At 37.7% G+C, this 144179-nt stretch overlaps 6 protein-coding genes across 9 annotated transcripts in view; 2 read left to right on the top strand and 4 right to left on the bottom strand.

The window, feature by feature from the left end:
* Nucleotides 1-5637, bottom strand: part of slc20a1a (solute carrier family 20 member 1a) — an 8497-nt gene extending 2860 nt beyond the window's left edge. The window contains exons 1-8 of one of the 2 annotated variants that reach the window (XM_067394855.1): nt 5479-5637; nt 3584-4217; nt 3075-3215; nt 2590-2675; nt 2345-2441; nt 1229-1348; nt 626-841; nt 4-493 (exon numbers count right to left, since the gene is read on the bottom strand). In XM_067394855.1, the coding sequence (XP_067250956.1) occupies nt 4-493; nt 626-841; nt 1229-1348; nt 2345-2441; nt 2590-2675; nt 3075-3215; nt 3584-3932 (1499 nt within the window). In that variant the 5' untranslated portion in view covers nt 3933-4217; nt 5479-5637. The remainder of the gene's footprint in view (nt 1-3; nt 494-625; nt 842-1228; nt 1349-2344; nt 2442-2589; nt 2676-3074; nt 3216-3583; nt 4218-5478) is intronic. The other variant, XM_067394856.1, reaches the window with a different exon arrangement.
* Nucleotides 5638-25406: 19769 nt separating this feature from the next.
* Nucleotides 25407-30779, bottom strand: vgll4l (vestigial like 4 like). Its single transcript, XM_067393731.1, has 5 exons — nt 30621-30779; nt 28368-28491; nt 28027-28264; nt 26382-26457; nt 25407-26280 (listed from the first exon to the last, which is right to left on the bottom strand). The coding sequence occupies exons 1-5, from the start codon at nt 30685-30687 to the stop codon at nt 25973-25975; spliced, it is 813 nt and encodes a 270-aa protein (XP_067249832.1). The 5' UTR covers nt 30688-30779; the 3' UTR covers nt 25407-25972.
* Nucleotides 30780-39120: 8341 nt separating this feature from the next.
* Nucleotides 39121-53987, top strand: syn1 (synapsin I). The gene is made up of 13 exons (XM_067393730.1): nt 39121-39428; nt 40735-40792; nt 42215-42306; nt 42733-42889; nt 43503-43592; nt 45302-45364; nt 45553-45695; nt 45793-45867; nt 47708-47810; nt 47901-48032; nt 49105-49177; nt 51000-51594; nt 53846-53987. Exons 1-13 carry the CDS (start codon nt 39121-39123, stop codon nt 53985-53987), a joined length of 2031 nt encoding a protein of 676 aa, XP_067249831.1.
* A 10871-nt stretch (nt 53988-64858) lies between these two features.
* LOC137027065 (beta-1,4-galactosyltransferase galt-1-like) lies at nt 64859-81371 on the bottom strand. Of its 3 annotated transcripts, none has more exons than XM_067394853.1 (2): nt 81218-81371; nt 64859-67118 (listed from the first exon to the last, which is right to left on the bottom strand). In XM_067394853.1, the coding sequence occupies exon 2, from the start codon at nt 67102-67104 to the stop codon at nt 65773-65775; it is 1332 nt and encodes a 443-aa protein (XP_067250954.1). In that variant the 5' UTR covers nt 67105-67118; nt 81218-81371; the 3' UTR covers nt 64859-65772. The 3 variants fall into 3 exon arrangements, with proteins under 3 accessions (XP_067250954.1, XP_067250953.1, XP_067250955.1); XM_067394852.1 differs by lacking the exon at nt 81218-81371 and adding an exon at nt 68243-69138; XM_067394854.1 differs by lacking the exon at nt 81218-81371 and adding an exon at nt 67519-67792.
* Nucleotides 81372-81717: 346 nt separating this feature from the next.
* Nucleotides 81718-83007, bottom strand: LOC137027437 (uncharacterized). The gene has a single exon (XM_067395622.1). The coding sequence runs from the start codon at nt 82909-82911 to the stop codon at nt 81718-81720; it is 1194 nt and encodes a 397-aa protein (XP_067251723.1). The 5' UTR covers nt 82912-83007.
* Nucleotides 83008-101296: 18289 nt separating this feature from the next.
* On the top strand, nt 101297-111070 carry unm_hu7912 (un-named hu7912). The gene is made up of 2 exons (XM_067393729.1): nt 101297-101417; nt 106294-111070. The coding sequence occupies exons 1-2, from the start codon at nt 101409-101411 to the stop codon at nt 109546-109548; spliced, it is 3264 nt and encodes a 1087-aa protein (XP_067249830.1). The 5' UTR covers nt 101297-101408; the 3' UTR covers nt 109549-111070.
* Nucleotides 111071-144179: the final 33109 nt, after the last annotated feature.

Raw genomic sequence — 144179 nt, 5'->3', positions numbered from 1 at the left:
TACCTAACATCATTTCCCCCATGCGCAAACGATCCGAAGCAGGCGGTGAGGATCTGCAGGAACTGGAAGAGCGTTGACACCTCTGGCTTGTCAATTTCAAGCTCATCTATTTCCTCTTCCAGCGAGTCTCTTCTGACGGTCTCGTCTGCCATCTCCACTGCCAGAGCTCCATCTCCTTCAGCAACTTCTCCATCAGCCACTGCAGTACAGTAACTGTTATAGCTGTCGTACCGCGAGCGCCTTTTCTCTCCATCCAGTCCGGTCCGGCTTCCCTCGCCCTCCTTCAATGACCCGTGTATTCCGTAGATGGCCATGGTGTAAGAAGTATAACTGTTGTTTCGGCGCATGGGTTTTTCTCCAGTCTCTCCCATGCATTCGCCCACCTTGGCCAGGTGAAGTTTGTGCAGTAGATCCTTGTAGATTCCAGAATCTTTGTGTACGGTGTGGAACTGGCTCAAGTCTGGGACAGCAATTCCGGCACTGCCATTTAAAGCTATAACGGATGACCGAAAAATGTTGAACAAAGAATGAGAAATATAGTCAAAAGAGAGAAATTAAAGCTTAATCAGTTAATCAAATCTTCTGTAAAATTAATTAAGTGTGTTTATCATTTCAAGAGGCTGACCATGAGTGCAATCCAAATCTTTGGTGTCAAAATCTTTGCTGTCCAGGTCGGTTTCCGCTGAGCCTCCGATGTCAAAGGCCACTTTGTTGCTGTCAGCAGGGGGTGTCTGTGGAACAGGAGAGTAGCTTCGAGGTGGGACGGGATGGTCCACAAGGCCATTTGAGGATGGCTTCTTCTCAATCAGTTGTGTCCCACTAGTATTAGCAATATTCTGACCTGAAAAGGTGGAAACAATTACAGAAATAATTATTATCCAAATGCATGCAAAGTCAATGCGGCAGTTTATTAGAAACATTTACAAAGATATTTTATTTCGTCATGTTGCCATAGGCTTCTGGAAAAGGCTTTAAAATACGAAATAAAGTCACAACGTGAGACATGAAGTCACAACTGCAAGAAATAAAGTTGCCATTGTGATATATTCAAAAGTTTTTCTTTTTTATTCTTGTTGAATAAAAGTACTAATTTCTTTTTTCAAATCTTTAAGAACTGAATGTTTCAACAACCTTCCATACTTTTTCTAAGAATTTCATACTTTGAGTATTTTATATTGAATATACTGAAAATGGTCATAAAATTAGACATGATAATATAAATATTTACTTTTGATCTTCTTCTTTAACTGTGGACACACAATGAACCAGACCACCACAGCAGTAAGCATGGCACAGCCCAGTGAGATCAGCAGAGTGCCCCACCATGGTACCCTATCGAATCCCAACACTGTAGAATAAAGAAAAGAAAGAGATGAAAACCTAACATGTTTTAGTGTTAAACAGTGCTACATATTCTACACTTTCATATTGAAAATCAACAAGAACACTCCAAGTCTCACATTCCTCCTGAAAAGTTCTTGGGTTTCTCTATTAGCAAATTAGCATTAGCATAACTTCAAATTCTGATTAATAGCAAAACTGTGTGGATAATTCAACCTGAAATACAAATAATATTTAAAAAAAAATAATAAAAATTTAAATGGAAGAAGAAAATTTGTGAAGTGAAAAAAAAATCATCTTTCTTCTTTTCTAAACAATGAAAAGAATTACTGTAAGCCTGTTGTGTGTTTACAAAACACTGCAGTGCGATAAGCAAACGGTTATACAATTTCTGTTTCAAATCAGGTTGAAATAGGGCACTTTCCAGTGAAAGTGTCCTTTTTATCATTATAACTTACGGCTAAGTTACTTTTCAGCTCCTCTGAATGAGAAGAATCAGTATCAAACAGGGTCATGTGCATGGCTCAATAGATAACCAGGAAGAGGGCGGCCCTGTGGTCCGCTGATTAGTACACAGATCCTAGGACAACAGTTGGTTCACAGAGGCCTTTTTTTCTTCAGTACATCATGTACTCTGTGAAGTTTGCTTAAAAGTACAGATTGCTGAACTTGGGCCAAAATTATGTTTCATAATTCAGTATATTCATTAGCAATATATAGTATACTGTGAAAGTAAATTAAAGGTAAGTTAATTAAAGACAGATGAGGGAGGGGTAATGTATGAATACACGTGATCATGACCTCAGCATGTTGTATATGTGTTTAAATCATGCATCATATCAAAGTATAATCTTATTGACAATTTGAGAACAAAATGTTCCTCAAATAAATATGACATCCCCCCCTCCCTTCAGTGACATTTAGTGACATGGGATACAAATAAAAATCTCTTATTCAAATTAAAAAATGCAAAACTATTTATTTAGAGAAGAAAAAAGCTTACTTGGTGCTCCGGTAAACATGATGGAGAACAGATTGATTCCCATGGTAACAGCATAGAAAACTGGTAATGCTCTTAAACCATTGGGCACCGGATCCTCCTAGAGCACATGGATATATTGCTGTTTAGCACATGGTAAAAAAAAAAAAAAGTATGTTCTTTCTTTATTGACAACAACAAGAGATTACGATGTGCCAAAACAGACACTGGCACATTATGTAACAGGTGAGTTCAGATTTGCCTTTTACCTTATTCAAGATGAACTTGCGGACAAAGTAGAAGAGAATGGCAGACATTATGCCGGAGAGAAGAGGAGAAAGAAACCAAGAGGCAACTGGAACACATATATCAATGAGTTACACAAATATGCATAATGTAACATCCAAACAGTGATGCTATTGTTGTTATCTAAAAATTATATGGCCCAAGATTTCTCAGGGCTGTATGGCGAGTATCAACAAACACCCAGTAAGACACCAGGGGTAAGCATGTGACTGTGTTTCCTGTCTGTATAGTCCAAAATGTTCTGTTCCATAAATAGATCTCATTTGGGTCATGTGAACAGAATAATAAAACTAAGAGATCTGCATTCAATCATGATGGGGTGGTCTTACGGCTTACTATTTCTGGGGTCACATGGGAAAATATTCTCTTTTCATTAACTGACTCATTCTTCATTTAATCTGACTAAGCATGTTTAGGCAAAATCTCAAAAATACTCAATTTCACATACCAATGCGAAGCAATTCCAGCCATTTGACCCCCTGATGACCCCTGGCAACCATGGAAAAGCCGATTGTAGCACCCACAATGCAGTGCGTTCCAGAGATGGGGAGTTTCAAGAATGAAGCTACGAGCTGCCAAACAGCAGATCCTGTAACAGTGCAAAAAACAAACACACATGGTTGTGACGTGACCAAAACAAGTCATGACAATATGAGAAAGTTCCACCTAGGTGATATGCTCGCAATTTACTGGATTCAGCTGAATATCATTCCCCTGTGAAACACACTAGGATGGACATTTTGAGGGTGTTTAAATATGCATTGGCTTTGAGTGAAAGAGAGAGCAATGGAAGTCAATGGGGTCCAAAACAACACTGACTTTCATTTGATTCACAAATATTTTCTTTCACGTTTCACAACAGAACTAAAGTCAGGTTCAGAATGACATGAGGGTGAGAAAATGATGACAGAATTTTCTTTTTTGACTTAACTATCTTAAAATTAAGTACGTACTCACCAAACATGGCGCTGATGGAGCCAGCCATCAGCACAGCCTCTGAGCCATTGTACATGTGAACATCGATGATACCCGAACGGATGGTCTCACTGACCTTGGCCCCTAAAAGGATGGCGCCCACTGTCTCAAAGATGGTGGCCAGGACGCAGGCCTGGCGCAGAGTCACGACCCCAGAACCCACTGCTGTACCAAAGGAATTGGCCACATCATTGGCGCCCACAGAGAACGCCAGGATAAAAGCGATGACAAAGCCCAGGATCAGCAGCCAGAGAACACCAGACATGTCTGTTTGTGTGGCCGCCGTTAGCATGGTAACAGCTGCAAGGGATGCTAGTGTAGTGGATTCCATTACTGGAGAGTAACTGCACTATTGGGCTATTGTGAATCAAACTGAGTGAGACTATTGAGGTATTTCTTCTTGATAAATAAATAAATATCCAAAGTAATAAAGGAGATGAGTCAGAAAATCAATCTATACCCTGTCTATCTCCACAAATGAAAAGTAGCAGGAGGTAAAAAGCAACTGTTAGCTACATATACTAATATCAGTCAAATCTTTGCATTGGCTTTGGGTGGCTACACAGACAGAAACATCCATTGTGGACAAGATCCTAGTAGTGATCGACGGTACATTCTGGAAAAGAAAGAGCCATTTGGATGAATCAGAGACTTTAAGACCAGACAATAAAAACGCACAAAACAGAAACACACAATTAAAGTAAACCACACTGCCTTTATATGCTTTGATTTAGTTATTTTTGGGGGGGATGGTACACAGTCGGATTTGTGGGTGCAAAATAGCCAAACCTAGTCCACATAACTATATAAGCAAAATAAACAATGGGTACACACGTTTAAAACATGTTGACAATGAAACTTTGGTCATACAGTCTATAAAATAAAGTCATTTTTCAGCTCAGACTGTAATAATTCGGTTTAAAACCAATGCAAAGCACAATATGCTACTGATAACATTTCATATTTGCAGCAATATCTTACTATTTTATATAGTAGTTTTACCTTTATCACGTGGCTGGGTGGTAAACAACAAAGACACATGGTGTCAAACAAAGGGATAGTGATTTTAATGCATTTAATTATTTATAAGCATATTACTTACTCTCTCTCTCTCTTTAAATCTGTTAGCATAGCATATTTTTTATCCACCATAAAAATAATACTGTTTTTTTTTTCCAAAAAACCTTTGAGGGACATTAAGATCTACTGTGTGCCAGTGTAAGTAGTCAAGTAAGGAATTTCCAAAACAAAGTGCCATATTCATTTGGATAAAAGAGGCTTAATAATGCTTCATTAAGCGTGCTATTTGATTATGAGCCTGAAAATACTTTTGATATTTTGATTGCAACTTGTAACCTTGTGATGGCAAGTTTTGATGTAACACAGACTATTGCATAAGTGCCTTCAGCCATCAGAGGATTTAGAGACTTTACAACACTTTACAAAGGCTTGAGCACATGCTTCTTAAGAGAAGTAGATGAATGACGTGTTGAATGACTTATTGTTCTATGAAAACAGGTGTTTGATTTGACTTTGTACAGAAGACCTGCCTAACAAATCATTATGATGTTCCCAGACCACACAAGAATACATGCTCAAGAATCATCAGAATTTGTCAACATTCTAATTATTTAAGCGCCAAGTCTGGGTCATATTAAATACAGATAGTTATGAAAAGACAATTGATGTAAGATGACCAACACTGTGCAGTTCATCATGCTATTCTGAGTTGTTGTTAAGGACATGAATGTAAATTAACGATGTATTACATTACTATCCAAAATTACTAAAATCATATCAAGTTTAAATACACAACTTTTGCAACCCTTAAAAAAACTCTCCGATGTAACCTAAAAGTAACTAAACAGAGTACTCACCAAATGCGTTGAATGACTTCTGCTTAAACAGCTGTGTAAATCGATAAATGCACGCTCAGTTTCTGTGTAAAACACACAAAGTAAATATAACCCTGAAAACCTTCTTAGACTTTAACTCCACGACTCAACTAACTGTAGATCAGTCTGGCCTGTTATATATAATTACTAGAGAAGGAGGGGAAAGTGAAGAAAACCACACCTCCAGAGGATCATGAGACTGTGAGTTCTGTGAAAGCCAAAGACTTTTAATGTTTAGCCAGAGGTTTGCTCACCAATTATACTTAATATTTCGTCATGTGTGCCTTCATGTAGACACATGTGCCAACGTTTTTCTCTATATGAAAAATGACCACATAATTGTGTATAATATTAAAGCAATGGGCTGTGAAAAATTACATAACTTTGTTTTACAAGAGCTCATTTACAAACTTCTGTTAATATGCCAGGTCTGGAAAGAGAAAGTTGTTACAAAAATCTAAAAAGAAGAAGAAGAAGAGAAAAAAAGATATTAGGTTACACTATAAACCAATTTATAAACCAACTATAAACCAATTTGTGGTTTAATAGGTTATACAATGTTCAACTATAGACATTCTACTAACTATAAGTAACTTAGCAACTACATGTCAACTAAATCTCAATAACTGTTCTTATTAACAGGCCCTCAATCATATCATTAGTATTAGTAGATTGTAGTAGACTGTTAGGTTAGGATTAGGGTTAGTAGATAAGTATATATAAGTAAATAAGATGACAAGTAGTTGGAAAGTTACAAGAATGTCTGCTGGGGAGCATCAAAATAAAGTCTTAGCAGATATTAAGCAGACAGTCTACTAATACTCTAATGACTGATAGTTGACATGTAGTTGCAAAGTTACTTATAGTGAGTAGAATGTATAAAGTGGACCATCGAAATAAAGTTTTACCAGGTTTTATAGCTTAAAAATAACTTTAGAATAAACTTTAAAAAAAAATAATTGTGTAAAATTATACTGTTATTGTATATGTTGCACATAATTGTTCTTATTAACAGGCCCTCATTCTTTTTGACAAATTGCTTAGATAATGCAAAACACTCAGAACAGGATAGATCATGATACAACTACCAATCTCTAATCATTTATTAGTGCACAATACTTATGAACAGGTCTTTTTCCGTTATCAGTGACTAATGAACATCCGTTTTTTCCATGTGTCACAGAAACACATCTATGACCGTCAGCAACTCTGCCAGGACCGAAATGCTACGATGGACACTGGACTGCTGACATCTTTCTTTGTGTAATTATTTACCGTTTTAAAGTGATGGATGGTATGTTTGATATGGAAAATGCTTTCTCAGCTCAAATAAGGAAGGAGGCAGATATTTTTGGATCAAACTTTGAACCCCATTTGGGAAGGCCGGAGGGGCCTGAACTGACGGTCTGTCAACACATAATGCCATTGAGATTATTTCCATGTCAGTGACCCACAATCTGCACAGCACTTCTTAAAGAGGAATTTATCTTCAATACAGTAGGCCTACTTAATATTGCTATAGTCTCTTTTCAAACTGAATTTCAATGTGACAAAAAGGGGGAAAAGAGTTCAAAGTGAAGCATCTTCATTAAAATATGGCTATTAAAGGCTTACATTAGTTTTGTCATGGACATCTGGGTGCAGATACTGTATGATGATGCTGAACCCAAGGACGTCATTTCTGCTATCAAGAAAGAAACTACTGCTAAAAAGATTGGAAATTATAAGATTTTTAAAATGTACAGTAAAACTGTAATATTGTGAAACAACATTACAATTAAAAACAACTGTTTTCTATTTTAATATGTTTTAAAAAGTAATTTATTCCTGTGATGGCAAGGCTGAATTTTCAATTTCCAGGATTCTTTGGCTAATAGAAAGCTCAAAAGAATAGTATTTATTTGAAACAGAACATATTTGTAACAATATATCAATCTTTACAGTCTCTTTTGATCAATTTAATGCATCCTTGATGAAAAAAAAGTTCAAATTTCTTTAAAAAAATAATAATAATAAAATAAATAAATAAATAAATAAAACCACATTTCTGAAGTGTGTACTGTATGACTATGGATATAAGCATCATGTTTTGTACACTTCATGTGCATCTTGGTTCAGTCACGGGGGAGTGAGGAATTTTCCCTACAGGATTTTTTGCTTCCACACAAATCCTGACCTCAGTCCAGACCACAGGCAGCTTCATGTGAAATGCAGAAGGGTCTGGATCAAGGCCAGACCAAAATTTAACAAGCCTGTTGTTGTATTTGTCTGAAATGGCAGGTTTTTCACTCTTCTTTGTAATTCAGAGACTGGCAGATGTTGCTTAACATCTAACCTGCCGGTTAGTCTTGTGAAATAAGCCTTGACATTTTGAACTTGCTCCTACGAAGCAGTTTTCAAACATTATATATGCCCCTGGTTTTACAAAACAGATAACCTGCTCATTTAAACTCTCTCTGGGAACATACAGTAAAATTAAAAATGATCTTCACCTCTCAGGCGCACAGTGGCAGCTCTGTTTTTCCCCAAACCGCGTGCTTAAACCTGTATTTAAACTCGACGCGTAGGAAAACAGGAAAAGAATCTTCAGACTAAATAGTTTGGTTTTGCCATGTGTCTCACCCACATGTGTCTGCAGGCTGCTCAGCCGTTCCACTAATAGGTTAGCACACTGACACAGAGCAGGAAGACGCTAAAATAAGCTGTTTTCTTCCTGGTCCGCTCTGAACTGAGTGACATAGTTCTCTGAAGCCCAGTCTGCTCTGCACCACACTACATAAATCCCCAAATACCAAGATAGGGATTTTTTTTTCACTCATAAAATAGATATATAGGCTACCAAACTGAGTTAAGGACCTATCAGTCTACGCCATCTAGAGTTTCAAGACAGAACTTGGTATGTATACACACACACATACATTATATATATATATATATATATATATATATATATATATATACATTATATACATATATATATATATATATATATATATATATATATATATATATATATATATATATATATATATCCCTTTTAAGTGAAAAAGAAATACACATGCAAAGTGGTTTGAAGGAGGTTTTTACAGGAGGTTAGAAAGTGACTCATGAAGCCTGATTATTGACAATGCAATGGGCCAAAACAACATTGATAGACTAACTGAACAAATCACCACACCCAAAATAACCACCAATTACATGCAATTTTACAAAGCCTGATACTTTAATTATAGAGATATAGTGCACAATGGGTAGCTAAAAATGAATGAGAATTGTTAAATATCACGTGAAAGGGTAAATAAGAGATTATTTGAAATACTTTCCGCCTCTACTGAAAACATCACTTATGAAATAACAGATAATGACATGTGAACAGCTGTGGGAGACCTGAACTATAAACACAAAGAGAATAACTCACTGGCGTCTACCTAAATCAATCGCTGCATTATAGGGTACAATGACAATTTACCCAATACAGTGCGAGGTATTGTTTATTTATGTACTTGGTGCTGTTTAGTTTAATTGCTTAGTCTTTTTCATTTCACAATGACAGCTAAATAGATGGTGTTAGTTGTTTTTTCATATGTTCTTTTACCTTGACATCTTGTTAACATGAATCTGGAGACACTCAATTAAGAAAGAGCGAAACAGCCAGTACTGCCTAGACATCATTTCATTAAGATAAGACAATAACAGTGAAAAGAACAGTGGGCAGATTTTTTCCTGCACACAAACAAGTCAATTTTAACAACAGTTTACACAGGTTTGCAATCATAATCCAAAAACATGTTAGTGCTTGCCTGAGGCAAAGCAACCCAGTTCCCTAGAGTTTCTGCTGCCAACATCTCCCATCAACAAATCTATTCAGAGACCTTTTCAAACATGGACACTCATAGCAGTCAAGCCATTGAAAGCAGTAATATGTACACAGCAGAAGGACTGGCATAATAAAAACATTTGAAATTATTTATTTCAAATTCTGTAATTGGCTCAGTGTCATGTAATTTCATGTTCATATTTTCTTATCTACTGAAAGATAACCCTGCAATTTAAAACATCTGTTGAGCTCTCATACGTAAAAGTAAGATACTGTCACAAGCAACCCAGCTAACATTCTCAGAACTTTAGCTAATGTTGTGGCAAGGTTCTCTCAAAGTTATGCACAAATGTTTTTCTAGTAACATTAATAAAACATTTGGTCAAAGTTATCTTAAAAGTAAGCACAAAAACATTATTTATACATTGATTTATATGTCTTTACCTGAAACGTTTAGTTGGATGTTCGACTAATGTTTTTTAAATTTTAATATTTGTTTCAGAATGTTCAGAGGTTCCATTATGTTAGCAAAATGATAAAACGGAATGTTCCCTTAACGTTTGCATGAACAAGATAAAAAGTTTTTAAAACATGAATATACAGTGCCCCTAAAGGGATAAGATCGGAGGAAAAAATATATTTCAATGCTTTTGCGTTCCCCCGAGAAACTTTGCATTCACTTGTTCCCCCGACAAATAATTTTCCCTCCCATCTCATTTTTTTTTTTTTCCTTTACCATGTCCCTTTAGGGGCTCCCTATGAATGTTCACCGAACATTCAGGAATTAGGACTGAGTTCGAAATCACCCCCTATAGCCTTAAGCAGAGCACTATTTGAGAGAACAGATGTACTCATTCAATCCCATAATGCACTGCAATAATGAGTGTACAACCGATGAACAATCTGGGTGCTTTTCAATACTCAAATGCTTCCTCAATTCCTCGCTCCTATATCCTCCAGCCCATGACCTGGAAACCAAGCATACTCAGCCATCTTGAGGAACATCTCAGTTCTTTAATTGCACCGCGAGGAGGTAAGGAACGAGGAGTGAGGAAGCTTCCTGAGGAATCATGAGCAAGGATGCAGGGGTTTGTCCTTCCCTTGCATCCTAAGGGGGTGGAGCTAAGACATGAGGAAAAGAAACAAGGATGCACAAATAAGAAATGAGAAGCAGCTAGAGAATACCCATAATGCACTGTGAGGGAACTAAGGTCACACAAAATTAATTCCTGCGTTTCAACAGAAGATGGCGCCCGCAGTTGAATCACCCACCTATACATTTTCCAAATTGCTGGTCCAATGTGGGTACAGCGTAATATCAGCTATAAATTCCTTTTTAATTGATTAATAAATTGTTTAATTAAGGTTTATACATAGTTGTTTCCAAGACAGAGTTCAAGATAAATACTTTCATTACTGGAACTGCCAGATTGCAAGTGTCAAATGATTTTTAAACAGTAAGCACAAACTATGCAAAAGTGTCAGAATTCGCTCACTTGTTTTCAGTCACTATTTCAAGTAAACTATATTAGTGGACTAATGAAGGGAATAGTATAATGAATAGGGCTTTAGGAGGCAATTTCAAGCACAGCCAACATTTTTACTTAATGGGAACGTTAGCAAAAACCTTCTTTCAAAACATTTTTTGTTAGCTGGGCGTTAGATAGTCTCAGCCTTAGAAGTCCAACCGCTGGCTGACTGTCTGATGCATATGGCACACTTAAAGCTGCTAAAGAGGATCTTTTCATCGACTGAGAAACCAAAGACCGTTAGTGAGTTTTTGAAATGAGTGCATGCGTAAGAACAACCCCCCTCCTTCACAGCTCATTTCGAGGGAACGCCTCCCAAAAGTATTGGAACGGGTATTGGAACACGAGTGTTTACCACCGGCATTCGCTGTGTCGTGTTAGTGGAATCATTATGTCGGACTCACCGCAGGTAACTCATAATCTGCAGTTGTTACTCCTGTCTCCTGACAAAAACACTGCATGCGGCGCCTGTGGAGTGTGGAAAGTTACTGGAGCACGCAGCCGCGCTCGTCTCTCACAAGGAACGTCACGGCAGTGATTGACAAGCCAGAGGCCCAATCGCGTAAACGATTGGCTGATGTTTTTAAGGCCCTACCTCGTGCACAGATGATGTATATTAATATTATTCCTTTCAGTGCACCTAATAAATAGTCTTTTATCAGTTAGTAAAGACAGTTTCAAGTAATATTGCAAAAAATGGATAAAACAAAACATCCTCTTTAGCATCTTTAAAGGATTAGTTTACTTTCAAATAAAAATTTCCTGATAATTTACTCACCACCATGTCATCCAAGATGTTTATGTCTTTCTTTCGTCAGTCGAAAAGAAATTAAGGTTTTTGATGAAAACATTCCAGGATTATTCTCCTTATAGTGGACTTCAATGGCCTCCAGACGGTTGAAAGTCAAAATTACAGTTTCAGTGCAGCTTCAAAGGGCTTAAAACGATACAAGACAAGGAATAAGGGTCTTATATAGCGAAACGATCCATCATTTTCTAAAAAATACAACTGTATATGCTTTATAAACACAAAATTATTGCCTTGCACGTGCTTCCGTTTTCTGCATTCTTCAAAACGCTTGCGCTGTATGTCCTACGCCTTCCCTATTCAACTTAACGAACGTTAAGTAACGCGGCGCCAGTTTCATTTTTTTCCACAAGTAGTATAGGTGCAATGCTCTGGCTTTGGTTCAGCAAAAAGCAGATTACAGTTTATGAACTAAATCTTGAGTCATGATGGACTGATATCATTTTTCTAGTGACAGACATTTAGGCCTACATTGTACACATTGCTTTGACAAAATGGTGATGGTTTATAAGTCATTCTTTGTGGATGCACAACCTACAACATTTGGTTACTACACCAGATCTTTAACCACTACGCCACTCACTTGAAATAATAAAAAAAAAAAAACGAATTCCCAGCTGTTTACCTCTTTGGTTATCAGCTTTCAGTGAAAACGCATGAACACAAATCAATTGAAATAATGGCCACTAGATGCCAGTAAAACACAAATTCATCATTAATTATTTCACCTCTGCTTTGAATCTACCCACATATGCTATTTTTAAAGCAGAGGTGGGGCAAGTGCCCCATAAGGTCAGTAAAACCTAAAATAACCTACGCTGTGGCGACCAGCAAGTGTCCTTATGAGAAGAAAAAATCTAAATATTAAAAAGGTTTATGTGAAGGTTAGGTTTATGGGTTAGTGATAGAAATATCATTAGTTCAGTATAAAAACAATATAATGGGAAGTCCCCAACATGATAATAAAACAAATGTGTGTGTTTAGTGATAATTTGTTCTAGATTTAAATCTCATAATCAAACCATTTATTGTGCACATTTGAAAAAAAAGAAAAGAAGTTATATTACATTTGAATGTTTTTAATATTCAATCTTACATAATCAATAAAACAAAGGAGAAAAAAAAAATAGAAACTAAAATAGAGACTATCATTTTATATTGTCCATAATCTTTATGCAATTACCTATACTGATATTTATAAACTCAATAATTTAGTCATATAGGGAGGTAATCTATGTTCAAAGTTTATATGCTCTCTGAACTTGATCCATATCTTTGTAACCGGCTTCAAATCCCATTAATTAATAAACAGAATGCATTAGGCCTCACTTATTCATGTGAAAATATTTTGCAAATTATAGCAAAATATTTGCTATAGCACCTAAATACAAGCAAAGCGTGAACTTTGTATGCATTTCCATAGGCTTGTTTTTCTCCCACTATTTCCTTGTTAGATTCTCAAAATAACTAACAGCATAATAGAGATTATTCCCATGGTAAAAAAAGAAAAGAAAAAAAAAAAAAACTTAACTGTAACAGTTAAACCTGATTCAACATGCAAATAAACCCCTTAAAAGTAGTTCACAAGGAACATGTTGTCTATCAGTACATCTCTCCTCATTTTTTCCTCCATCTGTCGCTCCTTCATCCACCCCTTCCCTCCCTCCATTCCCTTGCCAAACAGGATTGGTAGGATCACTCAATGCAATTTTCTCAGAAGTGAGGAATGTCTGCATGTGTATGTGTGCATATGTTGTGTGTGTGTGTGACCCAAAAGACTTGCTGTGGCCTGCATGGTGAGGTTCCTTCCCCCAAAAAAATCCCTTACTAAAGCCTTGGCTTGTGCTGCCCTGACTTAAGTGCCTTTAGGGAAGAAAATGAAAAGAAAGATGCGAGAAACAGAAAGCAGCGAAATGACTAGTCCACCAACGTCCTCCTAATGTGAATAAATCGCAGATGTTGCCTGGCCTCCCTAGTAACGCAGCCAAGCCTGAGGAGCAGGGAGAAAGGGTGCAGACAGTTGATGTGTCACAGACTGTGATGGTGCTGACTTACCTGTCTGTCAGACCTGTGAAGGTGGGAATGTGAAGGTTTGGTTGAATGTCTTTTTGAACTGTAATCCTACGGAAGTGAGTCAGAAGCATGAATACTTCATTACTGGAATAATGCAGGGAGTGCTCAAGAACACATAAAGGTCGAGTCTGCATCACTCAGAAGGTTTTGACTATATGAAGCTTCTTTCCGAACAGTAAATAAAAATAGCTAAGGACATGCTTGCATTTGCTAAGTTTGGACACAAAAGTCTAATAAGTCACGTTTTGGTGTGCTAATTTAAAATTCAGTATTTAATGTCAGAATTGCAAAATTATATCTCGAATTTTGGACTTTAGAATTAAAGGGATAGTTCACCCAATAATAAAAATTCTGTCATCATTTACTCACCCTTATATTGTTCCAAACCTGTATGAGTTTCTTTGTTCTGCTGAACACAAAATAAGATATTTGGATATTTGTAACCAAACAGATCTCACCCGCATTGACTACCATAGTATTTATTTTTCCTACTATGGTAGTAAATGGGGGCGAGAGCTGCTTGGTTACAAACATTCTTCCAAATCATAGATCAATCAAAGAAACTCACACAGGAGATTAATACAGAAATGTATACAAGTTTGGAACTACTTGAGTGGGAGTAAATGATGACAGAATTTTCATTTTTGAGTGAACTATCCCTTTACATATACTTAATTATATTAATTATATGTTATGTCTCACAATTCTGAGAAAAAACGCGAGACATAAACTCACAATTCTGGCTTTTTTTCTTGCAATTGTGAGTTTATATTTTGCAATTCTGACATTATAACGTGCAATCTGTCTAATATAAATGAATAAAAATATCACCCACAACTCTAACCACATTCGAATGTAAACAGGGGCCTATACCATGAAGCTGGTTTAGGTGGATAGCCAGGTATGTTTTAGGGCCAACCCTGGGTTTTAGGCACCATGGCTTTTAGCTGTGTTCACCATAGTAACTTGCGCTTCATGGCTAACCTGGGGCCAGTACCGTGATGTTAGTTGAACAAACTCAGGGTTATTAGTTTTGAGTTGACAAAACTAAACCAATCCAATCAGGCTTTGTTGGTACCATGATGCTGATCATCAAGTTTTTCTGTCAACTCAGGCTTTGTGCACATAAAAGTGTGACATCAGCCAATCACATTTCTTAAAACAGAGAGAACCTGTGATTATGTAATATAAATACGATTTATAATCAATAGATAATCACTATAAAAAATCACTACATTTATGCTTACATGTTCGAGTCTCGTATATATATATATATATATATATATATATATATATATATATATATATATATATTTATCAATTACATAAACTAAATTATATATAGCTAGATATTTTCTCCTTGCTGCGTAAATACATTTATATACTTCATATTCTTCACTCTCTTAATCACTTAATTGTATCATGCTGACTTTCTTGTGAGAAGTGAATCACAGTTTCTTTATGTTTCAAGGCATGCTGTTCATGATTCATGTCACACTTTTTCTCAACTCTAAACTAGTCCCGTAATGCTGAGTTTAGTCAACTACCATCATGGTATAGGCCTGGTTGCTAGATTTTCTTTTACACAACAGTTTAATAAACAAGAAGATAGTGTAACTTACATTTTAGACACAATATTAACAATTACATTTTATCCTTCATCGGATCAAAAGAGTTTCAAACTAAGCCACAGAAGAGTTGAACATCTCTGAGCAATCAATTAATCAGTGTGTTTGAATGAATCGGTTGCATGAATGATTCAATGACTCACTCATAAAAATACTCACTTATCACCATCTGCATACAAAAATAAAACACGAGAAGAAAAAAGAACAAGAAAAAATAAATGAAAGTTTCAGGGGGTAATAATCTAAAATTAGAATATGGTTACAATCGGGTATACAAATATCAAATAAATTCTTTGTAAAGCTCAAAAACTTTTGTTGGCTGGGCTGATTTGTTTATGTTTAATATCTTTAGCTTTCTTATTCAAGAAATCTCTAATACTGTCTATGTATTTAAAGCCTTTCTTCAGTCAACAAACAAATAATTCAACGAAATCAATGAAATTTGGTCAAAAATGTCAGTTAATTTTATATATAGACTCTTAAAAATAAAGCTTCTTTATTGTCATTCCATGACAGTTCCATAAAGAACCATTGCATCACACCTAAAAAAAAGTTTTTTTAGGTATTTATATTCACACTAAGTTTTTATATTTACACTAGTGTATTTTCATTTTAAAATAAAAGTTTTGCTACAGTTATGCCTGTCGTTTACACTATGCCAGCGTTTTCGAACCTTGAAAACGGAAACTTTCGAAAAAGCTGCAGAGTCTGTTTTAGATTGAAAACATGGGGGTTGTGTTTTAGTATAATCGGGCCAAAACGGAAACTTTTGAAAACAATGGTGTGGCTGCCCACATTCACTCTGGGTATCTTAATCAGTTACTAAATGTAACCTCGGTTCCCTGAGATACGTAACGAGTACTGCATATGGGGGAAAAGTCTCCCTTTTTCCCCGCTACTGAAGCCTTTTCAATAACGCAGTGCAGCTGCATCGTCATTGGTTCACTCATTGCAAGTCGTTGAACCAATGACGGCGCGGCTTTGCTGCGCAGCCTATGGCGACAAAGCGCGCAAACTTTCCCACCGAAATGGGCGGGGAAAGGCCCTATATAAGTGAGCATTTCGCCATAGGCAACTCAGGCCATATCGACTGAAGCGACGACACTGAGCCGCAGACTAGTGGCACGGCAAGTAACGCAGTACTTGTTCCGTATCTCAGGGAACCGAGGTTCCGTTTAGTAACCGATTAAGTTCCCTTTCGATACTTCACTCGTACTGCGTATGGGGGAACGAATTCAACCACACCGTGCCACTGCTGGGGAACGACTGGACTTGACCGGACACCGCGAGGGGACCGAGTGTCAAGTGAGAAGGCCGAAGCCGCCGTAACCCTTGTGCACTATGAGGGAGAGACTCCCGGGTTTTGCGTAAAACGCAGAACTCTGATGGCTGCGTAATTACGCCGAGAGGACCCGAGCCTGTAAGGCCGGAATGTCCAACTGATAAAATCTGGCAAAAGTGGACGGCGAGGACCAGCCGTCCGCCTCACAAATGTCTTTAATGGAAATTCCACTGGACCAGGCCCAAGATGAGGCCATACCCCTAGTGGAGTGGGCTCTTACCCCTATGGGGCAAGGGGTCCCCACCGAGGAATAACAGAGCGTGATAGCCCTTGAGACCAGAAACCCTTTGGTGCGGCCGCCAAAGCAAACAAAGAGCTGATCAGACTGCCGGAAGGGTTGTGATCGCTCAATGTAAATGCGCAGTGCCCTCACAGGGCAAAGTAATTCTTGCTCCTGATCGCCCGGCATAGGGGGAAACGCAGAGAGCGAAATGACCTGCGATCTGAAAGGTGTAGAAAGCACTTTGGGAACGTAGCCCACCTTAGGTTTCAGCACGACTCTAGAGTCGTCTGGCCCGAACTCGAGGCATGCAGGGCTAACAGAAAGGGCCTGCAAATTGCCAACACGCTTGATCGACGCCAGTGCAAGAAGCAGGGCGGTTTTAAGTGTCAGGGGCCTAAGGTCTGCTTGGCGCAGTGGCTCAAAGGGCGGGCCCTTTAGAGCTCTGAGGACCAAATGGAGATCCCAGGAAGGAACCGTAGGGGTCCGTGGTGGATGCAACAACCTGGAACCCCTTAGAAACCTAACAACGAGGTTGTTCCGACCTACAGACTGGCCAGCAATAGGAGCGTGAAACGCTGCAATGGCTGCTACATACAAATGGTTTTTAGCACGTTCTCGGGGAGGCCAGAAGGCTCCCGTCGAGAGACCACAGGTGCAGAGCCCACAGCTCTGGCCGTGGGTGCCAGATTGTTCCGTTAGCCAGAGAGAGGAGGTCGCGTCTCAGAGGAATCGGCCAGGGGGCTTTCGTGGAAAGCCTGAATAGCTCCAAGGTCCAAACTTGGCACCTCCAGAACGGGGCCACTAACAGAACTTTGTGCCTGTCTTCCCTGACACGCCTGATCACCTGGAGGATCAGAGCGACCGGGGGAAAAGCGTAGAGAAGGGTGTTGGGCCAAGAGTGAGCCAGCACATCTTCCTTCTTCGAAAAATAAATTGGGCAATGAGAGCTGTCTTGAGAGGCGAAGAGGTCTACCTCTGCCTTCCCGAATAACTCCTAAATGGTGTGAACTATCTGGGGATGGAGCGTCCACCCGTCTGAGGGGACGTTGCTCCGGGACAGCATGTCTGCTCCCAGGTTGTTCTTTCCGGGAATAAGGGTCGCTCTGAGCGACCAAACCCGTGAAGAAGCCCATTCTAGCAGTCGTTTCGCCAGGGCGCATAGGCGGCTGGACGAAAGACCTCCTTGGCGGTTGATATATGACACCACTGTCATGCTGTCCGATTGGACTAAGATGTGGCGATCCGTCAAATGAGCCTGAAAGGCCTGTAGGGCTTGAATCACTGCCAGCATCTCGAGGCAGTTGATGTGCAGATGGCTTTCCTTGTGGGACCACGAGCCGAAGGCCGGACTGCCCTCGCACAGAGTGCCCCAACCCAGGTTGGACGCATCCGTGGAAAGCACCGTCCTCCGTGACACCGCCTGTAGAGGTACTCCAAGACTGAACCAAGAGGGGTTCGTCCAGGGCCTCAGGGCTGCTACGCAGGCCTGATTGACCTTGAGGCGCAAGCGGACGTGCCGCCATGCGTGAGGAGGGACCCGAAATTTCAGCCAGTACTGAAGAGGCCGCATTCGTAGCAGGCCTAGCTGCAGCACCGGGGAGGCGGAAGCCATCAGCCCTAGCAACCTCTGGAACAGCTTCAGAGGGAGGTAAGCTTTGTTCTTGACGGAGGCCGCGAGCTGCTGAATGGTCAGAGCGCGCTCTGACGAGACTACTACCGTCATACTGACAGAGTCGAGAACTGCACCCAGGAACGAGATACGTTGAGTGGGAAGCAACGAGCTCTTGGCTAAATTGACCCTGAGACCCAGACACTGCAGGTGGCTGAGAAGCACGGATCTGTGGTGCTCCAACTCCGACCGCGAGCTGGCTAGGATGAGCCAGTCGTCGACTCAGCTGGGTCCGCTGCAGGGCCTCTTCGACGGCGGCAGAGCTTCTTCCAAGGCGGCAAGCTTCTTTCCAGGTGAGCAGGCTTCTGCGAGAAGAAGAGTCGTCGCTGAAGGAGAAAGGACTGAGTTGCCTATGGAGAAATGCTCACTTATATAGGGCCTTTCTCCGCCCATTTCGGCGGGAAAGTTCACGCGCTTTGTCGCCATAGGCTGTGCAGCAAATCCGCGCCGTCATTGGTTCAACGACTTGCAATGAGTGAACCAATGACGATGCAGCTGCACTGCGTTATTGAAAAGGCTTCAGTAGCGGGGAAAAAGGGAGACTTTTCCCCCATACGCAGTACGAGTGAAGTATCGAAAGGGAACTTAGATGACCGTGTAAACAATGATACCGAACTGCAATCTCCGCTGGCATTGTTGTAATTTTTAGCACCCACTGTCCAGATAAACTACGCATTTTTCTTTTTTAAATACTGGAGCTGCCTACATGCGCAAGAGGCAACTGTTTACACAACCATTTTCGGCTGTGTAGTGTAGACAGAGATTGTTTCTGAAACGCTGTGGAAATGCCAGTGTAGACGAGGATTGTTTTCATTTTAAACAACAGACACCATTTTAAACAAAAACGCACTAGTTTAAACAGGGCCTGAAGGTGATGATGCATGGGGCAACTTTTTGAGCAATGTTGCCGGGCAGTCGTGGCCTAATGGATAGAGAGTCGGACTTGCAACCCAAAGGTCATGGGTTTGAGTCTCAGGTCCGGCAGGGATTGTTGGTGAGGGGAGTGAATATCCAGGTGAGACACTTGAGCAAGGCATTGTACCCCCAACTGCTCTCCGGGCGCCGCAGCATTGGCTGCCCACTGATGCAGGTGTGTGTGTGTTCACTGCTGTGTGTGCGCACTTGGATGGGTTAAATGCAGAGCACAAATTCTGAGTATGGGTAACCATACTTGGCCACATGTCACATGTCACTTCAATGTTGCTTGGGCACTTTCCCATTGGGAATGGGCAACAAATTTCTCTCTGGATATCTTAAGGTGTATCATCACCTTAAGAAAACAAAAGTTTCCTGTAAGAACTGTTCACTGAAAGGTTCTTTGGGGAACAAAAACAGTCCTTCTTTGGCATCACTATGAAAACCCGTTTTTGTAACTTTTATTTTATTTTATTTTTAAGAGTGTAATGTTTTATATCACTGTTGCTAGGGTGTTTCTAAAACAATGGCTGAGGTAAATTTGACATTTTACATAATAAATCTCTCTATTTTTCCTCCCCTATTTTGTAAAGTCTTGGAAACACTATCGTGGAATTTTTTTCTTTTGCTTTTGGAGGAAATAACAACCCCTTAAAATATGAAAAGGTCCATCCAATTGGAGGGCCAGAACTAACATTTGTTTACAATTATATTTTGCATTGCATTGGAAAATGTGAATTATTTCTTTGCTATTTTAGTAATCTTGTTTAGAGTACCACCCTAGTCCTGAAATGAATATAAAATGTAAGGCAATGACTGATGTCAAAAGGGATCTGTTTCAACACATGCTTTGACATGGATAGGAGGGTGCGGCCTTTTAAAAGTTTGCTTCTCCTCTGAAAACCTCATGAAAACATTTGATCCATTTTAAATGCTGATTCAAATCGTGATTATTGTTGAAGGATGATATTCTGATTTCAGAGCCTCCTACGCAGACCCCCTCCCTTTGACTTAAAAGTACACTCCACAAGAAGCCACAGTATGTGTAGCCTGAGGGATGGGGCTCCATTACAGCAGAGCTGACATGCATGATAACAGAGCAAAAATGAATATTTAGAGCTTCAGCTACAGAAAAAGAATGGTGATGCTACTTACAGTAACAAATATTAGCTTTATAAATGTATTTAATAATGCGTTATTCACAATATGAGTCAATGATTTTAGGCTTAATTCTCATTCACATTCACATTTTTGACACATTGCACACTTTGTATAATGAAAGAAAACTCTTTAATGTGTCAGTTGTTTCTCCTAAACTGTAATGAGATTAAAACATTGCTGACAGTAATGTCACATGTATAGAGTTTTAGAAGATATGTCAATAATGTCTCACATTATGCTCAGAAGTCTGCAATCAGAAGTAAAAAATTTCAATATCAACCCATAAGATTTCTAATTTTTCATCAAAAAAACCCATTAGACCACAAAATTCTAACAATGCTCAACATTATTTTTCTGTCTGTCAACAGTTGTCTCGCTGTCAGGTTTTTCAAGTTTCTATTTTTATTTCTTCTAATGGATTATTTAGCAATGATATCTGAGACAAAATAGATAATAGGAAACATAAATAATCTCCATTAAGTCTCCCGAACTATAAAAGCACAATAAAATGTTCTTCTAATGCTATAGTAATTTTCAAGGTTCCATCTTTTAACGTAACTACATCAGTTAACATGAACTAACAATAAAAATAGCATTTATTAAGGCAAGACACTACAGGCAAATTTTTTTTTTTGCATGTTTCATGCATCTGTGTTTTGAGATTTTGGGCTTTTTGGATTGTCATAAAGTGTTTTTTTTTAGTGGAAAGAAAACATCTAAAACACACTTTTTGTGTTTTTTATAGCACTTTATTTGCATCTGTATATTTTGATTACAGTATATATTTTTAAAGGCCGTTTTCTCAAAATGAGTTTTTTCTCCTACATTGAGGCAGAAATCTCAGTAAAACTTACATACACCAAACTTTACAGTTTTATTCCTATCTATATTCTGAAGGTTTTTACAGAGGGGTTTGTTGTATACTTTTCCTGACGTTATACAACATTTTATTACTAAAAAATGAAGAAAATTAATTTTTTTCTGGCTGTTGACAGTATATTCTGATTTATGGAGTGATAAAAAGAGATATCCAAAAATCCCTCTGTAAAAACCTTTGGCACTAATATGTCAAATTAAATAAGATTTTTGAACATGACTTCATCCAATTTTCAGATTTTTGTTCTATAAATGTATGCAAATTAGTGCAAGCTGCAGTCCATTACTTTTTTTGGTTAAAAATTATTCAAAATAATTTTTTGAGCAAGTACAACCAGCCAGTGTTCAAATCTCCTTACCTTAGCCCGATTCACAACGGTAAGCTTGTAATAATGTTTTCTAATTCTGTTGTTATTGTTGGGTTTTCGTGGGAAATTCAAGCATGTCGCCTATCGTCTTTGCATCATTACATAGAGAAGGAGTACCAGCTAATATGGCATGTGGAGGATGCTACAGACGGCGGATCATTTATAGACTTTTCTCACAGCAGCTGCAATAATTAAACTTATCATTTTGATTGCGGATTGTAATCCAGAAAAGTCCAAATGGTAATCATCAGTGACAACTGAATCTCCACCCATAGTCAAAAGCAAAAGTGCTGCAGAGTGGCAACAGAAATTGAAATCTACAGGTAATGCTAATACACACTAAATACATAGTCACACAATGCTGATGTTGTTAACATTAACAATTTGAGAACAAAGTATAACAATAATTTGCATAGTTTGACGTGATCAAAGCTAAGTGATCGTTAGATTTAATCACCACTGGCAGTGCGATTTATTGCTTTTTTTCTCAGTTGGTCAGAACAAAAGTGGCAGATTTGTTACTTACTTGTTCAGATGACATTTTCTGGTGAAAATTCTTACTTTGGTCATTCTTACAAGACTACAATCTGTGATTCCCAAGTAAAACATGAGGAGCCGTGCCGATGCACAACCCACGTAAAGATGATAATTCCACAAATAACTGCAATTACAGGTTTCAAACAGAGATGGTGACAAAGAGGCAAAACTTATGGACTGCATCTTTAATTAGATAACGTCTCATTTGCAAATATAAATATAACATTTCAGAAAACTTGTAATACAAAAAATGTTTGCAATACTCAATGTAATCAATCATCTAGGGAAGTATGGTGATATCTATTAGTTTTTTTTTTTTGTTTTTTACCCTATTCACATGGGGTGTCTTTAATAAAAACTGTTAATATTATTTAATGGACTTAAAGGGTTAGTTCACCCAAAAATGAAAATTCTGTCATTTATTACTTACCCTCATGACGTTCCACACCCGTAAGACCTTCGTTAATCTTCGGAACACAAATTAAGATATTTTACTTGAAATCCGATGGCTCCGTGAGGCCTTCATAGGGAGCAATGACACTTCCTCTCTCAAGATCCATAAAGGTACTAAAAACATATTTAAATCGGTTCATGTGAGCACAGTGGTTCAACATCAATATTATAAAGCGACGAGAATATTTTTGGAGCGCCAAAAATAACAAAATAACGACTTATTTAGTGATGGCCGATTTCAAAACACTGCTTCATGAAGCATCGGAGCACAAGTGAATCAGTGTGTCGAATCATGATTCGGATCGCGTTTCAAACTGCCAACGGCTGAAATCACGTGACTGTGGCGCTCCGAACAGCAGATTCGACACACGGATTCACTGTGCTCTGATGCTTCATGAAGCAGTGTTTGAAATCGGCCATCACTAAATAAGTCGTTATTTTGTTATTTTTGCCGCACCAAAAATATTCTTATCGCTTTATAATATTAATATTGAACCACTGTACTCACATGAACCGATTTAAATATGTTTTTAGTACCTTTATGGATCTTGAGAGAGGAAGTGACATTGCTTCCTATGGAGGCCTCACGGAGCCATCGGATTTCAAGTAAAATATCTTAATTTGCGTTCCGAAGATTAACGTCTTACGGGTGTGGAACGACATGAGGGTAAGTAATAAATGACAGAATTTTCATTTTTGGGTGAACTAACCCTTTAAGCTAATATGAACTAACAATGAACTATTTTTGATACATAGTTAACAATAATCATAAATAGTTAAATATTCTTAAATAGTTTAAAAATTATTACCAATAGCAAACATTAATAATTACTGTATAAACGTATTGCTCATTGTTAATGATAGTTAATACAATAACAAACGTTGACTAATAGGACATTATTGCAAAGTGTTTCCCATATTGCTAACGTTTGTACTTATGTGGCATAAAATCATTCAAAGGTATGAAGCAATCAAATCAAAGTAGCATGATGTTGATAGTATTGTTAATCTTGATGCTTACATTTTGTGCAGATCTGGTCTGCTAGACAATGATGTCATCTATACTAACTTTTCATGTGACTTAAAGCTGCCTTGAGGTGTCCACATTCCAGAAGGACATCATGTTACTGCAACACCTTGAGATCTGAGCCACTGAGCATGAGTCATTTTGTTCTCTGAGAAACACTAGACTCTCCCCTGTATAAGGCCAGTCAAGCCTGCAAAAGAGTATAGAAGGCAGGGCTTTTGGCAACAGGACTTCTTTGAACTCTGTTCAATGGCTTTTACAGTACCTTTGTGCCAGAAAATCTTCATTCAAACCTGTTTCTCAGCTTCTTGAACCTGATCTTGTGATTGACAAGTTTTGCATCTGATCTAACTGGCAGTTGATATGTTTTTGTTTTGTTTTTTAGCAAGCATGGAAGTTGTTTTCCAACTATTTCCTATTTATCATAAACAATCTAAAAAGGTCAAATTTGCAGTTTGGCTGCTGGCAAGGTAAGCTTATGTATAAGTACTGGTAAACACTTGAATCTGGCCTCTAAAATGATGACACAAGTTTTTTTTTTATAATGCCCTGACTAATTTTACCCTCCCATAACGATCATTTACATAAACACACAACATTTTGATTTATTGATTTCTGCTGAAGAAAAAAAAAAAAATCAACTACTGTATGATCCTAGCATGTGCAAAAGCATTTAGCAAGAGAAGACCTTAAAGACCTATTGATGACTGAATCTCAGTCTACTTCATTAAAGCCGTTTCTGTGCATACAAAAGAAATATTCCATGTAAAATACAGATGTTAATTACGTCAGAAAATAGTTTGGCCCATAATGTTGTCCATAACTGTGCATAACTGTGTATTTTTGCTTGCTTTTAACATATTTAAAGAGTTTAAATTATTTTCTGTGGGGTAATGAAATGACACAGTTTAACCATCATGAAGTGATTAAAAGTGAAAAGTGGCAGAGCAAGTTATTACCTGAAGTCTGATGAAAGATTACAAAGACAAATATAATTTTCTGTGGAATAACGTACACTACCGTTAAATTTGGGGGGGGTTTGAAAGAAGAGTCTTATCTTCAGTCACCAAGGCTGCATTTATGTGATCAAATACAGTAAAAAATAGTAATATTGTGAAATATTATTACAATTTAAAATATTTTTTTTATATATACATATATTTACTCTTCAGTGTCACATAATCCTTCAAAAATTATTCTAATATGTTCATTTGATGCTCAAGAATCATTCCTTATTATTATCAATGTTGTGCTTAATATTTTTGTGGTTACATTTTTCAATATTCTTTGATGAATAGAAAGTTCAAATGATCAGCATTTATTTAAAATTGAAATATTTCGTAACAATGTCAAATTGAATGTGTCCTTTTGACCTCAATGCTGATTATTCATATACAACAAGACTGGGAATGTGCATTTTGGGATAGATTTTTACTAAATATATAAAAAAATCTACAATGAATGCATTTAAAAAATGTGTTTATTACAAATATGTACAATAGTATAAAAGCTTGAAATTTACACATGGATTGAAATGAACAGCAATAGCCCATATAGAGATGCCAAACAGTTACCCACCTCTTTTTTTCAAGCATTTGTTTTCTAGAAAAACATGAAACTTTCTGACCAAGTGATTTGGTCTGTTTTGCTCAGTGCTCCTGTTAGGTTACAAGATCTTGGTACACTGTCCAATATAAATATGCACATATTATCAGAAGAAAGCTTCCAACAGACTATGAAATGTTATTAGCAACAATCAGTGCAATCACAGTCAACAAATAAAAACCAGTGGCAACCAAAAAAACCAATGACAAAGCCATCTCCAACAATGCTTAGCTACAGTGAAACGATCCAAAAATGGTCAAACATTGAGTATCTCCCTTTAAAAGACAATTGAACAATTCCTCATTTGCTCATCGAGGGTTAACAACAGTTGCAACAACTCACAATCGCACAGTCTCCCTTTGGCTTTTTACAGCAGAAACACATGGGCCTACACATGCATTTTAAGTCCGTTTTGTCATATGTACATCTCATTTCTTTCTCTTCTTCATTTCTCAGACCATAAGTTGGGTGTGGTTGTGGAAGGACTGACTGAATCTTTGCAGGCCCTTTTGGGACTCTGGCTGTTGCCGGGTGAGTGGATGAAGGTTGGACTGCAGGGTGGAGATGAAGAAGACGAAGAACAGGAGGAATGGCAGGAGGAGGATGAAGCTTTGAGCTGGAGCCATTTATCACCCAGCGCTTTGGCAAAGTGGTCATCTACAGACACGCTAATGGAGGCGGCTCTGTGGTAATTCATCCCGAGACTCCTCTGGAAATGCTCTTCGACGTGATCATAACTGTGCTGGGTAACAACTGTAGAGACAAAGTGGAGATAAATCAGATGATGATGCTCAAAAATCTGCACAGACATGTTAAAGGAAGCATGCCAAGATTATTTGCATCTTTTGACTTACTAGTGGAGTGATCACAGCAGTCTTTCTTGGTTGATCTTGTTGCAGAGGAAACGCAAGTGATGACAGATGGCCGTATCTGAAAAAGACAGCAAAGGTCAGCAAATCCTTGTAGCCACAAAGTTTTTTTTTTTACCCATCTATAATGGAGCTTTCGGAATAGCTAATGAATAAAATTGATGGAAAGATGGGAAACTAAAAGGGAAAGATGGACAATTATGTTGGTGGTTCTAGACTGGTTCTCCCTCAGCCCTAATGCCACTATCAGGTCAACAACAGCACTGGTGTGTTGAGACTTGTTGACAACATTCCTCCACCCATTGCTCACATTTTCTCCCTGAATCCGGCTGGATTGCATATCTGAGACAGGCAGAGGCCTGTCCACACTCTAAAGAGCCACTCTCTCAGGAACACAAAAGTGCCTTCCTGCATTATGTTGTGTCTCACAGACAGTGAGTGAGGATGAACAGACTGCGGTGGCCTCAGGATAGACTCTAAGAGGTGGATGGTATAATGCACAGAACGTGTTCAGCCAGCATGTAGGATGAGAGGATGGAACAAGCACAAATTGGTCTTTTATTTATGGATTAGCATGTAGCTTTGAACACTGTTTGGCTAATGTCTGGTATACACAGTACTTATGACTGGTAATATTTACAGACTTTACTACAGTATTATTACATAGATAATGTAGATACTGATACACAGGATAGGATTTATTTATATATATATATATATATATATATATATATATATATATATATATATACATACATATTATTTAAAAATATAAAAAAATTATATTATATATTTATTTGATGTATTATTATTATTTATATTTAATGACTGTTAACAATTTGTATTACTATTGTTTTCTAATGTTTATTAATAATTACATTTAAATGGTACAATATAATTTCACAGACAATGGTGGTGTGTTTAAACATTTCAATATTAGTTGTATGATACATTTAAATGTGTATATGTGTGTGTGTGTGTGTATATATATATGTATATGTGTATATATATATATATATATATATATATATATATATTTAAAATGTTATACTTTTTAATGTATATATACACACATTTAATATATATATATATATATATATATATATATATATATATATATATATATATATATATATATATATATATATAAATGCACAATATTATTAATATTATTTGTAATCAATTATGTTTACAATTATTTTTAACACTTATTTTTAAATGCTACAGTATTACTTCCCAGATAATGTTGATAATATTGATATATTTAAATATTCGTTAAAAAAGTATATATATATGACATTAGGGGTTGACATCAACTTTTTTTGCTCACCAGCCACATAATTTAGCAGCAGGTATATTAGGCTGCTGTCACTTTAAGACTGTTTCACATGCGGTTTCTTTCTCAACTGTTTACATTCACTTTAAACATAGAAAGGCATCTGGCACTTAAATCCACCTGCATTTGGCGGCCGTTAATATCAATCCCTGATTATAATTAAAGGTTATATTTTGTTGCTTATATTAAGGCTATATATTGTTATGTATATTAACACATTTTATTACTAACACTAATAACACTACATTTTAATATAAAAACATGCCATAATCATTTAACAGTAGTAATAAGCACCTGTATTTGTCTGACTGTTGTGGCTTTGTTTTGGCTTTCTGCTTTCTCTGGTTCTGGGCGTGGTTTCTTGATCAGGGCAAGAGGCTCATCCATGACTGGGGTGGAGTACACTGGGCTGGGGATCAGGTGAGTAGGGCTGGCCGTTGGGCTCCATGTGGATGTGGGGCTTTCGGGAATACTGAACCCAGATGATCTGCGGGAACCGCTGGACAGGCTCTTGCTAAGGGCCCTCTCTCTTCTGAAACACAAAGTTCAAAAATAAATGACCAAACTAACTCCTCTTCAGTCCCTCTTATTCTACTGGTTATTGCTTCCATGTTGGAAGGTACAAGGTTGATTACCTCTCTTCAAGTGTCCGTCCTCTCTCTGAACTGTGTTTGCGCTTTATTGGATGTGCAGGGCGCATCCGCACTCTGTCACTCGTCATGTGGCGAAATCTGTCTTCACTCCTCAGATTGGGCTGTCCTGTGAAAAGATGAACACAAACCCGTGTGACTTCAGATATGACAAATGACATCGCTGCAGGGTGCTCACACGGTCATTGCCAGTCACCGATTCCCTTACTTGTGAAAAGGTGTGGCAAACAAGTAAACAACTGACTCTTAATCCTTGGAATTGCATCACTGCGTGTGTATCTTAATTGTGGGAAAAAACGTTGTTGGGCCACCGTTAAATGTAAACTCCGTTAAGTGGCAGAGCAAGATCAACTGGCTCTGTGAGTATTACTGTAGAACTACCCAGCTGATTCACCACTAACGGTAAATGTCATTCAAATGTTGGAAAACATTTGAAAAAAAAAAAAAAACGACATCAGTGAACAAATGAATATCTCACTGGCTTGTTGTTCATACTGCTTTGAGGGGCAAAACAGGCTTCGTAGGTTAAAGCATGTGGCTCACAGAATGTTTACCCAACATAACGATAGTAACAGACTAATCCAAACTGAAATACACATCACCATTCACATGCTAATATCAGCAACAGTGTCATGCCAAGGTGTTTTCATTAAACATGCTGCAACTGATAATGGTTTAAAGCTCATTAAAAGCTCATTAACAATTTATAGTCTCAAAATGATCAGTTTTGCTGTTTTTGTTTAAACAGCAAAACTGATCATTAGATAAACAGTGAAACAGTACTTTTCACTCACTAAAACAGATTGTCTATACTGAAAGTATGGAATGTGTGCATGTATGCCTATGTAGGCTACTGTACATCTCCAGACAAAAAAAAAAAAAAAAAATCCTAGTTAAAAAAATAAATGAATAAATACTCAACTGATAATGCATAATAATAATAATAAAAAACACTTTTTTTTTTTTTTTTTTTTTAATTTACAAAGTTTAGGTCTTGTTTTGAACCAGGTTAGGTATACCTGCCCATAGCATTGTATGGAACATATTAACATTCAAACTGCTTTTGACCATTAATATTGGCTCTTAGGAAATAGGATTTCACAACATCCTCTTGATTCACTGCAGAGACTTTGTGCAACCTATAACTTAAAGTAACTCTAATGTATCATTACCACAATCAGTTTAGATTGTATGGCCAATCATTTGACTCTTGCTAAATATTGTAGAAGTAGTAAAAACAAGATCATGGGCTGTGGATATCAAATCAACCACATATTAGACCAGTCGGGACCTGTGTTGATTTGATTGGTGATTAACATCTGAGGTATTTTACCATTGCATGAATGAAGTGTAGCGTTAGGCGCTATCAGACTTCAAGCGGATAACGTTTACCAAATGCTCAAATGGCTTGGATGATGAGGGGGCATTGTTGGCAGAACCCTCTTTCACTTACACACACTCAAAAATCTCCTAAGCAGTGGACTGTGACAAGGCAGGTTGACTTTGCATGACAGTGGATGGGGGATTGGGTGTAAACCACACCTTAAACCTTGACTGATGACTGATTTTTAGTGCCTCAGGGAGGGATATTTTTCTAGGGGAGATTAAAGACAAAATAACAGACCCACATCCTTTTTCTTATCTCTTTCATTTGCAGCCTCAAACACATATCAAACATGTCTTCATCCCAACTCTCCTCAACTAGCCTTCAAAATAACAGGGCATCACAATTTTTGTCAGTGGTTTTTCCAGCCTCTTTTCTTATTTGAAACCCTTTGAATATGTGTATGTGAATGTAATACATTTAGATGTTTAAATATGAATAAGCTACATGAATAAAATGAACACTGAAGAATATACACTCTTAAAAATAAAGTTTTCCATGCAGAACTGTAAACATCCATGGAAGCTTTCCATTGCACAAAACTTTCTTTATAGTGGAAAAAGGTTCTTTTGATTATTAAAATGTTCTTTACACTAAGAACAACAATGATTCTCTTTAGAACTGTTCACTGAAAGGTTCTCTTGGGAACCAAAAATGGTGCTTCTATGGTATCACCCCTTTTTGTAACCTTTATTTTTAAGTTTGCACATTAAAATGACTAGATAGTCAACATAATAAATTCCAGTTGTACAGTACATTTTCTTTCTTCTACTAATGAACATAATGCACTTATAACATGCACACATCATGTAATTCTTTTAAACACATATTAAGAGATAAAATGTGATAATTACCCTCTAAGATGTAAACTTTGAAGCCACTGCTCATCCGGGTAATGTAGTGGAAATTAGTGACCGCCATTCCTAATCTTCAGCGTTTTCTAAGCCGTGCAAGTTGAGTTGTGAGCGCCAGAATCGTTCCTCACTCAGCTTTGAATTGTTGAGCTCACTGGGCTCAAGTGATCTGTGTTTTCCATGAACATGCCTCTCTTCCTTCTTATTGGCTGGTTGAAGGCCAACCCCCTCCCTTCTGTCTTTGTCTGCATGAGACGACCTACCACCACAGGTGCCTTATGGGAGGGGACAAAAAACTGTGAATTGCTTGCTGTCTATCACCCCCACCCCACCATACCACCCCCAACATGGGCTAAATCTGACAGTTGAAATCAAATTGCAAATAAAATTAATAAAAAATGTATATTAAATTAATTTATGGTGAAACACAACAATGTTGGTGAAAAAAACTAATCTAAGCTGGCATGAGGTGTTTAGATTTCATAAAGATGTGTATCACAGAGACTTTACATGTCTAATTGAATTACTCGGGCAGCCAGGCAGCTCAGAATAAAACAATAAGGTCGTAATGTGGATCTACCCTTTTCTCCATGTATCAACACGCCAGTGCAGCCAGGCAGAGAGATGAATGGTTTCCTTGTTATACTATCACTGTTCTTGAGAAACACATTTCCTGCCATTATAAACTTAAAATTGCTATTATACTAAAATAGGCTACTTTGTTAGACTACATTTACATACAGTAGGATTGTGTAATTGCACAGAAAATGATTAACTTGAAATATAATATAATATAATATAATATAATATAATATAATATAATATAATATAATATAATATAATATAATATAATATAATATAATATAATATAATAATCAATAGTCAATGCTCACTAAGGCTACATTTAAGTGATCAAAAATACAGTGAAATTGTGAGCTTAAACTACAATTTGAAATAATGATTTTCTATTTTAATATATTTTAACATTGTTATGAATAATAATATTCATTTATTAATATTATTATGAATATATTTATTTCTGAAAAGTTGAATTTTCAGCACACGATCCTTCAGAAATGATTCTAATATGTTGATTTGGTGCTCAAGAAACATTTATTATTATTATTATCAATGTTGAAAACTCTTGTGCTGCTTATTTATTTATTTTTGGAAACTGAGATACATTTTTTCAGTATTCTTAGCTGAATAGAAAGTTCAGAAGAACAGCGTTTATTTGAAATAGAAATGTTTCGTAACATTCTATTTCAAATAAACGCTGTATATATACTGAAAAACCACTGAATACTGAAAAAAATGTATCTGTTTCCAAAAATAAATAAATAAGCAGCACACCAGTTTTCAATATTGATAATAATAATAATAAGTTTCTTGAGCACCAAATCAACATATTAGAATGATTTCTGAAGGATTGTGTGCTGAAATTCAGCTTTTCAGAAATAAATATATTCATAATAATATTAATAAATGTTTTATCAATGATGCATCACATTAATAAAACATTGTTATGAATAATAATATTCTTATTTGCTGAATAAGAGTATTGGGGGGGGGGGGGGCGGGGTATTATATAAAAGTATAGTATATATTTTGGTGTGGGTTTCTGATCTGAAATTTCATAAAGTTGTAGGATTTTGAAAATATTTTAAATGGTGTAACACAAGAGAAACAGAAACAGTTGAAACTGACCTAATGAAATCAAAATGAAAGCAAACTTGTGACATTGTTTCCATCTAATTTTAAGATGCTGGAGAACATGATCATCAGGTTTTACACAAACTTACAGAGCTCAAATGCTGTGGACATTAAAGCATACAAATATTTTTCCAATTCAACATTTTCACTCAAATTATCATGCTGGTAATATCATTAGCAATGAAGAATAAAAACACTAATAATAATGCAAAAAAATCTAAATTCAAAATCACTAGACTTTTGAACCCAACTGTAAATCCTTTTGGAACTTCACCATCCCACTTTTCCTTCCCTGGATCCTTTTAGAATCCACAAACAAGTCTTGCTCTGTCTTTTGTTTCCTCTCTAGGAGTCAGCACCTGTCGACAGTCCCTCCCCTGCCCTAATCTAAAATCTCACCCGACTGCATTTTTCAGAGTGTTTAGCCCACCTGAGCTGCAGTCATTCCACCATCCTGCCCATACATGCAGTTATGTTGTGAGTTCCCAACCTTTATGCACTGGGCCTTTTCTTTCCACAGATCTGTTTCTCCTATTTCTTTTTTGGCAGAAAGACAAAGACTTCAGAGTGCTGAAGAGAGCTTTGTACAGCGAGATCCTGCCTGAGCATGCTAAAGCCACAAATGCTTACATACATGACTGAAACACACTCCCTCTGGACACAGAGTTAACCCCATTTGCATTACAATCAAACCACCATAGTGCTGTTGCTCTCCATAAGGTCAGCCTTTAAACATATCTGTTTTTTTTTTTTTAAATGAAATAAAAGAGGTTATACAGGTAATTTACTTCCCGAAAGAAAACCATTTGAACAGCGCAATGCTTTCTCAAAACTCTTACTCATGTCGTTTATTTTGTAACATTCCCTGTGACTGTACTGTGATTGATTGCCTCTCACAGTATGCTACCTGCGAATTAACACTGCATTGAACTACTGTAAATATTTACTTTACTCACTCCCTATCATTATTGGATTGTCATCTATTTTATAACCGATTTTCCCAGGATGCCACACACAGATATGCATCTCTATTCTCTACAGACCAGTGAGAAAAGTTTCTCACAATCATTCAAGCGCTGAAATTTCCAGGTTGGTTAAACAGGTCATTGTTTAGCTGTTTATGGAAGGTTGTGTATATTTCTGAAAATGGGCCTATAGTGTCAGTCAAACCAAGGTTATACTTTTGACAATCTTTACCCGGCACTATTTTATGTTGCCTCGTGGCGCATCACGCGGGAAGCAGCGACCTCTTGCGGTAGAAATCAAGAATAGCAATAATTCAGGCATTCTTGTGAATTCACGACTCTGAATTCATCCCGTCTAAACTAGACATATACACAACATTGTTTCAGTTTTTTGTTTTTATGCTCCTTTGGATGAACTAAAGAGAAAAGAAGAAATGCCCACAGAACGGGTAATTCACTCAAGTTTTTTTTTTTTTTTTTTTTAATTTTGGCTTGAGATTGGTGTCGTTTCATCGCAGAGTAAAAAGTGAAGCAAGTAGACCTACTGTCGGTTGACTTGGCTGTTTGAGGTGAAGCCACAATTAAATTGGATGGTTCTTAGCAGTTTCAAAGTTACATTACATCCAACGATATTTATTTAACAGAAAATATCTATTCCCATATAACTATACTACATTATTATCGTTTTTCAATTAGGCCTATGCATTTATTTGAATTGCAGCATGATTTCAGACTTCCATCGTGTATTTCAGTCAGAGTATTCCAATGACTATTAATCTAACACTTTGTTATATTTCCAAGAAACTGTCATTTTCGTTATGCAGGGATTTTTTTTTTGTTTAATTCTTAATGGAATATAGTTAATTTTGTGTATAGTTCATTTTTTTTTTTTACATTTAGGTTATTTTTTAAAATACATTCTCATATTTACATAAACCCACACAGCCTTTGCAAAAAATGCATTGTTTCAACAAATAGTCAAATATTTGCAGCTTGATTGCTGTTTTCCATGTGTATAGGTGTAAATGGCGTCTGTTGTTTTGAATGGCACAGACTGTCTGAACCATTCACGTGTTGTTTATGAATGCTTTTGCTCATTCATTAATGGAACAGCTTTGTGAAGGCGGGTATAAGCTTCCTTTGTTAATGTAATGGCTCAGAATTAGGGTCAACACCAGAAGTGACAATTCACTTCAATTCATGTCATGCATACTGTGCACTGTATGGACAGACTTGAGCAACTGGTTCCAAACGGAGGATAACAACTATTTTCTCAAGGGAAAGGGTCCCTCTTTTCTGTAAAACAACTTTGTGAATCCACTAACAAGGGGTTTTAACAAGGATGTGGTGTAGAATAATTGAGCATTACTGTATTCCACTGCAGTGTGTACTCATTTTGTGTGTGTTTATAGTGCTTCTGGGAACTAGTGTGAGAAAAGCAACAATAAATAATCCAACCACAATTTACATACCAAATGTTCTACAACTAGCACAATGAGCTGCAACAATAATAAAATAGTACTTTTTTTTTTTTCAAAAGAAAATAATACTTTTATTCAGCAAGGATGCATTAAAGGGTTAGTTCACCCAAAAATAAAATAATGTAATTTATTACTCACCCTCATCCCATTCCACACGCATAAGACCTCCGTTCATCCTCTTGAAATCCGATGGCTCAGTGAGGTCTGCATATCCAGCAATGACATTTCCTCTCTCAAGATCCATAAAGGTACTAAAAACATATTTAAATCAGTTCACGTGAGTACCGTGGTTCAATATTAATATTATAAAGCGACGAGAATATTTTTGGTGCGCCAAAAAACAAAATAACGACTTATATAGTGATGGCCAATTTCAAAACACTGCTTCAGGAAGCTTCGTAGTGTTATGAACATTTTGTGTCGAATCATGATTCGGATCTGCTGAAATCACGCGACTTTGGCACTCCGAACCGCTGATTCTATACGCTGATTCATTTATGCTCCGAAGCTTCATGAAGCAGTGTTTTGAAATCGACCATCACTATATAAGTCGTTATTTTGTTTTTTTCGCGCACCAAAAATATTCTCGTCGCTTTATAATATTAATATTGAACCACTGTACTGGTATCCAATATAGCATTGTTGCTTATGTTTGGGATCAAATTAAGCCTGTCTTAAACAGATTGTGAAAATTCAACTAAATAAATCCAGCAGAACATAAAATGTTGTTTATAGTTATCTATTATAAAAGTAAACCTCAATGTATAGTGTGTTTTTGGTGTATTAAAAATCGTATTTTCCCAAACAGACAATAAGTATTACGTGTTTTAATTATTTTAAATGCTTTTCCCTCTATTAATTACATATAGTTTGCATTAGGTCTTTAATGTGTGGAAAAAAAGAAAACAAAACACAGTTTCCTTCATTCCAGACATAGAGCTTGATCAGATGGGAGAAGAAAGACCTAGGCATTATAGGCTGCAGTTCTCCTGTAAAGCTCTGGTGTAAAATAGCCCTCGTAAGTCACATCTCAGATTGCATTGTGTGCCTGAAGGTGTCTGCTGCTGCCCACACCACCATTTTGTGCTAATGTGGGTGTAACTGATTCACCACTCAAGTAAAGCACGTAAACAATGCTTTGTTTATTGATAGGGACTGTCTGTCTATGCAAGGTCCTATTGCATTATCAAACAGACATGGCCATAGAAATCAGGAAGGTTACGTTTAAGAACCCGGTCAAGCAACAAAGTGCACGAATACAAAATGGTAGAAATTAAAATGGAGAACACACACCTTTAGAATCACATGAACACAAAGGCAGTAAATGTGTTGTTAATGTATTTTGTTGCAAAGGGTGGGGCCTCTAAACATTATGTTTCTCCATTTGAAAGTCAGTCTATGTGTGACAGACCGTATTTCAGTAACTTTTGCGTCGAACATCCAATTATTTACACAAAGGATTGTTTTTGCTGGAAGTGATATTGCATGTTTGTTTCAAACGCTTAGTTCAACACAGTCTAAAAATAATGTTTGTGACTATCCTAGTATAATATTAATTTAATTTATTTTTCATAAATGTCAACTCAGGCACATTGTCATATGTGATATATTCTGAAGTTTTGTTCTTGCGTTAAATGTTTAGTTCTTCATAAATGTTACTGTTTTAATTTCACTTAATTTCACTTTTGGTGCATGTTGCTATAGAACAGTTTGTTAAATACATTTCCTTTCTTGTCAGTGACAGTGGAAAAATGTAATAGTTTAAAAAAACTTATTTTACAGTTGTGATGAAACAAGTAGCAACAGACCTATTTTCCCTTATTTTGATGTTCATTCAAGTGTATGAAAAAAGAAAAAAAGAGAAAAGTAGGGTGGGAACATGGTTCTGTCCATCAGTTAATGATTGGCTGAAGGCAGATCTGAATGCAAGCTGCTGGCAGTCGTTTGTAAAAAAAAAAAAAAAAAGGGCAGAGTTTATGCAGACTATCACTGGAGAAGTCCAGCATATGTCACCAGAAATCAAGTTGACATTGATTAAACATAAAAAAATGAAACAATAAGATTTATAACATGCCAGTAATGTGTTGTTAATGTATTTTGTTGCAATGGGTGGAGCCTGTAAACATCATGTTTCTGCATTCGAAAGTCAGTCTACTTGTCACACAGACTGCAAAAGAGATTAAATTTCACTTCATACTGACTTTAAAGTATATGACTATACATAAACTGACTTTCATAATGAAATATTCCCTGTAGCAAAAAGTGTGACAACTAGCCCCGGCCTCATTAACAGCAACATATAGATTCACTGTCCGTGGTGCTGAAATCACAGGCGGGGAGGAGTATTTCCACAGGAACTGTCCAGAGTACTGAAAACCCATCCTTCTTTTCAATGATGAAAATTCCTTTAGAAAACTCTACTGTAAAATAAAAAATAATCATATGCAAAACTATACCAAACACTAAAAAATACTGGGTTAAAAACAATCCAAGTTGGGTTGAAAATGGACAAACCCAGCAGTTTGGTTAAATGTTTGCCCAACCTGCTGGGTAGTTTTATTTAACTCAACGATTGTTTAAAAATGACTGTATTGCTTGCTTAAAATGAAACTAAAGTATGTTGGAAATGAACATTTATTAATATGTTTAATAAATGAACATTAATAAGTTTAATGAAGAATAATTAAACAATACACATTTTTAAATTGCTTATTAATAAATGTTCACCATTTGATTTTTATTGTTGCCTCTAGTAATTATGTGTCTGATTGTTAATTTCCAACATATTTTGAATTCATTTTAAGCCAGCGATAAAACTTAAATAAAAACTGCCCAGCACATTGCGCAAACATTTAACCCAACCACTGAAAAAAGTGTTGGGTTAAAACAACCCAATCGCTGGGTTTGTCCATTTTCAACCCAACTTGGGTTGTTTTTAACCCAGCATTTTGTAGAGTGTACAATTACTATATTAAAAATATACCTAGTTATATACCTTCAAATAACAATTTATACTTTAATGATTTTACAAAAGTTTTCATTGAGTCTCCAGATATTAAATAATAAGTTGGCATCAGGGTCAAAAATTAACCATGCAGGGTTTGGAGCAAAAAAAAATAAAGAAGCAAAAAATGCAGAATAGACACAAAATGGCCTGAAGTGAATTCCTCAGTTGTTTTATGTCATCTTTTACATATTATATTATATTCTATAAAATCAATTTCAAGGTGCAAAAAGAGACCTTTAATAAAAAAAGTGAATTTCTGACACTGCTCCAACATCATCCTTTAACTACATTATTTTGCATAAGTAAATATTTGTAAAATATATATTCAAGACAAACAGTCCTTTAATTAATTATCAATTATCTGAGGCTTTTGTCAAAGCCACTTATACAGCAGCCCAATAATGTACAAGGACAGTCCTGAGGGAACAACCTGGGTTTAGGTGTGTTGCTCAAGGGCACCATGGTGACAGTTCAAGGATCTTCACCTGCAGAGTTTGAACATACAACCCTTTTGTTACAAGCTGTTTAATCACTAGGCAGCACCACCCACTGCCAATGATGTTCAATCGATAACTCTCGCTTCCTTAAAATGAACACAAGCACATGACAAAACCGTCTTTCCTTCCCATTCATCACTATTCGCATCTAAACAATTACATCCCGGACCTGTCCCGTGCGTAAAGAACGTGCGCAACGGGAGAAACCGATGATGGGTCAGAAAAAGTGACGAGGGGGAAAACACTGGGCGGATTACAAGGATTGGATGGCACGAGTGATGCAATCCCTGCATCCTCCGAAGCCCCAAACGGATCACTGAGAATCTGACCGGAGATTTTGCCTCTCCGAGTTTCATTTATGACAATTACTACCTTCACCGAGCGAGCAGCACACTTTTAACAAGTGCCTCTTCGTCAGGATTGTTTTTCTCCACGCCCGTGGATTAGGATCTAAACATCATCAACATAAATGGAAGGAGCTTGATATCGTAATACCAATTGTTGAACTAGCTTCCCAGTGATGTAAGTCAATCATCCACAATTATTACAAGCATTTATTTATGCATATTTAATTGTAATCTCACTAAAGCGTTGATTTGGTTTCTCTCATTTGTTGCAGTGCAGCCTTGCCTGTCGTGAAGCACGACCTTTGCTTTGAGGTGCACCCTGGAGAATTGCGTATCGACTCATTTTCACGTCTCGTTTTAAACTGAAACACTCGGTTGCATCCTAGATATCAGCTAGTTAATCGGTTTTCTATTCGTCTTGGATTTTTTTTTTTGCCGTGCAGAACCTACAGGGGGATAATTTACCGTCGCATCCCTTTTCATCTTCACTATGAATTACCTGCGACGTCGACTCTCGGACAGTAATTTTATGTCCAACTTGCCCAATGGCTATATGGGCGATTTACAGCGGCCCGATCCGCCGCAGCAGAGCCCAGCCCCGGTGCTCTCGCCCGGCTCTCAAGAGAGGCGTCAACCCCCCAGCCAGTCTACAGGCGCCGGCTTCTTTTCCTCCCTTTCCAACGCCGTCAAACAGACCACCGCCGCCGCCGCTGCCACCTTTAACGAGGCCACCGAGAGAGGAATCGGCTCGAGCAACGCTAAGATCCTCCTGGTCATTGATGACCAGCAGACAGACTGGTAAGACGCGTGATTTTAAGGAAATCTCGGCGTTTTGTATACAACGTAATGGCTTGGAGTTTATGAACGGATTATTTGAGAGTATCAGAGGTGTGTGTTTCATACTCGCACCTGAGGTGTAGCTCGTGCTAATACAGGCCAAAAGGAGTCACTATCCAAATGTCGTGACTCATTAGTCTATGGGCCTTTTTGGCACGCGCGACCGTGTAATTGTGGGTGTGCCCGCGCGTGTGTTTGTGCGCATTTCACTGGGTCGGTTAATGGAGAAGAAACGAGACCTTACGGTAGAGTAAATTACATTAGCTGTTGAGTCTAGATTAAAAGGTCCCGTGTTGCTGGTTTTCAGAGTAGACTGGCTCTGCTTGGGGGTAAAAAGTAATGTTAACGTAAAGTCTTTGAAAATAACAAGGTAATTGAGGCACTTTTGGAGTTTTCACATATTAAACCAACTGGAGAACTTCTAGGAACCCTTGTCAGGGTGGATCAGATGTTTTATTTTATACTCAAGGAACTAAATCTATTTCAAGAAATATATATATGTCAAGTGCCAGCCTTTCCTTTATATTGGGGTTAATGGATTGACAGTCTTTAGAGTTCTTGTAAGAACTTATGGGTTCCTCAGAGAACTGTCCTTTTTTGCAAGGATGCCTGGAGGTTCTCGAGAGGTTTCTTCTCGTATGGCAATCTGAGGAACCCCACTTGGTGCCGAAAGTATCTTTACAAATTTAATGAGATTGATGTTTCTCTCACTGTTTTCCTATGAGGGCTAGTGACTCATTTACTAAAATATTAAAACCAACATAATCCAAAACTTAATTTCATATGCATTTTAGAAACGTTTTAGTGGAACCAACATTTCCGTCCATCCATCCATCTGTTTATTTTGTGACTGAAAAAAATGCTGCATGAAATATTTGAACACAGGGTAATTATTTTAATTAGAAATTAGTTATTTCTTATGACCACCACTACACTGATGTGAAATTGTATGTCTTGTTGTAAAAACATACAGGATTTACAGGACAATAATCGTTTTAACCTAAGAAAAAATATAAAATTAGCATATAAATATAGGAATGTTATGACAGTTTGAGACACACAACACAAAATCACATATTTACTGACATTGAAACAAAACTCCCCAGCCTCCCCTTCTTTAAAGAATTCATGCTTGTTGAATGTTTGAAATACACGTTTTTCACACCATTTCACTGTTGCATAATTCAGTTTGGACACAGTTTGTGTTTTTGTTAACTATGACTCACAATAGCATAAACATGTTCTTTTTTGATCTTTCTTCCTTCAGGGCAAAGGTATTCAGAGGCAAGAAGGTGCACGGAGAATTTGACATCAAAGTAGAACAGGTGGGGAGTTTTTTTTAATTCTTCCAAATCACGAGAGCTGTACAACTCAACAGTGTGCTTGTGTAATGAATTAGATGTTGCCAAAACACATTAACTGGCTTTAGATTATTATCAGTCTGAATTGCAATACAGGGCCTTTATCTTTCTTCAGTGACATTTTTTTGTGTTTTTGAAATGGGACAGGAGAATAAATCTATCACAGATGAGTGGCTGTAATGAAGTGCATGGCGATGGAGAATTCAAAAGTGTCTTATAAAAACAATCCAAAGGGAACAGGCAGGAGACAATCTAGGAAAACACTCACAACCAATATAACAGAAATGAGAAGGAACAAAGAACTGAGAAACACAAAGAGCTTAAATACACAGAGTGAGGTAATTAACAGAACAGAGAACAGGACTAAGAACTAATCAGTAAACAAGGAAACTAACTAGTGGTGGGAAAATGAGAACAAAGGAAACTGATGCAAAGAACTAGAACTAAGGGTACGTTTACACAATAAATATGTACTTAATCGAAAACGTTTCCCTTTACAATTTTCGTGTACAGACAACAAGGTTGTCAAAACGATCACCATTTACACATCCATGAAAACAATTAAAAACGCTGTATTGTACTGCCAGGCCAGTAGTTGGCGATGTCACTTTGTAAAGAAATACTACACGCCTATAGACTGTACACATAAAATGCAAGTGCATGACGTCACTGTTTTCACAAATTTGCATATTTGTAGTTCAAACGGACATGATAAAAGTATAGTTTTCAAAAACTTGCCCCCAAAGCACCATTGTCGTGTAAATAAAAAAGTCAAAACGCATTTTTTTAGTTGAAAATGGTGTCTTGTAAATGGCCCTTAGCCAAAACAGAACAAACATGTGACAAAATCAAAACATGAACCCTAATAATGAAATCCAAGATCTAATCTTTTAGAGGAGGATAAAAGAAAATTAATCTTTCTGTCAATGAATATCCTTTAAAATAATTAGTCATGGACGAGACAGATTTGGTAGCAGCTTTAGAATAAGCCAAAAGTAATTTCTACCAGAAGAAACATTTTATTGAAAAACTGCTTGATTAGATTTTTATATGTAATACTATTAATTAGTACACAGTAATCTAGGGATTTATTTAAGACTTTGACAACATTCTGAAATACCAGACACAGAAATACAAAAACGCCTTTTTAACAATTCCACATTTGTGTTTGGATTTTTTAATGATATGTCAGTCAAAAACCTTGTGTTATAAGGAAATATGCATGGTATGCTTTAAAAAGCCCTTTTTCTAGTTTTAAAATAACCACACTGGCAACCCATCACAGGTCTCAGGTGCTGTTTTAGTGTATAAGCTTTGACAACATCACTTTACTGATGACATGCATTGATCCATTTATTCCATCTGGTGATTTCCATTGATTTCAAGGCTGAATTCTCTGAGGTTAATCTGGTGGCTCACGCAACGGGAAGCTATAGCGTGGACATTGAGGCTATCCGCAATGGCAACAAAATCACAAAGTAGGTTTCAGATCTGTTTTAGAGCTCTTCCAGAATGTTTTCTTTATTGCATTAAAAAAGCCATGTAATTCAGTGGATTTTACGTTGTCAGTTTGCATACAATTATAGAAAATGTATGAGAATAATTAATGTATGTTAATTGATGTTAATATTCATTGTAAAATGAATATTTGGAGCAGCAATCAAGATGATTAGTTGAAGAAACTAGGCCTATATTTTCTTTACATATTACTGTATAGTCAGATTAAAGGGATAGTTAACCCAAAAATGACATCATTTACTCCCCCTCAAGTTGTTCAAAACCAGTATGAATTTCTTTGTACTGCTGAACAAAGCAACCCCCCCCCCCTACTATGAACTATGAACTATCCCTTTAAACACAGTAATTGACTGATAATAATTACCAACATTTCTGTGGTCATTTAGGTGTTTCAAGCCAGATTTTGTGCTGGTGCGACAGCATGCTTTCAGCATGGCCAAGAATGGCGACCACAGGAACATTGTGATTGGTCTTCAGTATGCTGGTCTGCCCAGTGTCAATTCCCTTCACTCTGTCTACAACTTCTGTGACAAACCATGGGTGGTGAGCACTACACGCATCAGTCCATACTGATCAGCCAATTAAAGATGATCTTATGTATCCAAAATGGGATATATTCATGTGTTTTGAAAAGGTTGCCATTTATTAGAAAATTAAAAATTTTCGGATATGGAATTCTCATGGTCATGCAAAATAGTGTTTTCCAGACTTAGAAGAGTCATGGAAATGAATAAAATCTTTAAAGTCCTTGAAATTTATATAGTGAATATACATTTCTCTTGAGTAGATGCTCTGCTCTAAAAAGTTAATTGGCTTTATACCTCTCGTTTAGTGAGAAATATATAAATCATTTTCTTTTTTAGTTATTTACAATGAATCGGGCCAAGCTGGTTCACTAATCGGATAGAATCAAATTGATTTTTAACAATCAATCAAGTTAATTTTTAACAACTGAAAAGGTCATGGAAAAATCATTGGTCAAAAAGTATAGGAACCCTGCAGATATATATCCTTCATGTTTCCAGTTAGAAATAGAGCATTATCGAAATGGCATTCGTACAATTTTACTATTGAATGTCCTTATCTATTGCTGCATAATATTTGTCTCCATGTGTATGTATGTATGTCTGTATGCGGGTCGCCATGCATCTATCAGTTCGCTCAGTTGTCCAGATTGTACAAGCAGTTGGGTCCAGAGGAGTTCCCACTGATCGACCAGGTTTATTACCCCAACCACAAGGAGATGGTGAGTGTTTAACCATCTGTCCCTGTCCCTTCTCACCAGTAAACCCTGAGCTATAGGGCTCTAGACGGTCCCACTGGACCCAGTACAAAGCTTCCATCTGTGGCAGGGACAGCGGTGCCTGGATGCAGTAAACAGTAAAATATACAGAGCTCATGCATATTCAGTGCCCCAGTTCAGCATTGCTTCACTCAACTTAGCCTTGTCTAGACTGAAAATTTCATAAACCTCATCATGGTTCTTATAGACATAGTTCAGGTTTTAAAAGGAGAAGGAGGCTTGCTGCAGTGCCATCACCTCCTCCTATTCCTGCACTGCAGGCATCTTTACACACAAATGATCCCAGACACAATCTCTGCCAGAATGTTTTCCTCTCTCACTGGCCTTTTTCTAAGATAAAGCACAGCAGACTTAGACAATTTTGTGGGCTTTTTTTGTGCCTGAGCAGGAAGATTTTGCTCTCGCATTTCTCCAACTGCAGCAATATAAAGAAGATGCCTATCAAGAGACTGAGACTGCAAATACAACATGTTCTCCTATTAATAAACAGTTCAGAGTAATCCAACTTGTTGTTGGTGTAGTTTTCTCCTAAATTCAGTCGGGTAATAAATTATCATGCCAGTATTGTGTATTAAAGGTGCAGTAAGTGGTATTTGAACTACGCTGGTGGACATTGTTGATATTTGAAATCAACCCAAACACAACCCTCTCTTCATTGCTCCGCCTCCAAGACTCACACTCCAATTCTAACCACCAACCCGAAAAATAAAGCGCAGTTGATGAACGAATGACATGGAAGCACAAAAAATGAACATACAGTACACAAGAGTAAATACAAAGTGTTCGTTGTTAGTCGCAATCAGCACAGAAGCTCCCAGACAATCAAAACCCAGTGTTACTCACATGATAAGCGTTTTCAGGCCTTCCCACTTAGCTCTCTCCAGCGCTGGAAAACTTTTCTAATATAAACTGGGTCCTAAAGCGCTTGCCCAGGCATAAACCTTCATTCCAGTGATATTCTTTTGAGCTGTTTTGTATTGTGTCCCATTTCTCATTCTGCGTTTTTTTTTATTTTTTTATTATTATTTTCAAATCTCCCTCTTGCTCGTTCTCTCTCCTCAACCATCATACGCCCCTTGATGCTGATCGGTAAGACGTTTGTTGTTGGACTCGGCCCGACTAACTTCCAAACAGTGGATTTGAAATATCACTGAGTCTCCCTTTAACATTTGCAACAAGAACATTGTTGAGTAATGGCATGGATAGAATTCTATAAATTCTTATGTTCGCAATTTATTTGTCCAAAAATACAGTAAAAACTGTTGAATTTTAAATTATCATTACAATTTAAAATGAGTGTTTTACATTTTAATATCTTTTAAAATGTAATCTATTCCTGTGATGGCAAAGCCTAATTATCTAGTCTTCAGTGTCACATGATCCTTCAGAAATCATTCTAAAATGCTGATTTGGTGCTCAAGAAAAAATTCTTGTTATTATCAATGTTGATGCTGCTTAATATTTTGGTGAAAACAGTGATACATTTTTTTTAGGATTCTTCGATGAATAGAAAGTTCCAAAGAACAGCATTTTTTTAAATAGAAATGTAACATAAGTGCCAACAAGGCACTTTTGATCTATTTAATGCATCCTCAAAGAATACAAGTATTATTTTCTTTAAATGAATCTTCATATTTCTCTCTTGTCATTAGATCACTACACCTGGGTTTCCTGTGGTAGTGAAGATGGGTCATGCTCACTCTGGCATGGGAAAGGTATGACTGAAACCCTTTCTTAGACATTCCTGTCATTTGCTATTTTTAAAATATATGATAAAAATGTAATTCATTAAATTGTATTTGTACTATTACTTAGAAAACCCAAGCTATCTATATTATTTTATGGCTTGTTTGGTCTTTTTGTGGTTACAGCTGTATCAGTGCAATTAAAATTCTCTGTACAGGTCAAAGTGGACAATCAATATGATTTCCAAGACATTGCTAGTGTTGTAGCTTTGACAAAGACATATGCCACATCTGAACCTTTTATCGATGCCAAGTACGATGTCCGAATCCAGAAAATCGGTGACAATTACAAGGCCTACATGTAAGAGATTACAAACACAGTATTTTTTCTTAGCGTCAATATCAAAGGAACTGATTTTAAAACGCTGTATCATACCTGCTGTTGTGTAATTGGACAGGAGGACATCTATATCTGGCAACTGGAAGACCAACACAGGATCAGCCATGTTAGAGCAAGTGGCCATGTCTGACAGGTACGCAATTCTTACAGGATGTTCTTTCTGCTATGATATTTGGCATATTACACAGCTCTCTTATAACATGACATCAGATAACCTTATTAGATGTTTGCTTGTCTAAAAATGACATATTTTGCATAATTTAATATATTATGTATTATGCATATCATATGCTAATAGCTCTTCTCCAAAACCCATTCAGCTGCCTCCCTAGATAACATTATGAGACATTAAATGGTAAGATACCTCATTTTAGGCAGCAATGCATTTTCATTCAAGACGGTGAATGAAGAGAAATGTTGAATATAATAATAATGTACTCATGTATTCATTAATATTTCATTCAGTACTGAAAATTACATTGCCTTTATTTTAAATCAATTGTATGTCGATGTCTCCTGTGCTTTTAACACTAGTTGCTTCTTATGTAAAGTGTTCCAAATAAGCCACTAATGATTGTCCATTTAGTTAGGATGCAGAAGGCAACAGTCTATGCTGCTCGGTTTTGGGGGGGGGGGGGGGGGGGGGATTTGATTGCGATTTAAAATGCAAAAATAATAACAAAAAAGCTCCTTGTTTGCAGGGCTGCACAATTTGGCCAAAACTTGTGATTGTAAATAAATATGACTATATATTTATTATTATTTTTATATAAAAATTAGGGCTGTCAAATGATTAATCATGATTAATCGGATACAAAATAAAAGTTTGAGTTTGCCTAATATATGTGGGTGTACTGTGTGTAATTATTATGTATATATAAATACAAACACATCCATGTATATATTTGAGAAATATTTACAAGTATATGTATTTATTTATATTTTTATATAATTTATATTATATATAAATACACTTTTTGTACATAAATAACATATTTCTCTTAAATATATACATTGATTTGTGTGTATTTATATATACATATTATTTACACACATTACTCACACATATATTATGCAAACTCAAACTTTTATTTTGTATGCGATTAATCACGATTAATCATTTGACAGCCCTAATAAAAATATTAAACAAAATGATGATATTTCACTGCAAAATAAAAAAAAAATGAAGTAAAATAACAACATAAAAGGGATGGGTAATTACAGTCCAGAAGTGCTGCTGTCCTGCAGAGTTTAGCTCCAACCCTAATCAAACACACCATAACAAGCTAATTAATGTCTTCAGGATTACTAAGGCCAGAGATGGGCTGCATCCGAAAACCTAGGCAGCTGACTTGTTGCCCCGCTGCCCTATCAGGCAGTGGCTTTGCAGGCAGTGTTTGTGCACGAAGGCATGTAATTGTTTAATGATCTTCAGCAAAATAGTGCAAGCTTTGGTGACAACTAAGCAAATATTTAAGTATTACAATAGTAATTTCTCGCTAGAAAGTGGAAAACAATGATCAAAAATGTACATTTACACACAAACTCACCACAAGCCGCAACTTTCAACTGTCACAGAATGGAAAGCACAGGATTGTGGGATATCAAAGGCAGCAAAGGATACATCTATGCTGCCTTCAAAAATTGTTTAGATGAAGGCATCTCATGAGACAGGAAGTTGCCATGGTGGTATTATTTGGAGATACGAGGGTTCGTGGCTCTACCGTTGGAGAAAGCATAACGGCTAACTTGGATCATCTGTGCCTTGTGCTTTTTTAAAAAACAAAAATCAGAGTTCAGTTCGCTGTCAGAGGCTTTTCAATCAAAACAGTTGATGATACCAAGCCAAATATTAATGTCTTGCACTGCAGTAATCCTGAATCCCTTGTTTACTCTGGGCAGTGTGTTGTCAGTGTGGGTGGATGCTTTTAATGGAATGCACAAGGTCATCATTTGCACTTTTTCTCCTGCAGGTACCGTATGTGGGTGGACGTATGCTCTGAGGTTTTCGGGGGTCTTGATATATGCGCTGTAGAAGCATTGCATGGTAAAGATGGTCGAGATTACATCATAGAGGTAACATCTGTAAAAACAGGCAGCTTTCAAAATAAATTTATAAAATATCCTTAGTATCCTGGGCAAACGATCTCTGTGTGTGTCTATCAGGTGGTGGGCTGCTCGATGCCTCTCATAGGAGACCAGCAGGATGAGGACCGGGCTCTGATGGCTGATCTTGTTTTGGCTAAAATGAACCAAACCATGCCACGCACTTCATCTCCCACTCCAGTCCGTTCTCAGGTTAACACATTCGCTTCAAAGCATCCTCATATATTCTCAAAAAGTGTTTGCTCCAGCAACCATGACTCATGTTTCAAAGGACTTGCAGACCCGCGTTACACATCGCAACTGCAATGCTATACTAAGTTATTTACTGAGCAAGCACTATGTCCGAAACGCCATACATATGGAGCTAGTTATGTGATAAAAACATCAAGTTGTATTAGTTTACAAAAAAGTATTTTTATTTTACAACATATAATTATGCAAGTAACTTCGAAAAAATAAGCATTTATTAATGAAAATTCTGCCCCTATAATCATCATTTGTGTAAAAAGGAATAAAACTAGTATATTCTCATGTGAGATTTTAAAAAGGCTCTGCTCCATGCAAAACCAAACTCTACATTTTAATGTGGTTGGTTCAGTTGGTGGCTCTAAATATTGTTATTGCTTAATAGCATAAATCTGACCTAAAACATGCATACAAAAACTTACATTTTTGGTTATGCAGCATAAAGCAGTGCAATTCTGCTGAATAATACATTAAAATGGTGTAGTTTCCACACACCGGTCAGTATTATTGTCAATTTAGATATACAAATATGGATGCAAAACTTGTAGTCACAGCATGAGATTCTTTTTGATTGCAGTGCAGAGACTGCTTTTCTCCATTATTCCCGAAGCTGTGATTGTAATGATTCATAGCCACACAGATGGGAGAGAATAAGAGTGAGAAATGCCTTTAATGCATAAGCTAGGGACTCAAACAACATCTCTCATCACCTCTCTGCATCAAATCGCTTGGTTTAATTCCCTCCACGTTTGTGCTAAACTGACTGCCTGAAGATTAATGACTGTATGTTTTGTTGGCATCAGCCATTTTTTATGTTTCAAGAGTGATGTTTAAAGTTACAGCTGTTTAAAGGTCTTATTTGAGACAGAACCTTGACATTTATTTAATGAAAGTAGCTAAAAGTGTTCCTAAAAATACTAAAACTTGCACTGAAAACCAGAATTCTGTTTCTGTGTGTTTTGAATGGTAATATCTGATGCTCTTCTATCTCCCTTCCTATGTCTGTTTTATATTCTAGGCCCCAGCTGTTTCACCTCAACCCATCTCTCAGCCTAAAGTCCCACAGGCACAACAGCGCCCTCCTCCACAGGGTAAGGGATTACAATCTTGCAATAATGAGGCCAACCTTTCAAGGATAGTTTATCAAGAATGAATATTCAGACATTATTTACTTGCCTTTGTGTCATTCCAAACCTGTATGACTTTCTTTCTTGCATTAAACACATAAGACGAAATTCTAAAAAATGTTTAAGCTGCAGTTTTACATAATATGAATGTGGACAGTGATTTATTTACTGCTAAACTCTAAAAAGGTCACAAGTGCATCATAACTAATATATGTAGCACATTCAACTCATAATCACATTTGCATTTTCAAATGAAGAATTTGACACATCGCAACAGGTTCGATATTAATGATGCCAGATATAATTGGTACCTGATCACAGTGGAGAACATTTTCAATGAATAAGGACTTAAATTTGATCTGTTCATGAAATGGACAACTTATGGTACTTTTAAAAATGTTTTAGGGCCTGTTAAACACAAAGATTTGTAAACATATTCACATGCAACTTTTCTGTTCAGAACAATGTGGAAAAAAATGGCAGATGGGCCAAATGAGAACTCAGTTTCACTCTCTGATAACTGTTTAACCTATTTAAAGTCTGTGTGAACAAGAAGTTGTGGCTAACTTCCATTTCTGTGTACAATGGAATATTGAATAGAGGGCGAACAGCAGACTGACGGTTGGAGGGAAATGGTTAAGGATGTTCAAACTGAAGTCATCAGAGAAGGTACACCATTTCAGAGGGAAAGCAAATTTTCAGTTTTTTTTCCAAAGATTATGAAGATAAACTTAAATGAATTAATTGTTCACCACAAGACAAGTAATGTACAGCAATAAAGTAAATAGGTTTTTTGATAGGTAATTTTCATTACATGCAAACTTAATCCTATTTTGTATTACATTTCATTTATCAAGCAACACCAAAAGACGAGAGCTGCTCAATATCCATCTCTACTATTCATTGTTACTCAGCAAAATACTCAAAAAAGCATAGTTTTATGTACCACAATTGGCTCTGAGCATGTGACCAAAAGCATGAAATAGGTTGGCCAATTTTCTTTGTAGTGCATTAGACTTATAGATTAGAACACCATTAGAACACATTAACAAAATGGTCACACTGATGGCATGCAAATGTTTGTGTCGATCTGAACAGATGCATTAACAGCCACTGATTCAAATTAAAATGTTAGCTTCCTTTATTGTACAAATCACAAATTACTTATTACTTTGTATACGAGACAAAATTTCAGACATTCATCCTACAGAATAAGGTCATACAGGTTTGGGATGACAGGGTGAATAAAAGAAGACAGATATTTCTAAACATCAATAGATATCTGATAATTGTATATTTTAATAGTTTGTGTTTATTCACCTTATTTTCAACATAAAGTGGGTACAGCCATTGGTAACTTCAATGTGCAAGCCTTCCGCTGTCAGCCGCTTCCGATTATTTTACCTATACAAAAACAGAAAAACTGCAAACTGGTATTTGTTATCATATTACTTAAATTCATTATCATAATCATAAACACATTTGTTTCTAGCACATAGTTTTACTGTTTACTGCTCTTTACTATTCTTCTAGTTATTTACCCATAGTCACTAATTGACTAATGAATCAGAATATCAATATTTATATTTTAATATAATATATTTATATTTAAATATATATTCCATATTTGAATATTCATTTGAAACAGAAATCTTTTGTAACATTATAAATGTCTTGAATCAGAAGGTTCGCACATTCAAAGAAAATGTATGCTTATTTCCGCATTGCAAAATAAGCTAGATATTCCAAACATGTTTACAATGTAAAAAATGAGCTTTGTTTTTAGGAGGTCCACAACAAGCAGCTGCTAGCACTACTCCTGCCCGTCAAGGAGCTCCACCGCAGCAGCGGCCCTCTCCCCAGGGCCAGCCCCCTGCCCAAACCCAGTCTGTGACCAGCCCTAATGCTCAGAACCCCCCTGCTCAACAAACCCGGCCCAATCAGCCCCCACAGCGACAAGCAAGTCAAGGGTCTGCAGGTCAGCAGAGGCCTGCACAGGGTCCAGCCCAACGTGGCCCGGGTGGCTCTCCTCAGTCACAGAGGACCAAGGAAGGTGGTCCCCAACAGCAGCCGCAGAGGTCTCAAACTGGTGGCCAGGGTCCCAAGCCTGCTGGTCAGACCCAACAGAGGCCACAGCAGCCAAGACAAGGCCAGCCAACCAGGCAGCCCACCCAGGGTGGCCCACAGCCAACCCAGGACGCCCCACAACCAGCCCCGCAACAGCAGGGCGGTCCTCGCCCTCCTACCACTCAGCAACCACGGCCTATTGCACAGGGCCAGGGAGGCCCAGGAGGTGCACGACCTCCCTTGCAGCAGAAACCCCAACCTCCACAGAAACCGAGTCCTGATCACCCGGCCCTGAGTGGATCGCCGCAGCTTAAGTAAGATGTTTTTTGTCCTCTGTCATATTTGCTTGAAAATTCTAAGTTCATTTGACTGGATGTGAAGGTTTTGATTATTCATAAGCATCTGGACATGTTTATCCATTTATTGATGATGTTTCATCCCCCATGCAAGTGATTACACCAGATGGTGGCATTCTCTTTCATAAGTCATAAGATTCAAAAATCACATGACAAGCTGATGGTACTGATGGCATGATTGACAACGACTGTGTGAATTAGGGTGAAGCCGTGGTTCTCAGCCTTTTTGGTCCCCCATTGTCCACAACAATATACAATAATGCCCCCTCCCCAAAACATTTGATTAAATTTCTACCCAATAAAATATTTTAAAGCTTGGCATTACTAGAGAATTGTATATTCTTTTTAAAGATGCCCATTGGGTTTTACTATGGAAGAGGATTAGGGCCAAGCAATAATAAAAAAATAAAACCATCTCGAGATTAATGTTGTTAAATTTCGAGAAAAAAGTTGAAATAAAATGTTGAGAATAAACTCGTTAAATTACGAGAAAAAAACTTGTCAAATTTCGAGAAAAAAGTTGAGATAAAATGTTGAGAATAAAGTCATTAAATTACGAGAAAAAAGTAGTTAAATTATGAGAACAAATTCGTTAAATTATGAGAAAAATTTGGTTAAATTTAGAGAAAAAAGTCGAGATAAAATGTTGAGAATAAACTCATTAAATTATGAGAAAAAAGTTGTTAAATTATGAGAACAAATTCGTTAAATTACGAGTTTTTTCTCGTAATTTAATGAGTTTATTCTCAACATTTTATTTTGACTTTTTTCCCGAAATTTAACAAGTTTTTTCCTCGAAATTTAACAACTTTAATCTTGAGATGGTTTTATTTTACAATTTTAGTAACTCTCACTTTTAAAATAAGGATCTCTGGTTTTTCAAAGAAAAAATAGTAAATATCTAGATTGGGTATGAAAACAGACTTCCCGATTTGATTTAGACTCACATTTAGTCTATTTCGATAATTAGTATCAAGCTATACTAGTTGCAGTGTATGTATGAACCTATTCATTTTTAAAAAAGCAAGGCCCAAAATATGCAGCTAAGTGCATTAGTTAGAACACAGCGTCACCTGCAGGACAGGAAGCACTGTACAAGTAGATTTTCATGCGGCATTGGGATTGCTCAAATGAAGTGTGCTATTAATTAGAAAACAATATTTTTACACAGTTATCTCACAGATCTATCCCTGAATTCTATGTTATTTATCTGTGTTTATTCTATATATAAGGGACTGGGTTGAGATTATTTGTCTGATAGGTCCTTCCTTGACTTGTCTGCCATTTACAATGCCATTATACCCCTTTCAGATTAAACTAATTCACACAGCCAAATTGCAAAATTAAAAATGCTCGGAAATGAATTATATAATTAGCTTTATTTATTTAGCCAAAGTAATTGTTTTTCAAAAACTCCCTAATAATCATGGGTGTGCGGCTGCCATCAAGGCTGCAACCCAGATGAGCGTTAATTGAATGGATAAACGCATCCAAAAGCTCCTGAACAGATTCTGCATAGCATACTATGATGACTTGAAATATTCAAATTTTGGTGATGATAATGAAAATGACATTTGACAATAATGATGTGGCTTATACATATAGGCAGACGCATAATTAAAACAATGGAGATACAGAAGTATGCACTCTAGATGATCTGGTATTTTGCATGCCAAAAAAGATGGCTTTCTTCAGTCTTACACCCAAACCATTCATGCACTTGATTGTGAAAATTGCATTTCTCTGAATGGAAATGCGCATTTGATCTATTTTCACTGTCAAGCAGTTGTCAGCAAGTATGAATGTGATCATCTTTTCCCCACTATTCCTCAATTAAGTTCTAAGGTGACTAATATACGATATAATGCAGGTTCTTCCAAAATGTCATGTTACTGAGATGTGCCTCTGCACCTGGTTCTTCGTTTAGGAATAGTGGCCCAGAATAAACAATGACGCAGAATAAAGTGCATGTCTCTACATCCAGAGATGCCATTTCCCATAAATCCAAGGGCTGATGTAAACATTGCACTGAAGTCATGATTGCTTAAATGAATGACACAAATGAAAGCACATGAATTTCATTCTCTCTATTTCTCTCACAGCTTTTTTATTTTTCTCTGCCATACCTCTTTAAAGCCATCTCCATGGGTTTGCTGCATGACTTTAATAGCCTCTTCCTCTCCTTTATTGCCACTTCTTCTCTTTGTAGCAAATCCCAGTCTCTTACCAATACATTCAACATTCCAGAAACGCCGGCCGCCCAGCACCAAAGTCCTAGTCAGGACGAAGCCAAGGCTGAGACCATCCGCAACCTTCGGAAATCCTTTGCAAGCCTCTTCTCCGTGGAATAAACACACACACACAGACACACAAATACATACGCAGACAGAGAGGTTACAAAGTCTTTCTGAAAAACACACAAACACAGACACTCTCGTCAAATATAAACAGAAAGGACCAATTATATCGCACTTTGCAGTGCACATCAGATCTGTGCACGTTAATTTGCAATGCGACATTGATAAAACACTGCCTGCACTGCTAAAGATTGCAATATGAAGTGAGATAACACAGCATTATTGCAGTTAAATCTTTTAACACAACTGAATTCTTAAGACACATTCCCAGTTTTTTTGAGTCCAACTGATGGAGGGAGGTGTGAAAACAACACACACAGAAACACTCGCACACAGCCTTTTACACTACCTACACAGTGACTGGACCTACATGTGCTAATACTTGCCTACTCATTCCAGTCTCCTATGATTAACTTATCACTGATAATCAATCAATTCTTTTTGAAAATGAAAAGTTTTGGTGGACATTTTGTTGCAAAATCATCTACTACCACTCTATCTCAGATATATGATATCTGAAACATGTCTGCTAATTGTCTGAAGCATGTTCGGTTACAATAAGGGGCACCATTTAATGATTTTAACCCGTGCGCCACATTGTAATGTAACCGAATGGTTAGTCGTTATGTAATTTACACGCTTGAGCAAGATTTGGATTTTGCAATGATGACCCATTGTGATGTTGTTAAAATTTTGCACAGGCTTCCATCGTCGAAACTAACCCCCGCGGCTGTTAGCGCTTCTTTGAAACTGCATGTCACTTAAGGAGAACGTAGTCGCACAATGTGGGTGGTCTTGCTTTGTGTTGTGTCGTTGCACCTAGATAAGGTAGTTGTAGTGAAAACGTTGTTTCATTTTCGTGAGCAAGCTGTCGCTGCTTCCCCTACGTCCCTCTTCCTGACAAAAAAACAAAACAAAACACACACAAACACACACGCACACACACACACACACACACACACGATGGTACACCCTTCAATATGTTTAATATGCCTTAGCCAGATAGGAATAAGTAAAGAGACTGGTTTTGTGCAATCACATGTCTCAGGGATGTCCTGAAGAGAAAGACGCAATGACCTAGCGTCATTGATCAGGTCTTCCAGCCCATTACTGTAGAGAGTAACTGATTGCGAAGGCCAGTAAAGGGAGGAATCTGTTGAATGTATTTGTTTGCTACATAAACATGTTTGCACACTAATACTGTAACACTTGAGAACATATGAGGTGAGTGAAAGCTCAGGAAGGTTTGCATTAAGAGTTTGTTGCATGCCTGGATGAGCAAAGGAGAGCATGTAGGTGTTTGGAGCTACTTGTTCATCACACTTGGGCCCTATGAAAACACAAAGCCAAAATACAAAAGCCAAGGATGCCATCAGCAGCAAATGTCTTCACAAAAAGATCATCTTTAGAGGAGATACTCGTCTCATGTTGGGTTTTAGACTAAAACGCATATAGTATGTCCCAGTGTGATCCCAGCTACACAATGTGGATCCTTAAACCAACTACTCCTGAAACTTCTCACAATACCCGAGGAGTTTAGAGCTGAACCGGCAGCGTCTTCCACAAGTGAGGATAAAACATCCCAGAGCTGGTGTGTTTTAGGCAATATATTTAGTCAAGGCCATTCCAGGAGTCCTGACCCATCCCGAAACCTCCCCTGCTTCCCGCTCACCAGCCTGTTGTGTATTCATAGTGATCCTTTTGTGACAAATGGTGCGTTAATGTGTATATATATGTATAATGTAATGTTGTACCGTAAACTGTCTAAACCAAATAGAAGTGTTGTACAGATCTTAAACTCAACAATCGATGCAAACGTCCTATATTTGATTTGATCCTCAAAAGGTCATCGTTGTGGGTCTTGTGTATGACAGGATTTTACTTCAATCAGATGTGATTTAGGTTGTGCAATATTTCCTCTATTAACTAAACCTAACAGGTGTGTGTTCTTTATTTTACCCATTTTGTTACAGTTGCAGTTGTTAAAAGCCATCTTCAGTGTGCCCATTGATATGATTGTAAGTGACTTGATTGGTTCACATATGTGGTAATCTAGATGGTCCACCATGATATTATTGTGGCTCAGGCAAACTTTCAGTGCTCTTCTATGTGGTTTATGTTTTTACAAATTAGGATAGATAAGTATGTTATATGATGGCTTTACTGAATGTCTAATGCATAACTGTGTCACTGATGCAATCAAGTTTGGAGGCAAATGGAATTTCAGTGATTTATTTAAATGTTGCAGTACTTATGGAACCCATGCCTGAGGTTTGTACTTCACAAGTTGGTTTTTGTTTTTTGCCATATTTACATTTGTGTATTTGTATGTATATATATATATATATATATATATATATATATATATATATATATATATATATATATATACATACAGAGGAATTATCTCATTTTACAGAAAATGTATTCAAATGGATCATAATTTCTAAATAGGTTAACCTGTTCTGACTGTTTGAATCTTAGTGAATTTTATTGTCTATTCATGCCTGCCAATTGTATAAAGAAAGGAAGATGTAAAATTAAAGTCACAAATACATAGAATTATAGTCTTAAATACTATTAAAATGAGAAATATTGTTAAACATTGTGTAGTATTACACAAACAGATGCAACTTTGATGTGATCTTCAATGTAGCTTAATAATGGTGTCAAATTACTATGCTAAAATGTGCACATAATCAATAAAGTCTATCAAATAAATATGCATCCATTTCCCTGCTAATTCCCACTAATTTAGTCAGTGATTACCAAGGAAACTCGTATTTAGGATCATTCCAAGAGCACGTGAAGGCAGTATAATTACTCACCCTCATGTCATTACAAACCTGTTAGACTTCTGTTCATCTTTGGAACACAAATGAAGATATTTTTGATTAAATCTGACAGCATTCTGTCCCTCCATATACTACCTTCACAACTTTAACTTTGACAAATCGAAAAAGTTCATGAGAAATGGTAAAACTAATCCATAATAATTGAGCGGGAAGACGCTCAACCGAACCTGAATGACTCACGAGAACCACTTTCGGAAGCTCACATTGGCACTAAAACATTATTTATACTTTTTCTCCCTAAAACGTTATTAATGTAGCCTGTAACTGTTACTTTTGAATGTTCTCTGAAACATTCAAGCATTACCATAATATTTGCAAAATGATAAAATGGAATGTTACCTTAACGTTCGCATAACCAAGAAAAACGTTTTTTAAAAATTTGAAAATAATGTTTTATTAGGTCCTACTATTAATAAAAGGTTACATTTCTTATGGTGAAGCAATGTTGTCAGATCCACAGATGCCAAAAAAGTCCAATATAAAAATAGCACCAAGAAAAAAAAACGTTAGGAAAACATTCTTAGAACATATTTTTGTTAGTTGTTAAGTTATATGATACTTTATGATAAATTCTCACGACACTGCTGTAATGGAGTCGCGCAGCAATGACAAGAGTGCGGAGCTGAACCAGTAGGCTACCGTCTGTCGTGTCTTCAAGGTAAGCCTCGTATATTAGCCTATCTACTACATTATGTTGACAAGTGTTTATCGGTAGGCTATTTTGCTCCAAATCCAGTTCGAGGAATGTAGATTTCAATTATAATCACATCGCAAAGTACAACAGAGTAGGTATATATACACAATCCAGTAACATCCGATCGATCTAACCAGCCCCGTCTCAAGCACTTGCAAGAGAACGAGAGGCTTTTACTCGCTATGACCACAGTGTGGCACAAGCCGACAACATTTTTGAGCTTCATTTGTGATCTATTTTAAAGCAATGAGACCTGGGGCATGTACCATGAAGCTGGATTAGCTGGCTAGCCAGGTAAGTTTCAGATTATTTTGCGCCAATCCTGGGTTTTAGGTACCATGAAAGTAACTTGACTTTTAGCGGTGTTCATCACCATAGTAACTTACGCTCCACGGCTAACCTGCTCCGGGGCAGGTTATGTTCTGGGTTAGAGATTTCAAACTGAAATTGGACCAATCAGATGTAAGCTAAGTGACAGTGACACACTCAACACAATAAAGTCACTCCCCCAGTTTCTCTTCCTCAAAATTAAAGGTCATTATATAGTAAAAACAAATATTTAACAATGAAATTTTCTAGTTTTAATGATAATATAATTTATATGATTTGTATAATTATATGATCTATATTTTTATTAATCCATTACACACACGCAAGTTTAGTGTAACAGTAGTTATTAAGCACTTCGTTTCAATGAATATTAATATAATAGATCATATGTAATATAGGTCTAAATAGGGAGTAAATATACTCTTTAAAAATTATTACATGTGACCTTGTATGTTTAAGTCTCCATCGCTATATATTATCAACTATATAAACTAACTTCACAACTTTCATTTGCACTGATAGAGAAAGATCATTTCTTTTATTTGTCCTCTTTCACAGACAAGTATTTTCCATTAGTGTAAATGCATTTAAATTCTTCATTTTCAGCGAAAGAGTTTTGAATCACGCTGGCTCTCTCGCGAGAAGTGAATCACAGTTTATTTCTGTTGCAAGGCATGTGATTGGCTGTTTGCCACTGATGTCACGGATTCATGTGCACGCGCTCCACAAACTCAGGATCAAAGCCCGAGTTGACAGAGAAAGTTGATGATCAGCATCATGGTACCAACAAAGCCGGATTGGAGTGGTTTGGTTTTGTCAACTCGAAACTAATCCTATAACCCTGAGTTTGTTCATCTACCATCATGGTACAGGCCCCTGGGGTCTGCACCATGATGGTAGATGAACAAACTATAGGATTAGTTTCGAGTTGACAAAACCAAACCACTCCAATCCAGCTTTGTTGGTACCATGATGCTGATCATCAACTTTCTCTGTCAACTCGGGCTTTGATCCTGAGTTTGTGGAGCGCGTGCACATGAATCCGTAACATCAGTGGCGAACAGCCAATCACATGCCTTGCAACAGAAATAAACAAGTATAGGTCTCTGCGGAACAAAAGAGGGGCGTCTCCCAATTTTGGGGTGTTTTCTAACTGAGAGAGGTGTTTATAACGATCCAACCAAAAAAGTACGGAAGCCAGGATATGCGTTTTTTTAAAGTACGAAAGGCCATTCATTATTATTTTATTAATTTATTGTTTTCTTATGATTACAACTACTTTTTTAATGTTTAGATCCCGAGAAACAATTATGTCGAGATAATGAAAAATAAATAAAATATTGCTGCATGCCGTAACAGGGAAACTATACGTTTTTCCCGAGTGCCTGCATAGATATATTTTACTATAATGCATTCATTTATTTTGAAGAGTATGCACTATTTTTACAGGACCTGTAGCTTATAGCTCGAGAGGGCGAAATATATGATTTATGCAAGTTATATTAGCCTACTCCGTATTTTTTACTGCTAGTTATTTATTTATTTTATTATTATTATTATTTTGCATAAACTAGCCTACGAATTATAATGCCACGGGATGTAATTTTGTCACAATGGCTATATATTTTACATAGACAAATAGTCATTTGTCTGAACTTATCCAATCGGCGTCATTTGGTTGGACATGGGGTGTAAAACTACTATATTGATAGTAAATAGTGTTTTTGAACCAGTAAATATACTGTATATTATAGTATTTACAACACTTTGTTAATTATTGCTACAGCATAGGCTGTAGTACTTTAGTTTGTACTACAGTTAACTGCGTGTATTGTAGTATAATATAGTTTAAAGAAAACATAGTACAGTATTGGGTAACGTAATTTGTTTATATTACTATAGTTGTTATATTACCACAGCAATAGCCTATAGAATTACCACAACAAATTAATTCAAGTATGGTTCAAAAACACTATAGTACTTTCTATAAATTACTACGGTATTTTTTCACCTCACCTTTTTCACCTCAAATAGTTTATTAAGGCTAGATCCTTCTTGTGCTACAAGTCTTGTTTAATAATTGATGCTCTTCAATATGAATAACGCAGAAGAGCAGGCACGCGATCAACAGCTTATTTTATTTAATCTCTCGCATGCCAAATTTCACGTGCATAATGTAAACCTTCGTCATAAAAGCTATATAATATTATATATATTATATAATATTAAAATGACATAACCACCACTGCACTATCAACAGACAAGCAGAGAGAATAGGCTAGACAGTGCTTGTGATATAATTAACTTTAATTTTAAGTGTTTGTTTTTTATAGGCTATCAACCACAGAAACACATGACTGCCTCATATAGTATAAGCTTTATATGCATTAATAAGACTACTGACTTACTGACCTTTTGTAAACTTAAAAAAAAAAAAAAAAGTGTTAACCTGAAATGATGACTCTGAAGACTTTAAACTTTATAATCATTTTTATTGACCACAGACACTGTAGCCACAACCTAATTAATAATTAATAAATCAAGTGACTAACAGATACATCAAATAGAATAGCGAATGTTAGCTAATAATAGTTATCGCTAGAAGTAAGTGGAAGATTGCTTGGAGCTTTTTACAACGAGCTAGCAAGCATATTCACACAAAAGAAACGTTAAACAACTGTTAAACAACTTAAACAATACACTTGCATTTATATACAATACATATCTCTTATTGTTTTTCCGGAAATATCCCACTTGATTTGAGCAAATCAGGTAAAGAGGTTGAAAAACACCTATTCCCGTGTGATAACACCCCAAAGTTGGGAACCGCCCCTTTTGTTCCGCAGAGACCTCCTTCTCGAAATAAACTGTGATTCACTTCTCGCGAGAGAGCCAGCGTGATTCAAAACTCTCGCTGAAAAGAAGGAATTTAAATGCATTTACACTAATGGAAAATACTTGTCTGTGAAAGAGGACAAATGAAAGAAATTATCTTTCTCTATCAGTGCAAGTGAAAGTTGTGAAGTTAGTTTATATAGTTGATAATATATAGCAATAGAGACTTAAACATACAAGTATATTTACTCCTTATTTAGGCCTATATTACATATGATCTATATATATATTAATATTCATTGAAACTAAGTGCTTAATAACTACTGTAACACTAACCTTGCGTGTGTGTAATGGATTAATAAAAATATAGATCATATAATTATACAAATCATATAAATTATATTATCATTAAAACCAGACAATTTCATTGTTAAATATTTGTTTTTACTATATAATGACCTTTAAAGGTGCTCTAAGCGTTCCTGGGTGGAGTAACTTCCTGTTGACGTTCGAAGTGTTGTCAAACAAAACAGAAGCCGTTTCTCAATGTCAAGGAAGGATCCTCGGAAGCCAGAATTTCGAGGATGCTACGTCATCGACATCCGTCGAAGGACTGTTCCAATGTCGAGGATCCTCGGAATTTCAAACAAGGACTGAGTTCTTCGTTTGAAAAATATCCCATATACAAGAAAGGATGCATATGTGTAGCCTTCACGCTCTAAAATAACCCACAATCCTATGCACGCAGCTTTGCAGTCTTGTTAAAAAAAAAAAAAAAAAATGCCGGACGTTAGTGGGCAATATGCTTTCAAATGTAAGTATATTTACGTTACCAAACATTTGTTATAACTGTAGTGAATATATGTCAGATAAATAAAGTTTAACATTTAAATGTCAGTACAAATTACTACCGTATTGATATTATAAATTATACAAATACAAATTATGTTATTGATGGCTAACTGCTTGTTAGCTTGATTGCCGTCACCGGTATTTCTTTTACCTTTTCACTGACGTAATGACGCAATGACGTGCACTTGCTAGTCTGTTCCATTTACGTGTTCTCCGAATGCTAAAGAGGAGCCTCGCCTAGCCTCTGAAGGAAGTGACTTGGAAGGACCAGTCCTGCCAAGGAAGTATCCTTGACATTGACAAACGTCTAAAGGCTAGCTAGGCCCTCCCTCCTCCTCCTCCTCCCCCTCCCCTCCGTACTTCCTGAAAAAGTCATTAACGCGCATTTAAAATCATTCTTGTCGGTTATTGGCTGGAGCATGTTAATTATGATTCGTGGTCCAGGCTGCACCCGTTTGTTTTTATTGCCGTTTTCGGAGCTTGTGGTGACTACAGAGACCACGTTTTTTTACAGTGTGTTCAGGGGACAGGCAGCTAGCGGATGGTGAGGAGATGTTTGCTGTATGTGACAAAAAATGTTTTGGCCTAAAAACACGTGACATCACTTAGAGCACCTTTAATTTGGAGGAAGAGAAACTGGGGGAGTGACTTTATTGTGTTGGGTGTGTCAGTGTCACTTAGCTTACATCTGATTGGTCCAATTTCAGTTTGAAATCTCTAACCCAGAACATAACCTGCCCCGGAGCAGGTTAGCTGTGGAGCGTAAGTTACTATGGTGATGAACACTATACTTTCATGGTACCAAAAACCCAGGATTGGCACAAACTAATCTGAAACTTACCTGGCTAGCCAGCTAATCCAGCTTCATGGTACAGGCCCCTGCTGTCTAACTGCACGACTAGGCTCATGCTGTATTAATAAACAACAGATGAATAATTTGCAGTCCTAACTTCATATTTTAACATAAATGTAAACAAACATGCGATTCTTGTGCACCAATGAGGTACAGTTCAGTTTGGTAGTTCTTGGCAGTATATATAATTTATTGTGTTATAAATGTCAGTCTCCACAAAGAAGAGGGAGCTCTGCTTTTGTTGGTGAATACATCTATAGAACAGAGGAGCTTTCAGTACAACACTGATGTCAAAGCATGATATAGCTACATTTATTAAGAACCATTCTTGATTTTAAAGCCATTTTTACCCTGCCCCCCCAGTTTCTAACAAAGCTTCTACTCAGCAAGCTGCAATTCTTTTGTTTTCTCTTATACAATCTTCTCATAATCAAAGCATTGATTGGGCTTTGGTGGCATATAATTATTTTTATTGGTCTGTGACATTTGTTAATTCATATTGAACTAAAGCTCAATCTTTATTGCTGGAAGACTCTTTATATATTTAAGCACAAATCATGTAATGCAATCAAGCAGAGACATCTCTCCCATTCAGTGTCTGGACTACCAAACGCCATTATGCATGCAACTGTCACATACAGTACTGTTCGTGCTATCAGAATACGCCTCCGACAAGGGAGATATTGATGCTATGCATAATAATTTGCAGTGATAAAAGAAGATAAGAGTATTTCAGCTGTGTGATACTGTGTTTTTAGCATGCAAGGCTTTACTAGACCCTGCAAACAGTGCTGGTAGCACATCTGTGCTGTTGTCTCACAGGCACCATCTCATTTGAAAATAGGAAACTGAGCACCACAGGAGTAGTGTCACACTCACTGCAGTGATCTATGAGCTCAAAATTACATTCCTCAAAGCCAAAGGTCACAACCTTCTTTGACTACGGTAAACATCAGTAGTATCTGTTTTCATGTATTTCACTTAAACAAATGACTACCTCTCAAACTCCAATTAAAAGAAACTGTTGTTCACAACAGCAAGTCAGAAAGCAGCCCAGCTATTATTGTAAATCCCAAACAGCCAATAGTCTTGCTCAATTCTGAGTCTCATAAATGACAAGAAAACTAACTGTGCTCCTGGAAGTGGGAGGTGGAAGAGGTCGATTTTAATTAGAAAGCAGATCAATTTTTGTTTCTGTTTCCCTTTCCATTCATCTAGACTATGAATTAAACCTTTTAAAAGTCATATTGCAGACTTTGCCCCTCAAGAGGTTAATGTTATACAAGGAGATAAGGCCATTTCCTTATCTCTGGAGCTGTAGAGCAGTGGCTCTCTGCACATTTGTGTATATTCCCGAAGTTTTTCTGCTATAATTATGATAAAGCTGCTTATATTAGTGTTGAAAGCTACTATCAGAGCTCCTGCTAGAAATCTCACTGCTGTTTGATCAGCCCTTTTTCCTTGTTTCATATGTTTGTTTTTTTCCACTGTGTAGTAAAAAGTGTTTTAATAAAAACTCGGGGTGCTAAATAAAAATGACTGGAAGAATGCACCAAAGCAAATTTCATTTGACTGGTTGCAATGATGCCATATTAGAGAAAGTCTAGTGTCCAAAATGACCTTTAGTTATGGCTGTTGCAGAATTCTTCCACTGACATTTAAAAATGTTCTTTTTTTTTATACAACATATTAAACTATTAGGCTCATGTGTTTATATTTTTTTTTTTAAAATGTACATAGTTTACATGAATCAGTGAATTAATATGACATGATCAATCCAAGTCTTCTGAAGACTGCTTTATATGATGAAAAGATTTAAAGGTCCCGTTTTTCATGTTTTTTTTGAAGCTTTGATTGTGTTTATAGTGTGCAATATAACATGTGTTCATGTTTCACGTGTAAAAAAACACAGTATTTTTCACATAATTTACTTATCTGTATACTGCTGTTTCCACTGTCATAAAAACGGGCTGATGACTTCCTTGTTCTATGAAGTCTCTCCTTCAGAAATACATAACGAGTTCTGATTGTGCCAGCGGTTCCTGTGTTGTGATTCGACAGCTCTGAGCGCATCTTGCCCGGAAAGGTCACGCCTTTTACCATAACGTGGAGATGCATGCGCTCAGTGTTATTGTAAACACTCCTTTAATTTTACCCTATCAATTTGAACCGGAATCAGACCCGGTGATTGGACTGTGTTTAGAATTGGTGGTTTGGAGTGTATCAAACTGCCAAAGTCACACACCCAAGGGTGAACCATTGAAATTTCGAAACACTTATGATTTAACAAAGCTTCATTTACTGAAATCACGTGACTTTGGCAGTTTGATACAGGCTCCAAACCACTGATTCGAAACAAAAGATTCGTAAAGCTTCGAAGCTAGTGTTTTGAAATCGCCCATCATTAGATATTGTTGAATAAAGTCATTATTTGTTTTTATTTGCTCTCGGTCTCTCCCTGCTTGCCACAACCACCAAGCATAGAAATTGAAGTTGTACCTTGTCAAGTTGCTGAAAGTTATTAAAAATGCCTGAAAAAAGGACATAATTAATTAAATAATTTCTAAGACAGTGCATATTAAATGTTAATGCCGAACATTAACACATGCAGTGATGTAGATTATTATGAGGGGCTGACTGCTTTGGTAGATCAGAATCGGAATACATCTGCATATTCTGCAGAGTGAATTATTCCATATTGAGAGACAGTTGGTGTGTTCATAGATCATAAGTTACTTGTGACTGCCTTTATGTAACATGCAATATGTGACTGTCATTACTGAAGCAGATTTAAACCTGCCAATAGAAGAGGAGGAGGAAGAGAGAATTGGATGCACTCATTTCACACAAATCTCTTATATTTAACTGTTTAACCTTACGGAGTTGCATATTTGTGAAATTTTAAAGCACCATTATTGTACAAACTTTATGCCTAATTATATGTACACATTTGAATGATACACAATACACAAATGATAATTGGCACATATTGCATGTAATGGAAATACCACTCTAAAGTATTAAAACAATTTTATAATTAATATCAAGTACATAAAATAATGCAAAATTAATAAAAAAATATTTATAACTTCAAAGATAAATTGACAGTAATTTTAGCTTAATGAAAATATAACTTTTCTGATTGGGAACAAATGGGTGCAAAAGTCATAAAATGAAAGGGCCAAAGACAATCAGCACATCAGCTGTACAGTACAGTATTAAAGTACAAAAAGCTTTATCTTTTTAACTTTACCTTGGTCTACATCAGTTGGCTGAGATTGTATTTCACAATTGGCATATTTTTTTTAAGCAAAAATTCAAATTTCTCACATTTGCTTAATTAAAATAAACTGCAAGGCTTTAAAAACCTGAAAAATTCAATGTCTGATCCACATTCGGGATTAGTTCTTGCTCAAAGTCCCAGACTCTTTTGTCTACAAACAGCTTGTCTTTGGTAAGATGCCCCTGCAGTGGGTCTCTCACATGTACAATCCTACATACATCAAGCGGTACATTGTAAGAACCTCCAAACTCTTTTAAAGTGGAATGCACTGATGTTTGCTGCACCTTCCTTGGGTTGACAATCATCTTTGCAGGATTGTAAACATATTTTCGATCAGGTTCTCTGTAAATGTGCTCCATGATATTGACACCAGGAATATTATTCCACTTTGCTCGTTTGAACTTCCCACTGTCCTCAAACTGTGTTTTGGGGAATATATGGTTCTCTATGCGGAACACCCCTACACTAGGATGAGCAGACTGGAGATCCTCCATAAGAGATGGTAAATTGCTGTGTTTGTATGGCATGATGATCTCGTCAATATCATTCAGGAGAACGTACCTGGATTGATACATGTGTCTGTAAATGCACTCGTTGAGTGTTACTAACTGACCGTAATAATGGATATCGCCCTTGTGTTCCTGGAAGTTCCATCCCGGGGATGGGTTCAGAAACTTGTTGATAGGCCATGAAACAATCTCCAGTATCCCCTCTGTTTCATAATATTTTAAGAGCTTTTCCAGGTCTGGTCCACAACTAGTGTTATAGATGACCACATGCTGTACACCCAGAAGCTTGTACATCTCCATAGTTTGAGCAAACTCCAGAACATTGTTGTATTTGCCAAAAAGGCTGGAGATGCAAACGGTGAAGTCAAACTTGAAAGTATTTGTACTGACACGATTTTTTATTGGCAGATACTCCGTATTGTTGTTGTCTGAATCTTTAGTTGATATGAGGACTTGTTTTGCATTTTCCATGTGCTTGCCTTTACAAATCACATCTGAGACATGAAATGGGAAGCCAAAATTGTCGCTGTGTATCTGGACATCTGTCTGAACAGTTCTGCAGTCATTTTCAGTGTTGCAGTAAACACAGTAAAGTGGTTGAAGATTGTTTCTCTTGATTATGCTGATGACTCGAATGACCCCGTCCAGTCTGTGGTCAATAAACGCAGACACCATGAAATGCTCCGAGTCCTTGATGGGTGTTATTGAAGCCTCTTTTACTTCTTGCATCGAAGCCTCTGTGACTTTTTGCATCGAAGGCTCTGTAGGTTTTTGCATATTATAGAAAGGAGCCATATATTTGTAGAGAGAATAATTGCTTGTGTATGCCAAAATCAGTGTGAAAATAATAGTGATAGTACATGATATAGCAAGAAGCTTTTTTAATGTGCTTTTATCCATTTGTCCTTTAGTTCCTGTAGAGTAAAAAAAGATGAATGTCAGATAATGTTCAAACGGTTGTTCCGTCTATGAATTCTCTCTGTCCGTAAGGCCTATAAACTTGAGGCTTTTTTAATAAACATTTTTTTTTCAAAGTTAGGAAAAACATACATAGATACATACATGTACTTTTGCTCACAGACATACATTATATATGTATATATATATATATATACGTACACACATAAATATACTTGTATACTTATACTTTTAAAAAGCTTTTTAAAACCAGGCTTTGTAAAGCCAATATTCAAAGTTGCCTTGACAGTTTGACTTTTATTTAAAATAAAAGTTTCTGCATTTCTTTGAACTATACTGTCCATTTTAATTATACTTTTTTACATAAAAATTCAAATTGTAATTCTGCATACTTACTGCTACTTCAATTCAAATTCTGGAATTGATATGGAATATAAAAAGGCTTTTAAATCCAGTTCTAAATGATTCAGTTCTAAACCACCATGCCGTGAACACATCTGGTAGTCTGATTGATTACCACAGATGCTGTTATTTTAAGTTGAATTGAAATTAGAATATTCCTTTAACTTGTTCACTGACATCATCTTAGTCCATGTGCATTTTAAATGTCTAACATGGGTTAATCATAAACCAGTTTTTGAATGTGGAAGGGCGTCAGTTATTTCCTTGTTCCTTTTATAGCCATTTATGCTTACAGGAATTATAGAATGTACACAACATTATCACATTATCCCCCCCAAAAAAATCTAACTTAATGTAGCCTATGGTTTACACCCAAGAATACAGTTAGTTTGTTGTGCTGCTCTAATGAAGCTTTTGTTGAAATATGTTAGTGATTTAGCAATAGTGACATATGGCCAGCATGAAACTGACATGAAAATGCTTCTATAAATCAAAATTTAAATATGATCACTGTTAAAGTCAGAATCATCACAACAGAGCAATTAAACACTGGATTCAACAGCTGTTCATATGGAGCTCCTGATGATTTAGCACATTAAAGAAATCCTATTCCTGCCACAAAAGCAGCTAATTCAACAAAGAGCAATAAGAGATTATGGTTGTTTTTATAATTATCTCCAAATAAAAATTGTAAAACAAGATGAAAATAGCTACGTACCTTTTGTCACAATATAATCAACATCATTGCCTTACAGGACATGTATATAGGCCTAATTCTATCTGGAAAATTACAAAAGAAAGAAAGAAAGAGAGAGAGAGATTGAAGAACCTGTGGTAGCAAGAACTGGATAGGCCAGGTAATTCTTTGACCTCACAAGAAACGATTTGGAAGGGTGCTGTCTTAGGCACACCCACACTCTCAACTAACCATAATCATATCACTCATGCTCCTCAGGTGAACTGTTAATCATTTACTGTAGAAAAGGCCCGCTATGAATATATATATAGAGAGAGACATTAGCGCCCCCTTGTGACTTTAAGGCACATTACGCTAATGACCTGTTAATGACTCAGCTTACTGAACCGTATAGGGAAACGCTAACAGGACGCAGTTCAGAGCGCACGATGAACGTCCCGCTGTTGTTGTTGTTACAGAGAGACAAAATAAAAATAAAACATTTACTAAAAAGATTTTTTGACCGACATCAGAGTACTGTGAACTTCATTTTATTATTATTTATTTATTATTATTATTGGCTTCATTTTATTATTGACCTAACTTATTAATGTAAATCTAAGGGCTTACATCAAGTAAGCCTAAACATATGGGCAAAGAGCTTCAGCTGACAAAAAAAGTTTGATGAATCCATGCATTGCATGTAAATAATGAAATGATGTAAATTTGTACATTTAAAGGGGTGGTATAATGCCATTTTTACAAGATGTAAAATAAGTCTCTGGGGTCTCATTTATAAAACGGGGCTGGAAGCGTGCGTACGCCAGTTCCCGCGCAAAGGTTGTGATCTATAAAAACAAACTTGACAGGAGAATGTGCGCACCTTTAAGCAAACTTTCGGCCATGCGTACGCACATTCTGGAGACAAAGTGATAGGAATTGAGATAGTAGATTGTGGTATATTGAGATACAGGTATTAACAGTAGATGGCGCTATAGACTATCAGCTACATAGGAGACACGAGGATGAGTTCACATGAGAAAGTGTATGTGAAGTATGAAAAATAAACGGCGTGAGCAGATTACTTGGCAGTAGTGAAGTTTATTACTGGGAAATATACAACATATTGGCGACGAGGATGGCCATGCTTGCGCTCTCGCCCCCTCCTGTTTTTTTGGATACTCCGGGTGAGCCGACTATACCATTTAATTCATGGATTCGTATGTTTGATAACTACGTGACTGCACTGTCGGCGGAGGACATTCCAGAAAAAAGGAAGCGTGCTTTACTTATTCATTGCTTAGGTACGGAGGGACAGAGGATTTTTTATACCCTCACGGTGGCTGATGACAAATATGAGACTGCATTGACTGCTTTGCGAGCATTTTTTGTACAGAAAGTGAACGTAGTTGCTGAGAGAAATAAATTTCGCCAGCGCGCTCAGAGACCTGGTGAGTCTATCGTGCAATATGTTGCAGCTTTGCTTGAACTGCTTGTGAACTGTGACTTTGGCACGCTCACGGATGATATGATTAGAGATCAGATCGTTGAGAAGACATGCACCCCTCGCATACGGGAACGTCTGTTGTTGGAAACGGATCTTACTCTGCAAAAGGCGATTACTATCGCAGGACAAATCGAGTCTGCAGTAGCTGAAGCTAAAGCTATGGAGCGCACTGACACTTCAGTAAACATGGTGCATACTGGCTCACGTGACGGAGCAAAACAGCGATGGCAACAGAGACCTGCTTCACGTAAGTCCACAGTTTCTCATCAGAGAACATCAAATGAAACACAGAAAAAAATGGATGCAAAGACATGCTACCGTTGTGGCACTACATCACATTTAGCAAACTACCCCAAATGCCCAGCTAAACAATCAAAATGCAGACAGTGTGGTAAAGTTGGACATTTTGCTAGAGTTTGTCGGAGTTCTGCATCTACATGCGTTGTACAAGAAGTTGATGTGCCGGAGTTAACGGTCTTAAGCATTGAAATGCCACTGCCTGCAAAACGGAAGCATAATCTTAAATGTACTGTTTCTTTACATACTGTGGATGGAAATTCAATTGACACTGAACTGCTTGTGGATACTGGCTCAGCTGTTTCTATCCTCCCAGAGCATCTGTACCGACAGTACTTCTCGGATATTTCCCTTACTGTGCCTAATGTTCGTTTGGTGACATACATGCAAAAGACTATTCCAGTTTTAGGGTGCCTTACCATTACTGCCAGTTTTCAGTGCCACTGTACACAGGTTTCATTCTTCATTGTGCCGGGCGGAACACCATTACTTGGCATGGATCTCTTCACTGCTTTGCATCTGGATATAAGGAATGGATCAGTTGTATCTTCTGCAAAGAACGGGCAAGTTGCTGTAAACTTCACTGAGCCTTTGGGTTTGGCTGCTGGCTTCGTACATAAAGTAAATGTACGTTCAGATGTACTACCAATACAACAGAAATTGCGCAGATTGCCGTTTGCTGTGAGAGATGCAGTTTCACAGGAGTTAAAGAGGCTGGAATCTGAAGGGATCATAGAAAAAGTGGAGTCATCCCCTTGGGTGTCGCCGGTAGTAGTCATCCAAAAGAAAACTGGAGGCATTCGACTTTGTGTTGATTTAAGAGAACCGAACAAAGCTGTTGTTATCGACAGTCACCCTTTGCCGCACATCGAGGAGGTTTTTACAGAATTGCGTGGAGCTTCTATGTTCTCTACAATAGACCTCCAGAATGCATACCACCAAGTGACCCTGCATGAGGATAGTAGGGATCTGACTGCTTTCATCACCCATGATGGACTTTATCGTTTCACACGGGTTCCTTATGGGCTGTCCTCAGCACCAAGTGCATTTCAAAGAATGATGTCTAAAATTCTGTCTGGTCAGGATGGCGTACAGTGTTATCTAGATGACATCATTGTCTATGGTGAGAACCCAGAGGTACATGAGAAACGACTTCAAGCCGTCTTACAACGGTTGCAAAGCTGTGGTTTGAAACTTAACGTAGAGAAGTGCCGTTTCAGACAAACTGAGCTCCCATTTCTTGGCCATGTTATTTCTGCTTCAGGTCTGCACCCGAATCCTGATCATGTTATAGCTATACAACAAGCACCTCCTCCTCATGATGCACAGTCATTGCGTTCCTTTCTTGGACTTGCAGGATGGTATTCCAAATTCATCCCCAATTACGCTACATTAGTGGAACCGCTCCGTGCACTGCTTCGAAAGTCGACAGACTTTTGCTGGACTGATGAAGCCCAGGAACATTTCAGCCATCTGAAACATCTAATCACGGCTAGCCCAGCTCTTGCTTTATTTGATCCTTCTTTACCGACAACAGTCACTACGGATGCTTCAGATTACGGCATTGGTGCTGTGCTTACCCAGTGTCATGACACTACAGAAAGAACAGTTGCTTTTGCATCTAGAACGTTGTCAGACTGTGAAAGAAAGTACTCGACAACAGAAAAAGAGGCTTTGGCATGTGTATGGGCGACGGAAAAATGGCGTACTTACCTTTGGGGCCGCCACTTTACTCTCTGCACTGACCACAGCCCTTTGTCTACGCTGCTTTCTACTAAAGGCCTTGGACGAGCAGGCATGAGGATTGCTAGATGGTCTGCACGCCTTTTATGTTTCAATTACAGTATGAAATACAAGCCTGGCAAAGACAATGTGACAGCTGATTGCCTGTCCAGACTTCCGCTTCCAGATTCTGAGCATAACCAAGAGCAGGAGCCTGAGTTGGTAGCTGTACTGTCTCCTGAATTTGCCGCTGTTACTTTACAGGAGCTTAAGTCTAAGTGTGATGCCTGTCCTATTCTTCAACAGGTTAAGGCTTGCATTGAAAAGGGGTGGCCTCGTAGCATGAAAAGCTCGGTTATTGCCCCTTACCATCGTCTTCGGAATGAGCTGTCTGTACATGCTGGCTACATAATTCGTGGCACACATCGAGTGATCATTCCAGAAGCGTTGCAATCAAAGTTCATCCAGCTGGCCCATGCCACTCATCAAGGGATGGTGCGCACAAAGCAGAGGTTGAGAGATTTGTACTGGTGGCCTGGTATGGACTGTCAAGTAGAAAATGCCATCAAATCCTGTTCCACCTGCCTCCAGCATGATAAAACTGCCAATACTCATGTAGCTCCACTCTGTCCTGTGCCGACTCCAACTACAGCTTGGGAAAAGCTGGCTATTGATATTGTTGGGCCCCTAAATAATGCTCCTCCAGGTTGTCGCTTTGCTCTGACACTCATTGATTACTACAGTAAATGGCCCGAGATTGCGTTTGCCCCTGACATTACGTCTGCGACTGTTGGGAAGTTCTTGTCTGCTGTATTCAGTCGTGAAGGGAATCCACTTGAACTTATAACTGACAATGGCTCACAATTCGTTTCGGGTGAGTTCGAGGCGTTCCTTGCAGACAGAGATATTAAACACTACCTTAGCTCTGTCTGTTACCCACAAGCGAATGGTGAGATCGAGCGCTTTAACAGGGTTTTTAAAGACTGTTTACAGACCGCTAGCATTGAGGGTAAAGAGTGGAAAGCTTTTGTGACCGAATTCCTACATACATACAGAGCAACTCCACATGCTGTGACAAAACTGTCACCTGCTGAGCTTCTGCATGGTCGACAAATTAAGACAAAATTGCATGTGGGTGGTCTTCCATGTGTAGCCCCACCAAAGGATCAAAAGAACTTGAAAGAAATCATCCAACAATCCCAGAACAAAATGAAAGAGTATACGGATCGGCAACGCCATGCAAAATCACCAAAGATTCCAGTTGGTTCATTTGTGCGTATCAGGAAGCCTGGAATCATTAAGAAAGGACATTCCAAGTTTACTCCGCCTCTGAAGGTTGTGGCTCAGAAAGGCCCAGCAACATATCTCCTTGCGGATGGAAGAGCTTGGAATGCTATTCACCTGGCTCCGACTTCACCATGTGTCACCACATCTGATACAGTCTCTCTAGCAGAGGACTCCTTCAAACCGCTTGAAGCACCGCAGACATCTCAAATGTCAATCTCTTCCCCCACTACCTCACGCCCTCGTAGAATGTGTCGCGCTCCAGTGTGGTCTAAGGACTATGTTACATAAAGGGGCATACTCAGTAACTTATCAGGGGAGGGAGACAAAAAAAAAAAAAAAAAAAATAAAAAAAAAAAAAGTTAATTGTTCTCCTTTTCTTTACAGCTGAAGTAGATAAAGCATTTGAGTTATACAATTATGCGTTTTGGAATATGCAGTGTTATAGTACTATGCTGTGTTGACATTCATAACTGTTGTTTCTTGTGTTCTGTGCTTTGTTTAATTTAAGTTAGAATCCAAGTCTTCTGCTCTAGAAAAGGGAATATGTGGTATATTGAGATACAGGTATTAACAGTAGATGGCGCTATAGACTATCAGCTACATAGGAGACACGAGGATGAGTTCACATGAGAAAGTGTATGTGAAGTATGAAAAATAAACGGCGTGAGCAGATTACTTGGCAGTAGTGAAGTTTATTACTGGGAAATATACAACATAGATGTGCTACTTTCGATCACTTTTCCAGTGACACGCTGTTTTATGACAGCGAGGAGCGCTGGGAGCACAATAATTCCTCTTTAAACTAAACTGCAGATGTTATGACAAAATATTTTTTCGAGAATGACGATCAGTGATGCACACTTAACTAAGATATTATGGAAGACACTGCTGGATTCGGTGGTCGAACGGTCCGTTGTCCAGTTTGAATAGGTCCAGATAATATCTTAATATACAGCCACAGCTGCAGGAGGTAACGTTAACGTTATTGATGTCGTGTGAAGGATCTTCAAACAATTACCATTTGAAGGATATATTTTGAGGAAAACGGTAAGATTTGCATGTTTTCTTTTTAAAATACTTTGTCAGTGACGCGCCGAGTCAAACAATTGTATTCACACTGCAATAAATAAGTACTCCGATCTGTTTCCACTAAAAATAGCCTATAAACTTCCTAAAAGATATGTTCACCTATCAGCAAAGCTGCATACATTTTATTTGAATTGTTTAAAACTATTAAAATAAATAAATAAATAAATAAATAAATAAATAAATATTAAAAATAAATTATCTGGCCAGGAAATGAATGAATCAACTCTATCCTAAAACCTTTATCTGAAGTATTTTATACAATTTTGTTTTTATGGATATTTTGATATATTTATTCTAAAACATAAAGAGGATATTGGATGATCTTTATCAATATAATGTTTGGCACAAATGGCATTTATAGTCCATATCTAATATTTTCCAATGTCTTCTACCTTTGACGGTATTAACCATGGTGTCATGTGGTTGGGAACGTGTATGGAAATTATATGCAGATGAGGTTATGCATAGTAAAACTAGGCGTCGTAAGCTATAGTTATTTCGGGAGGAGACAGGGTGGAGATGCAGGTACGCACAATCTTCCACTGACTGGGATTTATAAAGGGATTTGTGTGCCGGTTCTGGCATGCACATGGTTTTATAAATCTGATTTTTTTTTTGTGCGTGCGCATAATCTAGCTTTTGTGCGTACGTACACTTTTAGTAGGGATCCTACGTAGTTTTATAAATGAGACCCCTGATGTCCCCAAAGTGTGTATGTGAAGTTTTAGCTCAAAATACGACACAGATCATTTTTTATAGCATGTTAAATTTTGGGGCAAAAACGCTCCGTTTTTGTGTGTGTCCCATTAAATGCAAATGATCTGCCGCTCCCAATCAGAGGGCGGGGTTTCAAGAGCTCATGTTAGCACATAGTGTTAGCAGCGCCAATTACCTCATGAAGACTCACTGAAAATGTCTGAAACTGTTCAGCCTTTTATGTTTAAACCGAAGTCGGACAGTGATGGAGAGACTCAAGAAGAAGAGACAACATGTAGAATGCAAGAGGACGTTTCTGAATGGTTAGTTGCTTAACTTATGTAGCTGATGTGGGATATCTTGAAGTCATTAGCATATTCTGTCATGATAATCTATAAATCGCTTGTGTGAGAACTGTTGTAAGATGCCTACAGAGCCAGAGAATATATGCTGCATGAAGATAGAACAGGTATACTTTAGTTTAATTACGGTTATAACTTATGTTGGCATCTTGCTTTTATGACATGCTATTGCATTTGTGTTATGTACTGTATTGCAATAACATGGCCTCACCTATTTGTTGCGTGTTCTCGGCGGCAGGGTTTATGTAAATTGTAGGGTTACTGATGTCACCAACCCAGGAAGAAGCTAGTTGTAGTCCCTACCAGCCGTTTGTTGTAGTCCTTAAACGGTGAATTCTTTAAAAGAAATGATCTACTTTTGCTTTGAACTTTGAGCGTCGTAACTTTGCAGATGTAGTTTGTGCTCAAACAGCAACATTACACACTAACTAAAGTTAAAAAATGAAATCATAATGAACCACCCCTTTAATGTGTTTGAAAGACAAATGCCTTCCAGAGACAGTGATACAAGGTTAAATGACTCACTGAGTAATAATACAAATAATAAAGTGTTTGTCAGGAGTTGATTAGATATGCAATGCTGCAATAAGTAAATACTTTTTTAAAAGTGAACTGATTTCTATAAATCAAAAAAAGTAATCAAATGCTTTGGGACTCCGTTTTCAGTGATAGGCACATGATTAGTGGCTGGTCAGTGTGTGCAATTCCACAAACCTGGAAAATCTTCTGAACGTATATAAGCAGTAGACTTTTATAAAATGGAAAATATGACAAAGAATCAATGAATTATGAATAATTTACTGTCATTGTGAGAATAACATGTAATGTAATCAATAAAAAAGTAACTGTAGGCAGATTATGAGTTTGTAATATAATCTAATTATAAGTACTTAATTTTTGGAATCTCATTATGTAATCCAGATTACATGTAATCAGTTACTACCACTGTATACTAGTGAGTGACTTGGTTTTTATTCATTACCTTTGAAGAGCTGTATTTTGAATGTATAAGTTTGATGTATCAGCAAATTGCTAATTGTGTATGTGCGCTATGTGCATTGTGTACTGTGTCATCCATATACAGTGCAGATGAAAGCATATGAAAGACACATTCACATTGAGTATGTTATTATTTACTGTATAAGTAAGATTGTTCATGTTATACATGACTAATCTAGTTCCTACATGTATGAATCGATCGATTTTTGTGCATAAGTGACAGATTGAGTTCATTTTTGTTTTTCCTGTTTATTTACTAACTGAGTATCATTATTTTTTTTGTTTAGAACTATACAGTGGCACATTCCAAACTACTCTGCGCTACTCTGCCATACCCCATGCCACTTGCACTACATTTGTTCTCTCAACCAAATACTACGACTGTAAATGATTCTACAAGCCTCAAGCCATTAAAGTGTACTTTGTCTCTCAACGGACAATTTATGTCTGCTCAATATCCACCAGCACCCACACTAGTCTCCCCCACAAATGTTCCTTTGAGCCCGAGTCTAAAGCAAGAATGATGTATCCAGAAAATTGATCGACGCACATACATAGCAAAGTAAAGGAAAGTCTCTAAAAATAGAGCCCACTGTATTTCTATTCCATATTGATTTTCACAGGTGTTTTGTATTTTGAATAAAGCATTTTATTTAGTTGTGTTTTAGGTGTTCTGCCCATTATCTGGTCATGTTTATAAACTCCTAGTGGCCATTTTCAGTATTGCAGTTTGTTATTCTTCTGTAGGCCTACATAAGCAATACTAACCAACAGTCAACGTGCAGCATCGCTTTCAATTCAGCGCGCAAACAGCCTTTGCCTTTAAATGCCTGTAAGTTTATTTACTATTTGTAAGCGATCTTTAAGAGTGTTATGTGGTAACAAAATTACTTCTTGAAAGCAAAGTGTGTGATTGATATAATATGATGTAAGAAAGTTCTAGGCACGCATGTGCAGATTGCAGCACACAAGAAATTAATGTACAATTTGTAATTTAATTTCTTCTTTGTTATATTTCAGTTTTTACAAAAAAAGTATCACAGAAGTAAACATTCTGGAAAGGATAAACTGCTTTGTGTGTTTTTTAGTGGTCGACCCTTTGTTTTTTTGTTTTTATGACAGATGCAGATGCCGATATCTTAGAGAGCTCCCTTTATAATCACAAAAAATCCCATTCATATTATTTCATCGTGATCTCAAGAAGTTCTGTTACAATAAATGAAACTGACTGCCTGCTGAAACGGCAGCAAGCTTTAGAGAGGTGATCTCAAGAATCTGGCTCCAGAATTTTTTTTTTTCACACTCGAGTAGATCATCCGCAAGTTCAGCAATTTGTGAGCAAAAGCCGAAGCAGCATGCTCAAGGTTTCTTATTCTAAAAAAAGAGGCAAAAATTATGAAACAGAAAGCAGAACTGGAAGCAAAAACGGAGAGATGCAAAGCAGAGTTAGACATTTACATGTGCTACAAAATCAGAGGGCAGCAGTTTATGAAACCACAGTAGAACCGGAAGATCCGCTTCAGAACTTCACAGAATTAGCTATTCAAGATTCAGCACAAAGCACCAGTGAGTATGTGGAGAATCATTCTCTGACTCAAGAGTCAGAGAATAAGAGAACAGCGGAGGCTACAGTGCTCCACAGCATCCTGCTATGCAAACTCCCATGAATCCTCTCTCAGAGACTATCCAATGAGACCTTTAGAGTCCTAACATCTGACACGACAACAGTTAGTGAGTAGCCTACTAGGTTAATGACATTTGATGGCTGCCCAAAAAATTATTGGGTCGTGGAGGACATGATTTCAGAGTGTGATATAAGAGATCTCGGTTTAACTGCCAGAGAGGACTTAGACCTGCTTGTAAAGTGGCTCAGGCCAGAATCATCACAACAGGCCAAAAGAATAAGGTCAGTACATGTCCATAATGCAGCACTAGGTGTTCAAATGGCCTGACAGAGATTAGAAGAAATCTATGGAAGCACTGAGGATGCTCTGTTAAAGAAATTGGAGAATTTCCCTAAAATTCTTAATAAAGACAAGGTAAAGTTGAGAGAGCTTAGAGACCTTTTGTTAGAAATTGATGCAGCAAAGTTAGGAGGCCACTTACCAGGACTAGCTTATCTAGACAGCACCCGAGGAGGTAAATCAATCATCAAAAAGCTGCTACAGTTTGCAACAAAAGTGGATTGCACAAGGGTCCAGATAAGTGGATTGCTCAAAAGGCTCCAAGTACAAGGAATATTTCCATGTTTCCTTTCCACCATTCAGTTTCTTCACAAGATTCATTGATAGTCAAGATCAAGAATGATCCAAGTTTCACATTCTCAACGAGCAGTAACCAGACTTCTGCAAAAACAAAAAGTCTTAAGCAAATTACAGCAGCCGATCATTTGTATTAGTCAGTAAGAGGCATGTCAACTGTGCATACACCCATTCAAGTGAAAAGCTCTGAAAAGAAATGGATTAAACCACACAGTCAGTGTCCAATCCAAAATAAACCTCATCCATTGGCAAAGTGTTGTGAGTTCAGACGTAGACACATAGATGATCGCAAAAGGTATCTGAAAGAAAACACCAGTTGTTCATCTACTCTGCATGTTGCTAAGGACTGTAAAGTCAACATACTGTAAAGTGTAAAGAATGTAACAGTGAGAAGCACACCACAGCACTGCATCCGGTTTCAGCTCCCTGGCATACAGAACCGCCTGCGGGAGAGAGCCAGCAGGGTGGGGAGCATTGTATCCAAGTGTTCAGAAATCTGTGGGAACATGACAAAGCCCAGATTGTGTTCTAAAATCTGCTTGGTGACAGGAAATATCCTTGTAACAAACCTGACAGTGCTGTGAGGATGTATGTAGTATTCATGATCAAAGTAATCGATCATTAGCCAAATCAAAGTTCTTTGATGTTTTTGGCATCACAGGAGAGTCATTCTTATATACCCTAAAAACATACTTGGGCACTATGGAGAAAATAGGACGCAGAGCATCTGGCTTCACAGTTCAATCCATCGATGGGAAAACTCAGGTAGAACTTCTTACACTCTATGGGCCCTATTTTAACGATCTAAGCGCATGGTCTAAAGTGCACGGCACAGGTGCAGTTAGGATGTGTCTGAATCCACTATCGCTAGTTTAACGACGGGAAAAATGGTCTGCGCGCCTGGCGCATGGTCTAAAAAGGTTGTCCCTATTCTATTAATGAGTAATGGGTGTTTTTGGCGTAACGCGCAGTAAACCAAACAGAGTCTCATCTCAGTTTTATGAATTATATTGAATTACAAATCATTTTAATAATATTTATTTACATTCCAATTCATTCCTTATTCTGCATTCTGCTACCTCAGTTCAGTTTCTGGAATTGATTTGAAATTTAAAAAGGCTTTACTCAAAAAAAAAAAAAAAAAAGCTAAAAAAGAATCTAGCTAAAGATTTCAGCTGTTTACTCAGTTTACTTAAAATGAGCTAAAAACAAACAAAAGTAACACAAAACTTGAATTGTTTTACTTATTTGTACTCAATGTTATTGTCAAATGAAATTTGTAAAATGTTAACTTAATCCATTTGTGTTAAGATTATGTGAATCATCTATGTTGCATTGATTGAAACAGTGGAGTAAATTTCTACTTCCCAGCATGCTTTGCATAAGGCTGGATCAGATGAGTAAGGCCCTGTCCAAATAACCACACTTACAGACTTGGCCACTTGAAAGCATTTGCACTGTCTCTGCAGTCTCTGTCTCTGCAACACTTGCAGTTTTTAATCCTATACTTGAACTCTTTGGCCGAACTCCGGAAATACATCATGCAAGTAGACTCAAGTTCAAAAGCTGCAAATGTGGTTATTAGGGCAGGCCCTTCATGTTGAAGTGCTATTTAATATGTGTGTGTGTGTGTTTTGTTTAGTTTTTCAGTTATGTTTGAAATTTATGTTTGACATTTTTGTGGCTATACTATTGTGCTAAAGAGAGCTTGGTTTCACGCTACGGGTGACTACAGGAAATGAAGTAAAACTATGTTGTAAGTTGCTCTCAATGAGCTATAACTGTGCTGCCAGTAACAAGTAACTTGTTACTTGTTCATTGAGTTTGTATACTGCAAAAGTTACACTTAGCATGTGAACAAGTGCTACATTTGTTATTAGTTTTAACTGAAGTATGTTATATTATTATAGGGCCAGCACATAAATTACCCAGTCTATTTAATCAGATGATCACAGAACATGCATGTGTACATCACCACTGATATATATATATATATATAATATATATATTTGGGTTAATCATAAACAAGTTTTTGAAAGTGGAAGAAGGAGCATCATTCTTTCTTAGTTCCTTTTCTGGCCATTTTACATGTGTTACAGAATGTAAAAAAATGCACATTATCAAAAAATGTAGCTATTCAGTTTACACCCAAAAAGACAGTTAGTTGTGCTGCTCTATTGAAGCAGTTGTTGCAATATGTTAGTGGTTTTAAGTATTTAGCATAGTGATGTATGGCACATGAACCTGACATGAAAATGCTGTTATATATCATAATTTAAATATGATCTCTGTTAGAGTCAGAATCATCACAACAGAACAATAAAACTATGCTGGACTCAACAGCTGTTCAAATGGAGCTCCTGACGATTAGAAATCCTACACGTTCCACATAAACAACTAATTTAACAAAGAGCCATAAGAGATAATGGTTGCCTTTTATGATTCCCCCAAACAGAAAATTGTAAAATAAGATGAAAATGGTAACACTATAGTATGGGAAATAATTCTCACTTTTATCTAGTGGCTTATTTGCTTGCATATTGGCTGTTTTTTACTTATAAAGCACATATTAATGCCTTAATATCATGACCATATTCTACATCCCTAAACTTAAACGCTACAGGAACTACCTTACTAACTATTAATAAGCTGTAAATTAAGAGTTTATTGAGGCAAAAGTTATAGTTAATAGTGAATATGTGTTCCCTATACCAAAGTGTTACCATGAAAATATATACAGTACCTTTTGTCACAATATAAACATCATCTGGAAAATTAAAAAAGGAGAAAACAGTACCTTTGGTAACAATAACTGGAACAGCCAATTCCAAACATGTATGTATTTATAATTCTTGTTGTAATCAAGTTTACTGTTTCATCTTAGGTTTGTGCAATTAGCCTTCGCTCAGAAACTGACGTTAAAGGAAACACTACACTTCCGGTCCCCTGAGGAGTAAGACAGGAAGTTTATCAGACTCAGAGCACCAGAAGAAAAAAAAAATTAAAACAAAGTATTTTAAAGATAGCACTAAATTAAACTTGAACCTATTTATTATATTAATAGTCTCTACATGTTATTTTATTGTACATAATCAATGCATGTTAAGAGAAAAAAAACGTTTTGTTGTATTAAAAGAAAAATAAGTAATAAAAAGTTCATCAGTATGTTTTGTACAAAACGCTTTACCTTTTTAACTTGACCTTGGTATAAATCAATTTTGCCATAACTTTAGCTGAGAAAATAGTTCTCAAAAGGCATCCTATTTTTTCTAAGCAAACATTTAGATTTTAAATTTCTCACATTTGCAGCAAACCTGAAAGTTTCAACGCCTGGTCAACATTCTCTATCAGTTTTTGCTCAAAGTCCCAGACTCTTTTGTCTACAAACAGTTGGTCTTTTGTAAGATTTGCCTGCATTGGTTCTCTCACATGTACCATCCTAGACACATCAAATTTAACATGATAAATATCTCCATAGTATTTCAAGGAGGAATGTACTGATGTTTGCTGCACCTTCCTTGGGTTGACAATCATCTTTGCAGGATTGAAAACGTATTTTCGATCAGGTTCTCTGTAAATGTGCTCCATGATATTGACACCAGGAATATTATTCCACTCTGCTCGTTTGAACTTCCCACTGTCCTCAAACTGTGTTGTGGGGAATATGTGGCTCTCAAAAATGAATACATTTACACTGGGATGAGCAGACTGTAGATCCTCCATAAGAGATGGTAAATTGCTGTGTTTGTATGGCATGATGATCTCGTCAATATCATTCAGGAGAACGTACCTGGATTGATACATGTGTCTGTAAATGCACTCGTTGAGTGTTACTAACTGACCGTAATAATGGATATCGCCCTTGTGTTCCTGGAAGTTCCATCCCGGGGATGGGTTCAGAAACTTGTTGATAGGCCATGAAACAATCTCCAGTATCCCCTCTGTTTCATAATATTTTAAGAGCTTTTCCAGGTCTGGTCCACAACTAGTTTTATAGATGACCACATGCTGTACACCCAGAAGCTTGTACATCTCCATAGTTTGAGCAAACTGCAGTACATTGTTGTATTTGCCAAAAAGGCTGGAGATGCAAATGGTGAAGTCAAACTTGAAAGTATTTGTACTGACACGATTTTTTATTGGCAGATACTCTGTATTATTGTTGTCTGAATCTTTAGTTGATATGAGGACGTGTGTTGCATTTTCCATGTGCTTGCCTTTACAAATCACATCTGAGACATGAAATGGGAAGCCAAAATTGTCGCTGTGTATCTGGACATCTGTCTGAACAGTTCTGCAGTCATGTACAGTGTTGCAGTAAACACAGTAAAGTGGCTGAAGATTGTTTCTCTTGATTATGCTGATAACTCGAATGACCCCGTCCAGTCTGTGGTCAATAAACGCAGACACCATGAAATGCTCCGTGTCCTTGATGGGCGTTATTGAATTGAAAGCCTCTGCGATTTTTTGCACATTATAGACTGGAGCCATATATTGGGAAAGAGAATAATTGCTTGTGTATGCCAAAATCAGTGTGAAAATAATAGTGATAGTACATGATAGAGCAAGAAATGTTTTAAATGTCCTTTTATCCATCTGCTCTTTAGTTCCTGTAGAAAAAGATGAATGTCAGAAAATGTGCAAACTGCTGTTCCGTCTATGAATTCTCTGTCTATAAGGCATATAAACCTTCAAATTTGAGGCTTTTAAAAAGCCATTTAAACTTTTCTTTAAAACCTTCAAACCAGGCTTTGTGAAGCCAATATTCAAAGTTTCCTTGACAGTTTGACTTTTCTAATTAAAATTACAGTTATATGATTTTTTTCAACTACAGTCTATTTTAATTATACTTATTTACATTCAAATTCTAATTGTAATTCTGCATACTTTCTGCTACCTCAATTCCAATTCTGGAATTGATATGGAATATAAAAAGGCTTTTGAATTCAGTTCTAAATGATTAAGTTCTAAACCACCATGCCGTGAACACATCTGGTAGTCTGATTGATTACCACAGATGCTGTTATTTTAAGTTGAATTGAAATTAGAATATTCCTTTAACTTGTTCACTGACATAGTCATTTCCATATGAATGTGTAACATGGGTTAATCATTAACCAGTTTTTGAATGTGGAACGGCGTCAGTTCTTACCTTGTTCCCTTTATGGCCATTTATGCTTACAGACACAAATGCATATTATCCAAGAAATGTAACTTACACCCAAGAAGTCAGTTGAAATATGTTAGTGATTTAGCAATAGTAACATATGGCCGGCATGAAACCGACAGAACAGAACAATTACATGCTGGACTCAACAGCTGTTCATATGGCACTCCTGACAATTTAGCACATTAAAGAAATCCCAAAGAGCTATAAGAGATTATGGTTGCTTTTATTATTATCCACCACTCTAAAATAAGATAAAAAAATAGATACATACCTTTTGTCACAATATAATCAAAATCATTGGCTTACAGGACAGGTATATATAATTTTAAAACGGATCAAAAACAGCAGGAACGGAATATGGCATGTGATTCTTTGACGTCCATAGAAACAATCTGAAAGGGTGTTTTCTGAAGCACACCCACACCCACAATTGTATAAAACCATAACCATATCACTCATGCTCCTGAGGTGAACTGTTGTAAAATGCAAATCATTTACTGTGGAAAAGGCCCACTATACATATAGAGACATTAGCCCCAGTGGCTGAGATGGTGCTGGCCAGTGAATCCAGTGGTGAACAAAGTAACTAACACTAATACATCAAACTTGTACATTCAAAATACAGCTCTTAAAAAGTAATGAATAAAAACATACACAAAGTTTCTCACTTGTATATGAATGCACTCTGTAACAACAACAGCGGGACGTTAGCAAAGTCTTTATCCGTGCGATCTGAACTGCGTACTGTTAATACTGAATATTAATACTAATGTGTCTTAAAGGGATAGTTCACCCAAAAATGAAAATTCTGTCATCATTTACTCCCCCTCAAGTTGTTCCAAACCTGTATGAGTTGCAGATCTCGCCCCCCACTGACTACCATAGTAGGAAAAAAAAATACTATGGTAGTCAATGTGGGGTGAGATCTGCAAACATTCTTCCAAATATCTTCCTTTGTGTTCAGCAGAACAAAGAAATTTATGTTTGGAACAACTTGAGGGGAATAAATGATGACAGAATTTAAATTTTTGGGTGAACTATCCCTTTAAGACGCTAGTATTAACATTCAGTATTAACAGTACACAGTTCAAAATGCACGGATAAAGACTTTGCTGACGTCCCGCTGTTGTCGTTGTTACAGAGTGCGTTCATATACAAGTGAGTAACTTTGTTTATGTATTTATTTATTCATTACCTTTGAAGAGCTGTATTTTGAATGTACAAGTTTAATGTAGTGTTAGTTACTTGGTCACCACTGGCCAGCACCATCTCGGCCACTAGATCCATCTCATGGTGGATGAGACTGACATCCAGTGTGGCGGATCCTCCACTGATGTTGGTCCCAGTGCCCTCAAGTCCGGTGCTCTTAGAGGTCCTTTCACCATCGGCTATGCTTTCTGTGATGGCATCCGCAATCTTGTGTGTTTGGGCCGCACGCACTGATCCCCTGCTCCTCCCAAGCTGGCGGCAACCACTACAGTTACGGTTTCCTATGTTTCATTTGTCAATTGTTGTCCTACTGTGGATCTCGTGTGTAGTAGTTTTCAGTTCCCATTCAGTCGGTCACGTTCGACGTACGTCGGACAGACCGACGAATAGGAATCTCGCCAGAGAGGCCAATCTACTTCGAGTGTAACTAAACGAGCCAATGCACATTGGCATGCAATCATCTGCATCAGCTGCTCACCTCGCAGCGCGGGTATATAATGAGCAGCAGGTGCGTTGCATCTTCAGCTTTTCGCTTCGGAGCCGAACTACTGAACAAACACGGTGGTTTCTACGAGCGAGTGTTTGAAGAACGGACTTCAACGAGCCAGCTCTCTCTCTGACTGCTCTTCTCGTCCGGTGCAGGAGGAACAGCACAGCAGCGGGGCCGATTATTTCTTCTTTGCTTTGTGTTTTGCCTTTTTTATTTGAGCAAATTAAGCTGTGTATCAGCGTGAAGGCCGTTTTCACGGCTGGTGACGGTGCGCTTTAAGAGCGCTAAAAAGCTGTTCTCACAGCTGGTAAGAGCAGCGTCTGCAAAGAGAGTGCACACGACAGGCTGCACATTCCCTGTCTGTGCTGCAGCGGCTATTCCCCTGCGTGCTTCAGCACCTAAAAGAGTCAGTCCTTGAAAGAGCTTACACGAGTAGTTCGCGTCTTTTTAAAGATGTCGTTCTACTTGTGTGCTGCTGGATGCGGTCGTTACCTGGCGCCTCGGGATGGTCACCAACGCTGTATCGCGTGCTTGGGCTTAAGGCACGCTGAGGCGGCGTTTGTGGACGAGTCATGTACCCATTGTGGGAAGATGACCGTCGCGGAGTTGCGGTCTAGACTCCAGTTCCTGCAAAGGGGCGGAGTCCCGGTGCCGTTGCCTCGTTCCAATCCTCCTCAGAGGGTTGCTTCGGGCAGCGGCACTGGTGACCTGAGGATCACGGTGAGCGCGCTTCCTTCGGGGAACCAACCCCCTAGGAACCCTCATCCCTCCTGCACTCCGCAGCCAGTAGAGCTGCCGGGGGAGCGCGGTGGACCACCCCAGAGGTGTGTACCATCCGTATCCTTCGGAGCTCCCCAGGATGACCGGATGTCGATCGCTGCATCGGTGGGTGAGCCTGATACTTCCGCGGATGACGATTCGGCGCAGCTGCCTCCCTCGGGAGTGACAACTGTGCCCGATTCAGACCCGGAAATGATGGCTATGCTTTCCCGGGCCGCCAACAGGGTCGGGCTCATGTGGAATCCTCCACCGTGTCCCGAACCCTCGAGGTTGGACGATTGGTATCTCGGGGTGGCAAGGGCTGGTTCTCAGCCCCCCACCCCAGTGCCTTTCTTCCCGGAGGTGCATGAAGAGCTCACTGGCACGTGGACGGCACCTTTTACTGCCCGAAACCGTGTCGGTGGGTCCTCCTCCCTCACCACCCTTGACGGCGGGGCAGCGAAGGGTTATACGCGCATACCCCCTGTGGAACGGGCCGTTGCTATGCAACTGTGCCCTAACTCCACCTGGCGGGGGGAGCCGTCTCTCCCTTCCCGGGCCTGTAAGCACTCGTCGGATCTTACCGGCAAGGCTTACCAGGCCTGTGGGGAAGCTGCCTCTGCCCTACACGCTATGGCGTTGTTGCAGGTCCATCAGGCCAAGGCACTGAGGGATCTGCACGAGGGTGGTCATGACCCACAAGTTCTTCAGGAACTTCGTGCCGCGACGGACCTCGCGCTTCGTGCGACGAAGGTTACGGCGCGGTCAGTGGGTCGTGCGATGTCCACACTTGTGGTCCAGGAGCGCCATCTCTGGCTGTGTCTCGCGGACATGAGGGATACCGACAAGGTCAGGTTTCTTAATTCCCCCGTGTCCCAGACCGGCCTCTTCGGCGATGCGGTCGAGAACTTTGCCCAACAGTTCTCGACTGTACAGAAGCAGTCTGAGGCCATCAGTCATATCCTGCCGAGGCGGTCAGCTGCTGCTCCACCACCGCCCGCAGCACCTCAGACTGCTCGTCGCCGAGGGCGCCCCCCTGCGGCCGCCCCCGCTCCCGCGCTCCAGCAGCAGCAGCCTCCGGCTAAGCGGCGCCGTGGAGCCGGTCGCAGTCAGGGCGCCCAGCCCGTCCCGCCACCCCCCAAGAAGAAGGGTGGCAAGGCCAAGTCCAAGCGGCCCTAGGACGGGCGACCCGGAGATGGAGAGGACTGCTCTACAGGAGGTGGTGACCGCACCGCTCCTTCCCCCGGAGGAGGGCCGGGTGGAGAATCTTTTGTTTCCTTCTGTTTTTGTTCCGCCGCTGGCCCAACAGCCAGCGGTACCCAAATTCTCAATAAAAGAGCAGTTTCCTCTATCTCCGGGTCCGAAGAGGGCTCGGAGAGCAGTGGGAGGGCAAGAACCTCACCACTCTCATCCCCCTCTTCTCTCGCCAGCGGACAGCAGCGAGCAGCAGGCAGTCAAAGCCTCGACTGCTCCCTCTGTCCACCCGTGGAAGCAGGTAAGTGTTGCACAGCACACTGTGACGCCGCGTCGGGCCGCCTCGCAGAGAGAGCCCCCTGGGCCGCGTCCCTGCGTTCCACCTCGCTGCCCCGCTGCGGGTGCGCCTGTGGTTCCTCTGGTCCCGCTGGTACGGTCTCTGGGGGCCTGGTTAGCGCTCACCAGTCCGTCCCGCTGGCTCATTCGGACCATCAGGCTTGGCTATGCGATTCAGTTCGCCCGGCGTCCCCCCAGGTTCAGGGGTGTCCACTTCACTGTAGTGAAAGATGTCGATGCCCCTGTCTTGCGTGCGGAGATCGCAGTCCTACTGGCGAAGGATGCGATAGAGCCGGTCCCTCCAGCCGATATGAGGTCAGGGTTCTACAGTCCCTACTTCATTGTACCCAAGAAAAGCGGCGGGTTACGACCGATCCTGGATCTGCGCGTCTTGAATCGGAGCCTTCACAAGCTACCGTTCAAGATGCTCACGCAGAAACGCATTTTCGAATGCGTCCGTCCCCGGGATTGGTTTGCAGCGATCGACCTGAAGGACGCGTACTTTCATGTCTCGATCCTTCCGCGACACAGGCCTTTCCTGCGGTTCGCGTTCGAAGGTCGGGCATATCAGTACAGAGTCCTACCCTTCGGGCTGGCCCTGTCTCCAGTGTGTTCGCATTCTCAACTATCTCGACGACTGGCTCATTTTAGCACAGTCCCGGGATCAGTTGTGCGAACACAGGGATTTGGTGCTCAGACACCTCAGCCAGTTGGGGCTTCAGGTCAACTGGGAAAAGAGCAAACTCGCCCCGGTGCAGAGGATCTCTTTTCTCGGTATGGAGTTGGATTCGGTCGAGCAGATAGCACGCCTCACAGAGGAACGTGCTCGGTCAGTGTTGAACTGCCTGAATACGTTCAACGGCAGGACAGCGGTCCCACTGAAGTTCTTTCAGAGGCTCCTGGGGCATATGGCGGCTGCTGCGGCTGTAACACCGCTCGGTCTGCTTCATATGAGACCGCTTCAACACTGGCTTCACGGCCGAGTCCCGAGATGGGCGTGGCAGCGCGGCACGTTCCGGGTGTCAATCACTCAGGAGTGCCGCCGAACCTTCAGTCCGTGGTCGGACCCCTTGTTTCTTCGGGCAGGAGTGCCCTTAGAACAGGTGTCCCGGCATGCTGTGGTGTTCACAGATGCTTCTGCCACCGGCTGGGGTGCCACGTACAACGGGCATGCAGTGTCAGGGGTTTGGACGGGTCCCCATCTGCATTGGCACATCAACTGCCTCGAGTTGCTGGCAGTACGCCTTGCTCTGAGCCGCCTCAAAGGCCTGCTACGGGGCAAGCATGTACTGGTCCGTACGGACAACACTGCGACTGTTGCGTACATCAACCATCAAGGTGGTCTACGCTCCCGTCGCATGTGGCAACTCGCCCGCCATCTCCTCCTGTGGAGTCGGAAGTTTCTGAGGTCGCTTCGCGCCATTCATGTCCCCGGTGTGCTCAACCGTGTGGCCGACGAGCTATCACGAGCTGCGCTGCCAGGAGAATGGCGACTCCACCCCCAGGTGGTTCAGCTGATCTGGAGAGAGTTCGGAGAGGCTCGGGTAGACCTGTTTGCCTCACCAGAAACCTCCCACTGCCAGTTGTTTTACTCTCTGACCGGGGGAACACTCGGGACAGACGCACTGGCACACAGCTGGCCCCGGGGCCTGCGCAAATATGCGTTTCCCCCAGTGAGCCTACTTGCACAGACTCTGTGCAAAGTCAGGGAGGACGAGGAGCAGGTCTTGCTGATTGCGGCGTACTGGCCCAACCGGACCTGGTTCCCAGAACTCTCACTCCTCGCGACAGCCCCTCCCTGGCCCATTCCTCTGAGGAACGACCTTCTTTCTCAGAGACGGGGCACTCTTTGGCACCTGCGTCCAGACCTCTGGAAACTCCATGTCTGGTCCCTGGACGGGACGCGGAGGTTCTAGGTGACTTACCCCCCGAGGTACTTAACACCATCACTTCGGCTCGCGCACTGTCTACGAGACGTGCTTACGCGTCGAAGTGGAACCTGTTCGTCGAGTGGTGCTCTTCTCGCCGGGAAGACCCCCGAAGATGCTCGATCGGTGTCGTGCTTTCCTTCTTGCAGCAAGGGTTGGAGCGTAGGCTGTCCCCCTCCACCCTCAAAGTCCATTCTGCTGCTATCTCCGCTTACCACGACCACATAGATGGCAAATCTGTTGGTCAGCACGACCTGGTCGTCAGGTTCCTTAGGGGGGTGAGACGGTTAAATCCTCCTCGTCCCCCCTCCATACCCTCTTGGGACCTTACTCTGGTGCTCAGAGCACTTCAGATTGCTCCCTTTGAGCCTTTGCTGTTAGCAGACTTAAAGATTCTGTCTATGAAGACTTTGCTGCTGGTGGCATTGGCCTCCGTCAAGAGGGTAGGGGACCTGCAGTCATTTTCGGTCGATGAATCGTGCCTAGAGTTCGGGCCGGGTGATAGCCATGTGGTACTAAGACCCCGGCCTGGCTATGTGCCCAAGGTTCCTACCACTCCCTTCAGGGACCAGGTAGTGAGCCTGCAAGCGCTGCCCTCGGAGGAGGCAGACCCAGCCCTGGCTTTGCTTTGTCCAGTTCGCGCCTTGCGACTGTACATAGACAGAACTCGAAGCTTCAGGACCTCAGACCAGCTTTTTGTCTGTTACGGAGGCCAGCAGAAGGGAAAGGCTGTCTCCAAGCAGAGGATGGCCCACTGGATAGTGGATGCCATCGCCCTGGCTTACCAAGCTCAGGGCGTGCCCTGCCCGCTCAGGTTGCATGCTCACTCCACGAGAGGTGTGGCATCCTCCTGGGCGCTGGCTCGTGGCGCCTCGCTAACAGACATTTGTAGAGCTGCGGGCTGGGCGACACCTAACACGTTCGCTAGATACTATAGCCTTCGTGTCGAGCCGGTCTCCTCCCGTGTTCTCGCCTCAGGTCAGAGGCACGGAGAGGCCCCGGCTTAGTGTCGGCTTGCTGCGCTACATGCGCGTTCTATTCTCCAGAGAGTCCCTACGGGCAGACCCTGTTGAGTCCTCCAGTTACCCTTCGGCAGCCGACGTGGCGGAGCGTCTGGCGCCAGGCCTATACTCCGTTGTATCCTTGAGAACCGGATTTAGGCTGGGTTCCATATGTGTGACCCTATGGGGATCCCATATGGCTTTTTCCACGGCTGCTCTTAAACGAAGCCCGTGTCTTTCCCTCTGGGAGTCACCCCAGTTCTTCCATATGTAGCACAGCCCTACAGGGTTAGTCCATATGTACTTCTCCACATAACTCCTTCGGGGAAGGATGTGGCTTCCGCAGCGTTCCTTCAAACGAAGGTTACGCTTTCCCAACGTTATCCAATAGTCTCACTGAATGGGTTTTGGAACAACAGTGATCGACCCTCTCTGTGTGTTAGCCCTGTCCCACCGTCCGCAGGCAAGGGGGTTCAGGTGGCTTACAACAGAGCGCTGGAGGAGGGCAGCTCCTGTGGCGCTTTGGTAGGGATTCCTATTCGTCGGCCTGTCCGACGTACGTCGAACGTGACCGACTGAATGGGAACGTCTCGGTTACAAAGGTAACCCTCGTTCCCTGAAGGAGGGAATGGAGACGTACGTCCCGTCGCCACAGTTGTTGTCCTGCTGTGCTGCCGCCTGCTTGGTTCGGCTCCTCAGCGAAAACCTGAAGATGCAACGCACCTGCTGCTCATTATATACCCGCGCTGCGAGGTGAGCAGCTGATGCAGATGATTGCATGCCAATGTGCATTGGCTCGTTTAGTTACACTCGAAGTAGATTGGCCTCTCTGGTGAGATTCCTATTCGTCGGCCTGTCCGACGTACGTCTCCGTTCCCTCCTTCAGGGAACGAGGGTTACCTTTGTAACCGAGACGTTTCATCTCCATGTATCCTTGTGTTCCTTGGTTGTTACCTTAATTTATATTATTAACATAAACCTGCATTTAGATCCGTCTCTCCTGGATTTCTTATTAGTCTGCCTGCACATTACAGGTGAAGTGGGTGGTTTACAATGCAGGGGTTCACAGTGATTTTTGCAGTTCTCTATTACTTTCAGCATCATTACTTAGGTTCATAAATCCAGTTAGTGCCAGCCAGCCTCATTTTGCCTTCCATGATGTGAAGTGTGGGACAGAGTGTGAGTGGAGGAGATAGATGGAGATTCTTCTCTCTCTGACAGGCAGAGGGGTCTGACATATTTCCATGGATTTAAATGAACACAGAACCCTCTGTACTGTCAAGCTATCACCACCTTCCATTCATCTTAAATCCATAACGTCAGTTTACTCGGTCTCCATGGAGAGCTGCCCTCAGCATGCCATTTCTCAGCCTTGGAAAAAATCCTATCTACATTGCAATTTTTGGCTTTTGCGTAGTCGAGGTAACCATGGATACTATGGCCATTTTTCATCAAAAGGTAGGAGATTTCTGTTCGATTGTGCTTTGTCTGGATTTCATACATTAATTTGAATGTTCCTTACACTTAAAGACCATTGTTGAGGAAAAGCTTAATTGAATTTTTCCCTTCACCATCAATTCTGACTCTAGTAAGAGCAAGATGCCAAAAACACATGACCAAGGGAAGGACTCTCACCATCACTGACATTTGGGTAAAAGGATGAAGAAATAGGAAACACAATCCCACCCTCTGTCCATGTGCCAAGTCATCCTGGCAAGATATTTCACCAGACATCACCATGCATCACCATGGACAGAGGTTGCTTTCATTACTGCTGCATATTCTAAGTTTGAGGCTTCAGTAAGTCTTTATGCTTTAGCAAAGGCTCACTGATTAACTAAATTTCCTGACAACAACAAAAAGAAAAAGAGAGCTTCAATGTTAGACTGTCCATTGCAAAGTACTGATTCAAAATGACCACTTATCGATGTTCACAGTACAGTATTTTTAATGTATTCAAATGTTTTAATAAAAAAATAACTAAATATTGTTTTTTATTATTATGTATACTGATATATTGGTGAAAAAGGAGTAATTAAATACAATTTATCTTTGTGTTCATTTGGTAAACTCAACAAATATGATTCTTCTTTGTGTTCAAACAGTGACGAACATGCTTTGATTATTTTTAATTACATTTTTACTTTATTTAACTTGCTGTGCAAAGGTTGCCAAGAAGAGTGTAAAAATACAGTATATGCTAATGAAATGCTGCATCCCCAGTGGGTCCCTTCATTTTAGCGCAGTACCTAACCTTTACTCAAACACATTCTGCTTTCTGTTATCCCACTCTAATGCACTTTCCCTGTTCCTTCTCTTCCATAATGGTGTTGCAGCTGTGGATAGAAAAAAGTATCAAATTTAAATAAAACATGTATATACAGCATGCTGTTCTCATTCAGCACGAATAGTCAATTAGGTTATTATGCACAGTTTTATAACATTATATTGGTGTGTAATATAATCTCATATAAGATGTCATGCAGAAAACCACCAGCTAAAAAAAAGTGGAAACTTGTCAGCTCTAGTCTTTTTTTACTACCTTAAAGCACCTTGCTTTTACACAAGGTAGTCATTAGCAAATGCCCTTGTGATGTCTGCACCAAGCAAGAGCTCCTCTTAAAGTGCCCCTATTATGCTATTTGAGAGGTTCCTAATTCTGTTTAGGAGGTCACCGAATCTGTGTGGATTGATGATGTAAAACTCCGGACAAGTTTTCAAGCACGTTTTTAACGCATCTTGACTGTCGTCAGTCTGACATATAGGACAGCTGAGATCCCACAGCGTGACATGAGGATCATGTTCGTACAGTCTGACAAACAACAATCGTAAAGGACTACTATAAATCACACAGTGTTCACCCGGCTTTAGTTAGCTGAAGTGTTAATGTAATACTACTCATTTGTCCTGCATTACTTCCTGCATAGTCACTTATTAATGACAGACCATTAGGCCTAGCCTACTCTAATCATGGGAATCTGGTTTAAGTGTACTTCATAATCAGATGAACAGATCAACAAGCTTGAACAACATGACTCAGCATGAGGAGGATGAAAAATCAATATATGCCAAACCCCCTCAAGGCATCTCTGGCTGTTCTTCACTAGCAGTACATTATAATTCCAGATCATCTGGATCTTCTAGTTGTGATTTTGCTTGTACAGCTGTAAGGTGATTAAGTGACTGCTTGTGAAATTAGTAAATGGCAGTAATTACTGTTCTTGTCAGAAGGACGGAGTTGCAGTCTGATTATTAAATTACTGTGTATGGAATGTGGATCCTTTGTTATTAAATCATGTTAAGGTCACTCAAACGTGGGAGTAAATATGACTGAACACTACTTAACTTGCATTCATACTTATGTATAGGCTATATAAAATAGCATGGTAATCAAATAGCCCATTTATCAGGTTCAGCGAGATGTAAGAGTGTCCACATTTATAAAAAAAACAAAAAAAAAAACAAAGCATAACAATTTTGTTTTTGAGAACGATTTAGTGTACACATTTTTATCATCAGTTAAAAAATCGAAATGTTCTTTTTGTACCTTTTAAAGTTGGCATGAAACAGAAGTTGCAAAAGTCTTTTCTTTGTGACATGTCCGAGTGAAACAGCTTCTCAAACAAGAAGGAAAAGATGTAGGATGGGACTTGATTTTGTCCATTGGATGGTGGTGTTTTGCTGTTGCTGTGATGTCATGTGAGTGACAGGTTGTCCCGCCCTCGCACCAGTAAATATGTCATCAGAGAAGAGATGTCGCTGCAAGAGGGAGGAGAAGTTATTTTGATTAAAGGTTAAAAGAGGATATGAATTTTAAACAAATAATGATGTATACGAATAAATTATCAATCCAATTTTAAATAGGTTAATCATAGAAGAAGAGTGTTAAAATCATTAAAGGTATGAATTACATTTTTAATATATTTTTGATTAAAATAAATGGACAAGCTATCAAATTGGTATGCCTCATTTGCCATGTTTGAATGAATCATGCTACCATAAGATATCTTGATAACACTTGATTATGCATCAATCAGGTAGGAGCTGTTCAAACAGCCGTAGACTTTGTTTTGAACACTCTAATGGTGTAAACCTGATTGATCCTCTGTAGTACAGGCCTCTTATCAACAAGAGCAGGATTTGCAGCCAGGACATTGATCTTCCTCTTCCTCCTAAGAGTCTCTGGAGCAGCTGAGACACCTGCTAGCATGCAGCTGATGGACGGCCTCTAATGCCTGCGTACTCCTTGGAAGGAGTTGCATCATTCATGCCTTGAAAGATCAAAGCCTGTAGCTGAGCTTCTCTTCATGGCTCTGTGGCAGGGCCCTGGGTCCTCACACCTTTGCATTGTGGGAACGGCTCCTGTCATGCTGCATCATTTCAAACCCATATGGGAGCAGACAGATGGTGGGCAGGCTAAACCAATGGGAAGCTGGGTTGCCATGCCAATAACAGTGATGAGTTCTCACTAACAGAGAAGGACAGAGGCACAGTAGCCTACAGTATGAACATTGTATTTTATTACTGCATGTAAAATGTGAAGAATTTGTGTTATGAGTGCAACTGCCACCGCCCACTTACTCAGCGGCTATGCTTCAGTAAATATTTTCCTTCATTTTCCTTCTTCATAGGGGTTTTTAAAAAATATTCAGTAAGAGCTCTGAGCCTTAAAGGGATAGTTCACCCAAAAATGAAAATTTGATGTTTATCTGCTTACCCCCAGTGCATCCAAGATGTAGGTGACATTTTTTCTTCAGTCGATCTCAAATGATGATTTTTAACTGCAACCGCTGCCCTCTGTCAGTCAAATAATGGCGGTTGATGGGAACTTCATCTATACGAGTGAATAAACCTTGCTTAGACAAAGCCAAATGAAACCTTGCGGCTCGTGACGACACATTAATGTCCTAAGACACGAAACGATCGGTTTGTGAGAGAAACCGAACAGTATTTATATAATTTTTTACCTCTAATACACCACTATGTCCAACTCCGTTCAGGACTCCTTTAGTGATGTCTGATCGCGCTCTGACAATGGCAGTGATGTCTCGCGCATATACTTCACACTCCACATATATTTTAGCTAGCTAATCCATTGCAATTTAGCCATAACTTACAGTGTAACTGTAACCAGTTACTAAAACAGCCATCTATTTTGTTACTTCAGTTTTCAATAGCGTCTGTAATTACCAATGACAAAAGTATTCACATCGGTGACTTTTGAACGAATTGGCTGAATGAACAATTTAAGTAGCTCACTCATTAAAATGTCAAATCGCTGCCACCTACTGGCGGTTTCAATATATAACATAATTTATTTCTTTTTAGAATCACTCCGTTGTGTTAGAATTTGATCAATGGTTATACATAAATTCCATAAAGTTATGATAGATAGATAGATAGATAGATAGATAGATAGATAGATAGATAGATAGATAGATAGATAGATAGATAGATAGATAGATAGATAGATAGATAGATAGATGGATGGATGGATGGATGGATGGATGGATGGATGGATAGATAGATAGAGAAGAAATAAATTATCCAATAACGCTACACATAAAATATTTTTTTTTTAAATGAAAAAAATAATAACAGGCAGCATACCAACGCTCAACCCCCCCAATGTTGAAACCAAATCTACGCCCTTGGTCAGACATCACTGCCATTGTCAGAGCGCGATCAGACATCACTAACCGATGCTGAACGGAGTTGGACATAGTGGTGTATTAGAGGTAAAAAATTATATAAATACTGTTCGGTTTCTCTCACAAACCGATCGTTTCGTGTCTTGGACATTAATGTGTCGTCACGAGCCGCAAGGTTTCATTTCTATTTGTCTAAGCAAGGTTTATTAACTCTTATAGATGAAGTTCCCATCAACCGCCATTATTTGACTGACAGAGGGCAGCGGTTGCAGTTAAAAATCATCATTTGTGATCGACTGAAGAAAAAATGTCACCTACATCTTGGATGCACTGGGGGTAAACAGATAAACATCAAATTTTCATTTTTGGCCGAACTATCCCTTTAAACCAAATCAACCCCAAGATGAACACAATATTACAAACTTTCATTTGAGGCAAAAAAGTATTTGAAAAAGGAAAAAGAAATACGCCATAAAGCAGCATGAATGATGTAGCCTAATTCAAATAATGGTACGAAGCTACTGACATAGGTCTATAATCATTTATTATAAGCATAAAACAGCATACTTTCAGTTTATTGTAAAATATTCATCAACGTATTTCGTTCCTGAATGTGTCAGTGAACATGATTTCATGTGAATACAAATGTGAATGTCAAATTCAGACTTTCAAATTGGTTGATGAATCCATGTGAATGATTCAATAGTTCACTCATACACTGTAAAATGCCCAGCGTTACATCAACTCTGCTCAGAGTACATATGGTCCCTCTCTAAATAGTGTTAAAGAAACACTGAACCAGAGTTAAAGTTAATGAGATAATTAAGCAATTATTTTTGACTGTGACTGAAGTCAGTTGTAGTTCTTGCGTTTCTCTTTTCTTCAGTGATTCTGCTTGTTAACAGCAGGTGTTCATCACTAATGTGCAATCATTACTTAATTAATTGCTTAGTTTTCTCATTAACTTTAATTCTGCTTCAGTGATATTTTAACACTATTTAGAGAGGGACCATATGTACTCTGAGCAGAGTTGATGTAACTCTGGAGATTTTGCTGTGTAAAGATGTGCTGAATTCTGAACCGCATACTACTTTTACTATTTCTGCCACAGAAAATGTGGTAAAAGTAGTATGAGTAGTATACTAGTATGCAGATCTGAATTCAGCAATGGTCACTTGTTTCGTTCCTGAATGAATCAATTTGTTTGAACATATGAGTTAAGTGAATCACTCTGACTCACTAAAAAAAAAAAAAACCCAAAAAAAACAGTTGCCACCACCTACTGGCATAACAATGTTACATACAAAGAGTATGTCATTGTCGCCAATTTCTCAACACAAATGCAATGACTGAATGCTCAAACATGGACAAGGAGTGATAAAAAAAAAAAAACAGTGAAAAGTTGACCACTCGACCAATCAAATTCGAGGATCGGGACTAACTATTGTAAACAAATATATAAATAGTTTGAGGAAATTCATCCAGTTATATCAAACGTGGGGATTTATGAAAGTTCGTTTCTCCATCTTTTTCTTTTGCATAGAAATGGTGACTTCTAATGCAGAATTATGGGTAGTGTAGTTCTTCAACAGGAATTCACCTATTAGTCTTCTACAGAACTATCTATCAGCGCTTAACAATCGATATGTTATCACTAAAAATCTCTTTTACTATGGATCATCTTTAGGGATTTTATCTCAAATAAAAATAGTCTGCTGTTGTTCAATAGTATGTGCACAGTAAACCATTTGAACTAAGCTGGTAACACTGTGGTCTCTGGATTTTGCTTGCGTTGTGCTTAAGAACACCACTTACCTATAAGCCTGTAAAACAGGCATATTGCTTAAATCGATTATATCCTGATAAACTTGTCATAGTCACCTTCGGACTACTAAAAGCCCTTATATCCTCTGTGCCCTTTCCGACTATCTTTCAGGCTATAAGATATGATGATCATGGCATCCCTTAGCTCAGCAGTCTTGTCTCTGCTAATTCATTTCCCCTGTGCTTCTCTAAAGATACCTCTACCACAGACACTGCTGTGTGATCTTACTGGTGACACTGTAATGAGTTTGCTATCAGCAGGGCAGAACCATAAATTCAGGCCAGACAGAGAGATAAGGCAGAGAGAGAGAGGGGATCAGGTGTAGTTATGGCCTTGATTATTCTCAGAACAGCTGAGGGGTCATCAGCTAAGAGTGTTATCATTCAGATGACTGAAGCAGCGATATTATGAGTTATATATCTCACTCAGTAATGGCCCTGCAGACTGGAGAAGAAATGAACAAGCAAAACTGAAAAACACAAGGACAAGCTTTTCTATAAGCTGCAGGACACAGAAAACAGACATTGTGATATTAGGTCATATCTGTGCAAAATCGACCTAAGTGCCTCAACAAAACCCTTTCAAAGATTTGATGCCGTTAATCTTGCAAATCCTGGAAAATCCAGTGATTAGCTTATTATATCTACTTGGTACCTTGTTAACATGGCCTTGTTTCCTGGCAGGACTGATAAGCAGAACCTGTGAGATCTTATTCCCAGTTGATGTGTCATTATTTACAGGTTGCAAATATAGTTTATAATTGCCCTATCCTTCAAAGAAGCCTCTTTGCAGAAGTCTGAATTACACTGTGGAAAGATACAAGCCAATTTGCGATGTGTAACCGCACACAAACACAAAACACTCAGACACACTCATGACACTAAAATAATGCATATGAACACTAACTTAGTAACATAACATAAAACTCAACAAAAAAGAAAATATTTCTAAAATAAATTCTAAACAAAAGAATTTTGGAAATGTCCTTTTATTATAAGGCATTTCTAAAAAAATAGAATTAAATGTATTGCCTTGAAGAAAAACACATTCCATCAAAATAATTTATCATTTTTACTTCTGAAAAACATGTTCTACTATATTTTACAGTTATGCAATATCTTGAATATTTTTTATACTGTGTATGGAAAGATAGATTAAAGGGTTAGTTCACCCAAAAATGAAAATTCTGTCATTAATTACTCACCCTCATGTCATTCCAAACCACAAATTAAGATATTTTTGATGAAATCCGAGAGGTATATAGACATAGACAGCAATATAATCACCACTTTCAAGCTTCAGAAAGGTATTAAAGACATTGTTAAAACATTCAACATGATTATCCTTACGTATTTGACACAGTAAGCACAGGGAAGGCTTCGATGCATGAGTGTGATGCTGACGCAGGAGCATCCCAATAATGAGTCACCATTTTGATGTAGAACCTGGAAGCGCTGGACATAAACAACATGAGAATGACACAGAAGAGAAGAGATGGTTGAATTAAGTCGTTATTTTTGTTTAGTTTTTGTGCTCAAAAAGTATTCTCATCGCTTCATAAAATGAACGTTGAACCACTGCAGTCACGTCGACTGTTTTATCAATGTCCTTAGTGCCTTTCTGGACCTTCAAAGTGTTGATTATATTATGAGTCATATACCTCTCAGATTTCATGAAAAATATCTTAATTTGTGTTCCGAAGATGAACGAATGTCTTACAGGTGTGGAACGACATGAAGGTGAGTAATTAATGACAGTAATTTCATTTTTGGTTGAACTAACCCTTTAAAATAACCAGAGCTGTCTTTTAGTATGACAAAAGCAAAGAAATAGAAGAAAGCTGCCTTGAGACAGAACAGAAGCTGAGTCACACCTCAGCACACAAGCCCTATAGAGAGCAAGAAGAAAATAGATAATAAGAAACAAAACAATCAAATGTCATCTGCCAGCAGTGTTTTGCACTGTAATGGCTATGACAGACTGGGAAAATAGTGTTTATCAAAAACATTGTTGTTCTTTTTCACTGCATTAAGAAGGAATGCAATGGCTCCAGTAGGATAGTTCACGAAATTACACGTCTGCCAGTTACTTTAAAGTTGTAGGATGCACAAAAGCAAGATATAAAGCAATAAAAGTTTCACTCAGAGGGAAACAAGCTGGTGTCTGTATTCAGTGTGCTATACAGTACAGACACTTTTTTGTCATGTTTGATTAAATAGCCCACAGAATCAGCCACTGATCACACTAATGCGGAAATCAATGTCTCATGCATGTCTCACTTGATCCCTTAAGGTGTACTTTGCTGTTGTGCACTTCCATTTTCAGCTAATTGAATAAACAGGCAGGTGCAACAGTACAATAAAGTTCTATTATTAGAAAGGCAGGAAATGCTAATGTTATGGTTGCCCACTAAAATCATTTTCAGATGGGTCATTTTCAAAAAACAAAAAATGCAGATTTAAATGTTACATTTTTCAGTTCAGTTTTCATACATAAAAACATTATTGGTACATATCACAAATTCTTATTAAACATGAACGTCAATAGCATTTCAAAACACACCACTGATCTGATTAAAACCAAGATGTTATATAATTAAATCTATTTTTAAATATTTAATATTAAACAATATAACACCAATGACACATTTGACTGAGTAAAAAAAAAATAAAATAAAATAAATTCATACATTTTTCAGTGTAGTGAGAAATCAGGTTTGAACTTTGAACCTTGCCACAACTTTTTTTTTTTTCCAAAATAGGTTTGCTATTTTTTTCTAAACTAACAACCATTCTATCAAACATTCTTTATATGAATTATTATTATTATTATTTGCACATCTTGCACATATGCTTAACATGGAGGAATAGATAGATAGATAGATAGATAGATAGATAGATAGATAGATAGATAGATAGATAGATAGATAGATAGATAGATAGATAGATAGATAGATAGATAGATAGATAGATAGATACTTGGAATTCATAAATACAAATATTAAAAATAATCTTTGTTCTTGAATCAGCAATAAACCTATCAGCAAGATATGACACCTTCATAATTAAAATCATGTCTCAAAGCTGTGCCATCGCATATGTCTATCCAGCATGAGATTCGTGTGCATTACACACACACACGCACGCGCGCAGGCAGCAGGGTTCAAGCGCGCATCCAACGTCGCACGCATGCGCAGTCACTGCGCATCTCAAACAAGAAACGCAACGCATGAGGGATGCGGTCACACCCCCTCGTCTTGTCTCAGTACGCCCCCGAGACCCGTGGGCGAACAACAATACTTAAGGAGTTTGATGCAGCCCACCCTACAGCATCTAATATGATATGGAGACTACATAATCTCTAAATGATCCGTGACTGATACATAAATCCACAGATTATCTGCACCTTCAGGAGCTTAACTATGGATGAAGAAGGTAAGATAAATGCGTACACTACTAAAAGCTTGAAATACACTGGAAAAACAAAACTTATGACTTCATGAATTATCTTAGTGAGACAGATAAGGTTGCAGTGGTTTTGCGTAGCCTATCACTGATGTGTTTTGCGCCGAAAGACATTAGGTCATTTTACGAGAGATGCTCGATAGTGCGGGACTCATGCCGCAGCAATAAACGAGAACAAAGTGTGCTTTTGTGTTACATTTTGGTGCGATGGGCAAAGGTTTCATTTTCGCACTGCACTTTCGCAGGACTGTAAAACCACGACATGTTAATTAGCTTCGTCAGATTCATTAACAAGCCGTATCAGAGACTGAGGAGGGAGGATGTTGATACACGCTACGCTTTATGACGACCTTGTAAATCAGGTTGGTTTGCAAGTCAGTAGAGTGTACATAGTGGACTTTGTGGTTTTGCTAGGTATCCAGGCGACAGAACATGTGGTACAGTATGTGCTTGTCCAGAGAAGGTTTAGGGAGGAGTAAGTTTAGTACAATGTATGGATAAATGTGACAGCCTACATTTAACAGTAGGACATTTGACATAAATAGGCTACTTTTGGGAAGTTTACAAGTGCCGAGGTTTCACATGTTAAGTATTTCTAATGTTATAATTGTTAGGCAACCTACCATTTTTATCATCTCATATTAATTGAGAAGCCATATGTATTTTTATGTGTGCTTTAATACAATTTTAAATGAGCTTGTGAAAGTAGAAGAGTGATTACAAAGGTAAAAAAACATAAAATAAATGGCACTTTAACTTTCGCCTTTTACCTAATATTTTGAAAAAAAAAGGACCGTGAGCATGCGCACAGATGTTCCAATGGATAATCAACAATACAAGACCTTACTATTAAAATTATACTCTGCTTGGAATCGAAGAGAGGGTTAGAAAGAGGGAGAGAGAGAGAGAGAGAGAGAGAGAGAGAGAGAGAGAGAGAGAGAAATGCTTATCTTGTTTTTTGCTATATTTATTTTAACAGACCATAAATACTGAAACCCATTAAAAAGACAGTTTGTGCAATGCAGCAGTCGTAATAGGGTATGTTGCACCTGTTGTTCTGAATTGCTTGGAAAAAAAGATGAAGATTTTTTTTTTTTTTTTTTTTTACAATATTATTGTACCACTTTGACCACTTTTATGCAAAAAGTGTTTTTGAGTTTTATTGTTATTGAGTGCTATTGTCTAAATCAATTAGTACATGAACAAAGTAAAACAGTCTCTTATGATATTAAATGGTGGAGATATTAAATTTGTTCTGCTGAACACAAAGGAAGACATTTGGAAGAATGATTGTAACCAAGCAGATCTCTACCATAGTAGGGGGAAAAATATATGGTAGTCAATGGGGGGGTGAGATCTGAGTAAATTATGACACAATTTTCATTTTTGGGTGAACTATCCCTTTAATATTGCCTTTTTTATCTTTTATCTATAATTCATTTCTTCTCGTAAACTACTTAATTAGCTAGTGGCAAAAATGCAATTCAGCTTTGATTGTAATGGCAGTGATCAAGTTTTGTTGTGCAATTGAAGAGGAAACGAAATGTGCAGTTTAAGAAGAACATGAATGTGCTGAATAAAGACATTATGTTTTCAATTGAAAAGAAAGCTGGGAAAACAAAGAAACTGAAGTTTCCACTTGTTTCTATAATAACCCTATAAACTAAAGACTTTTGTGAGACTTATAGACTAAAGACATTTGAGATTCATAGGTAGGTATAATCGTTTGGACTTTCAGTTCCACTAAAAATCCTTTGAGCTTTCTTGTTGGATAAGAAAAGAAATTTCACCTCCAAATCTACAGAATCTCTACAGAATTGTCCAGCTGGGCTGCTTTCACTGAGAGACTCAGATGCATCTTTCCCTTTATCCATTGTGTCCAAATATAGACTCTTTGCCTCATATCCGGCCAAAAAAAAAAAAAAAAAAAAAACCACTCTGCAAGCTCGTTTGAGGAATGGGTTGTGTATTTAAGGAGATAGGCATCATGTGAGATTAACTGCCGCTGCTAACACTTTCTGCTGTCATGGTTTCTTGGAGTCAAGACTGTAGCTTAAAGGAATTTTTCATTACTCACAATGTCTGTAACTGACTCGTTCAGTGAACCCATGATGACGAACGATTCACTCCAGAACTGATTCTTTTGTGACTTAGCTGACGATTGTCATATTTTATGACCAGTTTATTCAGAAATCCCGGTGAACTCGCATGCCTTCTCCTGCAAGTGTATGTGCATACTTTGTACTTCCTAAAAGTGGTTGTTTTCAAGAATGAATGATGGTTAAGAAGTGAAAGGAAGCTAGTTTTGGCAGACTGTGATGGAAGTGTCAGACAGGTGGTGATTTACTCTGTGAGGGCAGTCAGGTCTCAGTCACAAGTACTGGCACTGCTGCTAGCTGTGAAAATGCATGCTGATCAGCCACCTTGCATAAAGGAAGAAGGGATTTATTAACATCTACTTTGCCCAAGATGGACGTTTTGCTTTTTAATGTTTTAATCCCAAAAAAAATAAATGACAATGCCCTCAAAAATTCTCTGTCAAGCTCTATTTTTTTGTCCTCATTATATTTCTATTTGTAGAACTTTTCTTTTAAATAATTGCATCCTTCTAAATTATTGCTAAATGCTGTTTAGATGGGCAAAAAGCATTAGCTGACCAAAGGAAAATTTATTTTTATTCTCAGTGTTTCAGTGTAATCCAATACTGTACGCAGAGGTGGATCAACTTGGGGTGATACAGTAATATTTTATTTAATTATGTGATATGTGAACCTAATTTGCATGCTTTTCTCAGCTTTTATGTTACTTCTCCATCTTTTTGTGACCTACAGTGTTAAGAGCGAAGGAGACGGACAATGCGAGATGATATTAGCCCACCAAGAGGACATTTATACCCTTAGTCAGCTAGAATCAGAACCAGTGAAAATGGCAGCCCAAAGTAACCTGATTCGTAAGCATTTACCATGAGTGACACTGTTTTATAAATAGCGTATAAAATGTGCAACTCAGCTCTCTTTAACAACTTGGAGAGGCCCAGACGGCATTCAACATTTTTAGACACAAAATAGTTATGGGTTATCCGCAAATCACATGAGACTGTTCACCTCTGGCTGCAGAGACACTAGAGCAAATGCTTCTAAAAGTAGATGAAGTGCTCAGTGCACTTTAAAGTGCAATTTTTGTTTTTTGCCTGAAAATTGTTCCCAGCAGACATGTAATACAATAGTCATGGAAGTCATCCAGTCCCAGCTGCATCAATCACAGAACCGCATCAGATCTGATCTTAGCCCAGGTGGAGTTTTATTACTCTTTATGTCCAAGTGATAATGTCAACCTGAGGTTTTTTTAATGAGGAGTTGCCACACACAATGTGTCTGTTAGTCCACCCCTTAGGATGCACAAAAATACTCATGTCAGTTTATGTTATTTATTTTTGGAGACCATCTAGATATCATTTGATATTAAATAAAAAACATTTTCATGATACCGTGCTTTGACTTTGGCCTGCAATGTATGAAGAATTAGTTTTAGTACTGTTAGTGCAAAAAACACTTTCACAATGTAATATGATGAAAAGCTGAAATTCTAGTACTGTTTTAGATCCAGTGAAAGAGTGAAGGTGTGAGTGTGTGTGTGTGTGTGTGTGTGTGTGTGTGTAGACTGCTCATCGGTCCTTTCTCAGCAGGATGAACAGATGGTTTTCAGGCTTGGCTGAAAGGAGGTAGCCAGTAAGTGGGGCTCCGTAGCTCCTACTGTCATTTAAAAAATCCCTGAAAAGCCAAACATTGTAAATAACCTCAAAATTAGCTCCTAATCCTTTTGTAAATGCCACACAGCCATTCTGCTGTATCCCAGGATAAATAAGCAACCAAATAAAATAACATTTATAGTAGATAAATAAAATCTTATTCTTATTTAAGTTCAACATTCATTAAAAAAACAAAACAAAACATAATTGTCACACACACAGAGGCAGGGTGTAGAGACAAGCACAATCAAAATGACCCTTTGTTTTGAAATGCAAATATTTAATAGGACAAAGGAAGATAGTCTCAAGAAAGCAAAGTCATGAGGAACAGTGAAAATCAGAGCAAGCATAAATATAGACCATGTGCACAGATGTGTGCATCACTTGCATGGTTCTTGTGTGTTTCTAGGTGCAGCTGAAACTGAATTCTGGGATCAGAACTGATCTTCTGCATTTTAAATGAGCAATGTGCAACATATCTACCATCTATGTAAAACTACCATCTGACATTTACCAGTTTATATGCTCTCCTTTTTTAACCTTATTTCCACTCTATTCATTTTTATTTCCCCAAAGACCAGAGTGGCACTATTATTAATGGGCAGGAGTAGGGCTGTTGCAGTAGGATGTGGTAAAACTGTATATGTTATTTTGTTGTTGTAAAAAAGGCATCTGAATAAGAAATCATTTGAATAGTTTTAAATTCTTGAATAATTGTTATTCTTTAATTCATATTACATTTCATATTCATTCTTTTTTCTTTTTTTCATTTAATTTGGCAGATATGTGAATGATGCCTATAACTTACTGTGCAGGCATTTGTACATAATAGTACATAATAGTGGTCCAATGTATGTGTTGTGAAGCAAGATCATTTTTAAATTAATGCCTTGTGAGGTATCTTGCAAATACAAAGATAAGTCATGAAATTCTCTCTTTCATCTTCTTTTTAATGTATTATGTTCTTTTCTAAGCATAAGTAGGTCATTTTCAGAGACCTGACTTCAAATGGGATCCGTTATCCATACTATTTATATATTTAAATGGTTGAATTAAAGAAAATGTGTATCTAATAAGACTGTTTTTGATTCTCTTTAGGAGACATCAACTGAGGGGAGAAATAACGGGGGTCCATTTAAGATGACACGTACGGATCCCCCTGACATATTAACATCAACTTTGTATCAAGACATAAATATTGGCCCTAACTCTGGGCTCTCAAAGTATTCTGGATCTTCTAAGCAATGTGATTCCCAAATGGTTGGCCCACTGGATCAAAACTTCGAAACTATTAACAAGAGACATTGCCGCAGCTTTGACTTCATTGAGTCACTGGATGACCCAAAGGACTTTTCCTCGTCCATGGAGTATCCTTACAGATCTGATCAGCAAACAGTAAGTAAGGATGCAGTCTGGAATGGCATTGGACAGCAGGGACACTTACGTTTTTCCTCACCAGATCTGTTCAACTCGAGACTCTCCCATCAACAAATCAGCACAGACAAAAGCAATGAGGCAGCAAAGACTAGTGTTCATGGTAAGCCTCGCTCAAAAAGTGCTCCGAGAGTTCGAGCCACCCTGACCCCTGTACCCATCACAGTCTCGCCACCTGCAACCATGAGGCGTCGGTCTCCAGTGGACCCCCAGAAGAGATCTGAAGGTTTGCCAAATCGAGAAGCCTCTCATTTAAACAGGGCTTTAGTTAATGAAGTGCATCCAATCAAGTTACAACCCCATGCACCCCTCTATGTTTCTGATTGCTTTGAGGAGAGCAGACAGGAGAAACAAACTAACACTCCCCACGTAAGGTGTCGTGTTGATATTAAGCCAGATGCCTCAGTTCTCCAGCACACTGCACGGAAGATGCCTACTCACAGAAGTAATGTTCCCTGGCAGCTTTCCTCAACATCAGGGATCAGGAACGTCTCTTTTCCAAGTCAGACATCCACCTCTAGAACACCTACTCCCAGTGAGTGTTACAACATGGAATATAGGCAAGCATATCAATATCCCAACAGCTTGTCTGGTAGTTACATTCAGTCTGGAGAGATCCCTTTCGGAAGGACTTCTCCTAGAGACCCAAGGGAGTACAGGACCTTGTCTAATCCTAACATCCCAACCAAGTTCTTCTACACGGACGATCCCTGCAGGTATCCAGTTCAACCACCAAGTAGGTCATATTATCAGGATGACCAATACAGTATTAACAGCAGCAACAGCCAAAATCCCTCTGTCAGTAGTCAGTATGTACTTGACCCAAGGACTCGCTGGGTTCATACTTTGCCTGTGCGTTCGTACTATGCAGATTCCCATCGTGAACCCTTGGATCCATTTTATGGTAGACCATATTCAGTGAGTGAGCCAGGGCCATACTTCATATCTACTCCTCAGAGTGATACATACTTTCAGGAGGATCCAAGAGCATATGCATTTCCCTCTGATCCCTCAAAGATGTTCTATACACGGCCTTGCCATTACCCAGCAGAATTAAACATTCCTATGAGAGCATATCATACAGAGGGACGACGGCGGCCACGTATGTCCCAGGTCTTTTCAGATGACTGGCACCGGTCAAGCATTGCTACATATTCCAGTCAGTACGCATCCTCACAGGCTACTCCTCAGCGAGTGCCATCGATAAGCCCGTGGTATCCCAATGACTTTACAGAGCCAAGTCGTTTAGGAGCAGATGTCCGAAATTACTCAAAATCCTGGGACAACATTCTAATCCCTCATATGGACAGAGAACATGGTGTTTCAAGAGGCAGGAGTTACGAGAACCTCCTCCATCAAGGAAGACCAGGAGTTCCTTCTAATAATAACAGCCAACAACCGGTTATTGTAAACCTTTCTAGTTCGCCGAGACGTTATGCTGCCTTGTCTCTCTCTGAAAACTGTCTAGAAAAGTGTGCTGGTGACAGACAAAACAGTGCAAGGGGGCAATGGTTTGTAACTCCAGAGATTACAATTACTGACAATGACATCCGTGCAGCAAAAAACAACAATAGAGATGGGGGAACTAGCAGCTGGAATACCCAAAATACAGGCCGATGTCAAACGGCAAACATGCATAATTTACAGAGACCAGCAAACCCACCAGAATCCACAGAGAGGAAGAACAATAATTACTCCTTGCAGCAAAGCCTCGAACAGCTTGATGAGCTGCTAGCCGACCTTGTCATTGATTACAAACCTCAAAATAGCAGGAGACCAAGCAAGGATCTGATAGACCAACTCAAACAATTGATTCAAGATGACGGGACCAAAGAAGGGAAGAGGGATATAGATCAGGAGGATTCAGGACTTTTGAACACACAATCAGACTCTTCAAAGACCAGCCCAGACACATTTAAAGACCATGACAGTGGTTGTGAGGGTTTTCAGCGGAGTGTTGAGGACATTGCTTTGAACCAAACTGCAGTCGAAGATGACACTATGGTGTGCTCCAACAGGAAATGCTTACGCAAAGACACTACATTCAATGCTTGCTTGTACTTCAAGTCCTGCCACAGTTGTTATACCTACTACTGTTCAAGAAACTGTAGGCGAGAAGACTGGGACACGCATAAAGAGAACTGTCTTTATGGCCGTATTAGTAGTGTTTGTAGGCACATACTAAAACACTGTAGAGAGAACTCTGACATTCATAAAGCTTTTTCACGCATTGCTAGGGTAGGGTACCTGTCCCGCGGGAGAGGAGTTCTGTTCCTGGGTTTTCCAAACCCCGGGTGTGCAGATAACTTTATTCAAGTTGGTCTTGACAGCCTTACAATCTCTCCAACATATCTGTCCCTTCGAGAGTTAGACAGTTTCAAAGACAACCTTGGGCAATACTGCAAAGAGTTGCAGAATGCAGGCAAGGAATATGACCCAACTGAATGTTTCCTCCTGAATGTATCCATTGCTGTTGGAGACCTAGTGCCTAAACTTCCTTCACCCAAATTACAAACACCAACAGTTCGCAAGTATGCCAAGGTCTCATTGGCCTCCTCAAGCCCAGATAAGAAAATCTTTAAGAAAGAATGTGAAATGGAGACTCTGATTCTCACCCCTCCTCCTGGGACATCTGACATCGACAAGGATGGCCAAGAAGGCAGAAAAGCAAGAGAGATTTGTTTCATTAACATCCAAAGGGAGCTTCGTACCAGAGGTGTATTCCTTCGCCACGAGTTCCCACAAATATACAACCAGCTTTGTGAGTTTGTGGAGAGCAACAAAAGGTTCACCCCCACCACAATTTATCCCATTGATAAGAGAACCGGAAAGCAGTTCATGTGTATGATCATGGCAGCATCTGAACCAAGGATGCTTGATTGGGTTGGTGCACCACACCTTCTAGATGACATTATATAATCCTATGCATCCGGTATTATGAAACTTTTGCTGTATAAAATAAGACTTAAATGACTAATGTTTTTAGATATGTATTTTAATAGTGAGACTATATTTGCTGTTTTTGTGTATGGCACTAAAAACTAGAATTAATACAAGTTGCTTATGGGATAAAAAGCTATGTACAGTATTTATTAGAAGATATATGAGCATATGTTTTGTCTTAAAATATGTTTCCTTTTAGCAACTACTATATATTTCATTGGCCCAAACAGAATCAGAAGGTTTTTTTATTAATTAAGTTTACTTTTTTTTTTTTTTCATTTTCTGCACGTATATTTGGGGCAAAATCTTTCTGCAGAATGGATTTGAATCTGTTAAATAGAGCTAAGAGATTGTATACTCTTATAAGCAAAGCTCAAATTAGCCTAAATATTTAATAAACACAATGGTTGGGCGGATGTGCAGAACTAGTAGTTCCAATTCTGTGGAAATTGTTGAAATTCTGTGGATTATTTGTGGGCCTGCTTATGACTGTATTTCTTGTGCTAGTATGTTACAGTGAGGATATAACAACTAGTATTTCATTGGAGAACCTCTGGAGAAAGTCTCTTTTTCTCTTGCAATACAATAGTGTCTAAAAACCATTGTCTTAAGCCCCTTGAGAGGATAAAAATGCACTTGCATGGAGACTGCATGCTGGCAAGGAAAATGCAAATTCACTTTACATTTTGTGATGATTTATAACTTAAAATAAAATACACTCACAGATGATCAGTATGGCAGACAAGAACATATGTCAGGTACATTTTTACAAACAAAGTCAAATAAACTGCTTGGAAGATTTCACTGTACTGTACATGGCAACTGCTTTCTGTATTGTATTTATGGAGTACTATATCTATTCACATGGTTAAATCAGCTTAAATTGTTAACAACCTCTAACTTTACATGACAGGAAAACATTTATCTTTGAGTTATCCTCATTTCCATTTTATAAAAATAAGATTACTTATTTATTTATTGCTAATTTCTTCATCTGACATGAAAGATTATTAATTATACTCTGTTTTACATTTTTCATGGTATTGTGAAGTTCTGAAATGATGTTTCTATTGAAACATCCATTGAAATATTGCTGTGTGAAAAATTTAAACATGTATATAAAATATGCTATTCGTATTTTAATCATTTATAATGACTGACAAAACTTAGATGCCTATATTTGAAATTTAATATTTCAATAGAAAATTTAAAATTTGAAAAAGATTTAAGCAACGGTGTATAACACCATTGTATGCAAGATTGTTAGATTTAGCACTTTAATAAACTGCTGAGGGTACAAAATATTTATAAACAGACCATTTAGATAATGTAATCAACAGCATGCACACAACAAACTTTACAGTAATTAAAAAATAGTGTTACGGTGTTTATTTCTGTTGCCATTTTATGCCATGCATTATTTATTTATTTACACTGCTCATTACCTGTTGTGTTCTGTTGATGAGTGCTGCTTTATTTCTGTATTATGGTCAATAAATGAAACACCCAAAAGTACTTAATGTCTCATGCATTTGACTCATAATAATAAATAATAAATGAATAGTTCAGCCATGAAACTCTATTAGCGTTCTGATTGGTTCCTTCAATGTAATGTTCCCAGCCAATCAATTTCACGCATCCATTACCATTTCCCTATATAACCACAGGGCATCCAAACGAATGCACATCTCTGCACACTATGCAAATCATCATTTTAGCCCTATGCCTCCCCAACACCACCTGTAACACTAGATCTGTAACGGGTCTCCCTCTCTCTAATAGCAGCAACATGTTTAATTTTATGTTCCGAGCATTTAACGGAAGCAAGTATACTTGCTTTGCAGCTGTAGCCGCCGGCAAGCATAACTCCAGCAGAAGCATAGCAGATCTAGTCTGCCAAGACCAAACGTACATTCTATTTACATTAATAAAATGTTTTACAAACTATCCTGAGAGTTGTCATGACTGAAAAATGATAACACAGCCATCATATTATTTGTATTTTGTAGTTTTGGTAATTCAAGGGCATGCTTGTAAGAAAAGAAAAAAAATATATATATTTTTTTATAAATATAGACAGAGCAGTTATTTTTTTTCAGTGATGATCTTCTTAATGATTTTCTATGGCTGACTGCTGCCTTTACCAAGCATGAAAAGTATGCAAAGGTAGGCAATAAGCATGTTAAAATGGACTTTTAAAGACGTTTAAGTGAAACAGTGTGTCTTAGCATTTGTTTAAAGAATTAGTTTACTTCAGAACTAAAATTCCCTGATAATTTACTCACCCCCATGCCATCCAAGATGTTCATGTCTTTTTTTCTTCAGTCGAAAAGAAATGTTTTTGAGAATTTTTCTCCATATAATGGACTTCAAGGGTTAGGCTACTTATGGTTTGAAGGTCCAAACTGCAGTTTAAATGCAGCTTCAAATGGTTCTACGTTATCCCAGCCGAGGAATAAGGGTCTTATGTAGTAAAACGATTATATTTTCTTAAAAAATATAAAATTTATACTTTTTAACCACAAATGCTCATCTTACATTAGCTCTGTGATGAGCGTCCACGACTTCACTCATTACGCAGTCACGTTGGAAAAGTCACACTAGCCGTATAGGCGGAAGTACCAAACCTGTGTTTACAACTCGAAGACCAAATCAAATTGCCTTTACTAAAAAAGTTAAAACAACGATGTTGGACGATTCTGAAGTTGGAGGAGAAAATGTTATGGAGTATTTTGTCTTACCCTCCTGCTTCTGGGTCGGTAATTCCGCCTACATCACGCGTGACCTTCCAACGCGATTACGTAATGTGCATCACAGAGCAGTGCAAGATGAGCATTTGTTGCTAAAAAAGTATATAAATTTGTATATTTTTTTTAGAAAATGACTGATATTTTCACTAGATAAGACCCTTACTTCTTGGCTGGGATCGCATAGAGCCCTTTGAAGATGCATTCAAACTGCAATTTAGACTGTTGATAACTGTTAAAGTTCACTATATGGAGAAAAATCCTAGAAAGACATGAACATCTTGGATAACATGGGGGTGAGTAAATTATCAGGAAATATTAATTCTGAAGTGAACTAATCCTTTAAGTGTAGCACTAAACATGGAGACCTATCTAACAGCTGGAAAAGTGTGAGGTCTATAGAATAAATGCCTCCAATAAATTACATGGCGTGAAAAGAATAGGCCTTTTTTTTTTTTTACAGTCTATGGCCTGTCCCAACAAATATTACTGCAGCGACATCTGCTGGTTAATATAACTTAGCACATGATACTAAGGCGTGCACGATCATTAGACGTCATTTTCAGTTAATGACGCATTTTAGTGTAATCACCAGTAACGTGATAGTAGAAAAACAACTCATGCCCATGTGAGTGCAAAACGTAGGCTACTGATAATAGCAGAAACATTACATTTAATGCGTGTCTGAAAATGACGTGGTGTTTAACTACTAGCAGTAGGGCTATAGGCCCACATCTCGGAACACTATTTATGTATTTTACATTAAATTCAAAGATATTTGTTTAAAAAAAAAAAAATAAGCAGATTAGTTATAACATGTATAGGCTATTTAAACTGACAAATGCCGTTGAATTCATTAAGCGCTCGATACGAGGGACTATCAAAAGAGTCTTTTCTCAAAACATATACAATTGTCTTCCTTTTTATGCTACACTTCCAACGTGATCTCGTGGATCTCAAATCAATTGTATTAATGTGAAAGCAAGCAAAAATGTTTCTCTTATCCCATTGGATATTGAAGCAGAACCTTTCTAGACTGTAAAATATGCATTAAAGTTTTTTTTTTCCATTGCCCCTTAATTGGGCTACATGTTATGCAGGGCACCACATATCACATAAATATGCATTAAAAGATTTCTTCATGGCCACATAAATACTGTAGGGCATACTTTCCACACCATATTATAAATTTCGTACATTTTGCTTAAAGGTGCCCTAGAATCAATAATTGAATTTACCTCAGCATAGATGAATAACATGAGTTCAGTACATGGAAAAGACATACGTTGAGTTTCAAACTCCATTGTTTCCTCCTTCTTATGTAAATCTCATTTGTTTAAAAGATCTCAGAAGAACAGGCGAATCTCAACATAACACCGACTGTTACGCAACAGTCGGGAACATTAATATGTACGCCCCCAGTATTTGCATATGCCAGCCCATGTTCAAGGCATTACACAAGGCAGTATTAACGTCTGGATGTGCACAGCTGAATCATCAGACTAGGTAAGCAAGCAAGGACAACCGTGAAAAATGGCAGATGGAGCAATAATAACTGACATGATCCATGATAACATGATATCATTTTTAGTGATATTTGTAAATTGTCTTTCTAAATGTTTCGTTAGCATGTTGCTAATGTACTGTTAAATGTGGTTAAAGTTACCATCGTTTATTACTGTACTCACGGAGACAAGACTGTCGTTATTTTCATTTTTAAACACTTGCAGTCTGTATAATTCATAAACACAACTTCATTCTTTATAAATCTCTCCAACAGGGTGTAATGTTAGCTTTAGCCACGGAGCACCATCAAATTCATTCAAAATCAAATGTAAACATCCAAATAAATACTATACTCACATGATCCGAAGCATGCATGCAGCATGCATAACGAAAATTTTGTAAAGATCCATTTGAGGGTTATATTAGCTGTGTGAACTTTGTTTATGCACTGTATTATAGTTGAGAGCTCGGGGAGCTGGGAGCGTGAGATTTAAAGGGGCCGCAACCTGAATCGGTGCATAGTTAATGATGCCCCAAAATAGGCAGTTAAAAAAATGAATTTAAAAAAATCTATGGGGTATTTTGAGCTGAAACTTCACAGACACATTCAGGGGACACCTTAGACGTATATTTCATCTTGTGAAAGAACGTTCTTTAAGGGTTTTGTTGATGTTTTTTTTCTCCATAGTTTTGGACTAATCTGTTAAATGTCTTAATCATGACATGATCCAATAAAAGTCCTGTTAGTAAGGCAAACAGTAATGCATAAGGCACTTGAGACATATAAATTAGTAACCCAGCATATTTCATTATGTAATATGCTCTGTGTTTGAGAACAAAAGAAGAAACATTCCTGGAGGCAGAAAGGTGGAGGCTCAGAACTGAGATGCTTGTTGCCGGGAAACAGGAAGCTGAGTGAACATCCAGGCACTTCAGACTGTGGGCAGGGTGATAAATGGGGGCTGCTGGGAAAGCATTTGAATGGTGAAATGATACGCCAGCCTTCAGGAAGAACTCCACATAAACGGGAATATGCTTCATCTTTATCTGAACAGTAACTGCTTTCCAGTGAAATTATTTGGCACGGCTGAAACTCTTAATGTCCTTGAAAACCTGCTCACATAAAAACCATATTCATGAATAATTTAAATCATGTCATAGTTTGCAGAGTTGCATCACATAACAATTATTTCACTAGATGGCACCACATTCCCATGTTTCATGCAGTCAGTGCAGAGTCAATGCATTTACCTTTCAAGACAATCCACAGCATACTATATTTTAAGTTTATAAAAAGTGAGGGAGAGAGAAAGAGAGAGAGAGAACAGCATCATAAGTTGATGATAAGATAGAAAAACACTTTCAAATGTCCGAGCTTTATTTGTTATCAGCCCATATGTTGGTTCTCATTACCCCCAGTAGAGGGTGGTAGACAGACACTCTTGGTATGAGTCAGAATGAGTCATAAATGATTCATCTGCTGTAAGGGGGAGATGAGCTGCTGTTGTCTTTGTAAGCACCACATGCCCAAACACATCCCAGCCCACATGATCACCAGGTGCTGTAAGCATGGCCAAAGCTGAGCACAAGTCATCCCACAACTTTGGTGACAAAAGATAACCATATCAGTGCTACAGTAGTCATTTATGAAGTTCTGGATTTTACACTGGCCTATAACATAATTTACTTGCAATGCAAGATTATATCATAGATATATGCTTTGTCACTCTTCAGTTATTTTAGTGAGGGGAACATATTTTGTCATTTATACATTGCGAAAGCAAACACTGAAGAAAAAAATAAATTAAAAAACCATGCCTAGAATTTTTTTTCTCTTTCTTTTTATTTAAAGAAAGGATTGCAGAAGTTAATGCAATAAATAAATTGCAAAAAATATATAATAATAATAATAATAATAATAATAGAAGTTTAAGTTTAGTGGAAGGCAAATTTATAAAATGTTTTTTTTTTTATTCCATACAAAAAAATATATATTTTACAAAAAAAAAAAAAAAAATCAAAGTTGTGTTCCAAATTTGAAGTTGATATCACAAAAATTGCACCTGTTAAAAGGTTTTAAAGTACTGTTTCCATGGTAAAGAAATGTCCTATTTATTTCGAATTATACATAATTTAAATAATGATTGCTAAAATATGTGATAGGGAAAAATACCAAGATCAACCTGCTGTACCATACAGGACACTGAAGAAACAGAAAGAAAAATAGTAAAAGAACTAGATTTTTTTGTAAACTAATGCATTTGAACTCATTTGCAAATGCTATTCACAATCACTGTTAATCATATGCCATATGTCCGAAAACGGCTCTGTTAATGTTTCCTGTTTTGTCATCTTCAAATACCTACAATATATGCATTACATAGAATCACGTAAATGATAAAGGTTTTTTCCCAGTTCAAAACGGTGAAATTTGACAAAAACTGACAACTGACAAAAGTTTTTGAGAACCATTTGAAATCCATAATCACTTGTATTCTGGAAAGTGTAATAATATTTTTTTGCTGCACAACTATCATTAAATGACACGTTTTGTGCATATCATAGTGTCATTTCACGAAGCCGATATCCTTTCCAGCAATTCACACGCTTCCTCTTAATGTCTAAGACGATAATTTCCTTCTCTCTGTAGCAGAGACAGCTTACATAAATTGTTGAAAATGCTGGGCAGTGTTGCTGTAAAGCAGCTCCTCTGGGACAGCTTGTGGGAGGTTGGGCTAATGTGGGCCAGTAATGCACAAATATACCAGTAGAATAGTTTAAATATGCTTCTAAATATACATGCAAATATGTTCCCTTTAGCATGGGAGTCTCTAATGCTGTGACATTTAATACTTTGTGCCATTTGCCTTCAACAGGGGTTTTGAAAGTCCTGTTGGTGACAAAATTAAAATATGCATTAAGCAAAAACAAATATTATCCTAAGTTCAGCTTCAATTTTCCTATTGAATTAAGTTGAAAAAAAAAAAAAATGTGTAAATCCCTCACACTACTCAAACTTGCATCAGTATGAAATTCTGTTTGCAACGTTTTGGTCAGTAGCTAAACCTTCCTCAGGTGTTAGCTAATACAATTTCATATTGATGCAAGTTTGCGCAGTGTGCAGGTTTTTTCAAGTTTATATTGGATTTTAATGATGATTTTAATGGCTTTGCAATGGAGGCGTCATAAATTCTGTAAACATTACAGTGATATGGAACTATACACATTATAGGCTTAAATTGCAACACTAAACTTGACATAGTATGTGACTAAGGGCTTTATTCTGTGTCCACCAAGGGTCATTGGCCTAAAAAAAGTTTGAAGTCCCTGGCCTTATACAGATTAAGTTCTGCATGAGTAAATCAAAAGATGTCAGCTGGATCCCTGCTTGGTCAACAAGTTATAGACATTTGAATCCCCTAAGATGGGTACTTTCCCCACCCTCCATCCTGTGTAGGAGTAAGGATGACTCAGAGTCAACCACGCCGTCCTTTGTTTACTGAATTCTGTTTAGAAGAGGACAGTGTTGTTGCTACAGCTGCATTATGCATAGACTTTATCACTACAACCAATAATGCATTCAAACAAAATGTGGTGCATATGACAACTGCATGCTGTAACATTATTGTTCTTTTAAAACATCCCAATAGTCTGCTGACTGTCTGATGAGTCACCATGAAAGGGACAAAAAGAGTGCAGTGTGACTTTGCTCTCCAAAAACATGCACATGGTCATTTGAGAATGAGTTAATCTGAGGAACCCTTGTGCCGGTGTTGGGTTTTGTTACCATGGAGCCGGAAGAGTGCATTGTATTGTCCATAAAGAAACCTCATGATCAGTGGTAAACATCATTATTAGCATCAGTAATCCCTTATATTTACCACATATAATGGTGGCAATGACCTAAGGGAAGTATGCTGTAATGTCATTTGACCATAACCAGTGCATTAGTTCTGTACATCTAAACAACGGTAATCCACCTGCAAAACACATATAGAATGAAAGCAGACTGTAAAATCGCATCGTGTCCTTACTATTGTGCAGATACCCAAATTGATAATATTTCAATAAGTGTAAAAATAAAAAGAACATGCTTTGTTTGTTTCTGAGAAGCACATAAAGACATTGCGTTCTGAGAGTAAAACATCACCTTTCTATAATTATCATAATACTTACCAACATTTTTTCTATTGATTTTGTGACAAAAGTATCTGCTTTTTGTTTCTTGTTCCCATTCAGCTTGTAAATTTAACCAGTGATATAAATATATTTTGCTACATTTTAAGCAAAATTTGTATGTATTCATGTGTGCTAAGATCATTAGACCGGATCATGTGAATGCATTTATGTGCATTCAGCAAATTAGAAAATATCTAACAAGTGATAATGACTGCATTAATCTCACTCTTGTATTGTGATTCCAAAACATGTCCTACAGCCGTTTACTGTTACAGGCAAATGGGATGATAATGTCTGTACTTTTCCATTCCCTAATAGATATTGATCGCTGTATGGTTTCCCAGGCTGTAGTGGATTCATTTCTCAGCTCAGGGCCATTTCTGATCACAGTGAGAAACGAGAATTTAACAGGTTTGTATTTTCCTGGAAAACATACTATGTGGTATAGAAAGCTGCTTGAATTCAGCACACACAGGAAACCGTGATGATAAGGGGAACCCTGACACAGAAAAGACCCCTTCCTCAACATACACACTCTCTCTCAGTAACATGCAGGCTTAGCATCTCTGAGTCATTCTGTCATGTTCTACTTTTCAGTTGAAATGTATTTTTTGTAAATGTTATTTTATGTCATTCTGTGATCACTGCAAAAATGACTCCCCCCCCCCCTTCAGGCTTATTTTTAGACATCTACAAGGTCAGGTCAAATAACCCTTGGGCTAAGGGCTAATAGATGCATTAGCTCTTTATGGCATGAGGTGTTCAAGGGGCAGATTGACCAAATCCTTAGATCAACCCTAAACTTAACCTCAACCTACTCATTAACCCTCCACTGACTTTGACCAGTGATCTGTCAGCTCTTATGGCAGGCCAGCATGTGCCATGTCATGAAGGGCCTATTAGCTGCTCTTGAAAAAGTCCATTGTGTTACTTACTAGCACAGGTCACTAGATTGGTTATATGTGCAACAAATAACTGATTATTTCACGTTCTCTGTGGAACAATTACTGTGTGTAATGCCCCTAGTGGACAGCACTATATCTAGGCATACACAAGTGTATTTTGTGATCATATCACTCAAACCTGATCCATCCTGATGCGTTCTGGACAATGGTGAAAGAATGCCTACTACACTATTGAAAAAATTAAGGTTCTTTATTCCAAACAGTTGATGGACAACCCCATTGACTTCCATAGTAGGGAAAAAAATAAAATAAAATGGAAGTCAGTGGGGCCCAACAACTGTTTGGTTACTTACATTTTTTAAAATATCTTCTTTCGTGTTCAGCAGAAGAAATTAATGCCGAAAAAGTTTGAGTAACTTATGAGAGAATTTTAATTTTTGGGTGAACTATCCCTTTAAAGAGATCCTATAATGCCCCTTTTAAAGGGATAGTTCACCCAAAAATGAAAATTTGATGTTTATCTGCTTACCCCCAGCGCATCCAAGATTTAGGTGACTTTGTTTCTTCAGTAGAACACAAATGATGACTTTTAACTCCAACCGTTGCCGTCTGTCAGTCAAATAATACTAGTGAAAGGGAACTTCTACTATAAGAGTGAATAAAACTTCCATAGACAAATCCAAATTAAACCCTGCGGCTCGTGACGACACATTGATGTCCTAAGACACGAAACGATCGGTTTGTGCGAGAAATTGTGCATTTTTGTTCAGATCATGGTTCAGATGAGCAGGAAAATACTTTTACTACAAATTATTCGCTTACATAGGTTATTTGTCCAATCAAATGCATATTTTATGCATAACATTTATTGTTAAATAAACAAAGTCACTGGTTAACAAAAAACACACCTTAGTATCGATACTTTTAATACTCAACATCATTTGTGATATAGCGATACTTCATATCGATCTGCCCATCCCTACTTGCTCAACAACAACAAAGCTAGAGAATCTCACACAGCCAAAATGTAACGGTGTTCAGCCTTACATTGTTCACACCAGAGTTGGACACTGATGGAGAAACTCAGGAAGAAATTACAACTTTTAGAATGCATCTGGACGTTTCTGAATGGTTAGTGGGTAAATTTATGTAGTTGCTGTGGAGTTTATTCAACTCATAGACTAGCATGTGCCATCATGTTAATCTTTTGTGCAAATTCAGCATTGAATTGACCCTGGTTTGTGAAGCAGTCCGGCCTCGCCCTTTTTGTTGCGTTTCTCGGGGGCTGGGTTTATGTAAATTTTAGGGTTAGTGATGTCACTAACCTGGGAAGAGGCTCCTACTAGCTGTTTGTTGTAGTCCTTAAACAGAATTCTTTAAAAGAAAACATCTCCCTTTAGCAACATTACACACTAAGTTAAAAAAAGTGAAATTATAATCATCCACCGTTTTAAATAGATCTTCTTGGATATCTAGATGGCATCTGCTAAATGCAAAATAAATGTTTTACATGTGAAGTGTACACATCAAAGAAATTTGGTTAATACACCTGCTCGGCTCAAAAGCAATGTCAAATTTTGATCATATTAAAATTCATTTCATATTCATTTCATTTGTCATATTAAAGATTCTGTTTAAAATGAAAATTTAGATCAAAATTAGGAAGTATCTTTGGGAGGAACAATGTCTAGCCTTTTTCTTTTCATTTTTTGTACGTTTTCATTGGGTAATTCCACACTAACATTGCACATAACATATGTAGTCATATGTATTAAGATCATCAAAGAAAGAGATGGGCCGAAGAGTGGTATTTCAGCAAAATTGAATCACAAAACTTTGAATTTGATAAACTGAATCTCTATACTCATCTCTTGATCAGTCCAGCTATGATACAGCACTCTATGTCATTACAGTTGCTGCACTGCCATTACTATTTGAACAAGGTAATATGATCAGGTCTTGTGCTGCTCTTACTGCTAACTCATCTTACTATGATGAGTCATTATAAAGACCTGAAAGTACATTCTCCCAGGTGCCGCCAACTGATCTGCCTTCGCTTTTGCAAATGTCAGAGAGTATTATGCACTATTATTGATGCACAATAGTATCTGAAGAATGTCCAGCTTTTTCAATACAGCAGTTGGCATTTGACCAAAATAGGTGCACTGAAATTGATACACCGAAACATCCCTCCAACTTTCACATAGCACAAAAAATGAGTGTCTGCTTGCTGTATACTTGTACCTGTATACTCTCATACTGTACATGAACGTGGGTGGTGGTGCAGGTGGCAGACTTTAACCATTAATATCGTACATACTGTCATGTCTGATGATTCACTGATGTTTAAAGGTTTTGGTTAGACCGCACAGACTTGTGGTCTAAGTGTAGAAATCAAATTTGTACAGTAGATGGCATTTATTGACTCATGACCTTCACAACTAAAGAAGCATCTGTGGAAACATCCTAGTTGCATTTAAATTAAATACATAAAATGTCAAATAAAATTACAAACCTGATTCCAAAAAAGTTGTGACACTGTACAAATTGTGAATAAAAACAGAATGCAATGATGTGGAAGTTTCAAATTTCAATATATTTAATCAGAATACAACATAGATGACATATCAAATGTTTTAACTGAGAAAATGTATCATTTTAAGGGAAAAATACGTTTATTTTAAATTTCATGGCATCAACACATCTCAAAAAAGTTGGGACAAGGCCATGTTTACCACTGTGTGGCATCCCCTCTTCTTTTTATAACAATCTGCAAACGTCTGGGGACTGAGGAAACAAGTTGCTCAAGTTTAGGAATAAGAATGTCCCATTCTTGTCTAATACAGGCTTCTAGTTGCTCAACTGTCTTAGGTCTTCTTTGTCGCATCTTCCCCTTTATGATGCGCCAAATGTTTTCTATGGGTGAAAGATCTGGACTGCAGGCTGGCCATTTCAGTACCCGGATCCTCCTTCTACGCAGCCATGATGTTGCAATTGATGCAGTATATGTGGTCTGGCATTGTCATGTTGGAAAATGTAAGGTCTTCCCTGAAAAAGATGATGTCTGGATAGGAGCATATGTTGTTCTAGAACTTATATACCTTTCAGCATTGATGGTGCCTTTCCAGATGTGTAAGCTGCCCATGCCACACACACTCATGCAACCCCATACTATCAGAGATGCGGGCTTCTGAACTGAGCACTGATAACAACTTGGGTTGTCCTTGTCCTCTTTAGTCCGGATGACATGGCATCCCAGTTTTCCAAAAAGAACTTCAAATTTTGATTCGTCTGACCACAGAACAGTTTTCCACTTTGCCACAGTCCATTTTAAATGAGCCTTGGCCCAGAGAAAACGCCTGCACTTCTGGATCATGTTTAGATATGGCTTCTTTTTTGACCTATAGAGTTTTAGCCGGCAACGGCAAATGACACGGCAAATGACACGGTGGATTGTGTTCACCGACAATGTTTTCTGGAAGTATTCCTGAGCCCATGTTGTGATTTCCAGTACAGTAGCATTCCTGTATGTGATGCAGTGCCGTCTAAGGGCCCGAAGATCACAGGCATCCAGTATGGTTTTCCGGCCTTGACCCTTATGGACAAAGATTGTTCCAGATTCTCTGAATCTTTGGATGATATTATGCACTGTAGATGATGATAACTTCAAACTCTTTGCCTTTTTTCTCTGAGAAACTCCTTTCTGATATTGCTCCACTATTTTTCACCGCAGCATTGAGGGAATTGGTGATCCTCTGCCCATCTTGACTTCTGAGAGGCACTGCCACTCTGAGAGGCTTTTTTTTTGTACCCAATCATGTTGCCAATTGACCTAATAAGTTGCAAATTGGCCCTCCAGCTGTTCCTTGTATGTACATTTAACTTTTCCAGCCTCTTATTGCTACCTGTCCCAACTTTTTTGGAATGTGTAACTCTCATGAAATCCAAAATGAGCCAATATTTGGCATGACATTTCAAAATGTCTCACTTTCAACATTTGATATGTTATCTATATTCTATTGTGAATATTGCATTCTATTGCATTCCTTTTTTATTCACAATTTGTACAGTGTCCTAACTTTTTTGTAATCTGGTTTGTATATACTAAATCAGCTACATATTTCCTTCGTACCTGGAGCAAGATCAAAACAGTCAGTTGTGCATGTATAGTAACATTCACTTTTCTTGAAGCAAGAAGCATTTTCTTTTAATTATCACCAAAAGTAATAACAAATGCTATTAGGTTTTTATGGATTTTATTTTAATCTAATGGTTGGGGAAGGTGCAATTTTTTAGTTTTGCTATACAAGCTGTTTACACATTGGCAATAAAAAAGCGAATAATACATGAAAATTCATACATATAGTACCTTTAACAGAACTATGTCAAAGAAATGTGATGACCTAACTCTTAATGTAAAAGATAAAGTATATGCCCATTGTGAGATGAGAAATAGGCCTACCAATCACAAATGTCTGCCAGTGAATACTGCAGCGATCTTAGAACTTACTGCAATTTATTCCTGTAATGCATTTTCAGCAGCCATTACTTCAGTCTTTAGTGTCACATGATCCTTCAGAAACCATTCTAATATGCTAATTTGGTGCTTTCGAAACATTTCTTATTATTATCAATGGTGAAAACAGTTAATATTTGTGTACAGACTGATTTTTTTAGGATTCTTTTAAGAATAGAAAGTTCAAAAGAAACATAAAAGACATAAAACATAAAAAAAACCTATAAAATTATAAATGCCTTTACTGTCATATTTGATGCTGAATAAAATCATTAAAAAAAAAGAAAAAAAAACTACCTGACCCCAAGATTGTATGTCAACAGTGGTTAGATATTATCTCTCAGGCTGATGTGCTAAACTTCAGCAAACTCTATAACATTTGTCCTGTAAATGTCACCTTATACAACAGAAGTTTGTTTGCTAACATTTCTGTGGTGAGGTATACCCAGCCTTACTAAAATCTGGAAGGATGCAGCATCTAAACTTATGCTTTATTTTATGTACATTCAAGCAGGGGTTTTTTTCTTTTTACACCACACATAATTTGCTGTTGAATAAAATATTGTAAAAATAAAATAAAAGTGAGAATTATGTGCCAGCAAAAAAACAAAGCAAACAAGTGCCCTTTGGTGACTCATCGGGACATATGACCTATTTGCAATGCTGCGGGCACTGACATCTGTCGGTCACAGCGGAACTTTTCAAAGGAGTTTGTTGATCACACTGCCATCTAGGCATCTGCTGCACTTAATGAAATTAAATCTTTGTTAATAAGAGCAAAGGCCTTACTTTTTACTAAGTAGGAGCCTGTCTGAGCCATAAGTTCCTTGTAGTTTGACAACAACGCCACTCAATCCTCTCCCAATTTCACCTCACCCAACCCTTTCATTAAGGCATGTAGTGTCACTGCTAATAGTGAAAATTATTTATCTTTTCCCTGAGACCTTAAATTTGCTCATTATAATAAATTATAGGCTAACCAGTTTATTTATACAGTATACAAAAAACTCTGGACTTATTGTCATACAGGAGTAAATGAAATAAACAAGTTAGCTGTTTTAGCAATAAAACATTTAAGTTCAGTTATTTAAGTGTCCATTTGCTAAATTAGCAACTGTTCCTGTGCTTTTATCCCAAGTGATTGACACTGATAACATGGACAGCCTCCTGAAGTAATTTGAGGTTAAGTGCTATGTGGGATTTAGCCTGCAACTTTTGCAACCTAGATCCTTCGCTGTTAAACTTCCCTGTCCTCAACCTGACCTCAAATGCATGCATGACTTGCACTGCTTGTCAAAATGGCAGATATCTAATTCTTTTATCTCTTATCTGCACCATTTGGTATACTTTAATGCTGAGCACTGAGTAGATATTTATGCAGTGCTCCTTCTTGATATATATCAGGGTTTGTGAGGTTTGTGGATATTGCTCATATATTGAAAGTAGTTCAGCTGACATTTGTGTATGTCAGCATCAAGAGTGTGATATGACACAGCTTCAGCTGTGGCTGCTATTAGTATGATGTGCTTCCCCTTCAAACTCATCCAAACCACAGCACCACCTTCAGCAGAGCTGAACCGTTTTCTGTAGCTCATGCAGAGCTTCCTCTCAGTCAGATTTGCAAAATGCAGCTAGTGCTGCAAAACTCACAGAGAATGGGAATCTTTGTGAAATACCAAATTTTTATTTGCTGTGATATGTATTTTCACAGTTTTACTTTGCATTGCAGATTGAATTATTGATTGCACCAGACAAACAAATAAAACATGAAGATTATACAAAAATACTTTCATTCTACACAGGAAATGTGCAGAAAAACATGCAACTGCTTCTAAAAGACGTTTTTCCTCAGGGCAGCTTATGAACACTGACCATATGGTTGTTTCTCACTTTGATGCTAAAATAAACACCGTGGTGTGTACACTTGGGACATGAACAAATATTTCAGGCTGGAATGTTCCTGCATTTGGAAACTGAACGAGTTAAAAATAGAAATCACAAGATAAAGATTTACTAAAAATAGTGCAGTCTGTCCTTTAAACAGATATAAGGGTACTAAAAATAGCCCTTTATCTCATTATACTAAACCTGTCTGTAACCTGCATGTGAAAAGGTAGTGATCAGAGTGGTAGGAAACTCCCATAATCCTCATCAGCCTTCACTGGTCCATTCCAGAACGCTACTGACCACATGACGGGACCAAAATACAGTTTACTTTTATTCAGTGTATTTTTACAAATGGGGCATCCCAGTGATACTAAGTGGTTGTATTTAAAGTGGACAGTTACTGCATTTAATAATACTATGCTTTACTGAAAATATCTTTACATGCAATTTAAACATCAGACATGATGCTTATTTTTTGTCTATTTATTAATTTATTTAAAATGCAATGCAATTCAGACATACAATGATTTGAATACATATGTGATGAACATGTTTTTAATTTGTTTTTTGTTTTTTTGTTTTTTTATAAAGTAAAAAATGACAGGTGATACAACTGTCCTGATCCCTTGAAATCTTGAATTGAAAACCTTATTAAGGAGTTTGAAATCATTTTTATTATTAATTCTTATAAAAAATCAAGTTGCTTCACTGCTTATTAATATTTGAAAAACATTTATGCGCCAAATAAAAGTCGTTTGGTCCAACCAACATGCAAAAACAGGAAAAAACAGATAGATAGTCAACTCCCCAAAAATGTCATTATATTTGTGAATTAACAATTCATGATTTCAAATAAAAAAACTTTTTGCCTTGCAAAATATACTTCAAAAAACATCTTTGAAAGTAATGATTCCGGTAAAGAGAACATTTTTAAGAACCAAAGTTCTTAAGTCAAAGGACTAACAGATCCAGATAATGCGACTGTAGCTTGGCTTCATCAAGCACGCGTTAATCTCACTACAACGGGCATAGCCCAAATAATTATACTGTATAATGGCCTTTAAAATGTAACATAACCACTAATTTTAACAGTGTTTGAAAGGGTTCATCACATGTCAGATAGATAGCTGCAGTACAAGCTTGCATGACGTCATGTTCTGCAGCTCACGCAGTGATGAATTATAACAAATGTTTTCGAGCCAATGACAAAGTCACTGAGATTGACTCAAGGCTCCAGAATAAAACCACTAAATATTCCAACCATTCCTGGAATGCCTATCGTGCTCCATGCTGCAGCTGCACAGCTGTGACGAGGACATAATGCCCCTCACAAATGTCTTCCACTGGTTTATCAGGAGTAGACAGAGACAGCTGTGCTCATTAAAGAGTCATCTTTAAAATAATGCCCCAGAATTCCCCGTAGTCCCCTTTGTGTGAGTAAGTGTGCCTTTTGAGCACTTTAATCCTTTGAAATAGTAGACGTTTGATTTCATCTTCTTGACGGGCAGTAGGAGTGTGTTTCTGTGGTTCAGGCAGTTGCTTCAATAAGGCAGCAACTCATAGCAGAGATGAGGCCTACACCTGTTCTCTCAGATCCCAGCCAAACTCAGTTCAATAGATGCCTAGCAACTGCAAGAGCACACTTTGAAAACAAGAATTCTTGCTTTGGCATCTTCTTTGAGTGTGTTAAGCAAGGTCATGGAAAATATATTTTATGCAGTAACCAAAGAAACACTTTATTTCTATTTTTTTTCTGTATTTCTATAATTCAAACTGGCAAAATAGGCCACACTTCTCCTCAGGGGGCACTATTTCAGCTCTGTTCAGTTTATGAAAAGGGGCTGATTAATTTCATACCAGCATAAAAAAAATCTAGTTTCAAGTAGATAAAACCAGCCATTTTTAACTTGCTAATTTTACCATTAAATTATTTCTATAGTATTAAAAATAAAAAGCATTGACCATTTTTATCATTTTATGCCACTGTGAAAAAAAATTATTTATCTATGTCATCTCACTTATTTCATTCATTCATTTTCAGTGGAAATTTTGTTATCTAGTAAGCATCGTCTTCTTAATTCATAATCAGAGCTAATCTCTATAGAAAAGAAAGTCACAGATGAGATCTCAACTTCACCTAGACAGCAATGAGATTAAATGGAGAGAAAATAGAGACTTTTGTCTAATACTTCTCACTGTTGCTATCTATGATGACCTACTACATTCACCAAAATGTGCAGCATGACAGAGCTTACCGAGGCCTTGTCCACACTAATACATTTTCGTTTGAAAATGCTTATTTTTCTCTCTATTTTGACCTTCTGTCCACACTGAGATGGTGTTTATGTCAATGAAGATGGAGCTTTTTGATAACGCTCTCCCAAGTGCATAAATTCGCTTTGTATTGTGGACTGTGAAAATGGAGGTATTCAAAAACGATAATGCATGTTTAGTCATGTGATACAAATTGTAGGCTGCCCATAGAGTTCATTTATACTGGCATAGTTGTGCCTGCTTTTCATTTACTTTCATAGCGTTGCTAAAGAGAAGTGTTTCTGTGTAGAATATTCATATTGCATTCCTGCAAAAATGACAGAAATTCTACTCACAATTGCTGTCATGTGGCAAAACGTGCTGACAGTTGCGTTTTAGACCATGCACACAATTATAAGTGCAACCTGGACGCAACAGTAAGTGGTGGGATATTTTGCTAGGCTTATAATAAAACGATTGTGCCAGAAGAAATAATACTTTATTAGGTCTACTCTCTTGGTATCATCTTATGAGCTTTTATTTTGTTTTAAGCATGTGCAGTAAGATAATTTAAGCATTTTCAGACATTTCAGTGTGAATGAGCAATGACTGGAATAGTTTATTCCATAATGCAGTGTGCTCAACTTGACATTTCATTTCCTATAGATATGTATTGTGGCCATGATATTCCATAAAGTCATGGAAAACACTTCTTAAAGGGTTAGTTCACCCCAAAGACTTTCATTCATTTTCAGAGCACAAATTGTATTCACCCAAAACTCTGAGTTCAAAATGTTACATTGATATATATATATATATATATATATATATATATATATATATATATATATAAAGCGATAATGTCTTTTCAGAAGACTTGGATTAAACTGCTCTATTCATATGGATTTCTTTAGTTCTCTTTAGGTGAATAGACTTTCAGAGGGACAGATATCTCTCAGATTGCTCTGAAGATGAACGAAAGTCATTTGGGATTGGAATGACGATTGATGACAGTAATTGATGTTTCAAGTCATTAAAAACAGTTACTAAATATGCTATAAGGGTCTTTTTATATTAAAAAAGCAAATAAAAATATAAAAATAAATAAATAAAGGTGGATGTGAACATAATCTTCCACCCTTCATTCTTTCTTTGTCTCTGGTCTTAATAACCTAGTCTTCTCAACATGTGACAAGCACGCTGTAGTGTCCCTAAAAGTGGGACACTTCTTACGCAGCATAACAATGAAAGAGGTTATTGGTACCAGGTTATGCATTGCAACGGCTATGTGTTGACCCACTTACATAACCTATTCTATCTTTTCTATCTGTTCTTTTGTCATCTCAAGGGACACAACAAAAATGGGAGCATCCTCTGATGAATGTGGGCCCGTCACTTTTTCATTCAGCCTCAGTTTGCTGTGTACAGCAAAACAACACATCTCTAACCTAAATTGTGAAATCCAGGTGCCTAAGGTAGCTTCAAGATGTTTTTTGTGCAGTTTTGTGCCCTATTGTGTGTAGTTGGAACAGTAAACAGACAGTGCATGGATTTAGCAGAAATAAATCATAGAATTTATGTTTGCGTAATGAACAGTGTCAGGGATAAAGCATTACAAGTAACTTGAGTTACGTAATCAGATTACTTTTTTCAAGTAAATAGTAAAGTAATGCATTACTTTTAAATTTACAACAAAATACCTGAGTTACTTTTTCAAAGAAGTAATGCAAGTTAATTTGCTTTCCCATGTATTGACTGACATGTCCCCATGTTGAGAAAAATCGTAAGTGCAGAGACGCTGTGTGCGCTGTGTGAAGATGATGGTAAATGTAGTTGTAGACTAAATGTGAACATTTACTTCCACCAATAGTCAGTATTCCTCAAAATGAACAAAAACAGTGAAATGCAATCTCAGAATAGTGCACAAACCTGCAATAATTAACAAATATACTTTATGTATTTAATCTCATTTTTTTAATCAATGTCTTTGCTGCTGACCTTGGATGATCCAATTCAACCATACTAATACGAAAAAATTACTTTAGATAAACATCACATTTGTGATCAGCCTGAGGCTTATTCATTTCACTTTTGGTGTGAAAGGGCCTTAACATTTGCCAAAAATAAAATTCATTTTCATTGTTATTAAAAAACAAACAAGCAAGCCCAGCCCAGGTGAGAAAAATTAATGCAAACGTAATGTAACACATTACTTTCCATAAAAAGTAACTAAGGATTGCAATTAGTTACTTTTTTATGGAGTAATGCAATATTGTGATGCATTACTTTTAAAAGTAATTTTCCCCAACACTGGTAATGAATGCACCGATAATACATTTCTGCATTGCCGATACCAATAAGATGATAATTATGACCTATAACCAAATCTCTGATATTAATTCTAAACTAGTTGTCTAAATAATTAAAACAATTGTTTTAAGTGTTTACAAGTGAATTTAGGAATCACAGCATTATAATGTACAGTGTGAAAAATTATTCATTTTTAGATCAGTTAAAAATTGCATCTTTAAAACACAACAGTGTTTCTTAAAGATTAATATTAGGTATAATACACTAACAATCAAAGTTTGGGAAATATTGGGAAATATTATTGCACTGTCAGATGTGAGCGGCACGATGCAACGCAACGTGACAAAAGCAAATAGAACCCATTATAATCAGCGATGCTATCTACACTGGATGCAGCATGACGCAACTCAACAAATTCCCAACTATAAGCTGATACTGACATTTTATTCAGGATTCTTTGATGAATAGAAAGTTCTGCATTTATTTGAAGCATAAATCCTTTGTAACATTATAAATGTCTTTACTGTCACTTTTGACCAATTTAATGCATCCCTGCAGAATAAACATATTCATTTTTAACTTTTGAATGGTGGTGTAGATCATCTAAATGTAAAAATGGTGGAAATGAGCATGCACAATTAAATATCTAATTATCTCCAATGAATCAATATTGCAGAGTGCATTTAAGCTCTGAAGTTTTGCAATGTAAGGATACAATAGATATGAGCTACAAATCTGTCTTCTTTGCAAGATCTTAACTGTGGCCTAGTGACATGGATTGGCTTTTCATGCTCACTGTCTGCACGTGTTTGCAATGGGAAGTCTTCATTAAGTGGAAGTATTGCAAAATAAATTTGACCTGATATTAATTCAACTTTATACTCTTCTGTTGTGATTGCTGTGCTGCAAGACTAAAGGAAGGACGGTTGAACTGTCTATGATATGGACTTTGGTTTCTAAATTTGAAATTAAACTGACAAAAAGAACAGAAAAAAGTCAATGTGTGAATGATTATCCAACACAGTAGGTTGCAACACAAGCTCTTCTGAACAAGTTTTAAAAGGGGAACATGATGTGCAAATCCATGTTCAGCTCCTTCCAGTAACTCTAAAGCACAGTTTAATCTCATCTGTGCATTCAGACAGAGAGAGAGAGAGAGAGAGAGAGAGAGAGAGAGTGAATATGTTGAAACACATCCATGGACTTTCCTAATCCACTTACAATAAACTTTCACCGATTTCCATCATGTATATATAAAACTGCACAATGTGCAAAAGTTACTGCTTAAAGCTACTCAGACAGAGTAAAACTTATCACTCAAGTTCTGACCAGCATCCAATAACCTCACTAGTGCCAAATATGAGCTTTTATTGGCTTTGACAAGTAAATAAGTGCCGTGTTACATGCAGAGACACTATGAGGGGAGAAGATCGGTCACTCATGTACATTTATTCGTATACTGTTTCGTAATGCTAAATATAGTATATGTAGTAAATATAGTTTGCTTGAGGAAGCGTTATGCACAGACAGATGTTAGAAAGTCCAGCCCATTACCTGTTTGAAAAATCATTTTTATTTTACTGGTTATATTGGTATTGTTAACTAAAACTAAAACTAAACTAAAATTATTATAAATCATTTTGGTAATTGAAATAAAGCTGAAATAAATTAAAATGTGAATATTAGATGAAAAACGTATAAATGTAAAAAAAAAAAAAAAAAAAAAAAAAAGATATGCTGTCATGGCAATTAACTGAAATAAGTTTATGTTAAAGTTTATATAATAAATATAGAAGTAGAAATTTTTTTTTTTTTTAAATGACAAAACCACATAAAATAAAAGATGAAAACAGGTACTATAATAGTATATAATACTAAAATAACACTGAAAGAAGCACACTATTATAGAATTTATGTTAAATTTTATTCTGATTTGAAACATGTTATGTGTTGACATAATCTTGATGAAAAGAGACAAGATTTTGATTGATTCCTATTCAAGCTACTACGACTGGAAATAGTTTCTCAAGTGTGTTACCAGATGACCGCCAAGTGGAATGACTAGCCTTAATAGGGACTTTGGTTATTTGCCAGTTAGCTGGTGACTGCAACATAATACTAAAAATGATCATTTGACCCTAGAATATAGAAAGGATGATAGTCTGATAACACTTCCATATGTAAGTGACGTAAGCAATTCAAACAACTTTTACCTCCAAAGTAGCATCAGATGTTTATCTCATGTCAATTTTGTTTCCTCTCCATATAGTTTAAGGTGACTCGTTTGGGAAATATTCCCCAAAATTAAGCCACCAAAAAGAAAATATGAAGAACAACATCACCTTTTTATGAAAGGTGGCAATAAAAAAAGGGAAAATTATCTAAATCTAATAATGTAATCTACAGTTTCATGGCTGGTATGAAATATTTATGGCTGGTGCATTTTCTCAATATATATATATATATATGTGTGTGTGTATATACACTATATACTACTGATATATTTGATATATTGGAATAAAGTAATTTATTCCTGTGATGCAAAGCTGAATTTTCAGCATCGTTACTCCAGTCTTCAGTGTCACATGATCCTTCAGAAATCATTCTAATATGCTGATTTGCTGCTCAATAAACATTTATGATTATTTTCAATGTTGAAAACAGTGTACTTTTTTTTTTTCAGGATTCCTTGATGAATAGAAAGTTCAAAAGAACAGCATTTATCTGAAATACAAAGCTTCTGTAGCATTATACACTACCATTCAAAAGTTTGAGGTCAGTAAGAATTTTTATTTTTATTTTTTTGAAAAGAAACTAAAGAAATGAATACTTTTATTCAGCAAGGATGCAATAAATCAATCAAAAGTGGCAGTAAAGACATTTATAATGTTACAAAAGATTAGATTTCAGATAAACACTGTTCTTTTGAACTTTCTATTCATCAAATAATCCTGAAAAAAAATATTGTACACAAATATTTTGTACAATTGTACACATTAAATGTTTCTTGAGCAGCAGATCAGCACATTAGAATGATTTCTGAAGGGTCATGTGACACTGAAGACTGGAGTAATGATGCTGAAAATTCAGCTTTGCATCACAGGAATAAATTACTTTGTGAAATATATTCAAATAGAAAACAGTTATTTTAAATTGTAATAATATTTCACAATATTACTGTTTTTACTGTATTTTTAATTAAATAAATGTAGCCTTGGTGAGCAGACGAAACTTCTTTTAAAAACATAAAAAATCTTAGTGGTTCCAAACTTTTGGACTGTACTGTATATATATATATATATATATATATATATATATATTGGCTGTATATACATTGGCTATAAGTGGTCCAACAAGACTTGCTACTGTGGCTCAAATTGCTCAAGAAGTTAATGCTGGTTCTGATATAATAATACAGTGCAAGGACAATGTGTTCCACAACAGAACATTTTCAGCATTATTCATCAAGCATTAAAATTCAATTCACACCTAAAGTTGTTGAGCAGATTGAGCTCTAAATCTGGAAACTTCCCTTTTAAGGCAACGTCGACGTCATTTCTACAAAATGCTTGTGTTTCTAAACAATATGTGTGACTGTGTCAACGGCATGTGATTGTTGCTCAGATGGCTTCGTCTAAAAATAAAGCAGAGCTGGCTAAAATATCCTCTTGGTATAAATACTCATTCACCTACATTTGGCCTGCTTTGGATAATTCAGCTTACGTGACAAATTCCCCTTCGTCACTGTGAATGTGCAGAGAGCAGCGTAGATGCTCTGTGCTGAAATCCTCAGCAAACACAAAAGATCACAGATTTCTTTTCCTTTTTCTTCTGTCCACTTTATACTCTGCATTTTCTGGCATCACAAACCCCTCTCTAATTGAATCTAATGCATGTGTCTTATTTGTGTCTATATGCCTAGGGCTCCTTTACATCACATTATTATTGAAATTTGCATGCAAATAGCCTGGAAAACAACTTGTCTGAACCGAGATGAAAAAGGCAATTCACAATTAGATTCTTGATGTGCTTGCAGTTCTGGCATGCATTGATTGTTCCACTTTAATTGCTTAATTTAAAACAAATGATTGCATTCCATGAACCATTATATTTATATCCAATCAACTTGAGTTTAAAACACATTACGAGTTTCTGATGAACTAACATTTGCAAAAGGTGGAGATCTTGTTACAAGCCAATTTAGAGCCATTAACATATTTGCACAATAATTTTCTATCTTTGTCTAGGAGGGACTTGTTTACCAAGGCTTCCTGGATTTGCAGCTCTAAAGGTACTCTAAATGACAATAAATGAATGTTAGGGCTCATTAATTAACCCCATAACTATGTAAAGGTGTTGTAGGAAGGGTTTTGTACATCTTTTTTGTGCTAGTCTGAAAAGGCCAGCAAGGAAAGAGAAACACTGTCACCGATTCCTTTTTTAGCATTAAAATAAAATAAAAACTAATACAGACTGTCTATCACATAAAGAAGGAAGTCCTATCTTTCACTCCCCACCCTTATCGGTGCATCAAGTTTCTTTGGCGTGTCCTCCCTGTCTTCCGTGGCTTGTTGAAACTTTAAAGAAATATTGTTCTTTGGTCTATGCGTCAACCACTTCAAACAGACCAGGTGATACGCGCTGTCTGTGTTGCAGTCCTCCCAGCTAAACGCATTAAACTCTCTCCCCCTCACATCTGCCCTTTCACATCTCCTCCCACTCTGTCTCCCATATGCTGTTGAATGGCCTCAGGCCTCTGCACACTGCTTACACAGCAAACACATCGTAGACAACGAAGATACACCACACAGAAGAGACCCTGCCTGCAAATAGTAGGGTGTGAGACGGTGGGTAACCAGACAGCTGTGGCACCAGAATGAGAGAAATAGAAAGAGACAGTTCAGTGTAAAGTACAAACAGATCTTTAACAATCAGCACAACTGCTTCGACAATCCATAATGAAACTGAAAACACAACAATTGCTTAGATTTTCTTATATTTTTGTTGTTGTTTGATCTCTCTGGCTTTATCAAATAAGAATGCAGCTCAAGGACAGCTCCCCTAAACTCATGACCGGAAAAGCGGAAGCGGCGCCGGTGACTGTGTCATAATAAAAGTCCCGCTGCTCGTGAGGCGTGTGTTGATCAATCGCTCCAGCTCCTAGTTCAGCTCCCACAACACGCGCTCCTGTTCTGCTTCATACTACAGTAACGTTAATAATCGCATCCATGAACATGAGTTCTTCCAGACTCCAACCATCCGTTGAGATGGAGACCACATGTCCCAAGTTTCCGCTCTAAAACTTGGCGTCATCAAACTACGCCTTTGTTTTGAATAGGCCTCTAGCGGAAAAAAAATATCACAAATTGTACCTTTAAGACTTTTATGTTACGTTGTAATCATGTCATTACATGGTCCCTATAAAATCCCGCCGTGGCATATTAGTTCTAAGTTAAAGGGTTAGTTCAGCCAAAAATGAAAATTCTGTCATTAATTACTCACCCTCATGTCGTTCCACACCCGTAAGACCTTCGTTCATCTTCGGAACACAAATTAAGATATTTTTCCTAAAATCCGATGGCTCAGTGAGGCCTGCATTGGCAGCAAGACAATTAACACTTTCAATGCCCAGAAAGCTACTAAAGACGTATTTAAAACATTTCATGTGCTACAGTCGTTCAACCTTAATGTTATAAAGCGAACAGAATACTTTTTGTGTGCCAGAAAAACAAATAACGACTTTATTCAACAATATCTAGTGATGGGCGATTTCAAAACACGGCTTCACGAATCTTCTAAGCTTTGCGAATCTTTTGTTTCGAATCAGTGTTTCTGAGCGTGTATCAAACTGCCAAAGTCACGTGATTTCAGTAAATGAGGCTTCATTATGTCATTAGCAGAGATCATATTATTATAGGGAGATAAGAGAGTCTGTATCTCTTACTATTGGAGAAAGCGTAACGGCTTAATCGTGTGCGGCACCTCTCAGCTTATCGTGTCGCCGTTCAAAACTCCTCCCTGCGTACCGCCCGTACCGCCAGTTAGCATTAGCCGTTATGCTTTTTTGGCTAAAGGTTGCAGGCTTGCCTTCCAGTGGCTTTGTCATAAGTGTTTCGAAATTTCAGTGGTTAACCACTGGGGGGGCGAACCATGTGTGCTCCGAACCACTGATTCGAAACAAAAGATTCGTAAAGCTCTGAAGCTTAGAAATTATATGCTACATGGTTGAGTACATAGTGTATAAGTGCATAGTGTATAGTGTGTCATTTGGGACACAACTTTACTTTTTGCCACTTTAGCCATAACTACACCATTATGGGAAAAAATGCACATTTCTCAGTTGCATAGTATTGTGACAAAATCTGATCTTGAATGTAACCCATAAATCTAAAAAATGTTAGTGTTATAGGCCTAGTTTGTTTAATCAATTATAGTTTATTATGTTTTTATAGACTTAGCTGATCCACTGTCTGCGTAAAATATTTTTCTCCATCTGCAGCAAGGATATTTTTAATACGGTGACCAGTCACATGACGTTTAAACATGGTTTGAATCAGCTTCCCATGAAGCAAAGATGAAGCCATTGGATTGCTAACAGACTCTTTCCAGGTATATACTTCCTGTTTTACTAGTTCTGCATTTGTGACCAGTTTTACGTTCATTGTTTTACTCAGCGCTCATTATTTCTGTCTGTGTTATTTTCTGTTGGATGATTAGAATTTGAACTAGAATGCCCGACTTCTAGTGAATGATTTGCCTGACTCGGTTCTGTTCAATCAATCGGCCAAACTATTGAGAAACTGATAAGCATGATCTGAAGCATTTACATGATGTGAACTGTAAAAAAAAAAAAAATGCTGGATGTTTGCCTATAGTCATTTGAAAACTAACATTTGCTAGGGACAAAAGGATCTTTCTTAAGATTAACACCTGCATTTACCTGCATTTATTTATTTTTTTCAAACAAAATAATCATATCTCTACAAGCTACAGTAATGTGAGTTTTTGGACAGACAGTGTATTGCCCTTTTGGTAGGCCAATATGAATATGAAAATCATCAGTGATTTTTGAAAATTCAACAAGTGCTGGTTTTAGATGTTTTTTTTTTCTTCTCGACAGTACACTGTAAAAAATGACCGGGATTTTAATGGTAAAAGACTGTAAAAATGTCCATTTGAAAATGTCAATGTGAAAAACTGTCAATTGGTTTACAGAAAGTTTATGTACTATATACGGTTAATAACTGTAATAGATCTAACAGTACATTTAATGTAATTTTACGGTAAAATACCGTTAAATTCACAGTTTTTGGAAGTGAAAAATAACAATTGTAAAATTTACAGTGAAAAAACGTAAATTGACATTCCCACAATTCCCTGCGTGACACTTCACATTTGATATTTTTTCGTTGAAATAACTGTTTCTTCTTCGTTTTTCTCATTTTTTTCTAATCATTTATATACATTAGGGTTTTATGTTGCATCTAATGTGGTTAAAATTAATGTTTATTGCATTTTTGAAATTTCATGCATGTTACCATGATGGTGTTTAGTGTGTGTGTGAATGACACTGTGTGCAGCTTCTATGTTAGTGTTGGCCTTCTCAGCTTGTGGAAAATCTGCTTGTGATGAACTTTGATTCATCATGTGACTCTTATCACCACTGTGTGTGGTGACTGTCAGTGTATTATAAAGGTACAAAACAGATATTAGTACTTCATTAGGTTGGTATATTAACATTATATCAGTTAATGAAATACGTTATTTTACTGTAAATTTAACAGATTTTTTTTACGTTGCTACTGTATTTTTTACGGTAAAGTTCTGGCAACCACAGCTGCCGGTTTTTTACCGTAAATTTTATTGGGATTTTTTTTTTACAGTGTAGGATATGCGTCTTTTGTATACCTGTTAATTGTTTCAACCACTTTCTCTGCTCTCCTTTATATTTATACAGCTATTTTTGCTGATTTTTCAGTTTTTGTTATTGATCCTCACCAAATATGGCAAACATAAGGTTTTTTGTATTTATTTATATATTTATTTTTATTGACCCATTTTTGCTCTCAATATTTGGATGCAGGCTGAATGTAGGTCAGTGTGTCACACTGGAGACCACCAGAGTGGCCTTCTGTTTAAAACATTAGAGATCACCTTATCTAGGCCTATAGAACAGGTGAAAGCACAGCTGCTCCCTCTATTTATCCTTGTGTATGTGTTCATGTGTGTTCTGTAATCACTCTTCCCATTGAGTGTGTAACGGGGGCACTGCTTTCATAGCTCTTTACGAAGATAGTGTACATTTGTGCAAACAGGAGTGTAGTAAAACAGAATTCAGCTCTGGACACTTAAAACAGTAAATCTGACATGTGCCCCCTTTTGCCCCCTTTGTTTTGCCCATCACTCTTAGAATATAGAACTAAATCCATACAATGTTCCCCCTAAAAGGTTCTATATATGAAGCGCCTGACAGAACCTTTTAAGGTTCAATACAGAACCTTTTCTTTTAAGAGTGTGCAGTAACAAGCTTGGGAAAGACTTTGAGACTTTTTTTTTTTTTTTTTTGGAGAAAGCATTCGTTGTCAAGATTAGCAAATAGCTTTATCTGTTTTTGATTTGCTGTAAGCTGTTAATCCCTTCACAGTTGTTTTCATTGAAAAGGATTAACTGCAATTTTAAAACCTCTGTTTCATTTGTTAACTTGTTGTGTTCGATTCCACCTGATATGTAAATCCCTCAGAAAGATGCAGGCTTTGTGTTGGGCCAACGCCCTTGTTAATACATGGAGTAGGAGATGAGAGAGAGATAAAACCCCTGTGTTATCAGTTTCTAGTCCATCCTAGTAAGACTAGTTCATAAAAGCCAGGTATAATATTCCAGAACTAGTTCAAAGTGATGATATATGACACAGCAGGCAGCATTAATAAGCAGCATGCTTTATTTGTTCCATCAGTGATGTTCAGCATTCTGACAGCTCCATGCTGGAATTTAAGTAGGCCCTCAGCCCCCGGCTCAGGGATCGGAAAGCATTCCTCTCATGCCTCCTAACTGAGCAGCACCGACGCTGGAACTGACTGGGCCAGGGGAATACCCTGTGGGCTTTACCCGTCTCTCTGCCACCACAACTATTAATGTTTCAAAACTGGATCAAAGACAAAAATCCACAATGAATCAACGTTTTCACCACAGCTGTTCAGATTTTATGAATTTTTTAAATTTGCCTTTCTCACTTCTAATTTCTTTTCAGTATTGAATGTTGTCATTTATAATATAAATGGAAGAGTTTATGTATGGGCATTATCATTTGTTTACATCAGGGAATTTACTGCTCTCTTGTTTTGTCTCTAGGCTGAAAAACATATTCTGAGCATCCTGTACCACAACATGAACAGAGCTCCATTGTTCTTGATCTTGAACTTTCAATCCTGAGGATTGAGGCTTTTAGTGTGTGTGACATTGATTTGAACTAGTCCAGGACTCAACAATAAGGATGGCCTAATAGCCCAGGGCCAGCTGATGGAACCATATATACATTTATACTTCAGTCTTTGTAGTATATCTATATACTACAAACATTCAAAAGTTTGGGGTCAGAAAGGTTGGAGTAGTATATTTAAATTTCATAGCATTTGTACTGTATTTTTGATTAAATAAATGCAGCCCTGGTGAGCATAAGAGACTTTCTAAAACATCAGTATATAAAAATCTGTATAAATAATAATAAAAATCAAAATTTCAATTTTTTTGTGGTGGGGTCAGTGGAAAGTTGGACACTCTCATACTGCTTTGCCTCAAACGTTATGCTAGATCATTTAAATTTCATAAGTCCACTTTATGCTCCTTCAGTCTTTATTATCCTGTGTTACAACAAGCCTGATCTGCGTCTAATGAGAGCAATCAAACATCACATGAGACCAAACACTGTTTCCCTGAGGGTCTAGATCTTTCACATTGAATACACATCATCCATTTAATTACATATTAAGTTATAAATCAATAATTCATGTTTTCATTCACCAACAGAGCATTGTCGGAAACACACAATCAGTTGTTAAATCAACAGTCCACTTATAATAATTACAGTAACCAGAGGGGCTCCAAACACAGGACAAAGCCAAAAATCGTTTCAATTGGTTTGTCACTTGCTAACACAGATTTTGTGAATCTTTTATCTAGAGTTAAATTAGTAAGAGTGCGTAGATAATGTACTTTATAACAAAAAAGTCAATTTTCTTGTAAAATGTCAGTAACATTTGTATTATCAGTAATATCATTATTACATTGTTAGTTTGTGTATACATCAGGTGAGAATACTACTTTTATTGCGAGAAGATGTGTATATTATTTAAATGACAAAGTGATTTGATTAATTTCAGGGCATGTTAATTGTCTCCTAATTTTGCTGGGTTGGATTGAGGGGAGAAGGGCAGAAAGCCTTTGTCTTTTCTTTGTGTTTTGTGTTTGTTAACCTTTCCAGATTGTAATTCATAATCCAGATGACAGATTATCAGATGTTGATGCAGTGTTCTGTGTGTTAATCTCCACAGCTGGATGCTACTATCATCCACCTGGATGGGGTGGGGGGTAACCCGGCTAGAAAGAGAGAGAGAATCAAAACAGGCAAGTCCTACTTATGTTATTTAATTTGTGGCAGCTTGTGATCACCAGCTTTATGGATGGCTCTCACAATAGGAGGGTAGTTTAGGATTATGACAGATTCTCCTTGGCAACAACATAATGGGGATGCTTAATGCAAATAATCCTCATGGAATCCTTGAGGACGCTGATGGAGGATCGGGAAAAACATCCTGAGGTCTTTCTGTACCAAACACTGTACCAATAGGGTCTGTGTTGATTGAATAGCTGAGTTTTATGTTTTGCATTTAGCTTTGATTTTTCATCAGAGAAACCTTTTAAGTTGAACTAGTCTTGTCATATACACCTAAAAGACTACACTGTAAAAAATGACCGTGATTTTAACAGTAAAAGACTGTAAAAATGCTGCGGTGAAAAACTGTCAATTGGTTTACAGAAAGTTTCCATACTATATACGGTAAATAACTGTAATAGATCTAACGGTACATTTAATGTAATTTTACAGTAAAATACCATTAAATTCACAGTTTTTGGAAGTGAAAAATAACAATTCATTGTAAAATGTACAGTGAAAAACCGTAAATTTACATTTCCACAATTCTGTGCGTGTAAAAAATGACCGTGATTTTAACAGTAAAAGACTGTAAAAATGCTGCGGTGAAAAACTGTCAATTGGTTTACAGAAAGTTTCTGTACTATATACGGTGAATAACTGTAATAGATCTAACGGTTCATTTAATGTAATTTTACGGTAAAATACCGTTAAATTCACAGTTTTTGGAAGTGAAAAATAACAATTCATTGTAAAATTTACAGTGAAAAACCATGAATTGACATTCCCACAATTCCCTGCATGACACTTCACATTTGATATATTTTCGTTGAAATAACTCTGTTTCTTCTTCGTTTTTCTCATTTTTTTCTAATCAGTTATGTACATTAGGGTTTTATGTTACATCTAATGTTGTTAAATTAATGTTTATTGCATTTTTAAAATTTCATGCATGTTACCATGGATGGTGTTTAGTGTGTGTGTGAATGACACTGTGTGCATCTTCTATATATTAGTATTGTCCTTCTCAGCTTGTGGAAAATCTGCTTGTGATGAACTTTGATTCATCATGTGACTCTTATCACCACTGTGTTTGGTGACTGTCAATGTATTATAAAGATACAAAACAGATGTTTGTACTTCATTAGGTTGGTAAATTAACATTATATCAGTTAATTAAATACTTTATTTTACCGTAAATTTAACAGATTTTTTTTTTACGTTGCTACTGTATTTTTTACGGTAAAGTTCTGGCAACCACAGCTGCCGTTTTTTTTACCGTAAATTTTACTGGGATTTTTTTAGTTCAACTTAACAGGTTTCTCTAATGTTGGTCAGATTTTTCCTACATTGTGTAGAACAAATGGCTAAATAAATATATTAAATAATGTGTTCATAAAAATCTAAAAGGATTTCATTTTGGATTATAGATTGAAAATATCATTAGTTCAGTATTAAAACAATAAGTTTTAATGGAAAGTCTCCACAATGGTAGGAAAACAAACGTGAGCGTATGTTCCCCTTCGAGGTGATTAGTAGTAATGGTAGTAGTGACATCAGGCAAATAGAACGCAAAAAACAAGTCATCGTGTTATTGAAAAACAAAAATCAATAACATGAATTATCCAAGCAAGGTAGTCACACAGCTAAAGGGTTCCCTTCTCTACATGAGTGTGTATCTGTGTGTGGGCACATCTCCGTCACTGTTGGCTCTTTTGCGTACATGAGAACGAGGTTATCCGAAATGCCTCTCATTTCCACACATAACAAAAATTGCACCCCCTGAATGCGTCTACAGAAGAATACCCAGTGGACATGAAAAGGTCCACTCATAGCCCACTCTGCTTCATTAATACTGACTTTTTTACGTCAAGAGAGCCTGCAGCACAAACAGTGAAGACGCTATTTGGGCTTCTCAATGAATGAGGCATGAGGCTGAAACAGAGGAATATTTGTTTCATGGCCCTGTAGCAGATTCTTTTCTCTGACAAATAAGTGTTTGATTATGCTTTCTTGCTCTCACTCATACATACACTTTTTTTTTTACCAAAATAAAAAAAATTTTGTCTTGTTTTCCAAGAAAAATATCTGAACATTTGTATAACAAGATGGTGTAAGATAATGTGACTTATTTTGATGTATCTTGAATTGAGTTTATTTTTCTTACCTCATTGGCAAATTGTCTTATTTGAAGTATAATAGCTACATTTGTTTAAAAAAATCTAACTTTAACATGCACATGCGAATGACCACATTTCCCCATGCCCACTGGAAAACATTTGCAGAAAAAAGAAAAAAAATCGGATCAATTTTTGAACCCTGTGCTTTCCATTCTGTGACAGTTGAGCTAAAAAACAAAGATGGCGTCTGAAAGTTGGTGGTATGTGTTTAAATGTACAATTTCACCAATGTCTCTCACTTCTGATATCATTTCTAGCAAGAAATTACTATTGTGGTCATTAAATATTTGCTTAGTTCTCACCAAAGCTTGCTATTTTTTTGCTGTAGATCATTAAACCATTACATTGGCTCAGAAGTTTGTCCAAAATCAGTTTCATGAGGTACCTTAGTGCGCAAATGCTCCCTACAAAGTCATTGCCCGATAGTTTTCGGATGCAGCCAATGTTTCACTTTTTTTTCCCCTGCAAACGCCACTTTAGAGCCATATATGTTTAGATATATTTTACTGAATTAAAAGATACTTCCAAAAAAAAAAATACTAAATGAAGACATTTTTAATGTCAGATACGTATATATTATTCAGAAAGTTCACTCTGTTCAAATTCCACTTATGTTTAACATGCTGAATTGGGAGCAGGCAAATTGGCTTTTAGAGTTACATTTTGTGAAATCTTTGAACATGTTCTCTGCTGTTGAGCTGAATCTTTTTGAACTCCATGTAACTGTGAGTGAGAATCTAAAAGTAGATGCACTATCTACCACCCATATAATTATGAAGCCTCTGTGACTTTTTTCTGTTTAAAGTGCTCGCTGATAGAACATTAAATCATAATTTGAGAAGTAAATTGGACATTTACGTAGAATTACGAAAACTCATTTTCCTTCCTAAAAATAAAGACTGTGCTGTTCCCTACTTACAGTCATCTTTCTTTTTCCTAACAACAGGTTCCAAAGAATAATAGTTCCCATAACCAAGGTAATATATTTATTGAAATCTTGAAATAGTTTGCTTCCCACGGCTCTATTTTGCTAAAAACTTCTCTAATTTAACCACAACCAGAGCAAGGCCAAGGCACTTTATGAGCAGATAAAAATAGCTTGATACATGATTCAACCATGGTGCTTGATACATGATTAACTGATGGTGTGAGGTAATGTTAGAGGTATAGAGTGGGATATGTAGGGATATTGATAAATGAGATAAATACATATTGATATTCATGACTAAGGCACTCAGCTGTCAAATGCAGGGAAAACAAGTATAGTGTGGAAGCCATGGATACTTCTGCATGGCCATATGACATAACAAAAAATATAATATAAGTAATAAATCTAAAACGAGTAACAGGATCTTTAAAACATTGTTGTACTTTGGCGTATACTGGAGTATATACTCATTCTTCTGCTTAAGAGGCTGAGCTTGTTATGGAGGATTCATTATTAGTCATCAATAATTACATCTTCCTTTACCATCA

This window comes from Chanodichthys erythropterus, chromosome 9, assembly GCF_024489055.1.
Source record: "Chanodichthys erythropterus isolate Z2021 chromosome 9, ASM2448905v1, whole genome shotgun sequence".
NCBI lineage: Eukaryota > Metazoa > Chordata > Actinopteri > Cypriniformes > Xenocyprididae > Chanodichthys > Chanodichthys erythropterus.
The sequence above is the reverse complement of the archived record's forward strand: the minus strand, read 5'-3'. Positions and strand labels throughout refer to the sequence as shown.

Bases quoted from the DNA above. Each gene is read 5' to 3' on its own strand.
- vgll4l (XM_067393731.1), bottom strand. From the start codon at position 30,687: ATGGCGGTCACTAATTTCCACTACATTACCCGGATGAGCAGTGGCTTC. The intron at 28,265-28,367 runs GTAATCAACCTT...TTTGTGTTTCAG, and splicing joins GGACGGACACTTGAAGAGAG to AAGAGAGAGGGCCCTTAGCA. The intron at 26,281-26,381 runs GTAAGTCAAAAG...TTGTCTCTACAG, and splicing joins CTGCTGTGATCACTCCACTA to TTGTTACCCAGCACAGTTAT.
- syn1 (XM_067393730.1), top strand. From the start codon at position 39,121: ATGAATTACCTGCGACGTCGACTCTCGGACAGTAATTTTATGTCCAAC. The intron at 42,307-42,732 runs GTAGGTTTCAGA...GTGGTCATTTAG, and splicing joins AATGGCAACAAAATCACAAA to GTGTTTCAAGCCAGATTTTG. The intron at 45,868-47,707 runs GTACGCAATTCT...TTTCTCCTGCAG, and splicing joins CAAGTGGCCATGTCTGACAG to GTACCGTATGTGGGTGGACG.
- LOC137027065 (XM_067394853.1), bottom strand. From the start codon at position 67,104: ATGGATAAAAGCACATTAAAAAAGCTTCTTGCTATATCATGTACTATC.
- LOC137027437 (XM_067395622.1), bottom strand. From the start codon at position 82,911: ATGGCTCCAGTCTATAATGTGCAAAAAATCGCAGAGGCTTTCAATTCA.